The sequence below is a fragment of the Syngnathus typhle genome, linkage group LG15 (genome assembly GCF_033458585.1).
Source record: "Syngnathus typhle isolate RoL2023-S1 ecotype Sweden linkage group LG15, RoL_Styp_1.0, whole genome shotgun sequence".
NCBI lineage: Eukaryota > Metazoa > Chordata > Actinopteri > Syngnathiformes > Syngnathidae > Syngnathus > Syngnathus typhle.
In genome coordinates, this window is record NC_083752.1 from 956,431 (window position 1) to 1,090,528 (window position 134,098).

The window sequence follows — 134,098 nt, forward strand, 5'->3', positions numbered from 1 at the left end:
TTCTGTGATGGAATTTGACCAGAGCAGGATGCGCTGTGTAATCACTTCATGAAGCAGAATGCGGCTTTATTTTTCAATGGCCTGTTCCAAGTAACTAACTGTATTTTTTTGCCATCAAAAACTTGCCACCAACATTTTCAAGAAATAGGATATGGAAAAAAAATTGTAATAAAAATGAAACATTACTGGAATTACTGTTACTGGAAAATTCCTCAACAGCCTCCTTCTAACGAGCCGCCCGCCTCCGCCGTAATTAGTCTCATTAGGAAAGCTCTCAAAGTATTTCTATTAGCGTGTAATTAGCACACACGCGCGCTCATATTAGCCCTCAAGTCCCCGTAGACGCAAACTAACTCACACGATATAATACCGCTAGTGTTAAAGCACTTAATCCATGTACGCTACAGTTAATCCCCTTGCAATCTATTTATCTTCTTTTTACTTTTATTGGCCTTGGCAAAAGTTTACTGGGCAGAAGATTAGTTGGACCCTTCCAAATTCTGATTGTTCTGCTCGATGGCTACATCTTCACTTCTTGACACTTTTTGCAGCGTTTCTCAGCCCAGCCGGGGGCTTCATTAGAGACATCTGGAGGCCGACCCGAGCGGCCCGGGGGCACTCGGGTGGAGGGAGGTGGTAGACGTATGTGTGTTCCGTATAGAACCGGCCGCCCATCTTTGGGCTGGAGATAGGCCAGGCTCCCCTGAGGGGACCGACCTCCTGCTTTTCCAACGGGCCAGCGAGGGGGGGTGGGGGGTACCTCAACAGCGTTTCTTCTTTGAACATCCTTCTCCTCTGTCTCTTCTCTTCTTCCTCTGTGGACTGTAATGAATGATTCATTTAACCCTCCACCATCTCCACTAGCACCACTACGAAAAAAACGCTCAACTCAGGAGCTTCGTCGGCAACAAAAGGGGGAAGCGAGCAACAAACGCCCTCGGTGCGCACCGCCCGGCTAATTAAAGTCAGCCTTTGACAAATGATTTTACACAGGCGCCGTACGTCGACTCGCCTAATGAGGGTAAGTCGGCAGAAAAAGCAGCCGAGAGAAAAAGGCCCTCGGATAAGAAATCAATTACGGGCTTTTATTATCTGCGAAGGAGGCGTTAATTGAATGGACTAATTGGGGGTGACTCCACAGAACTAATTGCCTTGATGCAACCAAATGTCTCTCGTAAGAAAATGAAGGCAAACCTCGGGACGCCTATTTTTCACTCTCGGATTCCTTGTGAAGAAAGCCATTTTTGATTGGTCGCGCTTTACTCGTGGAAAAGAGAGCGTTGCCGGCAAGGGGAAAGACGTAGACGGGGAGGAGGAAGAGGGTAAAACAAACAAAAACATCCCGCTCCCTAACTCCCTCCCTCCCTCCCTCCCTCCGTCTCCCCACTCAGCATGAGTTCAGCTTTATGAATATTTCACGCAATTATGAAACGCACATAAAAACCACCACGTAAAAGTAAAGAGCATGAGGGTGGGCGATGCAGAAGGGATTATGAAGGTAAAAACGTATAGTGCTGTGTTAGCCTTGAACATACAGTCCGTGCGCCAAGCGTGTCATGAAATATTCACGCGTAAAAAGCGCGGCGTCCCGGGAAAGGGGAAACGATTGTCCCCCAAAGGTTGGAGGTCACGCTGAACTCCCTCCCCGGCCGGCCGGGCCTTTACTCGGTTGTGCTCTGTGTTCGATAGCTAGTTTCATGCGGATTTGGTACAGTTACTAGAGATTAGCGACCAAATGTAGCAATGCCACCAAAGTTATATTTGCTTGGGGTACCGCCATTTTCCTGGATCCATCACGGCGTTTCCCAGGTCGGGCGACTCCTTTGCTCTCATGATTCTTACCTGTTAGAAACCTTTCTTAGAGCTTTGGTCACCACTTGGCAAATTCTACATCCTAACGCAAGGAAAGATTAAAAAAATCAGTTCCCTCGCCAATCAGAAGACTCGGTTGACGCTTTCATTCTCTCTACAAAGATACTTCTTCTTGTTCCATCTCTGCAGACGTTTGGCAGAAACATCTGAGTGACTCAAGAGATTCAAAATGTCTGCCCGAAGACGAGCCAAGTGGCAACACTTAAGTTGAGTTCTTCTCAGCTGCTATCCTACTTAATCACAATGCCAGGATGGGGCTGTGGTGTCTTTGAGTTTGAAAGCGTCGGTGGTATCGTAGACCACCCGGGAACGTAAAAGACATATTAAAAATGAACGTAAACCTAATAGAAGTCCCTAGTTTGTTTGGACGTCCTCCCTGATTGATGTGTGTTTTTCTGCCTTTTTGATCTGCGATTATCCAGGATAAATAATTGACGGTGCTTAAAAGTTAATCGCGACTCCTGCCGGTAAAGGATTTGACGGGCGTGAAAGGACGGTCCTCGCCGCTTTGGGGAGGGAGGGAGGGAGGGAGGGAGGAAAAAAACATTCAGAGGTGTTCCCCCCCTCCTCTAATTGCTACTTAAACGCCCGCGTCGAGCCAAACTGTTGCTATCATAAGAAATTGATGAATTAACCGAGTGAGAGTCTGTCGGACGGCAGAAAGCGGGAGAGGGTTCTGAATCTTTTAAGAGGATAACTTACTTGGGCAAAACAGCTGTTTATGCATTATTTGTGCGGCGGGCCATTTACCGCCGTTTAGGATGAAAACCTCGGCTTTCCGCCGTGTGCAGCGGTTGCCCGCGGGGGACGCACGCCGAGGAGGAATTTTCGGGAGGGACCGTCCGTCGCTGATGAGCGAGGATGAAAAATTCATCGGCCGCTCGTTTCGGTTTTAAAGACCGGGAGATGTCGGCCTGTCAGTTTGAGAGCGTTCGGTTAAGTGACAAACAGGCCAGAAGGGGATTCGGGCGAGAGGTGAGTGTTTCCGAGGTATATGTTGGCAGTCCAAGAGGTCATTTAGTCTGAACTCATTGGTTTTCTGGAGCACGGGACATGATTCAAACCCTCAAATTGACAGCCACTACACGACAATGGTATTATTCTGTTTATCTTTTGATTGATTGATTATCAAACATGGTCACAGTGGCCCATGAACATACAACGGAAATACTGATTTACTTAATATACTATCGTTTTTGGCAACATAAATTCAAACGTTTGTCTTTGGCAGATGTCTCTGCTTTGATCATGAAGTATGTAATTCCAAGTCAATTTTTACTGCAGCCCTTGTATCACACTTTTAGGAATGGTATTAGCATAAGCCGTCCCTTCAACTGACCTAATCAAACATGATGTGTGTGTGTGTAGCTGTGTGTTTACTTACTTAGGTATGTGTGTTTCTTCCCTGCTGTCACCTGTCCTCTCCTGTGCTGTCATCCCTAAGACTTGTGACCGACCGCCTTAGGCGCGAGACACATCGCCGAATGTCAAGCTAGCGGCTGATGCTGATGGTTCCCGACGGCCACTTTTTGTCACCCGTTTGTTCACCTAAAGCGACCGTGGCCGGCCGTGTGTCATACGGATACACTTGAGACATGCTGCTAGGTGGATTGCAAGCTTGCCGTTTTTGAGGGTTGTTTCAAGCTAGCTAGGAAGCAAACTAGCGAGTATTACGCCACGGAGGTGGTAGATAAGTTGCTAGCGAGGTCGGTCGGTGCAAAGCTAACTAGGGAACAAGTTACCAACCAGGTCAAAACGGCCTAAGCTTGTCTAGCACAGTATGAGAGCTGCAGTTTGAGTGATAGATGTGAAGATAGAAAGCCAGATAGAGGTGTGATGATTATAGCAGATCTATTCTGGAGCGTTTAAGAGGGAGAAGGTGGAGTGGTGTTGGAGGGGCCGCTGAAATGGTAATGTGCTTTAAATGTCAGAGGAAAGGTACGCTTCTCATCAACCTTTGGTCACCCGGCCGCTTTGAATATTCTTATTGGCATCATGTATTAGTAATGAGAGTTGAAAAGTAAGTCAAATTTAACCTTCACCGTACCCGCGGAAACTATGAATATTAACGAGGGCCATTATGTGTACCTGATCTGAAAGAGTCTTAGCCCCCCTCCTTCCGCTGTTTGCCAGGATTTCTAGTCACTACTCTAGAAAATGCTGTCGCACAGCCCATACTGTAGGGGGCGCTGAATTGAAGACGTGTTTCCATGAAGGTTCTGACAACAAATGGTTGTTTATGTGCCCTGCAATTGACCATGCTTCTCTTGTAAAATGTAACCTGGGGTATGCTCCATTTAATCATGAGGAATGGAGAAATGGATGCTTGACGCTCTGACAGTATCCCACTTCTCTCTGCAGAAGTCGCTTGTGTTAGACTTTAGCTTTCTGCTACCCTTCGAAGGACAAGCGGGACACAAAATGACTGGATGGATGTCCTTCCGAGATGCAACCTACTTCTTGTCCAAAGTCTCGTTGGGAACCTGAATCCAGGGTGTTCCTCACCTCTACTGGGTAGCCCCGATATCTTTTACCGATTGGAGTCAATTTCCAATTTGCTTGCTTGTGTTTCAACGCCCTCGGAGATTGAGAAAGAAAGAAAGACAGAAAGACAGAAAGAAAGAAAGAAAGAAAGAAAGAAAGAAAGAAAGAAAGAAAGAAAGAAAGAAAGAAAGAAAGAAAGAAAGAAAGAAAGAAAGAAAGAAAGAAAGAAAGAAAGTGGGACAAAACTAATTTGTTTACATATTCATAGAAGTGTGGCTGATGAAAGACGGGTTCGTTCGAAAGAAAGGCAGGGTGACGATTGACGCCGGGAACTCTCTCCAGAAAAGAAATGAAAGGGTGGCACTTTAATACCATGGCTAGCTAGCACGAGCTTTAAATGATTCGGACGATGTGAGGCAGACACACCCCAAGCAACCCCCCGTGATCTCAAACCGTCTGTCACCCCTGCTGCGTCTCCTCATCTCTGACATCATGGCTGTTTAGCATGCACAGACACCGTTTGCATAGATCAGGCCAAAGTGGGACGAGATGGGGGGGGGGGGGTATATGTGTGGAGTTGGGGGTGCTTCCTCCCTGGATTAAGGCTTGATCAAGGCGCCATCAACAAGCTCTCTCTCTCTCTCACTCCCAACTTTCCCAAGAGAGCGGCAGGCAGTAAGGAGGGGGTTGTTTTTTTTCGGGGGGCGTCTAGCCGCAATGGTGGACAACAAAGACAAGAGGAGATGTTTGCTTCCCACTTACTGCCACTTCAGATGTTGCAACTGGGGAAAACTGTCAGACTCTGACGCGCCTCCTGACTGTTGCGGCATGTTTATCCGCTGTGTTTATCACCCCCTTTTTTTTCTTTTCTTTTTTTTAACCCTGTTTCCACCAGGGGGTGCAGTTCACATAGAGACCCTTCCAAATGGATCAGAGCTCAAACAGTAGACCAAAACAATGGGTGGCTGATATGAGTTTCACATGTTCTGGGATTTGCGGAAAACTCTTGGACAATTGCGGTGTCCCCCAAACAAACGACCTGCTCCACTTAATAAATGCTTTCAATGAGTGGGTGACAGTTTTCTGGATCAGTCCCCCCCCGCCGATTAAAGGTAGAAGTCCAGGCACATGGATGAAGGTGGTCGGCAGCTTGTGTCCAATGTCCGAGATCAGATCAGTGACTCTTTAGCAGCTTAGTTCATTGATTGGCAGGGATTTGAAGCAGAGCCGGGTCTCATTAGCACCGGATAAAGTCCTAATCCCCTCTTAGCCGCCCCTGAGCTGCATTGTAGGTTCATTCTGCTTCGCTGCCTCAGGGATCGACTACCTGCATACAATGCAGTCGATCCCAGTGTTCCCATACAAATAGATGATTGTTGTCACTTGTAACTGGGCACGGGTACCTCGTTAAGTTCCCGCTTCTCACGACAACTGCCAATCACTTGACCTCATCGGAACCTCCTTCCGACTCCTCCGGCCGGCCCTCCGCTGTGCGAGAGCGATCGATACCGGCTCACAATGATGGCGGAGGCCGATCGATAGACGCCTCTTTCAAAGCCTCACTCTCTCCCAGACAAGTTGGGAAGCCAGAAGAGAACGTGTGGGGAAGGCAGAGTAGAGCTAGAGTTGTTTTTTTTTTGTTTGTTTGTTTTTACCCCTTCCTTCGTCTTTTTCTCGGGGTCACGCAAGGGGGGACGTGAGGGTTGAAAGAGGGATGTGACGAGGGTGAAACAGTAGCAGGGGGAGTCACCGAGCGATTCTTCTAAAAATACATCAATAATGGAATGAGCTGCATTCTATGACAGTAGAAAATATACAAACAATTCAAACGCACATACAATTCTTTATTACAAGTAATGATCATTTATCATTTGATTTATATCTTACCATTTAATAACACTTATGAAACAGCTATGTATATAAGAAGATGTGATAAGTTATATTTTTAAATTCGTAGACATATCCTCAAACATAAGCATGAATAAATAATTCCTTGTAATTGTAAATAGAAGAAACAATCATTTAGAATAATATTTGATGAGTACACCACATTGGCCTAATTTATGATATGCTCCATTGTCCTTTTTTCAATTTCAGTTGATTTCTTATCATTTATCAGTTTTTTCGTACGCGTCTCAGGAAGTACACTGTGGGTATTAATGGGGAAATTATGTCGGGAATATTTGTAGAACTAAACAATTCCCATTAACAAGCGCGAGGTCCCCTCTTGGGATTTTCATGCTCGGTGATATCAAACGCCATCAACGCGTATTTTAATTTATCAAAGAAACGACGGCGTGAAACCATCTCACCTTCTTATTGAGTGTTACAGCTTTTCGTTTGGCATTTGGATAGGGGCGGGATAGCGCTCGCTTTTTTTCCCCGCTAATTTGAAGAGCAGCCTCAAGGACGCTGAGTAGTCGGGCTTTAATACAAATCATATTTCAATCGTTACGTGAAGACCTTAAAGCTCTCGGGAGGGCCTCGGCGTAATGAGGCCTTCTGGGATTTTGATCACTTTTTTACATCTGGTGGAAAAATGCAGGAAAACAGAAGTCGGATGTCTGCAACTGACAAACAGCCCCCACCCAACCCGACCCAACATTATCTGGTTGGAGACAAAATTGACATGCATAGATATGTTCACCAAAAAATCAACTCCAATGGTTCAAAAGAATCAAAACTTCAAAACAATGAGAATACTCCAGCAGTACAAATATGTAGAAGAACACACACACTCCAGGCTGTTAGGATCCTGAACTCTCTCCCCCCTCGGCTGCGTAGCGTTCTGTACTTTTGTATATTCTGACTGTCTGCTGTATGCACACTTGCTCCATTTTTGCTCCTCTTATTTATCGTGTTATTTGTTTCTTATTTATTCATCACTCTTACTTATTCATTGTTTTTATTTTTTTTTGTGTGTGTTGTTTACTTGTATGTATATTGTGTACTATGTCTTGTCACCGTGGGATAGTGGGAACGTCATTTCGATTTCTTTGTGTGTCTTGGCATGTGAAGAAATTGACGATAAAGCAGACTTTGACTTTGACACACACAAAATAACCATGTTCCGCAAGGATGGGTAGCTGAACCCTTTTTATTGTTAAAAAGAGAATCAGCGATTAGTTTGGCTAATCCTTGTAGGACTCTAACGCATCCCCAAATGTGTGCGGTACTTTCCCCTTAGTCTCCACTCGGTAGTAGTGCCCTCATTCTCCTCTCGAATGTTTTGCTATGAATTGTTTGTTTGATATTTGTTGTCCAATTTGAACAAATTAGACATGGAATTGGTCTCGTGACTATTTATCCTCAACCTAAAGCAGTCTGTGTATTGTTTGCTAGCCAGCTAGCTAGTTGTTAGCCTAGATAGAAGAAGTGTCTGACCCAATGTGTCGGCCATGTTTCAGCAGCACGTCAACATTTGATCTGCGGCTGCTTTTATTTGGACGGGCGAGCAACACACACAAAAAATCAAACGCTAAATTTGAATATCAAACTGGTGCGTTTGCCCATGACGCCTTTGAAGGCTCCCGGCGGCGTTACACGAGGGAGACCCGAAATCCGGCGGAATAGGATTCAAGTTGAAATCCACCTCAGGGTGTCCCCCGCCGAGTCCAAACATCACAAGTGAAGTTGGGCTATATATTTTTTTGCCCTTTAGTTTGTCAACTACAGAACGCTGCATCGATGAAGTCCACACTTTATTGCCCATAGTCTCCTCTTGGATAATATTTGTTCCCTTACCAGTAGACAGACCAGCGTCAAATGCTAATGTTAGCTTTAACCTGTTGCTGTGCTTCATCTCTCAACAATTTGACAACTGTTGATTTTGCCCTCAGTCTCCTCTCGGATGCAAGTTAGCTCCCTACCAACAGCCAAATACGAAAACACTCGAGTGTTGGATTCTGCTTGAATCTCCGCTTGGCTGCACTCCGTTGCCACCAGCCGGTGAGGGACAACTAACCTCCCTCAGCGCTCTTTATTGATCACGCTCGTGTGTGTGTGTCACTTGGGGTTCAGAGGTTATTCATGCAGTTTCCAGCGACCCTTGAATGAACTCCATGTTTTGTGCTCAGCAGGTCTGAGTGCCGCCGTGTGAATTTCATATCAGTGTATTTTCTCAAAGAATTGCCCCCCCCCCCCCCTCAACCCTTCCACCCGACCCTGTGTCCGCTTCAGACAGACAGGCAGCGTCCCTCAAATGCACGTCCCACTTTACCATCAGGTAGCACAAAGTAAAACATAGCTGACAGGCCCTAATTTGGACTCTTACACTGTTTGTTTGGACAGTGTTACTTATTTGGTCTTATCTCCTGAAGGGATATGGTAGAATATTTGGCAAAAAATGCGAGGAGTGTATTCACATTTCAAAGTGAGGAAATGCAAATCATTTGTCACTGTACTGCCTTTTTCTCCAGTATCTGTACTTTAATTGAGCATTTTTCAGACCACTTTTAACTTGAACTTTTGCAACCCCTGTGTGTACTTGATCATCTGCCAGTCAGTCACACAAAAAAGTGCGCAGATGCTGACACTGTTTGGGCAACTGAAGTACTGCATGCCAACTACATTTCCAACGAGAACGCTAGTTTAGCAATAAAACGTAGTACGCTTTCAAATGACATCGAGTCCAACTTAAATGATTATTATCACTATTGCCTTTTTTAATTTACATCAATTTTAAGTGGAAATAAAATACAAATAAAACAATTATAAAGGCTGAAGTACGAATGTATATTTTAGAAAATAACTCCATTAAATGGAATGAAATGAAAAATGTTCCAATCACCACAGGAAAGTTCAAATGCAATTTAAATATCATTTAAAAAATGGATTGAAATGTATTTCTCCTCAAGACCAGCAGAGAGAGCCATAACACAAATTGGAGCTGTCGCAAGTGGCCTCTACTGGAACCTACAATCTTTCCAAAACAGTCAAAAACGGACTGTGGAATGAACCACGTGTGACAGGATTCCACTAATAACAAAGTGGATGAAATATTGAGTTTCGGACAAACACCTGCGCTGCGGCTCCTTGTCCCCCACAAGGCCGTCGTCGTGACCCCGAGTTGTCGAGAGCCTTCATCCATCCATCCATCCATCCATCCATCCATCCATCCATCCATCCATCCATCCATCCGCTGGCTCATTTCCACTCTGGCCCAGTGTGGGAGAAAGCTGGCTTCAATGCGCAAGGCGCTCGCCAACCTTTAACAACTGACTTCCTGTTTCCTGGCAGCAAACACAAAATTTAACCCCCCTTTGACCCCCTGGCCATAAATCTCCCACAGCACCAAACTGGCCCCTATATATTGGCACATTATCCTTTTTAGGGTTGCTATCATTTTTGATTTATTTTCACTTTTATTCTACTTTGAATTGTCTTTGGTGTTTTTTCAACTCATACACACATTTTCACCTAGGTTCAATAAAAATACAACGACCGATAGTAATCATAATAATGGCACAATTGTGGAAAGGCTGAAAGGTGAATATTTTGTGGTGCCTATCTGGTAATGTAGGTCAAGCTTGTAAATTGGCAACCCGTGGAGAGAGCGAGCGAGTCGGTGATTTCCATTGTGCATCCTGTGCGAGAGGATGCAGCCAGAGGAAGCGATTGAATAATTCAGCATATTTCCTGAGCCGTAATGGCACTGCCGCGAGGTTAAGTGCTACGTCTCGATGCATCCGTCCGCCCCGTCCCTCTTTAGGGTTTCAGCCACAAATGACCCCAGAGTGGTTTGCATGATCAAGTCGAGCTCGTGCCCAGCCTCCAACCCGGAGGAGAAAAATTCAAAATGGTTTAATGCCTCGATGGTGGGCGGAGCATTGTTCAGAGTTTGGCGATCATTTCAACGATGGATCGAGCGTAAGAAATGAGGTACTGGAAGCGACAATTTCACTTTTTCCCCCCGCCATCTTCTCATCTTGTACAAGCAGCACAAAAGCGAGCTCTTGAAGAGGGTGGGAACATGCCGCGAGCAGATGCTTTATCGCTGTCCTTGAGCATCGCAGCTGCATGCTTGAACACAAGCCAAACATCCCTGACGGACTTTCCGCGTTTGATTTTTGTTTCTTTGCAAAAGGATTGTTTTCTGAAAGACAGAAAAAAAAAAGAAATCGGGGGGATGCTTTCAAATTCCAGAGGGGAGTTGTTGATGTTGTTGTCATACCAGCGGCAGGAACAGGAAGCGAGTTGAAAGTTCTAGCCTGACCGCGTGACCCCTGCAGATAACATTCCCATCCCACCCCCCTCCTACCGGACCCACCCGCCATCCCCGCATCCTCCTCCCTGCCGAACTTTTCTTTTTCTCCTACTAACGTCGACATTTATGTGTGTGATGGCAGTTTGTCAGATTTTGGTCTGGACTTAAGATTTGGTCTAAAATGGCCACTTGAAAGCACAAGGCCCGGGGGGGGGCCAGATACGAAGAAAACGAGTTTGACACCCCTGCAGTTTAAACCAAAGAAACTTTCTTGTGGTTCTACTCATGATGGACAAACTGACAAAATGTCATATTGTTCACTGAAATGAGTCAATTTGCCATTTTCCTTCCTCTGACCTCTGACCCCTGGTTCATTTGGACCGACCGCTCTGTGTTGACAGCTGTAAACAAGACAAAAATCGGAGTAAACATTCTGCGCAAGCTCCCTGATTGATTGACAGTTGTATGGGCGCTTGACGGACAGCTGGGAGGTGGACTCCCGAGGGGGACGAGTGGGGGGGACTCACTTGCTTTGACAGTGGGGTCAAAGGCTGGTTGTCTGTTCACTTGAAAAGCAGGAAGAGTTTCTTTGGAAGCCCTCGGGACACATTCTTCAATCAGTAAACAAGATGTTAGAAGGCTAATGCTAACCAAAACGGCAGCACCTAGCGAGACCTGTACTTGGACAAAAGTGCGAGTCCCCCTTCAAAAGGACTCTTCGAAATGTACTAACTTAATGAATTTTCCGACCGTTTGATATTATGCCGCCTTGGCAGTTTCTTTTCTTGTTGTGCCGGATTCTCTTCCACTTTCTGGGGAAAATATCCTTGTCATTTCACAGCAGGTTTTGATTTGTTTCCGTTTCCACCCGTAACAAAAGACACACGGATGCTCGTCGATGCTCGTTTGGAAAGCTCCTCTTTATTGGATGCTCGTCGGCAGCCGCACCAAAAAGCCAGAAAAACAACAACAACAAGAAAATGACGCTCGTCATCTCGTATTCCACGCCAAAGGTGGCCATTCGTCTGTAAATAAATAAACAAGAACACCACATCGGCAAAGTAACGCGTACTGCTCGTAGCATCGTAATAAGAATGAGATTCGACTTTGAGATAGACCTCTATTTATATTTGCTCCGATATACTCTCCTTACATTTCTCTACAATGAACAAAGCAAATGCCAATTGCGTACCGAAAGCATGTGTCGTGGTTATAGTGAGTGAAGTGGGGGGGAGTGGGCAACCTAAAGTGAATGGGCAACATGCAGCTCCTTCATCTAAGACAGGGGTCTCAAAGTCCAGTCCTCGGGGGGCCGCATGTTTTCCAAGTTTCCCTCGTTCAACACACCTGATTCAAACGATCAGGCTCCTGCGGAACGTGAGGATGAACTGACCATATCAACCCCCCCAGAGGACTGGACTTTGAGACCCCTGATCTAAGATGTTTTGATGCGGCCAACCATTGAAATAGAAAAAAAGAAAACCGACATCATTCATAATAATAATAAGACAACTTCATTCATTTTTAATCGATCAATATAGCCCTTGGAGGACTGCAATGGCCCCAGATTGGAAAAAGGTTGCCCACACCCGCTGTAGCTAACCTTAACCGCAAACCAAAAATGAAAACAAATCCCATTATGGAATCTTTGTGAAAGAAAGAAATATCAAATATAACACGTACCTCTATGCGCACAGCACATCCGAGAATGAATTCAAGTTTTGTTTTGTTTCAAAGAAAAAGAGTTTCTTCAAGAGGAGCAGTTCCAAATGCCACTTTGCATAAAGGTTCAGCTCATTCAGTCTATTCTCGGATTGGCTGCCAAAAAACAACAATCGTTTCACAATATTGTGCTGCCAAATGGGATCTTTTCCATCTTTGTGCAAAGACAATCCCACTAAATCCTTCACCATCCTTTTTTGATTGTTTTGTCCGTGTTCTTGGCCGCAAAAGTTCCTGAATTGACAACCGTGGAAGCACAATAAAAAATCATTTCAACCCCACTCGCTCGTATCTGCATACATATAAAAATAGAATGGCAAAGGAAGGTTTTAACGCGTCGGGTGTTGTTTTCATGCATCCCACAAACACTCACGCACGCACCTTCACTTGCAAACATGCGCACTCATGCACACACACGTCAGGAAACTTGAGCCTCGTCCTTCCCCCCCCTCCATCCCGCCTTCTTCTCCGTCCGCCAGAACACCGCAACTCCTTCCTGCGTTCTCGTCTGGCCCATTAAAAGCAATCACGGAGATAATTGCCCGTCTGATCAACTCTCGACGGAAGGCTTTTAGCCCACTGGGCGGCCAAAGAGGAGAGCCAGACGCGGCCGGAGGGATGTTAGAATAAACTGCCGGAAAGGGCAGGCAGGCAGGCAGGCGAGCGAGCGATGCGAGGAGGACCGACCGGAGTTCGGGCAGCGGCCTTTTACGCGCGGGGAAACCCGAGCGGACCGGCGCAAAGATGTAGCGGCGAGGCTAAAAATAAGACGACGACAAAGACAACTCCTTCATCACACGTACACACGCAGACACACACAGACTCGAAGGACAAATGTCCACCCAGCCCACCCTGTCATTGAAAACCTCGTAGGGTACTGCACGGAAGTCTGGGGCCACCACCATCAATCAAAGAACAAATTCCAAGAGATTTTTTGCATACTAGTCAAAAGTGTGGGCAGGTTCAACCATCTGATCCTCCAGGAACCAGGAAGTCACCCGTGTGCACTAAAAGTCCGAGGCTGTCATCGACTTGGGATGAGGACAAGTTCACTTCGAAGGCATTTGTACAAGACGGGTAGCACATGGAGACTGTTGCTAACTGGTGGAGGATCACATTAAAAGTGGGTGCAGTGCCAGGCAGAATCCAACATCCAGCTCTGTGATTTGCCTTGGGGGCCCTCGACTTCAGTGCAGCAGCACTGTGCATCTGCTTGGTAGAAATGAAGCTAATAGCTAAGCTACCACCAGTGATTGCCAGATTCAGTTCAAAGCCATTTCTCTGATATTTTCCAGAGGCGTGGCATCTACGTAGAACCCATTGATTTTGGTGTCCGATGTAGTCGATAGCTCCAAAAATCTTATTCTGATCCTCCAGGAACAAGAAAGTTGCCTACGACCAGACCCAAATGCGATTTGCCACGATGGCCCGCCACTTTGGTGCAGTACCGTGTGTCCACTTCATACAAATGAGCTTAATGGCATTGAGATTGCGTGCGTGGTCCCATTTCTCGGGCGTGTCAAAGCTTTCCAGATGTGCTGTGACTGTCTGCATGTTTAGTTTGTCAGTTCCTTGGCCTTCGAATTTTCAGTGGAAGTCTCTACATTTCCTAATCCCTTGTAGTAGAACCGTGAGCTGGTGATCCAGTCTGTGGGGTGGCTGTCGACCACAAAGCGTCGGTCTGTTAATAAATAAATAAATGCGTGTCAGACGTCCCGATTAGGCAGAAGGAGGAAGGCGAGTTCAGTTCAGTTCTTCTTCAGGTTCAGCTTTTGGTTTCCAAGGCAAACAGGCACAGTAAAGCTTTTGGTCCCTCTCAAGCTGAAGAACAGGTGGCTGCATACAAGGTAGGTGAACACTAGTAAATGGTTGGCATCTCGTTGCCACCATCCAGGCTTGTCATAGTGACTTCTCCACAGCCTTGCTCACAGAGGGATGACCCGGGTTGGGGTCGGAAGCAGAGATCTTGCGGCACACGGTGTTGGTGTTGCTGCATCGGCAGCCGGGTCGCGTGGCCCGGTCGTGGGCGTGGCGGCACAGGGCGAGGCACAGTCGGGCAGGGGGATAGCAGCAGAGGCAGGGCAGGCAGAGAGCCAGGAGGCCCATGGTGCCCCAGCGGGCCAGGGCGTGGGCCGGGGCGCAGGAGCACGGCCGATCGGCACAGTTGTCCTCGTCGTCCTGAGCCGAACAGTGGTAGAAGAGGCCCTTGACGCAGCACAGGCAGGTGCCGTACTCCACCGCACTCTCGGCTGAACACAGGCAGCGCTGCCCACAGGCCCAGCAGGAGGGCAGGCGGCGCGGGGCACAGCACTCGTGGCACTTGCAGCGGGCGCAGCGCTCGCAGATGAACTGGTGCCCGCCCGGCTCGTCCAAGGCCCCAATTTTGCTGAGGGAGGTGTCGGCCTTGAGCCCCCCTTTCGGTTGCGTGCGCACCACAGAGGTCAGGCCGGAGTGTGAGGGCGTCAAACCCGCCAACAGCCTCTGGTCAGAGCCGGCGCTGGTCCGGGACAAGGAGGAGCTCACGGTGCTGGAGCGACTGACGCGGGACATGTGGGCGTGCTGCTGACTCTGACTGCGGGGTAGCGCCGCATTGCGGGACGACGGAGGATGTTGCGAGTATATTCCGTGTGGGCGCCGCTCGTCGTAGGGGTAGAAAAATCCAGACTGGGTCGCCAGCTCCAGTGCCACCGGGCGCTCCACGTAGTCATTGTGGGCCCGGATGGCGCGGATCTGGTCGAGCGACAACACCGGCACATGCTGGAGGTCCAGCCCGTCCGGCTCCATCCTAAAGGAATGAGCGGGGTCCATGTCGGGGTAGGCGGTACCAGGGTGGGTGGCACCACTCACGGGACATCGGATAAACCTGCAAACACGGGAGTGTTTGTTAGTTGATGAGCTGATGCTAATGCTACATAGCCAGTAGAATCACGTTTTGCATCAACTTGGCTTGATTCTTTCGAGAGCTAACTAGTAACCCACAAGTAACTATAGAGTCAGGTATTTTAGCATATTCTTCTACTAAGTGTCTAGTTAACAAGCTAACAAACAACAAATTAGCTAGCTAACGAGCATGTTACCTTAGTGTACATATGGATGATTGTACACCCTGCTACTAATATAGAGATGGAAGTAACTATCGAGCAAGCTCTACAACGCCCCGGCGGTCGTATAGCATCATAGAACGAACAAAGTGATTCAATACAACTTCATGCGTTCAAATATTACAATACGGGTCGCACCGTAAATGTAGGTCAGTACTTCTAACAGTGTTTAGGCCGGCAAAGAGGGCCTTGTGTTGCTGCATAAATGAGCTGTGAAGATGTCAGATATGCTCCGGAAAGTGCAGGAAATGCACAGGCAGCAAAGTAGAGTCAATTGAATCAAAGCTCCAGATGAATGGATAAGTAGATAAGGAGAAAGGCAGAAGTCTCGCATTAAAAACCTTGCTCGCTCCACAGGACCTTTTGGGAGAATGCCAAGAAATACGCAGAGCATCCATAAAAGCAAGACCAACGATTTGAAGTGACTGTTGGTAGACAGAAACACAATTTGTATCAATTAAGGCTTAAGCCGGGTGGGTCAATGTCACGCTCTGAACCTCATTGTGTCAAGTCAACTCGTTGACCATCGCGTCAGCTTCATTTGGGAAAAAACCTTTGCCATCTCGGAGCCATGATGATAAAAGTCAAAGGCGAATGCGGAAAACCTTCACGGAGGCAAAAGTAACTTGAGCAAGGCCCTCTTTGCGCTGCTAAGGGAGTATCAGTGTGACGGGACCAGTGGACCACCACACACACACACACAAAAGGATGCACTGTGAGACTCTGGTTTCTACTTTTTCAGGACTCACGGGTCCCTTCATTAGGTCCACCCTGCGATGTCATCCAACGCAAGAGTTGTAGGAAAAATGTTGCTTTCTGCTTCCGAGACAAAACATGATCACTCAAGGTCGAAATGCGTTTCTTCCTTTGACTTCCGCTGAGTCCGCTCGGTCGATGGGGCTTTTTAATGGGCCTCTCTCTGCCATGACCTCATGCGAGCAACTTAGCTATTTTAAAAAAACACTGCGAGTGGGGCGGTGGTGGAGGGGACATACCGCGTCATTCCCAAGAAGAAAATATTAGTTGAATTTTGAAATGCTCGTCTCGGGTATAAACGAGGCACTAAGACCCGGCCGGAGGCTTCCCTTCCTTCGATGCCCTCCCGGGAGCAGCAGCAGCAGGATTGGATGACAATAAACTTGATGAGATACCGGATGTGCTGAATCTGACCGTGACGGAAAGACTGAAATAGACACTGAAGACCAGAAATGGGGGGGGTTAGTCACAGGAAGGGAAGGGTCAGCCAATGACCGGGGGATCACGGCGCTATTAATGATTTTTAAATATAAATATGATGAAAGGCCATCTGAGGGCAAGCTGGGGAGGAAGTTCCCATAGCGCAGCAGTTTTGATCAAGTCCTCTGAGGGCCATGATAAACTCAGAAGGAAAAAGGACGTTTGGATGATGTTTGATGATGAACATTAATAGCTTCCTTTTTTTTTTTTTTTGTGCAAATTCAGTTGTGGGATTTCTTGCCAAAGTGGCTTGGAACTTTTTCATTTAGCATCTTGATACTTTTATCCAGCACCGTAAGTCAAAGTCAGTGAAGTTGTCTTTTGGTGCAAATCGCACATTTCCGTAGCGCTGCGGTCGGTCGTGCGGTGCATTAGCTGGAGCATTAGTGCTTCTGCCTTGGCAAAAAAAACAACAACAAAGACAACTCCATTCATCCCCTCCCTCCTTTTCTCCATCCTCCATTCATCTATTTCTTCATCCGGCCATCCCCCCCTCCATCCCTCCCAACCATCCCATCCCCTCTTCCGCCCCGTGGCTGGTTATGCCTCCTGTTCATCACCCCCCTCCAACGTCACTCCACTCCGTCCCATCATCCGTGGGCCCACCCCGGCGGAGATGGTTATCGACATTTTGCATCCGACCTTGAGCACAATCAATGGCAACCCCTCCGAGGGCGGCCCGGTCACGTTTACACGTGGCCACAAACGCACAGTTGGCCAGTAAGGGAAGGGCTTTTTTCTGTTTGTTTTTTACCCATCCCTCATCGGGGCAATGTTTCCGGTCCCCATACTTCTCCAGGTAACCTTGATAGTAACGCCCAAAGTTCTGTTTGACAAGTGGACACGATAACACGAGCGCATTGCCAAAGGTGTGTCTTGTGAAATTCAAGTTGACTTTTGATCCCCATTACCCCACTTACCTTCAGAAAGTCACTTTACTAATTTGTTGACTTTCCAAGTTCAGTTCTTCACAACTTGACTTTAAAGGTAACTGAGTTACTCCTTAGTTGATTTTAAAAATAACAAAGTCACCTTATTAGTAACATTCAACAGATGCCGACAACATCCGCTAAACATAAAAGTAACAACCGGTTTTGCCTATGCTTTACTCAAAGTGCATATTTGTTCACAGTGACGCTTCTTTCTTCTTTGACTTAACATCAGTTTCATTTTACAGGCTACATGACAACCAAAGTTTTTGTAGACGTCTCTTAACATGCATTTCTTTCAAGGCAGTCTGTTTAGGTCTGACATATTTCACTGGCAAAACGTAACATTTGAAATGTAGATCTTTGTAAACCGAACTTTGAGGCGCTTGATTTTTTGCACCGCAGACACCTAAACGTCTGTCATTCTCAAAGGAACGCTCTTACCTCTGATTGGATTGAGATCCATTTTGCGCCCGTGCAGCTTGTCCTTTTTGTCCCTTTTTTTTGCAAAATATCTTCACTAATATGTGATGACAGGACGCATTTGCAGTAAGCCGTGAATCTCACATCACCGAATAAGTCCTCGTCATAGTTGCTGTGAAAACAAGTCCTAAGTGTCCATGTGTGTGTGTGTATGGAGGGGAAGAAAGGCTTGGTGGATGCTCTCTATCAGCAGGATGTGCCCTCCTCCTCCTCCTCTTCCTCCTCCTCCTCCTCACCCTCCTCCTCTTCCCGGAGCTGGGATCCCCGCGTGTCCTCCTGAGGTCACCTCCTCCCCCACCACCACCACCGCCGCCTTCTCCTTCTTTGGCACGTCAGCCTTCCGAGGATGCTGGCAGGTCGGAGTTGGACTTACAAAGTAAGAAAGTGCATCCAAGTGGAGGCAGGCAGGCAGGCACAAATTGTTTGCCAAGAACTCTCTTTCCCCCCGCCCCTGTTGTAGCGTCCGCGTCTCTTCTCCGGAGATGAATGGTAGTGAGGACTGGTACGTTCTGTGGCGCTCTCTCTCTCTCTCTCTCTCTCTCTCTCTCTCTCTCTCATGCAAAGGCACTCACACTCCTCCCTCTCGACCCCCACCCGTCACTGAATCCGAGCCGCTCCGTGCACGTGCACTCAAGTGGCCATCACGCACACCAAACGACTTGCGACAATGACTAGTCGAGTCCAAATCACTTTGCGCAGCTAGCGCTGAGCCTTTGCTCGCTACCGTTGCAAATTTTGCTGCTCTGTGTATAAAGGAAGGAGCGGTCGTTTGTAACATGTTATGGAACTGCGCTAGTTTCCGTTAACTCATCTGTTGTATTTTACCTGACATATTAGCACTTAGCACTCGTGTAACACTAATTATCTTTTAATTGTCCTACTTTATGTGTCAGGTATATTGTAAACAAATGTGGCGAAAAACTACTCGAAGCGAGCACGCTCGGCCTCTTGTTGGAAATCTTTGTATTTTCTCATAGTGACGCTGTACAAGGGAGTCTCCCATTTGAGTGAGAACAGGCAGGTTGAGAGATTTTCTTCATTTGCTTTGAAATGGAGTCAAAATAAAGATACGGCATTGGGATTAATATTGCGTTTGCGGACTGTAGATTGAGCAGCTTTTTGTTTTTACTTCTGAAATGAATTCCAGCGCGTTTGAACGGCCCTTGCAGCGTCCACACCCCCAGCCCACCCCTGGCGGGCTTTGCCAGCTGCCGCTCCGGTCACACCCGCGCGCCCTCTAATTGCCGCTGATATGTGGCTGCGAGGATGAGTCGAGACACTGATCCATTAAGTGACCAGGCCTGGCTTGATTGGCTCCGGATGAGGTCCCCCCCGCCCCCCGTTGAAATAGCACCATTGGCCGTTGGCCAAGCGGCCATTTCCTGTGTCTGAGAGGAGCTCCAGCCACCGGAGCTCGAGAGCATTTCCTGACTAAGAATAAAAGTTTTATTAATGAGGGCCAGTGCATCAGCGGCCGGCCGGCACACTCTTGCCTCGCTCGTCGGGAAGGATGACGGCTGTGGAAATACAGACACGATCACAGTATGTGGACGATTGGTGTTTATTTTGATATCTGTTTTCAAACTTTATGCATACAACTAGAAGTGAGGAACACCAGATAGACCGTGTGCTTCCAATCAGCTCCAATCCATGTTTCTGTTTTTGGGGAAAAAGTTTGGGGGCAAGTTAGGGTTAGCCCTAACTTGCCCCCAAACTTGTGGATGCACGGGTCAAGCATGGTAGTTTGGTACCTTTTTCTTCCGATCCCTGAATCCACAGCCCAGATTTCATTCCGGTAGGATTTAGGATTATGGGGTGGGTTCCCCTCCGAGATGAGGTCTAGGTTCAGCTGTGGTTAGGGTCAAGGCGGTTAGAGTGGAGACGCTGTTCTCGACCTGTTCGCGAACCACTCGCTCCTCTGATTCCATTTCAGAGTCTAAGTGCTTTCAGGGGTTGTGGTTGCTTGCGCTTGCGATAGCCTTTCCTTCCTGTTCCAGTTCCTGAAGCCTTTTCGTGTCCTTCCTTAGCCACGCCCTTGATTGCGTTTCCGATGCCACGTGAACGTCCAGATGCCGACTTGAATTCTTGGAGACCTTGGACCGAGGTCGGACCGGTTGTACGGAGTCTGACGGACGTCTCCCGTGGAGGTGGTCGGACATGAAACTGATTTTGGAAAACCATCGTCACAAAGTTAGGGGTTAGATGCTGATCCTTTTAGTGGAGCCTACCTGGGCTGACATCCTGCATCTGCCCTCTTTTGCTTTTTGGGAAGACTAACTGCTGTGGTTTTCTTCTGTTCCAAGCGCTTGGTCTTGCAGCCACGACTGCCTGGATTCTGCAGTGACACTTCCATCTCTGTACCTTGAGAATCTTGGCTATCACACGCAGCCATTATCCCACAGCAAAACCGTACGCTGCGAGACAGAGAGCCTCCGTCGGCCGGGAGAATGGGATAAAGCGCTAGCAACGTGGATCTTCCTTAGCTTCTTACTGGGGGCTGATGGCGAAGTGAGGCCACAGGTGGCTCATGCTGATGAACTGATGCTCCAACACCTGACTGGGCGTCATCCGTAGCGACGCATCCAGGTGGAACATACCGTACGGAAGCGGCCTTGTCCAAACACAGATCATCAAAGGGAATTAACAAGTTGTCATTTTCTATTAAAGGGTGACATCATTGACAGTGGCAAGCCTTAATCATGCTATGATTCTGACATCACTTTGGAGAGATGACAATGGATACAATCAAATGAAGCGCCAAACATACAGAACGAAGCCAATTCCACATTCAATGCGGTATACGAAACTCGTGTTCAATTCAACAGAAAAGGGCCGATGCATTTTCACCGCTTCTCTATTTTGAATGGGTCGAATGAAAATGACATCGTAATGCCAAAGCAGGCCGCTCCGTCTTCATCAACCACTGTATTCATCATTCCGATTCGGACTTCACATCCCTTTTACCCTCCAATGTCAATATCGTAGCTCCCAATCGATGCCAATAAAGCCTATTGATCTGATTAGAGGGGCGTGTGTGTCGGGTCTAGCGGGGGCGCATTGATTATGGCTAATAACGCTTTTGATGTGGACAATGCAGTCTCTCTTCCTGCCTGCCTGCCTGCCTGCCTGCCTGCATTGCACTAAAATTCCCCCCGGGCCCCTTGGAGGGAGTTTACGCGGACGGGAGCGTCCGACACGCACAGAAGAAAGGAGTGTGATGAGGATTGAAGAGAGAGGTCGAGTGCTGGCCGACGGCCGAGTTCATCTGTATAGTGTATCGTGGGACAAAGTTCACATTGTGCAGTTTGATCTTTTTGTGCCAGCTCACGGCTGCATTTTGTTTGCAAGCAATTGCTTCCCCTCCCGCCCCCTTTCCGTGTCATGCCTTATCATTAATTCACGAGGCCTACATAGCGTCGAACGGCCCGCATAATCGATTGAGTCCAGGAACGTGTGCGACCAGGGCGGAGAAGGATCCCGATGGAGCTCGACACGACAGAGCTTCACTTTGCACGCCAATTCCTCACACGTCGCTTTCTCTTGTACACATTTCCAAGTCGGTTGGGACGGCTTCCGTTTGTAGAAGGTCGGTCGGGTGTTGTGACAAGCAGTCGATGGGGCAGCCAACGAGCCCTACAGAGCTGCCGTGACCTCATTCCCAATCGATTGCCGAAGAGCAAATAACGCCACCTGCTGTCTAAATTACTACAGTGCAACCCCGTTTTGTTTTGGTTTTTACACCTCTCTAGAGGTCAAAAGTTGCTAAAGTCTAGATGCTAGTACTTTTTAGCCCCCTCTGATGGGGTTACTTGCAGGCGACACTACTATGATGATATGCTAGTTAAGCTATTGCTAGCTCGCTATCGGATATACTGTTACAAATCCTAAGCCTTCGCTTAGTGAGCAAACCCAGTACATTTTGGAAACGTCGCACAAAGCGGGAATGAGTAGTCACACGTCAGGTTTTAGTAAGGCTGTTTTATTGCTAATGTGTTAGCGTCCCATGCTAATCAGGCTGTAGGACATCTTCCAGTGGACAAAAAGCGTTCACTACACTAGAAGCCCAAAAAAATACCAGTTGACATCATGTTGTGCTTTAAAATCCCCTCTTAAAACTCCCTAACCATAAAGCGCCTACATCCATGCACCTCTCCCCTTCACACCACCCTCAAATAAACATAATCAAATCAACTTAAAGAAACCGCAAAGCCCCCCATTTCTCTAAACCTTCTCACAAATACAGATATTTAAATATTTACAGTGACAAATTGACCTGACTTTGCGGGGAAATGATCAATGAGTTACTGCAAAAGCTAGGCATCGTATGCCCATAATTGGTCAATGCAAAAAAGAAAAAAAACTTTTCAGAACTGTTGGATTAGTACAAAAATAAGACACCACCAGATCCATTTCTGCGCATAAGCTATTCTTCGGAATCCATGGAGTGGGATGGATGAGCTGCCGTGTTGTTCTTGTGCCCTCATTCCTGTTGGGACAAAAGCAGTGTGTGTGTCTTTATCAAAGAGTGTATGGATAGTTACACGCCGTAGCACTTGTTGGCCACCAAGAGGCGCAACGTCATTTGATACACAGTGAATTTGATCTCTGGGTTGATGTTGCAACGGTTGGTCTGGAAAGTGTCTCCGCGGTCTTTGTTAGGGAAAATACATTCCGGACGCAACCACCATGGGTGAAAAACTGCACCACAGCGAGAGCCTCGATCAACTCACTTGACAAGAACAACTACAGTATGTTGCTAATGCTCCAGTAGCCCTCCTGCCCGGCCGGTTCTGTTACATACCCGTCGGATAACCTCTCCGGATCTCTCAATGACGATGGTCTTGTCTTCACTGATAGGCGAGGTGGAGTTTATCTGGTAGTCGTCACTCAGCAGGCCCAGGATGGGGTACTGGTTCCTGTACCTGCAGTGACGGAAAAGAGCGTAAGTGACCCGAATGAACCAAAGAGCTGATTTTTCGTCTTGTGCAGCGTACCTTTTGGTGATGATAGTCTTGGTGGTTTGGGAGCTGTCTTTTTTGTTTCTCTCCATCATCAGCCTTTGGATTTCCTACAGGAGAGATTGTGAGCGGGTCAGCGGTAAACAGGAATCAGGACTTTTCACCAGTTATTCTCGGCCAGACCAAATCATAACTGATACCGCTAGCTGGTATTGGTACTCGCGCGTGTGATGTTACAGACCTCCTCCTGTCTGGTGATGGTGCTCTGTCGCTGCTCCAGCATGGCGAGCAGCTCCGAGATCTTCAACTGGAGGGTCTTCTCCGAGGCGGACGACGTTCTCTCGGTGGTGATCTCTGTCTGGAGCCTCGTAATCTGAGTCTAAAAAGGGACGGAAAATGGATGAGCGTTCCCTTTGGCGCCCTGCCCCGTCGATGGCGTTTTGTTTGATCACTTAGCATTGAGCTAGCAGACTTGGGTCGGATGAAATGATATGGTTCGGTTGAACGTTTAGGTTGGTGACTCTACAACATCAACACTATTAAACGCTGGTCCGTAAGAGGCAAATTCACCCACCCGCAGCCGCAGGATCTCTTGGTCCTTCTCCTGTTTCATGGTGCCGAGCTGCTCGTTGAACTGCCGCGACAGCTCCTCGGTCTTGATGTGGAGGGTGCTGCTGTTGGATTGGCCTAATTGCTGCAATGTGGCAAGGCGCATACGGTCAAATACCTTTAGACTAGTTGAGGCCGGGGGGGGGGGGGGGGGGGGGGGTCTACCTTCTGTCGGAGCATCTCGTTCTCCTTCTCCAGAGCTCTGATGCGTCCCTCCAGCTCTTTCATTCGGAAGTCGCGGCTGGCGTCGGTGTTGCGGGCGCTCATCAGCTGGCTCTCCATGGCACGCTGGGAGGTGGTGCTCTCCTTCAGAGACACCTGGATGGAGATGGGGATGATCATTTGAAAAAAGTTCTAAGGTCGGGCGGTCTCCGGGCTCTTTCTTACCTGAAGCTGTCTGTTGTTTTCACGAACGGCTTCCAAGAGACTGTCGTACTGGCGACCCTGATCCACTTTGAAGGCCAGATCTCGCTCCAGCGCCTCCTTCTCGCCTTCCAGACGCTGAAAGGCACAGTAACGCATTTCAGGGCAATTTCCTTGAGGCGGCGCGTGGTCAATACAAAGTCTTACCCGCAAGTCATCGGACATGTGCAGGAGCTCTTCTCTCAGGCTGCTGAAGGTGGACAGCAGCAGACGCATGCTCTTATCCGCAGTGAGGCGAGTCTACACCCGTGCGCACAAAGTTGTTGACAATTTGCTCCACGCTGAGCGAGCTCTCAGCTTGCGAATAACCCACCTGCAGCAGGTAACGGATTTGCTGTTTGGTCAGTTCCGTGGCTCCTTTCGGGAGCAGGGACTCAACATCTTCCACCTAAACACACAGCTTGTTATTGAGATTGTGTTTCGGAGTCCAACAAAATGAGCGAGCGCTAACGCACCTGGTCAACACCCAGATCCACTTTCCTGTCACGCAAAAGGGAGAACGTAAACCGTTATTCCATTTTCGGTGCGATAAGACGGCACGTTACGCGTGTCAGCGGCCCACTCACTGTCCTCGGATCTTGGACACGTGCTCCGAGATGCAGGAGTGGATGTCGCAGTTTTTCCTGTAGACGTCGGCCAGTAAGGCGGCAAAGTAGCGCGTGTCCATCTTGGTGGCCTCGTTCAGGTCCGTCTTCACCTCCGTGCGGGAGATCTTCTCGATGGCCGGCGGCGGCGGCCTCTGCTGTACGATGTTGACAATCTCCACCTCCTCCACTTCCACCGCCTCCTCGTCCTCCTGCTCCTGGAAGCACAGCGTCGATGGATCTCTTAGATGGAGGACGTTAGTGTCCCAATAGAGATCACGGTTCACGTTTGTGACTTAACCGTGTCCGTTCCGATCGATCCATCGATGGGCCAATACCATCATTTTTAATGGGAGAAAAATCGTCGACGATTTGTTCAAATTGCTCGTTAACAAAATGTAACAAACAAACGATGACATTCAAACGCTCCCACCCCAAAAAATGGTCCGAATTTGTCTGATTCATATGCAAAGTTCAACAAATACAAGGCAACAAACAGTCCAACGTTCACCCCGTAATTCACATCTTCATTGCTATAAGCATTGAGGGACCCCAAAAAGGGATTTTATTCCTCTTCTTTGTTTTGTTTAAACCAATCTGCCGATTGATGGGTCATGGGAATGTTTTCCCGCCAAAAATCTGAACGGTATCGGCCAGCAAAAGAAAAACCTGTTGGTCAGACATGACATTGTTTTTCACTCATGTCGTCACTACAAACACAATAGGAAACAAAAACAAACAAACAAACGCTAACTTTCGATGTGTTGAAAAAGTGTGCGAGGCATTTTTTCTCCAACACAAGGTTAAACACGGCGTTTGTCCTTATCTGGAGTCCGACTCAATGTTGCATAAGCCCTTATCTGCAGTCATGCCATGCAACTTCACTCTCCCTCCGTAAATACCAATAACTCGTCACTCACGCTTTTGTGAGCTGACACTTTTGTCATGGCTTCATAAATACCCGCAGAGTGGCTCTGCCAGATTCCCCAAGGGCCCGAGAGAAGATCGCAAACCAGCATGTCGGTGACAAAAACAAAAAGCCTTGCTGGTGTTGTGCCCTTCCTTCGGCTTATCAAAAGATAACATCTTCAGTTTGTTTATGTGATGAGATTTTTTTCGCCTCAAGGAATCCTCTGCACAAGCACTTCTCTCAGCGGCCATTCGACGTGTCGACTAAGACACTTGTGTCAATGAAAGTTCCAACTAGCGTGAGGGTTCACATGGATGTGTCAGCGCACGCCGCTCATGCCTGCACAAAAAGTGAGCCGGTCATTTGCCATTATTTGCTAAGTGCTACCGTCGATGCGAGCAAGTGGAACTCTTCAACGACATTCACGCTGAGGCATGAATCGGAAGGCGGTGTTCAGCTCTATTTGGGCATTTGAAGAACTGGGCGCAAAAAAGGTCGCAATGTCGCTCGCTGAGGTCAACTGATCAATCTTGCTTGATAACAGCCTCTTCTCGGGTTACACTCCAGGACATCTTCAATTATAACAACCCTTAACCTTTGTTATAGGAAGCGGAAATGTTGACGGACTTCATTTTGGATAATGCTTTGGCAGCGAGCGTCATGGCAAATCCTCTCGGGTGCTTCCGAGAAAAAGTCACCAAATGAGCGTCAATACCGTAAAGCACTGTGGCCACGCCCGTCCTATGCGTGACGCTGCAGGTTGACATTCCACGGAATTCACCCACCCACTGCAAAAACGTGGCCCCGGACACGCCTTTGTACACGCACACACCCTTGAGTGCTTTGTCAGACACGCTATGAGCTATTAACGCAAGCTAATGTCTGTTTTGAGCCGATGGGTGTGTCGCACACACACACTTGCACACTCCCTCCCTCCGCTTCCTGTCAGTACCGAAACTAAGACAGCATACTGAAATGTGACCTTTGAGTTCAGAGAGCCAAACATGAGTACGGGCTTCAACTTTGCTAATAAGCTAGCCTTGACCCAGACAAGGCCCAATCACATATTTGCACACACTACCATGATAAGCTTGTATAACCAAATGAACTCCTCGCAAATGAGCGTCTAGAGAGACCATTTCCATACGTCGTTTTATCAAACTATTCCGTGTAGTTCTTTACGCACGATCAAGATAATTGTACTTTATTGCAATAAAATACAGAATAGGGTGTGAAAAAAAGAGCTTATTATTTTTAGAAGATGCAGTCCTCACCCAAATTGGTGATATAATGATTTTTGGCACCAAGTAATGAAGTCACTCCCAGCGCAACCTGCTGCGACAGGTTTAAGCTCCTATGCTGAGGGAGAATGGGATGTTTCCTCAAAGCAACACTTTCATTTGTTTCATTCTCAAGCTCCAAACAAAGGGCAAAAGCTTTCAAAGGACACATATTTGTGCTCCTGCCAGACAGTTGGACAGACAGACTGGACGGACGGACGGACGGGTGGGGAAGCCAAACTGCTGTGTTTGTGTGTGCCTTGCCTCCTCTTCCTCATCCACACTGGGCTCAGGGGTCTTGCGGGGGGATAGGCTGAAGCCTGAGGACAAGTTCCTGCTCACGCTCTGAGGCGAGAGGAAGAAAGAGCTGTGTTCATAGAAAGCTGTGCCCGCCGGAGGAGTCCTTTAACCCGCCCCAAGAATGCATCTTTGTACTCTTGTTTGAGGAAGATGCGGAAAGACTGTCCGTCTGGTGTTTTCGGGCTAGATCGGCCACCCTGCTTGCAAAAGCTGAGGCTTTTGTTCAACTTAACAACGGGAGCAGTGGAACATGAGTTTGATGGCCTCTTTGGTGCCAAAATAGCAGCCCTATGTCAAATTACAACGGAATGAAATCATTCATTGTTTGGTAAAGTATCTGTGCAAGTATTTCGACAAATAATGTCATCAAATCATGAACTGAATTCAACGTATGAAAGTATCTGTGCAAATCTCAGTCTTTTAGGTGCAATGCTCTCTCAAGTCAAACAGCAGTCCTTGCTGCTGACATCCACACTTGGTTACGTAAGCACTGAGTGGCTGCACAACAAGCTAAAGAATGTTATTGACCTCAAGCACCTTTCTGATTCCATGTTACTACGCCCCTAGCCTAGCTAGCACCAATCTCACCTGGCAGGTTGGCGTCACTGATGGAACAAAGTAGCTGCCCTCGGATATGCTATGCTATGTCTGTGTGCTATTGTCTGAGTGAGCCCAACGCCTCACAATAGGAACTTGTCTTTCCAGAAAACGACACTGCTGACAGAGCTTTTTCACAAAACGTTCCAGTTGTTTGTACACTTTGAATCACCATGCTTAGCGTAAGATCAAATTTCATATCCCCTATTTTGAGTGCCGGAGTATTATTGTACATTTTAAATTTCCCTGCTTTAGGTTTTTTTGGGGGGTTCCAGCTCCATAAATGCAGCAACTCCTTTCTATCGGAATATTTACATCCCAAAAATACTTGGTTGAAACATTTGGGGGGGATATTGTTTTGTTTTAGAATGTATGTGTTGCGTAAGATAATGAAGTGCACTGCTTCATATGACCTATGACCACTGCAATCTGTTTTACTGCGATGCGAGTTCAGGGCGTGCCACCTTGCCAGCCGGGTGGCTCGCTCGCTTTCTGACAATCCCGACTGGAGTTACTCAAAACAGGAGAACGAATGAGTGTGGTTGGAAATAAAAGAGGAGCCAGGGGAAATCCCTATCGAGAAATAAAAAGCTCAAGAAAGAACATGCGCAGGACCTTCGTTGTATCAGGAGGACCGACTGTAAACGCCGGCCGAGATAGACCAATCGGCATGGGTTTCACTGAGCGATGCAAAATCCGATGAACGTGTCTATGGAACCAGGACACAGAAAAATTGAAGAGGAAGTCGGCCGTTTAGGTTTGGAGTTGTCATTTTCCAGCTTCGACCAACTCCCACTCGAGAAGCGGCCCGATCAGAAGCACGTGACGGATGTCGGTCATTATTTGTTTCATTCCAATTCCCTTCAGTGGGTGAAACGAGTACGACTCCCTCGTATCATGATGACAAACGATTGCTCACGATAGGCTGCGAGAAGTCAGGGCCGGGCCGGGCCGGGCGTTAGGATGCAGTCATACGCCGGCCGACGCATGCACACACTGTTGCATCATGCGTATTGCCCAAAGATACTTGCAAACCAAACGGTGGCCTTTGCAAAGGAGGAGCTGGAATACAGCCAAATCCCGCAATGCAAATGACAAGACAGTGTTTGAAATGATGATACACTCTGCTCACAATGCACACGCACGCCTGTTGCTAAATGCAGACACCGTCATCATCATCACATGCGGTTGCTTCATGCAACAGTGGAAAGCCCAAAGTGACAATTTCAAGCGTCTTACTACGTACGGGGGGGGGGGGGGGGTTGTTTTCCCCACTTTCTGCACACCGGCAGGGCAATTTTGACTGACTGACTGCATGCTAAAATGAGGACAAGTAACAAATGTTAACGCGTCCCGTTTTGCCTCACTAGTCATACTAATACATTTACTAGCAGTAGTTGTGCAAGTAGTAAAGAGCAAACATGTCATCAATGCTCTCAATCCTTTCCTTGTTCACTTCAACTTGTCTCTAGAAATTGGCACTGGAGTGAAGAAGGTGCGTGCCGTGTCCACGGAGCGCGCGAGCAACGGAGCAAGTGTTCTCACCGTGTTCTGCTGAAACAGGAGCTCCGAGTCCAGGCTGCTGCTGACGCTCACGCGGGGGACGCCCTGCAGGTAGACGGGCGACATCATCTGCTGCATGACGGTCGGCTGCTGCTGCACCAGCACGTAGGACTGCTGCTGCACGCTCGGCTGCACCGGCACCAGGTAGCGCAGCGTGTTGTAGTTGCCGCCGTTGACGGCGTACTGAAGCGGGGACGCCGAGCGGGCGGTCGTGGTCAGCAACGTACCGCCGCTCACCGGCTCGGGCGAGGCCACGTTCACGGTCCGGTAGGTGGAGGTGGACGTGGTGGTCTTCTGGCTCTGGACGGACATCGTTGCGGAGACGATGTTAGAAAATGTTAGAAGGGAAAAAAGTCCGGAAAGTTGTTCAAAACAAGCTGCTCCGCTGGTGCTCTTTGTTTTTTTCCGCCTGGAGAGGAGAGGAGAGGAGAGGTGAGTCCTCCAATGTTACTTCCTTCTCTACACTTGGGAGGAAAGTCCGGTTAGTGGAGTCGATCTGCGGGGGGGAGAAGCTAGCGACGCGTTGGGAGGTGCTGTTGCTTGGCATGCAAATGTCGGCTGTGGAGGTGGGCGGAACCGAGAGAAAGTTCCAACAAGCCCTTCAGCATTTATTACATCATACTTTAAGGGGCTCAGCTTGACTACTACTCATGTGGTCCAGTCTTAACTACTACGCAGATGTCAACCAGTGTGCAGTTTGGCCTCCCTAGTAGCGTGCTTTCCAACGTTATCCCACTCACTCGTGTGTCCGACCTACAGTATTGAAAAATCATTCGATTGTGCTGCTCAACTGTCTCACTAGTGAGAAAAAAAAGTGTGGTGGTAGTAGTAGGCTACAAGGAAAATATGTAATAAATGCTCAAACAGCTTTTCGCCGCGTTGTTTACTAGGCACGAAGTCGTAATTCTTGTCGCCATGGAAACGCCCACCGCTCAGCTCATGAATGTCAACAGGCCATTTTCGACAGTATGACGTCATTCTGTAAACGAAACACTAGACGGAGCCAGAGAGCCACGGGTGAAGTACGCGTCACCTGAAAATAAAAACCATTCGGACGTGCTTGCACAAAACGAGTCAGTAGAAACGAAAACGATGCTAAACGACGTCGAACGTGTTTCAGCTGCAAGCAGTAAACTCAAGCTTGACTCCAAAACAAGAACCACAAAGTCTCGCGAGATGAGGAGGTGACGTCGCAAATCGATCCCGGAAATCATTTCACGAATCAGCATAATGGCCGACGAGCAAATGATGAACTTCCCAGCAAACTGCCCATTCATCGTTGGAGGTTCATATCGGAAACTATAGCCACACGCCTCGACGTTTTCGCCTTGGTGAGACAGAAGAATCGCCTCTAGAATTGTTTGGTCGCTAGTTGTGTCGCATCTGGTTGTCCTTCAGCATCAGTTGGTTCCGCAATCTGCGGAACCAAACTGCGTTCAGAAATGTAATAGTTGAACGATGCAACCATATTTCCATGTCAATAACGGTTCAAATGTCCTTTCAATCATCTCGAATGTGGCGTTTGAGGCACCACTCTTCCATTCGGCGTCAATGAGATGTACCTAAACCGTCGAATATTGTTGGTCACGGTCATTGAACAAATGCTATGTTGTTGACTGGATTCCTGTATGTGCTTCGGCCTGGCTCCGTTTTCCATAATGCACCGCTAGAGGATATGCGTCACATCTGACCTGATGCAACCTCAGCTTCTCCATCAGCCCTGTCCACAGCACTTTTAAGCATAAGCGGATGCAATGAGCCCATCCGTTTCCAGCTTCTGCTCGCCGCTGTCACTCTAATCACAGGTTCGAATGCCGTTTTTGCACAAGGTTACAATTTCTTGTGAATGCCTGCATTGGAAGTCTCATCGTTACCTCTTCTGTCCCCACAGTTACTGCTCCAACTTTACTCTCAATAGTACGCAAACCATGTCTGGCTCGGGTGACTTACCAGGTGAGTTGGAAACAACAACGATCGGGTGTTTACGAACCAAGGGCTCGACACGGCATTGCCTCGGCAGCTCTGGAAGGTCCCGGGATGGGCGGAATGAAGCTCCCCGTCGGCATGACCCGCCGGGCGCTCAGCTACGACGACAACCTGGAGGCGCCGATGTCCACGCCCCCGCACGACATCAACATCACCAACCTGTGGAGGCGCCCCGTCGTGCCCGAGAGGAAGTTCAACCACCTGGCGGAGGTGGGACACAAACCCCGAGCCCTTCCTTCCACTCGCAAGATTTGACAGTTTGGACCATTGCTTAAATGACATGGCTTAAGCTCGAGAGTTCACATGGATCTGCTGCGTAACAATGGCGTATGAGGCCCACACAATTCATTCCTTGGGCTTGGCCACCAGGAGGATGAAGGCGTTGCGGTTGGTCAATCTAAGGTGTTGGACAGCGCCTCGTCCAGGTCCACGGGTGTAGTGAAGACCAAGGCTTCCTCCCTCATCCTCAACTCTCTCATCACCAGTAAGGAAGGCAACGACCCCCGACCGAACGCCCGCCCGCCGGCGTTGTACTTCAATGTCCGGCCTTTTGCAGTCGTCCGGTGTTTCTATCCACAGAGCAGTCCCACGACAGCATGTACAAGTTTGAAGAGAAGGCGGGCCTAACCGACACCAGTTACACTCCGCACAAAGGCCTGACGGCAGAGGAGACGAGACACCATCACCGCATGCCTGAATCCTTCCAGGTAGCACACACATCAAATATTGATTAGCAGCCCAGAACGGACTTCTAGGTTGAAGCCAAAGTCAAGCAGTCTGCTCCAAATCCATGTAAAGTACTTCTTTTTCTCAAAATCCTTTTTCTTGCGGCTTTGGTACCATTCTTATGTCGTAGGAACCGCAATACTCCTTTGTCAAATGAATATGAATAGCACTTTATTGCTTTGTCCTTATTATCAAGATTTGCTTCCTGTTTAAAGTTATTTGTTTTATCCTCACAACATTTTTTGTGTTGTTGTTGTTGTCGCCCTAATGTGTCGTTGTCATGCTTAGAGTATTAGAACCTGATTCTATCGTAAGGATGTTTTTTTTTTTTCCCCCATATTCTTTTATTGCGGTGTAGAAAATGCAGATTCAGAGCATGGAGGCTCGGGAAGAGCGCCAGACCTCGTCGGCCCAGTCCACACCATCCACCACCCCGCACACGTCCCCAAAACAACAGCGCAGGTTTGCCCCAATAAACATCCCCCGCCTGCCTGATATGTAACCAGCCCTGCTTTGGTTTGTTTGTTGTTGTCGTCTCGTGTCCAGAACCTGGTTCAGCAGCACCAGTTCGGACGTCAGCGTGAGCTCCTCCAACAGCAGTGTGGATCTGGTGGGAGGCGACGGAGGAGGCGGCGGCGTGCTGGAGCGCTGGGGCGTGTTTGGGCCACGGCCGCCGGTGCACAAGTCCACTTCCGATCTGGGCACCGATCCTATCGTGCCAGGTAAACACGTTTGCGTAAATGTAGGCTTTATGGATGACGCATTGGCTCCAGGATGTTTGGTGTTATTGTCAAAAAAACAAGCCTTGGCCACTAGCGGCGAGCATTCACACAGCCGCCATCGGACACGGTGAGCGAGGCAGCATGTGCCCTGTCGACCAAGGTCGCAAGGCACAATCTCCCGTTTATCAGGCCAGGCTCATGGATTTTGTAAGCAAAAGAAAAGAGGAGCTTTAGGTTAATGAGTGAAAGGACGACCTTCAGACCGACCGCTCGCTCGCTCGGTGGCCATTTTGGATGGCCCTGTATAAAAAGAGAGGCGGGATGACTTTGAACACAGCTCAATGGGGGAGCGAGGCTTGGCGTGCTGAGAAGACGTCCAAGCCCCTTTTTATTTTTTTATTTTTTTTTTGCCGCCCGCCGCATGCATGACTTTGGGTAGGGTACTTTATGTCTTGACTGAATTGGCTGCTCCGTGCCATCACAAAGTCATTGGCTTGGGACTTGGTGAAGCAGCATGCGGCTCGCCGGCCCCTGTTCCAAGGGTTGGGCAGTGGCTGCTTTGGCTCACATGTGAGTTTACCCTGCTGTCTTTCTTTTGTCTGTCCTTTTTGAACCCACCCAGCAGGCTTTGCGCTTCAGGCTTACCGCGGCATCCACAAGCCCAGCGCGGCGGAGGTCATGAAGTCGCAGGCGGCCACCCGGTTGGCCGACGGCCCCGACGCCCAGAGGGCTGCCGCCCTGCCCAGGATGGAGATCCCGACGGCGGAGGGGCGGCGGCAGGGCGCCCGCCCGCACAAGCTCAAGCCGCGCGACATGAACATCCTTACGCCCTCCGGCTTCTAGATGCCGCAGCCCGTCCCGCGACCACTCTGACGAGGTCACACGGTCTCCCATTTCCACCTGTCAAAATGGCAGCTCCAGTGTACGGTGCAACCTCCGCTTCAGAACATAATTCATATTTGTTTGTAGCATTTTCACACAGAATGGAATCCAAATAGAGCAAAGTGTCCTCTTTGGAGCAGGGAGCCAGGCGATGGCAGAGTGATTGATACCAGTGAGCATCTTTCATAGGTCAGTCTGTCAATGAACAACTTCTACGCTTGTTACAAAATGAGATTTGCCGTAGGCGTGTTGATCATTTGATTTTGTACGTAAAATTTGATTTTTAAAATGAGTGTTTTATTAATGAACATTTAGCTCAAAATAACACCTGTCATTTTTGTTTTCATATTTTGCTCTTTTTTATTTGATTTGAAAGCCCATTCTGCTACGCATAGAGCTGTAAGTATTTCAACTGTCGAATTTTTTGAAATCCTCTGAAAAGGACTGAAGAAGCTCATCCTTTAATTGCACTTTATCTTAACATCCTACTCTGCTTAATAATTGCCCCAAATTCTTTGATCGATTAGACTAAAGTCTCAGAAATCGGGACAATGGCTGACTCTGGTGCTCCGATAATCCACTTTTATTCCTTTTTCTTTTTCCTCCCCGTCCTTGCCGCCTATTATTTAGTTATGTTTTAATTCTAGTAGAAACGTGAGTTTACCGTTGGTTTTTGAAGTTGAAAAAACACACTTCAAATGCTTGTCAAGCGTCCTTTTCCCCTTTAGTTGCACTTTCCTTGTTTTAGTCGTTGCACTTTTATTAGCAGCTCGTGCTGTCACTGTTACAAATTGAGAATATTTTTTTGTCCGTGCTAAATGCTGGCCGACTTCTCTGCGGGCCTTAGTGGGTCAGATGAATCAAACACTCCTTGGAAAGTTTGAAGGAAAAAGAAAAAAAGTTTCACCAACTGACACTCATATTGTATGCGTCATTTGCATAAGTGTTGTACTGAATTCAATATCACAAGCAAGTATCGTAGACACTAGAGATGCAATGAAGTTGCTGTTGTTTTTGCCGTTCATCAACAGGCAGGCCAGGAAAACAAAAGTAGAGCTGTATATACTGTTTGACCCACGTGCCGTATGTTGGTCTGCCACAATCCCTCCCTCCCTCCCTCCCTCCCTCCCTCCCTCCCTCCCTCCCTCCCTCCCTCCCTCCCTCCCTCCCTCCCTCCTCTAAAGGCAATGAATTGTGTCCTTTCTGTTTGTCGTGACTGATAGTGTCGAGTGATTATTTCTTACTGAATAAATGTCACATCCCCCAAAAAGCACATTATTTCTTTCCTATCAAAATATGATGTTGAAGTGAGAGTTTGCCTGGTTGACTTGAACGCACGTAGTGAACGCACTACGCACAAAAACAACGATTGTGCTTTGGACATTGGTGCCCCTTTAATATTGCGTCAACAAATAAAGGAACTCGGGTTCTTTCCGTCACTCATGCAAATGAACGCAGACTTGCTGTGCGTTGTTTCCAAATATAGAAGCTGTAAGTCCAGCACAACTAATTCTTCATCTTTCCCCCCGTCCTCACAGACTCTTTAAGATGCGTCGGTCTCTCTTTCCCTCATGCCCCCGTTCCCGCGTTCTGATCTTTCCGCGTGTCCGGAAAAACAGCTCCATGTCCGCCTGCAGTGTGGCGTTGCGGTGGTCCGCAGCCGCCCTGGCCCGCTCAACCTGGCCGATCCTGACCTCCGCCGCGCTCCGACTGCGCCTCTGCTGCTCCAGGCGGTCGCGCAGTGCTGCCACCTGCCGCTCGAGGGCGTCATTGCAGCGCTCCAACCTGTGGTGAGTGAGTGAGGGCACCAATATCAATTATTTGCACTTGTAATGGATACATGATAGAAAAGAGCACTGAGCCCAGCCAGCAGCGACGTGTGTTTGTTTTGAACCTGTGTATCCTGGACTGGTACTCGTACGTCTGCTGGGCCATTTGCTGTCGAAGTTTGCCTAGGAGAGGCTGAGCATCGTCCGGAGGAGCGGACGGTAGGAACACCTCTGAGCTCCCGGTGCTGATGGGGCTGAGGATGGACCCGGATGTCGGGGTGTTCAGGCGTCTTCCGTTATGGTCACTGTCTGTGTCAGCGTCAAGATGTTTTTCATCTACAGCTTGACGTGAGGGGGACGTCAAGACTGGACTACCCCGACCTGCGGGATATTGCCTCTGGTCCAGAGGTATAATCTCGCAGGAGGACCACGACGAGGAGTCGCCCACTGTCTGCCACGCCTCCTCTGATTCTTGGCCAGAGTTTTCCTCGCTGTTTGGGTCCAAATGCTCACCTGCAATGTCGTCCAATGTCTGACTGGAAGACGCTCTGTCCAAGTTGTCATAATGGGATAGCGTGCTGTCTTCCTGCGCCTCACTGCTGTCCCCGCTGGCCTCTTGGGCGCCCTCAACTTTAGCGACTGCCATCTGAGTGGCACTTGAACTCCACAGGTAGCCGCCCCCTGCTGCAGCTGGTGGTGGAAAAGAACCAAGTACAAATATGAGGTGAGTGGATTTAACATTGTTAACTTGAGTATTATTTTCTCAGACTTTTTATTTTCACTCTCCATTTGAAAAAGGGTACTTTTACCGACCGAGTCAAGGTGTCGAAACAGTATTAGCAGAGGTTTGTTTGTTTTTTAACATCCGTCAAGTGCAGATTTTTGCCACCTGTGTCGCCTGCTGCCTCTCCCAGAGCGGTCCAGACCTCCATCCGGTCCATGGGCGCAAATGTCGGCTTTGCATCGCTGCGAACATTTGCAGGGGATGATGGGCAACTGGTTAAGTGCTGCTGTTGATCTCTTGTTCTCTCCTCGGTGTGGTTCTGAAGGAGATGACTCGATAGCGGGAAGAAGCAGTTTTCCGGATGCGACGAGGTGTAGCGATGGCCCAGGAAGCTCTCGCGGTTGGAGGTGACTTCCGACGACAAAGGGATTGAGCTGCACGAGCAAGCGAAACAGGTATCTGTACTTGCCAGCACGGTTTGACTTGATTGAGTGAGAACTCGATGACATCACCATTGTACAAAATGAGTCTTTTGCGTCCTTTTTAGCGTCGGGCTGTGTTGTAAATCAACTGGAGGAGCCACCTCTGGATTTCAATTGGTTTGACAGTCACAAATCCAGAAGGTACCTGCTACTCTCTCCCGACTCCCGGCACGGCTCGGCAATAAGTGGCAGCGACATCTGGCGAAGGCAGGGGGCTTGGTGCAGATGCGCTCGTCTGAGAGGACCGGGCGACGCGTGAAATCCTCTGGCTGTTTGCGCGGGAGCTGCTAGGGAGACTCTGGAAAACAGGGACTGGTGCTCCCTGATCAACTCCGACATCAGCACCTGGACGAGTGCTGCACCTGGAACACAAGCCTTCAAAGCTCCTTCTGACATTCTAACCTAAGCAAGCGCATGAGCCTTTTGACTTGGTGTCCACCTCCCACGATGCTTTGCGGGTCCTCCGCCTTAGCTCGGAGAATGTTGGGCCCAAAGACCGTGGCCAAGTTCTGGCAGCTCATCTTGTTCCCTTTTGAGTGACTCTGCACCTCGTTGAGGAACCTATCAAGCAATGACTCATCATGGCACCTTGCAGACATTTTGGATCTTTTTGCAGTAGCTCTTACTGGCATATAAAGTGAAGAAGGTTGAAGTTGGCCACCGGCAGCTCCTGAAGAAGACTCCTCAACTCCTCCAAGCCCTGAGGATTATGGTGTTTTACTTTCCGCATACTAGACCATTTTTTGCTATTTCCTTATCTTGTTTTGGAGTAGCGCATTCATCACCTGCGCGCGGTCACTCGAAAGCTTTTGCCCACTGAGGAGAAAGTCCCGGTAGTGACCGAAAGGAACCAAAGGCTCAGGTAGCTGCCGCAAGTAGAGCTTCAGCAGTGATGCCACCGTGTGGACATCTGTGTTACTGCAAAGGCATCAAGTTCCCTCACTGAAGCAAGCAAGCAATCAATCAATCGGCCGGCTGGAAGTTTGGAGGCTTACCTGTCGAAGGAGGGCCTTTCCCCGGCGTCAAAGGCCTCCTGCAGCTCCCTCACCGAGCTGGCCCGTCCCGGTTGGCGAAACAAGCCCACCTCCTGGAGGCCCCGCTCTCGTATAAAGGCCACGCACTGCTCCACCACCAGGGGAACCGAGCAAACGCCGTAACGCCGCTCGTACAGCACCGTCTCCTCCAGACGCTGACCAAAGACACCTAAGCGGGACTCAAGTTGGAGTTGATAAACAAGCATCCCAAGATGCCTACTCACTCACTCACTCCGTCTGTTTACCTGTGAAGGGGATCCAGACTCCCCTATTGAGGCTTTTCAGCCACTCGTCCCCCTGGCCGGCGCTGTTGGACAGGAAGAAATAGGAACCCGGGCTGGCCAAAACGTCTCTGTTTCCTGCGCGCGCCCACACACACAAACACACACAGCCATCCAAAGATGCTTTTTACGGTTTGGACGCTAAAGGGACGAGTCCCATCTCAGGCGGTGCGGCCAGTCAACATGACGTGAGTGAGATCTTTTTGTCCAACGGCAGAGCGGAGGCTACTTAATGAGCAAATTGGATCACGTCCATGCGAGATAAGATCACAGGAGGTCATATCAATTATTGTCCAGATGGTGTTCATTTACTAGGAGTCGCTACTTGAGATACTTAATCAAATCTATACACATATATATATCTGTCCAGGTGGCAGTACTGATCTGCCATCAGGCAGCAGAGTAAATCAAAGAAAATGCATCAAACTAGTTGTACAGTTCAATATTATTTATGTAGCATATGATGGACAAAAGGTTCAGGTAGAACTTTATATTGAACACGGAACCAAAAGGATGTATATATGCTTTGTCTATATATTCTCACACACACACTCGCATGGCAGTTGTCTTGTAGCTTTTGACATGCCTCACTCATTCCCCTCTTCAAAGTTAAATTCAAAATGCTCAAATCCCTGCCGGAGTCGTCATTTCACCTCACACACACACACACACACACACACACACACCCCTGATCTGGAGGGACTGTGTGCATGTCACCTTTGAGGCCGGCTCTGTCATGTTTCCAGGACTTGAAGCAGCTGAGTCCCATGCTGCAGCACGACGGGAGAGGCTCCAGTGCAAACGATGATGCAAAGTTGAGGCCTTTTTTCAAATCAAGTTGCCGTCAAGTGCGCCCGCCGCCGCCTGTGGCCCAAGGCTCGCCCGGGATGAACAAATTCCAATCTGGGCCGTTGTCATTCTTGGCTGAATGGAGTCGGAGATGGAAGGAGGTCGCCAAAGAAAAGTTGACAAGCCGTTTCCTCTTTGTCCTTCAAACGGAATCTTTCAACAAGCATCTTCGAGCAGCAGCAGCGGCGGCATCCTCCTCAAAACTTCTTCTCTCCTTCAGTGTGCGGCTGCTCCAGTTGAATCCCACGGTAGACAAAAGGCGCCCTTTTGGACTGCTCGGGAGCGACTTTGGAAGCCCATTTCTTGTCTCTTTGCCTTTTGGGGACTTGAAGCGCAAGACACCACAAAAGCAGCAGCAGCAGCAGCATTACTCCGGCTGGGAACCTGTTGTACATCTTTCTCTCTTTTCTTCAATCTAAAGGAGCCGTCTTTGAATGTTCCCTCGTTGCAAGTGAATGTCCCGTTCCAACATCTGGCGCTCCATCCCGTCCCCCCTTTTTTTTTCTTTTTCTTTTCTCCTTCCTTGCCTGGCTTGTCCCTCTCTTTGTCCAGCTTGTCCTTCCACTATCCTTTCTCTCTCTATTTCCCAGCACTACGTGGGGCCCTGTTTTGCCCCCTCCCCATTTACCTCATCAATAACAGTGGTGCTGTGTGTGTGTGTGTGTGCCAGTGCATTAAGAAAATTGGTTCTCTGCGACGCAGCGCTCTCTTTGACTCCAGTAATCGCAGCAAAGAGAGAGAGAGAGCGAGGGAGATGATCTGGCTCTGATTCTGCTGCTGAGATACGGTCTGCGGCACTCCCTCCACACACAAACATGCACACACAGTGTCACCATGATTCACATTGAAGCCAGACAGACTGCTTGTCCCTTTTGAACTCACTGTAAAAAGCTCTCTGGCGCTCTCTCTGGCGCTCTCTCTCTCTCGCCACTTCAGCTTAATAGATTTGGTTCCTTGTGACTTATTGTTCGGATCTTCTGACTACCACCCACCGGTAGGTAGGTAGGTAGCAAAACTACTCTGATAATTGGCAACCTGATCAAAACTCCCTGGAGACCCATTTTGGCTCTACGGATCGGAGAGGCTGCCACTGAGGACCCTTTCAACCATTTGCTTTTCTGTAGGCCAAACCCACGTATGTGTTGGGTGCGAGAAAAGAATTGAAATCCTTATCACACACCTGCCTGATAGGATGATGATACGTGGGAACTCCTGTACTCTTAGTCCTATGTATTCCAAAAGTGGGCGTCATTTTCCGTAGCACACATCTGGCAGGTATGCAACTATTGGAACAAAAGAACGGTGGGAGTCCTGAGGAAGCCCACGAGTTGGCCAAAGGTACAAAAGAAAAGGGCGGTGAGCAAGAAGATGGCAGGCGGCCCCCGACGATCACTCTTGCGCTCCCAAGCAGGCCAATTGATATTAACGGCTGACTGTAGATCTAGCTGATCAATGGTCCGTCCCCTGGACGTCTCATCCCAGCCAAGAGCTTTAACAGCCAGCCAGCCGTCCGTCCATAGGAGCGGCGCTGACGAGAGCTGAGCTTTTTAAGGCCTCCTCTCACTAATTGAACGAATCAATCATGCTCTTGGGCATGCCTTTTGAAGTGGAATGCAATGATGACTATTTGATTTGTTGCTATTTGTTTTGAAATTCCATTTTGGATTTTTCAACCTATAGCTCTGTTCCTTCTGCATGTTATGTCCTAACCTCCAACAGAGGCTAAAGTGCAGGACGGACCATGAGGCAATTGCTGAAAGCCAATGGTGTTGTCCTGATCACTTTTTAGTCTTGTTGCTTTCAACTTGTACGAATGCGATTCGACATTCTATTCGGTGTTTGTCGTAAACGAGTGACGCATTTTGACATTTTCCACGCCCAACTGGAGCCACGACGCCTCGTCAAATGCAGTGTACCTTTACATCACTCCACCGTTATCTGCTCGTAAAATTACAACGGCCGCCATCTGGGGCGGTCGGGGTCAGTGGTTTTTCCGCCCGGTCCGTCGCCCGCCACCTTCCGACCCGTGTCTCCTTTCACTGCAGCTGCCTGTGACTTTTACCATCGCTGAGGTGTTTTGAGCGAATGGCCCACGTCTTGTTTCTTTAGGAAGAACATTCTGTTTTATTGCGCTGCTCACGCCATTTCCATACCCCCTCCTTTTAGCAGGCCGCCTACTGGAGTCCAAACAAAGCGACAGGAGAGCCCAAAGAGCCGTCAGATCGAGAGGAGCAGCACACACAACACAACACAACCGGTGACCTTCATTCAGCGCTTGGCATATTCAGGTGAGAACAAAAACTTTTTTAGATGGACAGTAAGGTTATGATTGCATGGTTTCTTGTTGAATTAGTTTTGACGTGATCAAGTTTAGGATTTACCTGTAGTTATGTTGTTCCCCCAAAATTTCAACTGAATGCTATGAACCTTTTGTGGCAGTGACAATAGAGTGTAAATATTGTACAATTTAAGCCATAGCGGTCCAATTGTAAAGGATTATGGCAAATAAGATAGGAATTCAAATAACGGAAACACGAGACCCGCGCACTGCTCGCTACACTCGACGGCCTGCCGGCAGTGACAACAATGCTGCATGTGGGCCAAGCCAAGCCAAGCGCCGTCTCCCTCGCTGCCAATTTACAGTCCGCCTCATCGTATGCCCTCCATTGATTTGGGTTTTTGGGCGAGAGAGGCCCTGAAGGGGGTCCCCGGCCGCCAATGTTATGTTTGCTATTTGTAGAAGCGGGTGGCGGGCCGAGGCCTTGGCCCACATGAGGAAAAGCGTAGCGCATTGTCAAGCTGGCATCAACACTGCCAAAAGTGGTTTTGGAATTTTTGAGTGGCGGCTAAAAGGAAACAGATGACAGTGGCAACATGTGATCTGTGGACCCACCTGAGCCCGTCCAGGTGTCAAGTCTGCCCAAAGAAGGGCGACGCCACCCCGAAGCCTTAACGCCATGGGCAGGAAAGAGCAGGACTTGGATTCTTGCTTAGGTATTTCCACACACATCTTTTGCCACTTGACCATTTGATCTCCAGTTTGTCTTCTCTGGTAGACTGAGCCAAACTCAGTCCAAGTTGAGATGAAGAGGAGCGCAAGTGACAACCGGCACAGCTCTACGGATCCTCACGACTCTGTATGGAATATTTGAGATTGGAATGGCCGGTAAATGTCAAAAATGGCCTCTTTCGCTGACTGCCTCACCCCAGCCGGAGTCCACCGACCTCCGCGACGACCGCCCACTTCCCAGGAGTCCAGCCGGCGAGAGCGGCGGCAGCGACGAAGACCAAGGTCACCTGCTCTACCACGTCGGCCTCGTGATTAAGCAACGCTGTACGTACGTGCTTTTCCCTTCCGATGTCCCTCGGAGATGTTCAACAAATGTCCGTTCCCAGATGAGGTGGTGTCCACGCTGGGAGAGGGAGCCTTCGCAAAAGTGGCCGAGTGTATCGACCGAGACACGTAAGCTGGATGCTCATTTGTAAATTGGCTTCTGAAAAGCAGCCCTAGTTCAACGTGGCTGAAAAGGATCAGAGGCTCATTCAACCGTGTGTTTACCTTTTAGAGACACTCGCGTGGCAGTCAAGATCGTGCGCAACAGCCAAAGTTTCCAGCGGGCGGCCAAATGCGAGATCGCCGTCCTGGAGGAGATCAACACCTTGGACGACGACAACAGATTGTGAGTTGACTCGCAGCTGGTGAGAGAAGGCCCGCCATTCCATCTTGGTGTTTCTCGCCAGCGCTTGCGTGCGGATGTTGGACTGCTTTGAGCACCGAGGCCACGTGTGTCTGGTCTTCGAGCTCCTGGGACGCAGTACCTACGAGGTCCTCCGGCAAAACCAGTTCCTGCCGTTCAGCGTGGAGCAGATCCGACACATGGCCTTTCAGATCTTCCAAGCCGTCAGCTGTGAGTACTTTTTTTTTTTTTCTTTTTTGCTCGGCCTCCATTTCCTTTTGTGTTTTTTTTTTTCTCCCCCAGTCCTGCATCGCAATAAACTGACCCACACTGATCTGAAACCGGAAAACATCTTGTTTGTCTGCTCCGACTACGACGTGAAATACAACGAGCGGATGGTAAAGGCTCTCGCCCCCGTGGTTGCCCTCAACTCCCGAATAAAAGCTGAAGCAAAACCATTTTGGTGCATCAGAAACTTGACAAGAGGAAGACGAGGAGTCCCGATGTAAAGGTGGTGGACTTTGGCAGCGCCGTTTTCGACCACCAGCATCACCCACCCTTAGTGTCCACGCGCCACTATCGAGCTCCGGAAATCATACTCGGTCGGTATGAACAGCCACAAAAATGGAAGCTCAAATTATTAAAAAGAAAAATACTCCTCTATTGTATCGTCCGCACGGTTGGTTCCGAGCGAATGAAAGAGAATGTAAAAAGGAAACTAATATCGATTCTATTTTTGCGCTCAGAGTTAGGCTGGAATCAATCTTGTGACGTTTGGAGTTTGGCCTGCGTTCTCATGGAGTACTACTTGGGACACACGCTCTTCCCGGTATGAACCAATGGCGACTTACTAACGCCAGCGCTCTGAAAAAAGTGCTTTCTCTTCCCGTGTGTTGTTCCAGACTCATGACAGCAGGGAGCATCTGGCCATGATGGAGACAATTCTGGGACCCATCCCGCCGCACATGCTGAAACAAACCAGGTACCACAGAAGAGCGGAACACCCATTTTTTAATTAATTTTTTTCCCAAAATATCCGCTCATTTCACTCCTTTTATATGACTTGTTCAGAAAGCAACACTACGTCCTCAATGAGCGACTGGACTGGGACGAAGGCAGCTCCTCGGGCCGGTACGTCCGAAAACACTGCAGGCCTCTCAAGGTACGTCGGAAAGTCGGGCAGAAAGTGCCGCAGGAAGTCATATGCGGCTCCGGTCTATTTTGCCAGAGCCTGCCGGGGCGCAGCGAGGATGAGCGCCAGCTGTTGGACCTTCTGGCCCGCATGCTGGAGTTGGACGTGAGTCGGCGCATCACCCTGGAGGAGGCGCTGTGGCACCCCTTTTTCCAAGCGGCCAGACTGGAGAAACAAAGGCCAAGCTAACGAACCTACAGTACAGTGCAGTGCAGTGCAGTGCAGTGCAGTGCAGTGCAGTGCAGTGCAGTGCAGTGCAGTGCAGTGCAGTGCAGTGCAGTGCAGTGCAGTGCAGTGCAGTACAGTACAGTACAGTACAGTACAGTGCAGTACAGTACAGTACAGTACAGTGCAGTGCAGTACAGTACAGTAGAGTGCAGTCAATGCTTACTATTTGGTTAAGGGACCCAGACCAGATGCAATTACAGTAGCAACGTCAAATTGACCAAAAGAGACGATTGGATGCTGAAGAAGACATCTGGTCACCATCATAACAAAATAAATGTGTTGTGGATACAGTGCTTTATGTTATGTCTGACAAAAAAATTCATTTTGCAAACTCAATGATGGAATGGAAATACATTCCGGTTTGCAAGTTCAGACGTCGTGCCTCGGCTGATTAGATGACCAACTTTTCACCTACTCAGCTGGGTCCGAGATTTCCATAGAAGAAGAGTAAAGATTGGGAAAAAAAACAGGTCAAGTGACTTTTGACTGCCTCGTTGGTGGTGGTGTCATTTCGTTTATCAGCTTTACATGACTTGGACGAAAGGCTTCACAGCAACCCGAGAGCTTTTTAGCGACCTGCCACCCCGACCTCCCCTTTCCCCAAAACACACCCATAAATAGCCCCCCGCCCGCCCGCCCGCCCGCCACATCTGACACAATGCATCAATGTTATCCAAGCGCCACTGGACCTTTCAGGACCTTTTGGAAAGCGCCACCTCAGCACTTATTGTGGCTGGCCGGTGGGCCACGGGCACAAGGTTAGGGTTCCGCTTTGGGTTCTGTTTGCACCTCCAGACAACACCTTTTTCCCGACATCCCTTTTGTAACCAAGCAGGAGCTTTTCTTGAGGACGAATTGGTAAGCAGAGGGTGTTGCAGTGCTGTGTGTGTGTGTGTGTTTGTTTGTTGCGAAAATGATGAAATGTAAAATGACTAGATTTTGGTAGATACGTCAAGTAAATGCAACAGAAAGAACTACTGGTCTACTCGAGTATATGAAGAAAACTCTAATGAATAAAAGTGATGGAATCTAATGTTTCAAATAAAAGTAAACTAATGACATACTTATATTAAAATGTGTTAATAGAAATGAAAGCAAAAATAAAGACCAATTCAATGCAACTCAAATGGAGCAAATATAAGCTATGGAATGGGAATGAAGTGACATGGGTACTTTTATGGCTATTGCTGGAAATAAGGAGTATGAAAGAGAAGTTCTTTTTCTTTAGCTATGCACTTCAATGCTCCCATTTCACTGATGAGCTAGCTCGACGTTGCGCCTTTGCCGTCCGTTGTCGGTATTCGCTTGAGTTGCAGACTGAAAGAAGATGTCCTTGAAGAGCCCTCTCGTGGCCGGGCTGGTGTACTGCCTTCAGCGTGCGGCCAAGGTTTTCTGCCGTCAACACAAACGCCACAGCGGAACTTCGGCCGGACCCCGGTGAGACTTTTACTCGCATTTTTTTTTCTTTTTAAATATATTCTTAATAGCTTCAGATGGTTATTTTTAACGAGTAGCCCCAGCCCCCCAATACTTGGCAGTCCATTTCTTGAAGACGCTCGCTCGCTCACACTGTTCCGTATGTCGCCATAGCAACCTGATGGGGCTTTTCCAGCAGCTTTCCAAGAGGATCACCCATCTGCTGCGGAACGCTCTGTGAATGACCACAGCAGAAAATGTGGAAAGGTGATGAAATGGGCAAAAGAAGCGCTTTCTTTCTTTCTGCTGCGGTGTAATCCTTTTGCCACGTTGTTGAAAATGCTTGTCATTCTTTGAACACTATTAAACTCGGTCGATTATTTGCTTTCTCTGTCGGCTTTATTTAACATATTTGTTGGATTAAAAGGTACAAATGAACTTGACCTCGTACAATAAGCAGCACCCCAGTTGTTTGAAAACACCAATCTTGTCCTGACCTTGCATCGGACGAGTCAGCCAGCCGATTTACTTTGAAAGTGTAAGCCGGAAACCCAAGATGTGTCCTTTCCGTCAGTTTAACATTAGCTTATTTGGAGACGAGCCAAGCGCGACAGCTAACAAGTTTCTTTTTCGAAGTCAAACGCTTGAGGAAAGCGAGCGAGCGAGCAACGTGGGAGTTTGTCGATCCGATTGACTCTCTTCAGGTATGTAAACACAATCTATTTGTATCGGGAAGTATTTGGAAGCCATCCAACAGGCTGCTGGTAATCTCCATCAAGTGTTAGCCGACGAGAGCTAACTCACGACGACGGCGCTCTATGTGAATTTCTCCCATTTTACTGTAAAATTTCAACCATAAGTAAGAAATGTTCATGGTCCAATTCTAATGTACTCGGCAGGATTTGGGACTTGATAAAGAAGTTCAATTGGTGTTTCAATCGACAATGGTTCAGAGAGGTTCGATTTGGACCAATAGAATCGCGGAGCGTTTGACGGGCAACCAATGAGAGTTGTTCTCTTCTTTCTTGTCGGCCGGCGGCTTGCTGTCTGGCTTGTCTATGGATATTGAATTACATTTGTAATGACGTGACGTGTAATTTCCTGGCCTTGTCACTTTTGTGACTCACTAAAGAAAGGAGTTGTTGGTGTTGGCGTTCGACGTGCGTTCGCCAACTTCGCCCTCCTCCAATAGACTGGCGTAAACATTTGCTTGACATGGTGGACAGCCAATCGGAGCGATGCAGCCGATGTTTCCCGGTTGTGGAAATATCGGCGCCGTACCTGTATTCATTCAACCATTTGGGTGGCTGGATTAAAAAAAAAAGAAGAAAAAAATCCAAATGAATTCCAGTTATTTTCCACTGTCGTTCAACGACGTTCGTTCTCCTCCAGTAGAATTGTGCAGGCGTTTGATTGACATAGCTGACAGCTAATGGCGGCAGCGATGCGGCCGTCGTGACGACGCCCCGTGTCAGTTTCCGGCCGCAGTGTGCTTTCGGATGCGGGTGCAGGTGCTGATGCTGATGCTGATGAGGGAGAGCCCACCGATCTCGGTCGCATCATGTTTTTTGCCGTGCTTGTTCGCCTGCTGTCACAGCGCTGTTGCGTGGACCTGTGCCTGGCCGGCTTGCTGTTGTTCCTGAGCGGGCTGCAGCAAGCAGAGGCAGCCGCCGCCGCCGCCGCCGCAGGGGCCGCCGCCGCCGCCGGAGCCCCCACAGTGGAGATGGCCAACCTGAACTGGAAGCCGTTTATCTACGGTGGAATGGCTTCGATCGTCGCCGAATTTAGTAGGTGATTGTCTTTTCAATGGAATGAAAGAGGTTTTGGATGGCACACCGGTCTCATGCAAAAGCAGTGCCATCAATTCTTAGTTTTGAGAATTAGAAAAGGCCCATTCCAAAATCAGATGTCTTTTCATTTCATAATATCGAGTTGATCCTTTTTGTGCATAATCATGTCACCGATTCAACGGTTGATTTGGCTTCACTTCAATGGACATGGTACGGTTCCTGGTAACTGCTTCATTTGGACCTCATTGCTCGTGATGCATTTGTATTTGTAGGCACGTTCCCCATCGATCTGACAAAGACCCGGCTCCAGGTGCAGGGTCAGTCCCAGTACACGGAGGTGCGCTACAGAGGCATGTTCCACGCCCTGTTCAGGATCGGGAAAGAGGAGGGCGTCCGGGCGCTTTACTCAGGGTAAAGGACTTGTCCGTCGAGTCCGTGCCGAAAGCTATCTTCTAACGACACCCGAGAACTTTTGGAATTATGTTAATATTGCAAGCAAAAACGTCTTCCGTTGCAGCATCTCACCTGCCCTGTTGAGGCAAGCGTCTTACGGGACCATCAAGATCGGAACCTATAACTCGCTGAAGAGGCTTTTTGTCACTCACCCAGAAGGTCAGCGGCACAAGACCTTGTACTTTTTGGTTTCCATTTTTTCAAAGTGTCCATGTTTGTTTGGTGACAGACGAGACCATGGTCATCAACGTCTTCTGCGGAGTGGTCTCCGGCGTCCTGTCGTCCTCGCTGGCCAATCCCACAGACGTGCTCAAGGTGACCGACCGTTGGTTGAGCGACGGACAAAATCTTTGAACAATAATAATTGCCATTGTAGATCCGAATGCAAGCGCAGGGCAGTTTGCTGCAAGGCAGCATGATGTCCAACTTCATCAACATCTACCAGACGGAAGGCACCAGAGGCCTGTGGCGAGTGAGTGAGTGGGAAAGCCGCTGAAACAATTTGCCCGCTTCCATTGACACGTCGCTCCTCAGGGCGTCATTCCCACGGCGCAGAGGGCCGCCATCGTCGTCGGCGTTGAACTCCCCGTCTACGACATCACAAAGAAGCACCTCCTCCGATCCGGCGTCATGGGCGACACCATTTTGACACACTTCATGTAAGTCGTCGCAGTGCAGCAGGCGGGGCCAGGTTAATCATAAGAACTCATTCAATTGACAACGCGCTTGTTGCGGTCGGGAACTGGAGTGGATTCAGCGAGCTTTCTTTTGGGCGCAGCTCCAGTTTCACGTGCGGCCTGGCAGGGGCGCTGGCCTCCAACCCCGTGGACGTGGTGCGCACACGCATGATGAACCAGCGCGTGCTGTCGGGGGCGCCCATGTACAAAGGCACGCTGGACGGCGTGATGCAGACGTGGAGGAACGAGGGCTTCTTTGCGCTCTACAAAGGCTTCTGGCCCAACTGGCTGCGGCTGGGCCCTTGGAACATCATCGTATCCTTTGCGCGCACAGGAGAAAGCCAAATGGCTTTTGTCACTCGTGCTCGATTTCCTTCACCGACAGCTCAGTTCTTCATCACCTTCGAGCAGCTGAAGAAGCTCCCGTTGTAAGCGAGGAAGGCCAGTCGCAACGCCACCGATCGGTCGGTCGGTCGGACTGTGTCGGCCGGGACGCAGAAGTACTGGCCGGCTTCGCGCTCTCCTCTACCAGCATGGGCCGACCTCCCCGCACACTCATCCGTCACCTCGTGTATTTTTTCTTCTTCTTTAGTTTGCTCTTTCTTCACGGTTGATTATCGATTCTGTTTTCGCCACAGTCATGAGCACTGAGAGCAGGCAGCTACATTTTAGCAGGAGAGTGAGTTAGAACCTGGTTACTGCCGCACACCAGGTGAGTTTGAAGCTCCATTTTTCTTCCAAGGTGTTTTGGTCATCCAAGTGACGCGCATCCGCGAGCCTTGAAACGTCCTTCTCCGTGGCAAGGTGCCATACTTGTATGTTGTTGGCCGGAGATGGGCAAAAAGCCCGACTGACGTCAATCTGAGCCAAAGCCTTTTCTGTGGCACCGACACACACGTATATAGACTGATGCGCTTCACAGCTCGAAAGGAGTGCCAAAAGTTGTTTTGCCTGCATCATCTAGTCTGTGGCTGTGACTGGTGCAGTGCAGACGTTGGGACGCATTTGTCGTACCGAAACATGGGCTCACTTTTCATTGAATGATTTCACTTTGTCTTACACAAACGTGTGTGTATGTGTGTGTGTGTATTGTCAGAGTGTGGCGGCTTATTTAATGTGTTTTGTTTGATGCTTATTTATTTTGGCGAGTTGCTTGACACTTGTATTTATTCCTCTCGTCGGATCACATGTCAATCAAGGCGGCGTCTTTATTTTTATTTTTCCCCCAACACAATTCCAACACAGTGAACACTCGCAGTTTTGCAATCTGGCGCGTCACGTCATCATGGCCACTCATTCATTCCCTTAGACTTGCCTTTTGTTGCATTGAATAAGAGTACTGAAATCTACTTGATAGGTCCTCAAATGGATTTTATAAAGGCCACACTCAATTTATGAATATTGCAACAGAGAGCGGGCGGGCGGGCGAGCGCTTCTTCGTTGGTGTTGGTTTTACTTTAGCGCTTGTCGAAGCGGAGGGATTTTATTTTTTGGTGGAAGTTTTGAATGGGGGTTTGTTGTTTCTCATCTGTTGTGAGTCATTTAATGGCTTCAATCTATGTACACGTACTGTACACTCCAAATAATAATTAAAAGGATTCAGTGGTATATATTTTTTCTTTGTCATTGGTATTGTCGAATTGGAAATGTTCCATTTGCTCTGAACCAATGGGATGATTTTCTCCGCCTCCTCCAATTAAGCGAGGCGTCAACAGGTGTCCCCGCTGTGGACAGCAGTTGACTTCTTAACTCGGGGCAAGAAAGTTGCCGTTTGTGCGGAGCTCCAACAGCAAATATGTTTGCTTGCCGTTTCTCCTTGACTTTTACTTGACTAGTAGGAGCACCCTACACGTTTTTATCTGGTTTTAGCCGAGAGTCAGTCTTGTCCTTTCAGGTGCTTTGATTTGCAACCACGCTCGACGCTATGAAGGAGGAAATTGCCGCCACCGTGTTCTTCGTGGGCCGCCTGGTCAAGCGCTACGGATGCCTGGACGAGGACGGCCGCGAGCGCTTTGCCGCCGCGCTCACGTCGGCCTTGTTTGAGAGCTACAAGAACCACTGGCACCCGGACGTGCCCGCCAAGGGCCAGGCCTACAGGTAGGCTTGGAGATGTCATTTCAAAGGGATTTGTCTCAAGCCTGTTTGTTTTGCAGGTGCCTGCGGATGAACTGGTTACAACGACAGGATCCAGTGCTTCAGAAGGTGTGCGCGAGAAGCGGCGTGCGCTACGAGGACCTGGGCCTACCTCGGGAGCTCACCGTGTGGGTCGACCCCGGCGAGGTGTCGTGCAGGTAGGCCGTTGCGCATCCACCGAGCCTGAGGTTTGTGATGACTGATGGCTTGATAATTGATTGACTAAGCTCTGCCTGAAATTGTTTGTTTGTGACCTGCTTTTAACCTGAGACATCTGTGGCAGGTACGGCGAACACAGCGCCCCCTTCTCCATCTCGGTTGTGGACGGCAGTCGACACGCCCGTGGCCAGTTTTCCCGGCGAGTCCACGACGCGGTGGAACGCGCCAGCCTGGAAGTGCCCTCGGAGAGTTCTTCGGATGAGGACGGTAATGGTGGCGGCGGGGAGGAGGAGGAGGAGGAGGAGGAGGAAGAAGAAGAGCGCCGCCGCAGCCCCTCTGCTCTCTTTGCCGAAGCCAAAAGCATCCCGACTGTTAACAACCCCAATAGCGTCTACCGGGTAAGTCAGCACAGGTAAAGACTACTTCCATGCGATCATAAAAAAATTCCTGGAATCACTAAAAAAAGAGTATTTGTACCTTGGGACTTTCCAGCCTGGAAGAAATCCTGGAATATGAATTTGGGTCTTTTTGCCTACTTCTTCCTCTCTCAGTTCAGCGAGTTTGCTCCCGGCGCCCCCCGGACGTGGCTCACCTACCCTAGGAGGAAGCCGTTGGGCGGGGACGCCTTCCCGCCTCTCGTCCCACTTCCTCCTCTCTCACCGCAGCAGCTGGCGGGCTCCAAAGGTTTCTATTCCGACCGGACCTTGTTCACCTTCACCGGGCCCCGCGTGGATAAGTACCACTGGGTCAGCAAGTCCCGCTCCTAAAACTTTCCGTATCTCTGGAGAAGAAAAGAAATTCCCCAAAAAAGTCAAAGGACTGTTTGTGTATCTTTAAAGCAGAATTTTCCATTTGTCCAAATGAGGGTTTTTTTCGGTGTTTTTTTTTTTTTAACCGTCTTGACACAAGTGCTTTTTAACTAATTCTAACTGTAAATGTATTTTTAATCTCCAGTAACTAAATAAAGTAACACAATTGTGCAAAATAAAAGGTGCTCATTTCAAAATGTTGACCTTTCTTTTCTTCCATTTTTATGTGCCAACAATGTCATGTCATGTTTGCACTGTATGAATAGCAAAGAACTTCTCCTACATTCATTTGTCTGAAAAGAAGCTAAAGTTTCTAGATGGTGGGAGATGACTGGCTTGCAGGAGTGCTTCCATCAAGTTTAAATTCATGCCAACAACTTTGTACGACTAAGAGTTGATCCTCGAATTCCATCAGCTTCAGTCCAACTCGTATTTCCGCCATTGTATTTCTGGTCCATTTCATGTATCTGTTGTCGATTTTGTCTGCTGATTTCAATAAATACTTTTCAGAAGTAAACAACGGTGCTTTTGCAATTGTGCCACCCACCGGTTGCCATTTGACGCTGTTATTGTGCAAGAGGCCAAGCTACCAAGTAAGCTTCGGGAACGACTTAATCGTTATGCTCGTTATCACTCATGAAACAAGTTTGGCATACTACTACCAGACAGAACCGCAACAAGTAACTCGATCTGCTACTATGAAATGCTAACAGTTTTCTACGCACACACACACACACACACACACACACACAGACAGACGACAGGACAGCACCGGACCGGAAATGGCAAATTAGCAATCCTACAGGAAGGCCATTCTGTCGCCGCCGCCTTGACGTCACAGGTCTACGGCTGCCGTCAGGCCAATGGAGCGGCGCCCTTATTCGCGCGCGCCATTCTTCTGCCCAATCGGGAGCATCGTTATTGGAACGCGCAGTGGAGCTTGGTCACATCCGGTTGTATATAAAGAGCCACGAGTTAGCGGCGAATTTGGAGTGTCCATTTTGAGCTGAGATCCGGCGTCTCCCGCGTTTCCCCCCTTTCTTAAAGTAAGACAATTGCGTATTTGTGTCTGTTTAAGGGCTCGGGCCTAACAGTCGGAGCCCGTATGCCGCTATTCGCGTTCTGGTCTACCCTCTGATTTCAGCTGAATTGTGCATTTTTTGGAGCGGTAAGACAATGCTATCGGCTAGCTAGGCTAACAGTGGCGCTATACATTCAAGCTCATGGCGTTGCGTATGGCGAATGAATGAATTGTTAGCACGGCTGCCTGCCGCCTAGAATTTCCACTTGAATTGCACGTCTCGATCGTCGTCGTTGTGACTTAACTTGATTCCCGTGCGACGTATGTCATGTGTAGTCTTACTTACGGACGGACGGCCGGGGCCTTGCTACTTTCCCCGAGCGCGCTTCGTTGCCATCCATCCGACTAGCCGTCTTATTGTTGCCAAACATTTGCCGACGTTGCTAGGTGGATGGAAACCACGCTCGTCCGACTTTGACTAAAACGCCATTGCAATTCCTAATCGAATGCAAAAGGAAAATGATGTGCATGTTTCTGTCTGTGTGGAAAGCAAACAAGCAAGCGTGCGTTTGAATGGGAAGCGCACCCCCCCCCCCCCGTTATTCTTTCAAGTCAGTTAGGGCTCAACGTTGAAAGCACGCTTTATAATCTTTGAAGTCTTTCAAATATGCTTCATCTTAGAATTCGTCACTCATTAGAAAATGGTTCAACCTTGATGTCCAACCTTGGGGGTTCCATTATTTGGAAGGAATGTTCGTTAAAATACATTAATACTAATGTTGACATTTAGCCTACATTTCTCCTAGTTATTATTTAAAAACCTGCACTATTCTCCCGTCGCCACAGACATGCTTCTTTTGAGTACGATTAAATCTTGTGCGCTTGACTCAAAACAATGAAATGATCATTTCTAACTCATCTTGGCTTAATGGCTTGAATGGGGCCCCATTCGACTAAAACAATGTGGTTCTGCACCGCCCCAAATCTCATATCAGGTTAGCAATCCACCCTCACGATGGCCGACTCTGACATTCTGCTCATGGAGACTTCAGAGCAGAACGGCAACGAGGGCGACGAGGAGCAGAACGACGCCGCCGAAGCCGAGTTGATGGCTGACGACGACAACGATGACAGCCAGGCAGACGGCGGCAAAATTGACGCCAGCAAAGGCGAAGAGGATGCCGGGTAAATGTCCATTTGTCTTGGTTCATTTTGCAAATCCTGAATAAGATTAGCAAGCGTTCCTCCTCTCTTCTCCAGCAAAATGTTTGTGGGCGGCCTGAGCTGGGAGACCAACAAGAAAGACCTCAAGGACTATTTCAGCAAGTTTGGCGAGGTGTCGGACTGCACCATCAAAATCGACACGGCCAGCGGGCGCTCCCGCGGCTTTGGCTTTGTGCTCTTCAAGGACTCGGCCAGCGTGGACAAGGTGGGGAGGGAGCGCTAGCAGAAATAGAAGGCACCCAACTCGCCGCTGACCTACCGGGTGTGCTTTGCAGGTGCTGGAGCAGAGCCAGCACAAACTGGACGGCCGCCAGATCGACCCCAAGCGGGCCCTGGCCATGAAGAAGGAGGCCGTCAAGAAGATCTTTGTGGGCGGCTTGAATCCAGAAGCCACTGAGGAGAGCATAAGGGCGCACTTTGGGGCCTTTGGAGAGGTGAGACGTGTGGACTCTCTCTCTCTCTCTCTCTCTCTCTCTCTTTTTTTTTTAATGCAATTCAAGAACGGATTGGCCAGGAAATTGTCACTTTCCATTCAACAGATTTTTTTGTTGTCACTCAAGACAAAACAAAGATGAAATGGTATTGCAACAACTGACGTTCGTGTTGGCGTATTTCAGATCGAAACCATTGAGCTCCCCCTGGACCCCAAGTCGAAGAAGAGGAGGGGCTTCATCTTTATCACGTACAAAGACGAAGCCAGCGTCAAGAAGTGCTTGGAAAAGAAGTTCCACAACATAGAGGGCGGCAGGGTCAGTCACTTTGTCGGTCGGCCAAGACCGTCACTCGCGTGGGTGTTTGAACGTTCCGCTTGCCTCGACAGTGTGAGTTGAAGATCGCCCAACCCAAGGAAGTGTACCAGCAGCAGCAACAGCAGCAGCAATACGGCGGAGGACGCGGCGGCGGTGGCTACGGTGGCCGAGGAGGACGCGGAGGTGGGTCATATGAAGCGGACGGGCGGACGGACAGACAGCCAGCCAAACAAAAGTGCTAGCGCAAAGTGCTTAACGGTGGGGGGGTGACTTTGCAGGCCAGAGCCAGGGCTGGAACCAGGGCGGCTATGGAAGCTACTATCAGCAGGGCTACGGCGGTCAAGGCTACGGCGGCCAAGGCTACGGCAGCTACGGCGGCTACGGGGGCTACGACTACCCCTCCGGAGGCTACTACGGATATCCCGGATACGACTACAGTACGTACGGCCCAATTGCTCCCAATCCTATTTGACGCGTCCACAAACATTTTGCGTGCGTGCGGTCGCCGACAGGCCAGGGCAGCGCCAGTTACGGCAAGGCTCCTCGACGGGGCCACCAGAGCACCTACAAGCCATACTGATGCGCGCAACGCGGCAGGTACGTCATCCGCTGTCCTCTGGAACGCGGCTAACCCACTGACGGCCTTGTTCTTTTGCTCCTCAGAATCCAGCAAGAAACAAACCAACGCGGCGGCAGCGGCGGCGGTGACTCCTTTTATGACAGAAGACCATTTGTACAGAAAACATCAGAAATGAAACTTTTCCATGTTTTTTTTTTTTTTTTAATGGTATGCTTTCATTTTTTAGGATTTACTTTTCCCTTCAGTGTTTTTTTGTTTTGTTTTTCTTCCAGTTTTTTTTGTCCCTCCCCCCCAACATTTCCATTGAAAGGAAGTGTAATTTGACTGTACTTTTTGGTACCTGTTTTGATTCTAATGTATTGCTAAGGGTATTTTACATGTCAGCTAGCTTTACAGGTTGGGCGTCTTGGCACTGTAAAGGAGCTTTTTTGACAAATAAAAAACAAATTGTAACCTTTTTCACTTCCGTGTCGTCCCGACACATTGGCAAACTGTATTGACACTGTGCCGCTCGCTGACTGCTGACACCCGCTGGACCTTAACTACAGGCATCGGAGTTGACAGACTCAACTGACACTGATTTGATGACCTAGTATATACATTCGTTCATTGAAGTAATTATAAAGTTACAATTTTCAGATTTGATGACCTAGTATATTCATTCGTTCATTGAAGTAATTATAAAGTTACAATTTTCAATTATATATTGTAAAATATCTATATTTAAATTTAAAATATATATTATTTCTTTGTTACACTCAATCAATAATGCGAGCATGTAAGAGGATACTTGTGCACTGGGATTTTTGTTTTACACATTTAAAAAAGAATACGTTTTTCCAATGGTAAGCTTGTTGCGTTTTTTGGACAGATGTGATGACATCTGCTGTGGAGTCTTCATTGGTGTGTACTATTGGCTTGTGAGCTGCTCCATAAAACCATACATGTTCCATGCAGTATGAGCGGGGCTTCCATAGGGTGGTGGTTAGTGCTCTAGGCTCTATTTTATCATAGAAAATGTGCAACACAGTTGCTCGTGTGCTGGCCCATATAACCATACACATCCTTAGAGCTAGGGTTAGAGCTAAGGTTAGGGTTAGGATTTTGTGTCAAAACACAAACACCTAGCAAAGTACAATTTAAAATGACACTTTCGAAGTACCCAAAGTTAAACTTACAAAAGAAAACCGTACACAAGCAGAGCCCTAACGTGGCACTTGACAGCTGTCAGTGTCAAATGCAAAATGTAAACAAGGAAGGACCATGTGAAAATGAGGTCAATCTCCGGTTAGAATATCGGATTTTTTTTCCATTTTGCGCGTAGGTATTAACAAGTAGAATAGTTTTAAATTATTCACAATTATTTAGACAGTTAATCATGGGATATTTTGGTCCACTACACGAGGTAAAATAAATAAATGAATAAATAAGAAAGTTTAGCGAACGATTCTTTTGAACAAATATTTTGAGTGAACCGATTCTAAAGATTCAGTTCACTCGGAAAGTGGAATGCACATCACTGGTACAAAACAGTGCAGACGATCTTGAGCTGCCAAGTCTAAATAGCTGACTGGTTGATGACACCGGCCGGCTCTTGCTCGGCAAGAACTTGGTTCGATCCCAGGTGAGAGCATATGCTTAAAAGTGCTTTTATTATGCAATTAACCCTTTCTTTTTCTTTTTTTTTAAACCTCGGGTAGTGTGCCTATTGAAGTGTCCATGAGGTGTCATATAAAGCAGTTAACCAAATGTCAGATTTTTATGTTTTAATCGGCCAATATAAAAACAAGGTATAAAACACCAGACAAGTTTTAACATGAATGTTTATTAAAAATAATAATATTAAAAGTAAATCTCAAACCAGCAATCCAATGTGAAATTGAGGCGTTTTCAAGCGTCTGCGTCGTCTCCGTACGGTCCTCGCAGTTACGCCAGTGGCGCAGTGGGGATGCTCTCTGACCTCTTGGGCCTTTCTGTCCCCCGTGCGTAGGTCCAAGTGGAAGGTTCCGCGCAGAAGCCGGCCGGGCTGCCGTCAGGATAGGGTCAGTGGGCCCCCTGCGCTCCTCCGGGGGGAATCCGAGCCGCTCGCTTTCCGTGCCGGCGCTGCCCTCCATCTTGGCCTGGCCTGCAGACAAAAAGGCAAGTTGGAAGCATTTACTGTACATATCAATGAGACTGAGAATAGTGACGGACGGGAGCATGGATTCGGACCTAATGTTCAGTGCACGTCTCTTCTCGTGTGCTGGAGAGCTTTGTCACTTGACTCATCCTTTGACTCCTCCCTCCATCCCTGTGGCTCTCCACACCTTTGACCCAGATGAGGATCCACCGGCCCAAAACCGCCTCGTGGACAAACCCGCTGACCCGAGAAAGCAAACGAAGGAACGACGTGGACCGAGAGGTTACAGCGAGGTTACAGCGAGGTTACAGCGAGGTTACAGCGAGGTTACAGCGAGGTTACAGCGAGGTTACAGCGAGGTTACAGCGAGGTTACAGCGAGGTTACAGCGAGGTTACAGCGAGGTTACAGCGAGGTTACAGCGAGGTTACAGCGAGGTTACAGCGAGGTTACAGCGAGGTTACAGCGAGGTTACAGCGAGGTTACAGCGAGGTTACAGCGAGGTTACAGCGAGGTTACAGCGAGGTTACAGCGAGGTTACAGCGAGGTTACAGCGAGGTTACAGCGAGGTTACAGCGAGGTTACAGCGAGGTTACAGCGAGGTTACAGCGAGGTTACAGCGAGGTTACAGCGAGGTTACAGCGAGGTTACAGCGAGGTTACAGCGAGGTTACAGCGAGGTTACAGCGAGGTTACAGCGAGGTTACAGCGAGGTTACAGCGAGGTTACAGCGAGGTTACAGCGAGGTTACAGCGAGGTTACAGCGAGGTTACAGCGAGGTTACAGCGAGGTTACAGCGAGGTTACAGCGAGGTTACAGCGAGGTTACAGCGAGGTTACAGCGAGGTTACAGCGAGGTTACAGCGAGGTTACAGCGAGGTTACAGCGAGGTTACAGCGAGGTTACAGCGAGGTTACAGCGAGGTTACAGCGAGGTTACAGCGAGGTTACAGCGAGGTTACAGCGAGGTTACAGCGAGGTTACAGCGAGGTTACAGCGAGGTTACAGCGAGGTTACAGCGAGGTTACAGCGAGGTTACAGCGAGGTTACAGCGAGGTTACAGCGAGGTTACAGCGAGGTTACAGCGAGGTTACAGCGAGGTTACAGCGAGGTTACAGCGAGGTTACAGCGAGGTTACAGCGAGGTTACAGCGAGGTTACAGCGAGGTTACAGCGAGGTTACAGCGAGGTTACAGCGAGGTTACAGCGAGGTTACAGCGAGGTTACAGCGAGGTTACAGCGAGGTTACAGCGAGGTTACAGCGAGGTTACAGCGAGGTTACAGCGAGGTTACAGCGAGGTTACAGCGAGGTTACAGCGAGGTTACAGCGAGGTTACAGCGAGGTTACAGCGAGGTTACAGCGAGGTTACAGCGAGGTTACAGCGAGGTTACAGCGAGGTTACAGCGAGGTTACAGCTTATGAACCCAATGGACATGACTTTTTCCCGTTTACACAGACTAATCGTGACATAATTGGCGTCATGATCCAGAAAAGCGTGCAACGTATTACTAGCCTGATGCACCTATTTCAAATGTTTTTTTTTTCCTTTCTTTCTTTCTTTTACCAACTGCACTAAATCATTTTAGTGCAAAATGTTCCGTACACACATCCAGTAACTTTACAAAAAGAGTCCAAATAAGTCTAAGGCACAATGAACGACATGGTTGTTTAGAAATTCCCCAAATATTTTCTTGTACAGAAATACTGCAAAAAATGGAGAAAATTTCCATCGAAAGTCACACCCTTTTTGCCAAGCACACCATTCATTACTAGTTTGCAAGGTGTTCGGCAACAGGCCCGGCAGGTCAGTCCGGCTGCTTCTCTCAGCTTTTATTCCTTGAGCTGCTCGCACTCTGACAAGACGTTGCCTTTTCTTCCCTGACGCGTCCCATTCTCAGGTAACACAACGCTCGCTTGTATTTTATTGACGTCAAATTTCACAAAGTCACCTTTTTCAAACTTCATCTGTTGGAATAGAAGCACATCAGGCAGGCTGGATTGAAGAAAAGAAAAGAAAAGAAAAAAGACATTCATCTGCTTTGTGAGGCTTTTTGTGTTGTAGAAAAGTGGGCAAATGTTCTTTTTGACTTGTCAAATTCAATCTTTCACGTGATAGTTTTCTAATTCCTGATGCCTTTTTTGAAAGAGAAAAGACATAAGAACTAACAAAATCTGAAAAGGAATCTCAACAGAAAAAAAAAAAAGAAAAAAAAAAAGACTGCTCGCTTCAATAGTTTCAGAATGTGTTGATGATAAACAAAAACGCTTTCTCTACTTTTCTATCCAACAAGTTTCTCTCAACCATCTGCGATTGCCCCGGTTTCTTCTCCCATTGTGTTTCTCTTCACACCCAAGTGGATATTGTTACCCATTGCCATTGCAAATGTCACGGGCTCATTTGGTCATATGTCATCATCTCACGTGTTGCCCATCATCCAGAAGCTGACATGACGTCCAAGATGGTTTTCAAGCAGCCGCAGCCTGTTATGGTTCACCAAGAATCCAACGAGTGGGGCAGCCGCATCTGCGACTGCTGCGAGGACGTACCCATGTGTAGGAGACCGATTTTTTCTTCTTTTTTCTTCTCGTCATCGCTTTTGACAATGTACAGTGATGTCCGGGGCTGGACTGGCACAACAATACAAATGATATCAGTCCTGGCACATGGCATGGGCCCAATGGCCACTCCAGCCCCGATGACGTCCTTGTCACGTGGACTATGTGTTTGTTTGTTTGTTTGTTTGTTTGTTTGTGTGTTTGTTTGTTTGTTTGTTTGTTTGTTTGTTTGTGTGTTGTGTGTTGTGTTGCTGGCTGCAAGGAAGGCTGCTGCGGGTTCTGGTGCTTACCTTGCTTCGCATGCATGACGGCCAAGAAGTACGGCGAGTGCCTCTGCCTCCCCCTGGTGGACTGTCTGCTCAGCCCGATAGTGCATCCTGTCGCCATGTCCACCAGGGTGTCCATGCGCCACTTGTACGGCATACGGGTGGGTAAGACGGCGTCAGCACACAGAGTCAGTCAGGCAACCTTTTGGTTTGCAAAAATCATCTTTTCTTTTCTTTTCTTTTCTTTTCCTTTCTTTTGTCAGGGCTCCATGTTCAACGATTGCGTGTGCGCCACTTTCTGCACGGCGTGCGTTTGGTGCCAGATGGCGCGCGAGATGAAGGCGCGGGCCATCGATATCGTGCTGGTGAACAAGCACAGCAAGACGCTGGCCTAACAACAACGCCCCCTTACGGAGAAAAAAAAGTTTGTGCACTGATTGATTGATTTCAATTTGCTTGAGACACTTTTAAATCCACCACTGTATTTTGAAACATTTCATTGCTACATTTCCTTTTCAGAAAGGATTTATGGCATTTAAATGTGTTTCGATGGGGAACATGATGTCACTCGTTTGGCCACGCCCCTTCATGATTTCACTCTAACCCTAAAAGTATGGTTCTCTAACCGAAGCGCCATCTGCGTACGGACGCCTTGGTCCACTTGCTAAATATTGACTAGATTCAGAAAAAGAAATCAAATGAAATCTACAAACTAAAATGTTCTTTTTGAGCGATGCATTATGGGCTATTTTCCTTTTAGAGCAGCAAGTGATTCCTAACACGGCCAGTGAGTCACATCCGTTTGATTTGAGAGCTTGAGCAACCAATGACTAATGAATGAAGGAACGAACGAATGAACGAATGAATGAATGACACTCTGTCACTAACATCTTCATGTACGACTGATGACCTTTTGTAAATGGATTTTCATGAATGAATCCCAGACAATTTGTTTTCTTTTGATTATGACCCAAATGTTTAATGGCGACTTTTATGTTATGTTTATGTTGCCTCTAAATATTGATCTTAACAATTGTATAATTATTATTACACATCATCTAAAAGCAAGTGTCCTCGCCTTATTTTGTTTAGTTTCAAATCTTGCCCAAAAGTCAGAAGGACTGGCAAGATAAGATTTGGTTTTCTATTTTCTACTTCTTTTGGATATGGTCAGAAAGTTTGCCGAACGTTAACAAGATCTGCATCGTTTTAAACCAGCCGCCCGCCTCTAATGAATGCTTTCAGCCCACATGTGTCGTTTGTTGTTTTAATGGGATTACAATGACAGTTGGCCTTTGCCACGATGAATGCGACCCACCTTAATGGGGTGCCAGTGAAAGGGGCGTGTCCGGGCCAGCTCGTAAAGGCGGCAGGAATGTTCGCTGCTGGCTGGCTGGCTGGTTGGCTGGCTGGCTGGCTGGCTGCCCTCTTTGTTGTGTTGGCGGCGGTACAAGGCTTCTGTTGCGACTCCCTAAAAGGCCCACAGAAACTGATTTAATATCTGTGACTTTGACACACACACACACACACACACACACACACACAAGCAACTTATCCCGCCTACAACAGCCACTTGATCACTCCCATTCTTGGAGAAAATAGACCGCGTGCTTGTCTCATTTCCTCCATCTTAAGTGATTGACCCCCCGCCCCCCGGAGATGAGTCTGTTTGAAAGTTTGCACAATTCATCGAGTTAAATCGTGCACATTTTCAGTGGTCTGCCAACCGCTAGGGGGCGGCACACACCAGTTTCATTAAGCTACGCTGGAGATGTTTAACAAAATAATCATGTATCTATTCAGTTAGTCCTCGGCAAATCGGAAAAGGTTTGATTGCGAAAGCAATTCTTTATCGTTTTCTCTAAATTGAGATTGGCTTGAAAGTGAATTGTTTTTGCTTATTTGATGAACCATTGTAATTAAGTGTTGTCATTCCAATATTGAGCAAAAAGAATCACTCCTGTCTAATTGGCCACTTGTCAGATTTCACCTGACACCAGAACTCCGAACCCAGCACAGCGCCATCTGCTGGACAGTTGAATTGTACTTTCCTGCAACACTAGAGGGAGCCTTTGTGGAAAACGTTTGAGAATCAGGGTCAGCGGATGGATTTGAACCTGAGGCCAATGAAGCCCACCTGAGTGACGTGACCCCGCCCGCCCCGCCCCGCCCCCACTGATAAAGGCACCCACCCCAGTCTTCCGCCGTGACAGATAAAGACGCTGTCTATCTACCTCGGAGTTTCGCTCATTTCCTGGGGGAAGTGTTTCTTTTTAAAAAGACAAGCTCTGAGTTTGTGGCAGGGGTGGGATTAGGCTGATAACACTTAGATTAAGATGAGGTGTGTGTGTGTGTGTTATACGGCGTGGGGCGCTCAGGCGTAGTCCGACTATCACGCCAGCAGCCTCCGGGCAAACAAACAACTGTGACCTCTGAAAACAAGGACGGCAGGGAGCGTCTGATAGCTGCACGCGTGTGCACGTGAGTGAAGGGGAGGTCGGGTGAGGTTGAGGCCACGCGGGCCACCACGCGGGCGGGCCAAGAATGATCGGGGACCCCCTGCTGATCTGGCTGGGCGCTTGCTTCCATCAGAACAGGAATGAATTTGGCGACTGGGTGAAAAGTTGCGATTTGACACGAATGATGAAAAATCACGCCGTCGTCGTCCACCGGGGGTCATCGTCGGACGAGGTTTGCGAGGGGGCGTCACGTTAGCTCGGTGATATACGGCCGCCGCAAACAAGCTCTAAGTGCATCTCGAGGTTGAGTGAAAGGCGAAATGTAAGCGTCGGACTCGCTGGGGCGGCCGGCACGCATCCGACTCCTTTGCTGACAAAACCGAGCCGACATCCCGATTCATTGTTTGGACCTTTTCTCCTGATATGTTGACCTTTGACCAAAACATATGACCTCTACTCTATGAAGCAAAAAAAAAAGAAGAAGGCAAGTGCAAAAGTGCATGCAGGCAGCTCACGATGGAAGGGTGTTTAGCCCACAATGAAGCCTCAGGAATTACCTTTGGCTGTCAGCGCCGACTTAAACTGTCCAGGCCAGGCCAGGCCAGGCCAGGCCAGGCGGGGCCAGCCCAGCCCAGCCCAGCCCAGCGGTGTATGCGTGTGCGCGCGCACGTGATGAGTGTGCGCTTGTTTCATTGGAAAATACTTTTGACGTCCTTGACATGGCCACCTTCAAGGATTGTTTCAACCAATTTCAACAAATAAGATGATTTGAAAAAAAGAACATTGTGTTTATCTTAGCTTTTTTTCATAGAATATCAAAACAAGCGTTTTTTTTTTAATAATCCGAAAATGTCAACTTCACCAACAGGTTTAGAACGTCAGAATTTTCTTTATCATCAAATTTTGACCGACAAAAAAAACAAAAAAAAAAGGACTTTTTAGGACTTTATTATTTCTATGATCTTATAACTCAACATTTCAAGTAACAGTAGGTTTTCTTTGCAACATTTGTTTTTCTGATCATTTTCTTTTGGAAATTCTCAGAGTTCTTTTGAAGGATGGCGTTTAATCCTCTAACTACCCTGACCTGTGCACCCCATTGGCCCTCAATGCCCCCCCCCCCCTCCCCACTCCAAGCCTTAAAGCTAGACTCCTTGTCACCATGGCGATTGCTAGACTAAACAGCCAGCAAAATTCACCAGATCTGGCCCTTTCCCCATCCCCGCCGGCCGTCACTTTTAAGCAGGCCATTTTTGGGGTGCGCATTGGCCAAGCGGCCAAGGCTACCCTTAACATTCTTCAGGCCGTAAACAAACGCGAGGCCAACAGATGCATCAGCGGGACGGCCGGGAATGTTTAGGTGGCCACCTGACAAGGCCGTCCGTCCACAGCCTTCTGGCGTCAAGATTCCCATCCAACATTTTCGTAGCTACTGTACTGTGTATTAGCACCTTTAGCCAACTGTATGGCATTTAAGCTAATCTCTGCTTGGCTGACTTTTGACATGAAGGTTTTTTCAAGTTGCAATCTCATTGAAAATTCAAACAAACATTTTGATTGGAAAAAAATGGTCAGACGCCGAGTGGCTGGCAGACATGTCGGAGTTCCCCGGCCGGGTCCGCCAACGCGACCGATCGCTTGACCGCATTCTGGCATCGCCATTGCGTCAGTCAAGAAGACACACGTACGTCGTTGTGTGTGTGTGTGTGTGTCATCAGTCAGAAGACGAAGCCGAGGTTGCCTGGCCTCGGAGCTTGATAACAAGCCTCTTAAGCTCGCAGGCTAATCAAGCTCAAAGAGACACACACACAAAAAAAGAGAAGATAGATAGATAGCAGAGAAGGAGAGTTGTGCCTCTTTCTCTCCTTTCCTCCACTTTTTCAATTCCCTCCTTATCTCTCTTGCTCCGTGGGGGGACCCTAATGGCCGTTTGGGGGTTCTCAGCCCCCCCCCCCCCCCCCCCCCGACCACATACCAGCCAGCACTGCCAGACAAAATGCACATCAAGTCATAATATGACAATCTATTTCTAGAATGTTGGTTTCATGGTTTCTTATCGAGTTTTGGCTGGATCCAAGATTTTGATGACACTTTCATAAAGAGTAGCACTTTTGCTTTCCAAAAGAAAACGGGACTTTTTCCATAGGAGCAATTCTATTCTTAAAAATGTGGATTTGTCTTTGCTTTTGTTCCCTGGTTGTTGTTGTTTCTTTGACTTATGACTTGTTGGAAAGTGTTCCTTTTTGACTCCGTCGTTTTATTTGTATACATATTGCAAAATCCTGACCTTTTTTTTTAATCAAATCATAAAAAAATCTATCATTTGATTCATTCATTCCTTTTTGAAAAGCATGAGGGAGGGCAAAATTGAACAAATGAAGAGTCCGTTTCCAGATTTTTGATTTGTCTGTACGTCCAACACAGCAGAGGAAGAAGGGAAGGGAAGGGGAGAATCAAATGAAATAAACAGCAACAAGCGGCTCTCGCTTACCTTCTTTTTTTGCTGGGCTTCTTCCTCCCTCTTTTTAACATGCGCCTTGCCTTTCTTTTCCACATAAGTCGCCATCCCTTCGCTCGTCAGATTCCAACTTGGATGGGAAAATGACGACGCGAGGTGACGGACGTTGTTGAAGGTTTGTCGGCACGCTCACGCTCACCTCATCACTCTCGTCGCCTCTCATCTTTTTTTCCCACGACTTGTCTTTTTTGGACTCCTCTCGGTTCGTCCGCCGCTCGTCGTCGGCCGCCTCCTCAAAGTCTTCATTGACTTTTCCCACATCTACTCGGACTCCCGTTGTCGTCCTGAAGTGACCAAACGGATTGCTTTGACCTCTCGCAGGGAAGTTCAACATTTGTATTTCAAAATGAACGTGTATCGTTTTTCCTCACATTCTTTGTATTATGTATTTCAACATGAACGTGCGTCGTTCTTCATCACATTATTTGTATTATGTTCAATTGTAGGCATGCAGATACACAACGCACACACACACACACACACACACACACACACACACACACACACACACACCATTCTTGATTGCTAATCACGCCTGCAATGAGATAAGCCTGAGCCGAGCTGTCATGTCTGTCACTCTTCAAGCTCACGCACGCACGCACGCACGCACGCACGCACGCACGCTCACACACATCACATGCAAGTAAGGCTGGAAATGGTGCGTGGACAAACGTTGAGATCTGATTGGCTCCCTCACATCAAATAACTCTATTTGGAATTCAAGTCAAAAACATTTGGCAAAAAGCCATGTGATTGCCACAAATGTTTTTGTTCCAGCTCATTTGTCATTATTGAGGAAGGTGAGGTTGAGGTGTCCCGCAGGGCGCCACTCTCAGTCCGCTGCTCTTTTTCACTTCCGGAAAGAAGATACAACTCGTTATACAAATGGAACAAAGCATTGACTGCTAAATTGAACCAGTCAATGAAAAAGTTGTTTTGGGAGAATTCTTTTCATATTCCTCACAGATTTCAAGTCAGCACGCAGGCATTCTCTGAGTCGCTGCATTTCTTTGCGTGCGTGCGTGCGTGCGTCGTCACGTGCCGCCCGTTCCTCGTAAATGTCTGCGCCTCGTACGGGCCGGCGTGAAGTCGTCCAGAGGTTGTCGCGTTTTTCACCTCGGGCCCGCAAAAGTAAATGTTTAAGCCGCCCGCCGTAAACACGCCTCAATCATCCATCGCACCGACACACACCTTCTGGCAAATAAAAGGCCGCGGACACACACCAGCACGTTGCAAAACACATCTCCCTCCTGGATCATTTTCCAATCAAAGAAAAGTCAAACTGGGGAAAAGTCCAACTCGAAAACATTTCTTTTGAGAGCGTGACTTTTGGAGAGAAAAAAACCTAACCAACAAAGCCATAAATAACTACGAAAAGCACATCTTTTCTAAATTCTCATTAGTCGGTCCACCATCTTAAATCTCCAAATACTGGAGGCGTGCGTGCGTGCGTGCGTGCGTGCGTGCGTGGGAAATGATATCTTCTCCCTTTCATAATCCAAACAAAATGTCCAAAGTAAATCATCAAAAACTCTCTCCTCCAAAGGCAAACAAATCATTAACGCAATTGCGTGAGCGCAAGGTTACATGTGCACGTCCCGTCGATTCAAAGTTGACACTGTCCAGCGACCGATGAGACAAAATCAAAACAGGAAGTTGTTTGCAGCACTCCTAATTAAGAGGGACTCTGCTTTATAAAGGCCCTGTAGTGGCTGGCAGAAGAATGGCAGAATTTGGACTCCATTTGTAATTTCCTTTCCTTACAACTCATAGTTTGCTTTTCTATCTAAACCTGAACATTGAAAATATGCTTTGTTTGCTTTCTATTTTTTATTTTATTTTAGTAGATTTAAAAATCGGCAGCACTAAATTACCCCCCCATATCAGTATCTCTGAGCAGCAAGGAAGCTGCCGGGCTTCTTGGCTGGAGCCACAGTTCTGCCCAATCCATCATCCTTATCATTTGGGGGGGGGGTTCAGGGAGAGAGGTAGGGGCACTCTAGATGAACAGATGGATGAATGGACGGACGGACGGACGGATGGATGAATGGATGGATGGATAGATAGAAGCGACGATGTGGGGGAAAGTTTGGGGCAAATTTGCCAAATAAAGGGCAGCCCTACTCAGTAATAGCATCATGACGCTGGCTGGCTAGCTGACTTTTGGGGGTTCTGGGATGAGAAGACGAGTGATAAGCACTGATACAAACAATAACAAGAGGCACATCAAAGGCGCCGCCATTTAGATTTGGGCTTGCCCTTGAGGGGGGTTAGGACTCCAGGCCAGGTTGGAACTTTTTCCTTTTACAACACTCAAATAAACAAGCCAGAGAGTCGGAATGTATGAGATCAAAACAAGAAGAAGAAGAGTTTACGGTCCGGTGTTTGGAAGCTGCCTCACACGCTCCGGCGAGCGTTAAAAACACCACACACACACACACACACACTTTCACTCCCCCAGGCAAGGAGCTGTTACTTATTCAGCATTTAAATGGCTAATAGTGACTCATGGAGGCATCACAAAAATGTCAATCAAATGTCATTAAAAGTAATTACATAGTCATACAAAAAGAGAAAAATAATGGAACGTCCCCAAAATTCCATGACACAAATAGATCGAGAATGAATTAAAACAACGATCGCAACGAACCGAATACTGAATTCCAAAACATTCTAAAAAAGTCTATGAAATCTATAAAATACAAATAAAAAGTAACATTCCATACATTGGAAAAAGAACATGGCAAAGTCTGAAGTCATGCAAAAGCCAATGCTAATACTAGCATGTGCGCTATTTACCGCTCAGTAAAACTCCCTTTTGTTATCACTTCACGTCCTCAAATAAACACTGACTATTTTAGCGCTGGGCTGACAGTTTTACAAGGATGCTAATGCTAACTCCAGGCTAGCAGCAGTAAAAAGAGTTTGTTTTCAAACATGATGTCCAGGAATAAACATTTATCATCTTCGTGTTTTTACAAGCACTGCGCACACGCTAACGGTTCAGATTAAGAAAAGCAAAATGAAGAAATCGATCTCTCGTCGATTCTGTTCTGACTATGGCGTTGCCAAATCAGCCATTTTAGAAGTTCCATTTGGGGGGAGACTTTCCCGTCTTACAATGGTAACAATAGTGACTACTCTTACGATGAGCGGTACGATCAGCGGGCACTTAGCCCGGGCTAACGAGCCCCGCCGGCACAGATGCGTCTGCGTCATTGTCGCCAGACTCCACGTCGGGCATCATAAAAAAGCAAGAGCGATCGGTCAAGATGAAGACGGACGGCCCCTGAAACGTAATAAAAGCGTCCCTGTGATGCGGCGTGCTCCTATTATCTTCATTAGCCAGCAGCGCCGTGATAACATTAAAGGGAAAGCTTCCTTTGTGCCACGCGCGTCTGCTCTACGCCAAGCTAACAGCTCCTGGCGGGAGACACAGCTGGTGCTCGGAAAAAGATCCCATTTTACAAAGATAACAAAGAAGAGACCTGCGCCGGCGGCCGAGGCTTCAAATGTTTCATCGTAACAAGTGGCCAAAAAAGCAAACAGGTCCCAACACATTAAATATCATTTGGATTCAGATCCGATGGGAAGAAATCCCAAATATTTGGAAATCTGATCATCAAAGTCAAAGTCTGCTTTATAACGGCCAACACAAATAGGATTGCGGATGGCGGGTCGAATGGATATATTTATGAGCACCACCGATTTTTCTCAATTTGGCATGTAAAATAAGGTCAATATGCGACGTACAGTACAGAACGGTATCAAACAGAATGCTACCATCGGTCTTTGCTAATTGGAAGCACCCGGCGCAAGTTGCGGGTCGGGCCGCGCCCTCGCTCCCTCGCTCCCGTTGACATGAAAGCGGCAGATTCCGACCCGGGGGCTCGCTACATCACATTGCCGCCGCTCTTGCGCTGATCTATCGGCCGTCTCGGACCGTGGGAGAAGAGAACACGCTAAAAACACGGGCGTAAGATAAACGAGCGCTTGTCAAGGAGGATTTCTTCAACTCGACTGAGAAAGGGAAGAAGCGACATTTGGCGTCTGTCCGTTTGTTTGGATTTGCACAAAGAAAGGAATCACAAGCAAGATAATGGAAATAAATCACCCAGTGGTTTGGCTGACTTCTCTCACCACGATACTGACTATTTTTCCCCGAAAAGGACCAAGTGTCCATATTGTCTCTCCTCCATACTGCAAATCCACCACCGGATAATTGACATCACAATTTGGTGACGGAGCGCATGTTCACACGAGTATCCGGATTAAGGGGGGGGGGGGGGGGGGGGCAAGTATTAAGGCCTTGGCAGCAGTCCCGAAGACGAGAGGCGGCGGCGGCGGTACCAGCGGCGTACAGTGACGTGGCCCATAAATCCCTCGCAGAAGAAGAAGAGAAGCGAGCGTCCAGATGTGAAGCGGCGCTAGTGAAGGCGGCGGGACAGATTTATGGTCCCCCCTTTCCTTAATGAGCCAACATCCTTTTTGCAAGACGTTTCAAGGAGGACAAACTCACCTCGTTGCCGGCCGCTTCTTCAGAATGCTTAAAAGAGCTTTTTCTGCCGGGCCGGGCCGGGCCGGGCCGGGACTCCCTCGGGGAGAATGTGGGATTTCGACGGTTTTTCTTCTTCCTGACGTCAGCCGAGCAACAGCTGCTGCAAAATAAAGGAGTGTGAAATACTTGAACGTCAACATAAACACAGCCTAGTGATATACAATAGCTAGCTCTTCAAAATGCTGAGGAAAGCGCTATTTGGCGAGAAAGACGTGGTCAAAATGTTCAAGGCTAGTTTGAACACAAATTTTGGAAATGTCTGTCGCAGTTGCGCATCCCGACAAGCTCGCGTGGCTATTTTCAATGGAAGAAATCACAGGAGCTTAGTTTAGCTAAAGGCTGTGTTTGTTAGCTGATTATCCTAGCTTGGATTCACTGGAAGACCCTTGGTTACGTAGCTTAGCATCGCTCTACGGTGTTCACTGGCGTCTTTGATTTCATTTCACGGACTTTTGGATTTAACGAGCGTCCGCCTTATCCAGCAACTAGCATTATGGCTTTTAAAGCCGTCACCATTCAAAGCAAAACGAAATCCTGCGCTTATTTCGGAGCGGCTGAAGCTGTGGGCGGCCATTTACGAGCTGTTAACATGACTGAAAGAAGCTTTTAAAGGCACAAGGGGTAACGGGGGATTTGTGTGGCAGGCAGGCAGGCAGGCAGGCAGGCAGGCAGGCAGGCAGGCAGGCAGGCAGGCAGGCAGGCAGGCAGGCAGGCAGGCAGGCAGGCAGGCAGGCAGGCAGGCAGCCAGGCAGCCAGGCAGGCAGCCAGGCCGGGCTGGAACACAGGCCTGGCCTCTTTTACATTGAGCGACCCCAAAGGGTGGTCACTGACGTCTTCCTCCGCTCATTACCGCTTGCGAGACCCCTCCAAAAATGGGAGCATTTTATGAATGGGCTTTGGGGAAAGTGGCTAATCCAAAAAGGACTACATTTACAGGTGTTATCCTCTGCCTTGCTTACCTGACCAATTTCCAAGGATGGACAGGGCAACCACCAAGAACCAGACTGCTTCATGAATGGGCGGGTTCTGGGGGGAAGGGTACTGAGTTTCCCGCCCCCCCCGTCATCCCAATTTTGCGTCCAAATTTCATTTCCGCGGTGGTGATACAATCCACCCTTCAACCCCGAATGTTGCCATCTCCAAACGCGGGGCGTCATTAATCGCAGGTAGGGCTGACCAAGGGATGACAAGTTTCCCCACCTTAGCCTAGCTGCTCTGAGCTGCCAGCTGATTTAGGAGGCCCCCCGCCGCCGTCCCCCCGCCGTCCCCGGTATGTAAACCATGTGCTGCAGGAATGTATAAGCAAGCCGTAAAAGAGGATTCGCCAGCGAGACGGACAAGACGGATTATGCCGTAAAACAAAAACAAGGCGGCTTCTTTTTTTGGGGGCCGACTTCTCACATGGTGTGGAGGACCAAGGGCTATGTGGGCAGGGTGCTTGTGTGTTTTAAAAAAAAGCCCCGAACGGATTACAAGTTGGATAATGTACGAGCCTCGCGAGGGAACACGCCAGCCAGCCAGCCAGGTCCATCTCAGAACCTTTGGCAAAGCAGACACACCTTACACGCACCCAAACATACAGCATGTACACAATCAGAATTCCTTCCGTGGATTAGAACATCTGAAGAGTTTCTTCGAATGGAGATATCGATGTTGAGATCAAATCTTTTGACATCTCGGCAAATGCGACTTGGAAGACAACATTGGCAGACGGTGCGGCTCGTGCGTGGAAGCTCCATTTATCTTGCTTGCCTCAAAACAGACCCCGAGAAAATGCAAACGGCCACTTGTGGATGAAAGCAGATGGTTGGCCCAGTCAGTCGCAGGAAGTAGCCGACGCTCCAATTTGGCCGATGGATTTTTGATTCTGACAAAGGGAGTGCGCCAAACGTCGACGTATCAAACAAAGCCCCCGCGATGATGTCATAGAGACGCTCCGTGTAATAATCGCACCGATAATCGGATCAAGATGCTTCCGTCTTAGCCCGTAATGGCCTTTTAATCATTGAAAGGCTCCCACAATGTCAGCTTCGTTGTCTTGTCGGAATGGCAGGACGATTCAAACAGAATTGTTCTTTTCAAGAAAGCAGACAACAGTCTGGTCTCCAAATGGATTTGTCAACTGTGACTCAAATGTTTCCGGAATGAAGGAAAGCGCCCGACTCTCCGCTTTTCCCGACTTGGGGGCCTCGGCTTTTTAGTACCCGCCCTTCGAATTCATCAAACTTGGCGACAGGAAGTGTGACTCCCTCGCTCGCGTGGCAAAATGAACGCTTGTCACGCCGACGCTCGGCAGCGTGGTGAGCCCGCGCGACGGGAGATAAATCTCAATTGGCGTTGCACCTTGTATGAAAATTTGATGCCAAAAAGCGCCTTGTATTCAAATGCACAACTGAGGTCATGTGTTATAGGAGGGAGGGAAGGAGGGAGGGAGGGAGGGAGGGAGGGAGGCCTGCCTGTCTGCCATAAGAATAAAGCCCAAGGGGCAAAAAAAGTGGAGGGGGAGGGGGGAGGAGGAGGAGGGAGGGCAGCAACACAGGAGGCGTCTGTTTTTCCTCAGCGGACAAACGGCCCAGCCAAGTGGACACGCAAAAGCCGGCGGAATGAGAAAATGGTGCGCGGGGTAGCGGCATAGCGCCTCCGACCGGCTTCCGCAAGCCTTCCCTTCCCGTCCGTATGCGTGCACACAACACTTGATGTTCACTCCTTCCCGAGAGAACGGCCCGATTGAAAGACTAAAAACAGTAACCCAAAGGAGGTTAGAAAGTGACGCACCCAATTTTAGCTTTATTTTTTAGCAGAATAACCCAACAGTTGGACTTATTTAGCGCAAAACGGAATATTTGGGAGTTGTTGAACTTTTGTTTGGTGTAATAAATAACCCCCTAGCCATTTTGTTGTTCTTACAACTTTGATCTGCGTATCGCCAAGACTCCGGAACAGGCCATTTGTTTCCCGGCCAGACGTGACGACGTACCTGGACAGCGCGTGGTCCCGGAGGACGGCGTTTGATGATGATGTCATGGCTGCCAGGGAGGAGGGGTCATTCTTTCTTTCTTTTTTTGGGGGGGGTGAGTGCGCTGGCACCAGCGGGGCTTAGCCCAGATTGACCCCCAGCCTCTCATCTCTGCTTTCCCACATGACCTGGGCAGCCGCAAAGCACTCGCGCTCAGATTTACGCGGACGGCGGCGGCGGAACGGCCCAATGCCATCTCAGGTGTAATTTCAAGGAGTCGCTCTTATCTTTACAAGTATTTTAACCTAGAAATCCAGGCTAATTTATATACAACGTTATCAGCGCTCCGTTTCTTCCCACGCTACGATTACAGCCGCTTGGGAAAAGCAAGCTTTTTTTTTCCAAGGCATAAACAAAGTAGCTGGGTAAGATAAGCCGCTGTGACTTACTATGAGCAGTGTTGATAAGGAAAAACACCATGTGGAAAACAAGTATCACTGACAAGAGAAAAATCCCCTTTGGCACCTTTCCACCTATGCGCTGGCGGAAATTCAAAGCAGCAAAGGTGCGAAAAACCAAAAAGCTCGCCTGCGACGGACGGCATCTTTGGGTTGAGAGCGCAAAGGTCACGCCGGCGGCGACCGGGCCTCGATAAAGCGTCCGATCGGAGCCGGTGTCGTCCGTGATGAGCAACCATTGAGAGTGGGAGAAGCCTGCTGCGGCGTTATCAGGCTATTTTTAGATGCTGGCTGATAGGGCTGAAGCTGGCTGTGTTGCCTTTAGTTTGGAGAAGCAGCTAAGCACCAAGCAAATAAACCTAGCTTGGGTGGCCAAACAAAAAGGGACTTCAAATCACCTTGCAGGTAAAACTAATGGCACATCTGCGACCCATTGGTGGTCTTTAATGAGGCCAGCCGTATGAATGAACAAGCGGGGCCAGTTTAACTAGCCGCCGCCGCCGCCGCCGCCGCCGCTGCCATTAGGGGCCGTTGTGTTGGGCCTGAGCACAATGACCTCCAGAGTGTTGCTGCATTTCTTCCTGATTGGATAAAGAGCCTTTGGGAAAAGCCGCATCCGACTTTTACACGACCCCTTCCTTCCTTCCTTTTTTTTTTTTTTAGCCAATGCGGTGACCCAAAGAGAAGTCCCCTAAGATTCCATTCGATCCCCGTTAAGGAGCTTATTGCGTGCCATCATATTTCTTGAACCTGACTTGTGGCACATTTTTACGGCTGACAGTACATTAAATTCAACAGGTGGTTACGTCAGGGGAAATTCCAAGAATACCTCTTTTTTTTTTTTGCTTACGTTTGAGTGGAGACCAAAGCCAAGTGTAATATCGTCTAACCCGAGCCGACCATAAAAAGTAAATCCCCGCATCTGAACTGAACGGATTTAAAAGAAAAGATTTTGCGCTGGTGACTTTGGGTCACGCTAAGAGTCAGCGCCACGCTAAAAAAACAGCGGAATACGTCCGTCGAAGTTTGAGCCATTTTGAGTCTGGGGAAGCCCTCCGAATGGCGACAGAGCAATTTCAAGAGGGCCTTTATATTTGTGAGTGCAGTCTGTTGGCCAAAAAGCTTTTAGAGACGGCGCCGGGCGCGTCTCCACCTGGAGCTTTTGTCGGGGTCAAGCCAAGCGCTGCTGTTTTGACTGTCAGCCTGGCTGCAATCCTCGCCGGCGGCTGCTCTGACACAGAGCAGCCACCCCCTGTTAAAGCCGCCGCTGTGAAATCATTAGAGCCCCGCTCGGGCGGCCGCTCAGCCGGCCGGCCGCTCGGCCGACGGACCACCGTGGGCACGCACCACCCGCAGGACAAGGATGCCAATGCGGCCAATTTGACTGGATTGTCAAACATGGACATTCTTGTTTTTGCTGATCTTCTAAATATGATGTCAACACTAATATTGCTTCGTGGCAGGAAATATAAACAAATTGTTGAACATAAAGCTACGCATGAGCACAGTTTTGCTCAATTAGTATTATAGTCTCAGTGTTTTGGATTTTTGTGTTGATTGATTTTTTTGCTAAATCAACCCTTACTTTAAACTCATATTCCAGTTTTAGGATTTTAAACATAACATGACAAAACTTGAGTTCTATCATTTCAAGTGAAACTCATGTTTTGGGGTAATTTTGTAAATAACATTTGTGTAATTTGTTGTCTTTTTTTGTTTGTTTTTGTCGAAAGAAAGAAAGAAAATTAGTTTTGCTGGAAGGTTGATTATTTTTTTCATAATAATCAATTCACGGCTTGTTCCAAACTGCCAATTGCGCGCACTTATTTGTCGATCTGAAAGCGATTTTTGATTCCCCGACTGCCCTGTAGAGGTGCTGTTGATTCACCCTGCACTCATTTGCCATATATAGAAGAAAATGAAATCGAATGAGAAAAAATAAAATCACAAATAACACAAACGCGGAATTAATGGAATAGATTTGACAAGATGCTGATCCCTGCCTGGTGTATATTTGAAGATAGATCAAGCGTGGCTGTAAAGTTTTACATTCCTGCTAATGAGCACAAACAAAAGTAAAAAAAAAAGTTGCTTACAGAGTGTCACGCACGGTGCGTCTTTTCCTTTTCTCCATCCCCTCAGTGTCACCTTCCTGCGGCATTCCAGACGTCCGTCTCTTATCTTTATTGGCTGCGGACGGGCAGAATTACAGCGGGGGGGTTGTCCTGCGGGATCACAGAGAAAGGCCATAGCGGGACAGAATTAATATCTATGTGTAAGGAGAGACGATCGGGGATAGTCAGGCCCGGCCCGGCCCGGCCAAGGTGCGAGCTAGCTCGAGTGGAGTGGAGTGGATGCAGTAAAAGTAAACGGTGCGCTAAAGCTGCCGGATCAGCAGCAGTTCAAAAAGTTTCTCAAGGACAGCTTGAGAGCAGTCAATCATGATTCCGTCTTAGGGAAGGCGTGCTTATACGGATTCGGGCCTTTTCGTCGTCGTTGTTGTTGTTGCGGGATATGGCTATAGTAATAAAAAATGCTATTGTGGTTGAGATTACAAATATAACATTTGAAGGTTGTTGTATTTTGGACATTTACGATATAAGTGAAATCCGCGAAGTAGGGTCACCCTCTCATCTGTCCAATTTTTGTGTCAATAAATGTATATGAAACCATTTAAGTGCCTATTTTATTATTACAACATTAAATAATTGTTTCAAACATGTAAATAATACATTAATAGCACAAATAACGTGCAGAACATTTTGTATAAATATTGAAAATATAAACATTAGACGTGTGTGCGTGAAACATGTTAACAAGAAGTACTGGGCAGGCTAACGAGTTAGCGGAAATATGCTAATTCGCAAAAACGGATCTCTTAAAGGAACGTAAACCAACATTTGGAGCAATACTACATTGTCCTAAAGGTGTGATCGTTCATTTCTCGTTAAGAGACCCACTCACATGGTCAAAGACTGCTGCACCACTGTTACCGACATTATTGTACACGAACGTGAAACAGGAAGTGGTTGTTAGGGATGTGATGCTGTGTGGTGTGACGTCACGAGGGGAGCCGCGTCATGCAGGAACAACAACTGTCGTCTTGGGTCTCATTCATATCAATACATCTATTACGCACAAACAGTGGTATCGGTTGAAAACCGCCTTCAAAATAAAGCACCCACCCTTCAATCAAATAACGGCTGAATAACAGTAAAAAACATGGAGAATTCCTAACACACACTGTAAATATGTTTTCACAACACCTTTTATTATTTTAACATTTTTTTTAGAACAAGGTACAAGTCTACATACTGTAAGTATGTTTTTAGAACTCTTTCATTATTATAAAAAAAAATTCTATAACAAGGTACAACACTGTAAATCTGTTTTTAGAACTCTTGTTCTTTTTTTTATAAAAAGGTACAAGTGTAGGCACTGCAATTGTGTGGCCACTCCCTACCTTCTCCTGGCGTGTGGGCACCTTTCGTGCCATAATTCCTCCATTTAGAAGTTTGATTTTGAATTTGAGTTCTTTTGGGGAGGAAAAATGCAGTATGCAATGTAGTGAAACTGCGATAAACTGTTTTACTGAATTACTGTATCTGTTTGCGTGTTTATGGAACAGAAAATATTTTTGGACATAATGCTAACTTGGCTACAATTGTATCATTACATGCATTTTGAAATCCTACATTATTGTACATGAACTACAAAAGAGACGGACGGCTGAGTGTTGACTAAAAACCTCTGTGACATTTTCAGCTAGCGTCGTCCGTTGTGACTTTCTGGACATCTGGATGAGCCAGCCGCTTTTCTCCTGCATGGGTGGGTGGTTGACTCGAACCCGCAACCGTCAAAGCGGCGCCACCGCTCGTCTCCGCAAACTCCACTCGCCCGTCTTAACTAATGCAATGGCGACATTGGGACGGAAACTTGACGTGTTTTTTGTTGAACTTCTGAGGGATAGCATCGGCGTGACGTGACCTCCGCTTTTTCCCGGAACGACCAGCGAGCCACTGCCGTGCCGAGCCGTTCCTAATTGAAGCCGTTGGGTCGAATTAGCCTAGCGTGCCGTATTGTAGAGCCGTAAACACGCAAGGCTCCGAATCTTTGTTTGTTTGGAGATGTAGAGTTGAGGGTAAGCACTATGAAAAGCGCCGTCTAGCGAAAAGTAGACGTGACGACACAAACAATTACGCCGGGAATTCATAACACGGACAAGATGGCTGCTTGCGGCCTAGTTGGGTCATTTCCCATGGCGCCAAATGGCCACTCAACCCTTTCGGCACCTCCATTGTCTGACGTAAAATCCCAAAAGAACATTAAGAGAACCTTGTTGTTTTTGGTGGTTGGACCGAATTGCCGCCGCAATAGAATTAAGAATTGGAGATTGAAAGAAGCGGTTCGGGGAAAGAGGGCGAGATGCTTTGGGCCTCGAGGCTTGGATTTCATGTCTGCGTAGTGGACGTCTTAATCAACAGTGTCAGGTTTGCTTTCTGGAGGCCGCATGGACTTCTTCAGGCTGACAGCAAGCCGGCCGGCCGGCCAAGTCACCAAAAACGTTTTAATCGCAACGTTCGCACGGACATTTCAAGAGGAAGGGTTTGTGTCCAAATATCGGCCTAAATTGCAGTCAGAAACGTTATTTGTCAAATTCTCCAATTCAGATCAAAATGGTCAAATTTGAAAAATATTGCTATGTGTACTCATTCTAGTGTGGAAATAAAAGAATGGAGTGACAAAATGTATTATATATTGTATTTCTTATACATAATGTTTAATTCAAAGACATCTGCAAATTTAAAAACTTTTGTTGCCATTTTTTAAAATATATTTCTTTTACATATATTTATTTTTCCTTTGCCCATTTCATATAGTGTTGAACAAAATATATGCCGCTACAAATTTCCTTTTAATATATATTTTTTCCATTTTCTTTACTTGATGACTATCACTTAAGAAAAAAGGCAATTAATCACGGTTTTTTTGAATCACCCAAAAGTTGATTTAAAAAAAAGAGAAAGCATTGCACACATCCTCGACAAGAAGTAGTGACAGCTGATTATTTAAAAGAAAAGGCAGCAAAGTGGCGCCGTGTAAACACAGTAAGGAGAGCGAACAATTTTTATGGAATATGCACGAAGAAAAAAAACCCCGAAAGAAACACACGCTGCGTGATTTATGGTTGTATTTAGATAAGCTGCGACCCTAAATGGTTTGAAAATAGCGTCAAGGTCAGGCGATGTAATGGGATCGTGCTGCTGCTGCTGCTGCTGCTGCTGCAGCTGCTGGCTGCTGCTGGCTGCTGCTCTTGCTTTTTCGACGCGATGGAGAACGGACGGCGGAGCAGGAGTAAGAGTTGGTGCCCATGCGCGGTCCCTACCTCCCTCCCTCCCTCCCTCCCTCCAAACTCATCAAGACCTTTACCAAATAATGCATTCATTCAATCACGAGGAAAAAATGAGACGTTACTGGCAATAAAGAAAGAATCCAAATTAAACATTTAAGCTTGAGATGATGTTTAAAATGGTTTTTTTGAATGAAATGGTCAAGAAAAACGGATGTCTCACTTTGAAAAGGCTTTTTCCATGCCATGGCGAATGAACGAAATGCATTTCATCATCAGAGGCAAAAGACGTTGACGTCACTGCAGAGGCGCGTCGAGAAGCTGCCAAACAAACTCCTCCCGCTTTCGTCAACTCTCCACCCCATTGGCCGCCTCCCTCCACGACGCGCATTTCTTTATAAACCTGGCGGCCTTCACCCGGGTCAAGTTTCTCTGACCAACCGGTGGGGCCTCACCGGGGAAATTAAATGAATGTGGCGATTTTGTGGAATTATTACTTTCCTTTTGAAGTGTGTGGTTTTTGCTTTCTTCCCCTCATTTGAAATGCGGCATGTTGGACAAATAAATATATACCTGAGCGGTGAATGACTCGTGGAAGTGGTCGAGAAGCGAGACGTCAACCGAGAGCGGCGGCGGCGGCAGCAGCGGCAGCAGCGGCAGCAGAAGCCGGGCCAGGATGAACCTGATCGGGGGCTACCAGCACCATCATCATCACCACCACCACCTCATGCACGAAGCCTTCCCGTTCGTGCAGCGCTGCCACCAGGACGCACCGCCGTACTTCCAGAGCTGGGTGCTCAACCACGGCGAGGTGCCTCCGGACTTCCAAATCCAGGCGCCTTACCAGGCGGGCGCGGAGCTGACGCCGGCCGCGGCGGCGGCGGCGGCGGCGGCGGCGGCGGCCTCCTCCTCGCAGCACGAGCACGCCCGCCTCGATGGCCTGCAGGCGGGCATGGTCAAGCGGCGGGCTTCCGGGCCCAAGAAGGAGCGCCGGCGGACGGAGAGCATCAACACGGCGTTCGCCGAGCTCCGGGAGTGCATCCCCAACGTGCCCGCCGACACCAAACTGTCCAAAATCAAGACGCTGCGTCTGGCCACCAGCTACATCGCCTACCTGATGGACGTGCTGGCCAAGGACTCCGGAGAGACGGAGGGCTTCAAGGCCGAAATTAAGAAATTCGACAATCGGGATCTGAAAAGGAAAAGAGAGATGGTGAGTGCATGAGTGTTCGTTCACTTTGCGTAGTCCACGCACGCCAAAGGGAAATACTCGAAGAGCCATGCAAGCCACTTCATTGAAATGAGCAAATGAGCAAATGAGCTGTTTTCAAAGTAAGTTTGCTTTCAATCGGACGATTGAGAACTGGAGTCCGTCGAAATGCACTCTTGATTGGGGGTAAAAAAAATAAAAAATAAAAATTAAATAGAAAGAAATGGGAGAGGCGAAATTGACATGGCGTTTCATTTGACGCTCTGTCAATTTGCATCTTAAATGAATTGTATTAAATTGCGGCGTCCGTCCGGTGTTGAGAAATCACGAAACCAAATAGTGTCGCTGCTTAAGACCGTACACTTGAAAATTGGGATCTGAAAATGGACGGACCTGAACATGTTCCACTTTCATGGGAATGAGTGCGTTTAATTCTAGTTTGGCAATATTTGAATGATTTGGCAAATATTTGAACGGGGGTCTGGTATTTGAAAAAGACATTTGAAAATTGTATATTTGAAATCAAATACAAATTGGAATCTAAAATGAAAAACAGGCGGAGTGAGTGTGGACGTTTCAATAGTCAATCCTTTTGGATATATTCTGTCGTTGTTGGCGTTTCAACGGAAATTGGGATTAAAGAAACAGATTTACAGTTGGACTCGGGTATGTAAAACATTGTTTCGAAACAAGTCATCCAAAAAAAAAGGGGGAGAATTCGAAATTCAAGGATTTGGAAGTTTATATTCAGTGAGTGTAGTGACAAAAATGAACTTGACACTACGTAGCGCAGTCGCGTTTTAATGGAGGCTTGCGAATCAATGAATATTCGACTATTTAATCAAATCAAATGAAACTTCTTGCATGCAGCTTTTTAGAAGGTTATCGATAGTTCAACTGTAGATTAGTAATAGCACGGGAGGATGGAAAACAGAGGTATTCAAAAAGGAAAGGCGTGGAAAATTCACATGTGAATAAGTATAACTTTCTAGCTTTGATAATAGCCTATCAATCGAGGTTTGCATGCATGCTTTAAATAAGTGTGGCCATTTAAATGCTGTCAAAACAAGAAGTACTGTCAATTTAATTGGCTGCTTTGTAAGTTGATGCTTTTTTAATGAAGGTTTGCTTTAAAATCAACATACTTCGATCTGCTCATTTGACCAACGTGCATTATTGCTTAGTAACAAAACACAAAAAAACAACGGAATTAAATACTTGTTGACTTTTTTTTTAAATACAATACAGTTATCTAAATGTGCATGTATGCGTTTATTCAGGTGTTGTCTCAGTTCAAGTGTTAAACCAATTGTATGGGCAAATAGACCTACAGCATTTCCATCAAGTGGTCATAATCAGAGAAAATGTTTCATATTTTAGTATACAACATGGGTTTTGGTCAACAACAAATGTAATATATATATATATATATATATATATATATATATATATATATATATATATATATATATATATATATATATATATATATATATATATATATATATATATTTAAATAAGGCTAAAAACTGTAGAACACATTTTTAATTATCGTGAGATGTTTGTGCGGTTTTTTTTTTTTTTTGCTCATGTCATTACGAATATGTCCTTGTGGTTCGCACAGAACGAAGGTCCTGCACCGGACTCGTTTGGTACCGAGAAGAAGGTGAAGGGTCGGACCGGATGGCCGCAGCAGGTTTGGGCTCTGGAGCTCAACCAATGACCCCCCCCCCCCCTCACACACACACACACACACACAGCGCAAATCCACCCTCAAGAAACCCCAGAAAACCACTTTTACGGCCATACGTGAATGCATCATTAGTCTGACGAAAAAGGACCGACGTCGGCTCGTGTTCTCTCCTGCTGTTTTAGCAAATGTGGAATATTGTGTTTATCCCTCTCTCTCTCCCTTCCTCCCTCCCTCCCTCTTGTTGTGTCGCAAAGATCACGGTTTAAGTTATGTATTAGGGAAAATGGTCCATTTAAATTATTCTTTTACTTTTGAACTCCAGTTTAAATTGCAACCCGTGTCTTACTGGTTGAAATGTCATCTGGGTATATTTAGCTGATTATTTGGAGGCTTTTTGTTGTTGTTGTTGCGGGGCTTCCCCTTTTGTATTGCGTTTGTACTGGCACATTGTTTTTCTTGGTCTACTGTAGGTCGTTTCGGTGCGCTCATTTTGTTTCAATTAAGGTGACGCAATGTGGTTGTATCCAACGTTCAAAATGAGAGCATTTGCCACGAAGCCATACTCAGGCAAAACACGTCAATGTATTGTTTTTGTTGTAGAAGAAAAATGACATGACAATCTACCTCAACGTGCTCACTGTCCGCTTGAATGAGAAAGACGCATGCACTCGAATGTGGTTCACTTTCAACGCAGCTTGATCAACTTGCAAAACACAAGAAATAGAACCATTTCAGTTGTTTATCATGATTTGTGCAAAATGTGGATTGGAATGTACGTTAGACGTGAAACGATATAATAAATGAATATTATTTTATGACACCCGCTATTTTTTGTGACGTCTTTTTCTTTGGGGGGGGGAAGTCATCAAACCACTCCCTTAATGTAATGATACTGTGCTCATTTGCATATACTGCTTTTAATCATCTCGAATCCAAACAGTTCCGAGAAACCAACTCCATTTAGAATGGAACCAGGTAAAACCAAAATGAAGTCTACCCACCCGCTTAATCAGAATCAGCTTGATTGACCGAGTTTGGCATGCCAAACAGGGAATTTGACTCCGGTTGATTTTTTTTTTTTTTTTTTTGCATTTAAGGAACTGACAACATTCAGGCAACTAGCCACATTGAAGTGGCTGGCGAGAGCAGGATGTTATTGCCCAGTGATGGATGTCTATGAGTGGGACATTGAGCGCATCAGAGCGAAGCGACAGACGCTGTGCTCTGTTGTGCTAAGTCTGCTGGTTTTGGGCTACAGCGCTCTGGAACGCCGTTCGGAGGGGACTAGTTGGAACGGACTTGTGACCTGCTTGGGTGAAAGAGAGACAGAGACAGAGAAGGGTGTGCAACTTGCACCTTTCCTGTAAAGAGAGGTATTTATGGAACAACAGTGTCACCTAGTGGTGACTTGCCGGCACTGCTGGGTTGGAGTGTGACGTGTCAAATTTGCGATCAGACTGACTTACCTGTCTGTCCATGAAGCCTGTAAATGAGGTGCAAGCAAGCAATTGTTTGGAGAGCAATATCGTCAGCTAGCGGTGTGTTTAGCAACTTCTGTAGTTGTCGCATTGAATACAATTTCATTTGCGTACAAAGTGAAACCATCCAGTCACGTATAATAAGCCTGTACATTTATTTGTTTCATTAGGAGGAGCGATAAGCAGCCATATTTAAATACAAGTGGGCTTTCTAATATGACCACGGTTAATGCAGCTTATGTGTGAAGAAAGACAAGTCATCAGCTATGTGATGCCAATGGAAAACTAACAGCAAAACTACAAATGTGGGCAGGACAAACAACAAAATAATCCCAAATAAAAGTGTGTACAAACACTTTCTTACTGTTGTAGTTCGACTAAAGCGAAAAGCCTGCTCAAGTTTGGTTGTTTAAGAACTACAGCTAGCCTTCAGCTATCTAGGATTACAAACAAGCGCGTCGCATCGCAGCACAGCGCTCTCCGACGATAAACACTCATCACGGGTGGATTTAACCCTCCTGTTTCTGTTGCTTTCTTCGGAAAACCTATCATGTTCTCTGGGTCCATTTGACCGTTGCCCCAAATTTGGGTGGGGATTCATATCCAAAAATTCAACTGTGACTTTTTTGACATTGCGGGTTATGGAGCTTTTCATGGCGAGAGATTTTTGTTTAAACTCCTGTTGCATTAATAGTGATCAGTTTGAAACGTTATCCAATAACTGTCAGAACGAGTAAACAAATTTCCCAAAACATGTACTTGTGCATATTTACGTTAAAAAGGCCAGAACGTTTGACAGTGGGTCAATATGACCCATTCACCAAAAAGTGTCAGCAGTGGGATAGTAGCAAAAAACAAATCATGTATTGTAACCACTACGCTTAAAATTGTTTTAGACGGGTCAATTTGAGCCGCACCGTTACATGAGGGTTTTTTCTTCTTCTAGCTTTTCACATATAACAATCAATACTAAGCTTTTGGGTGAAGGCTTTTATGTAAAATGACTATTTGTTTCTAAGGAACCAAAATTGTTCCTAGGTCAATTTGACCCATTATTTGGAAGTTGTTGGGAAAAAAAAAAAAATGCCAATGAGAATATTTTTTTTCATGACTCACCATTCCAATGGAGTTGTTGTCATAGATTAAGCCACGCACGGCATGTAATACTTACTACCTGCAAAATAACAGGAGGGTTAAAGACTGGGCCAAGAGCTTTTATCGCCCGTGTCAGTGCTAGCATTCATTTCTTTACGCAGTGCGCATCTTGGTGGGGAAAAGACCACATGCAAAATGTCAGCAGTCTGGTCCTGGTCCTTAAGTTCAAAACCAAAGGATTTTTGGAAGTACGTTATGTTGACTTTCCCGACGAGGTCAAAGGGGTGCTCATTCTGTCGGTGAGCCTTGTGGCGGCGGCACACGGTAGGGTAGGCAAAGTCAACGCGAGTCAGTCCCGGCCGGTGCTCGAGTCGCAAAGGTTTGGGCCAAGCAAACGACGGTCGGCGGATGGTTGCGACCGCCCTCCCGGGATGCGCTTTTTGGCGGGAGGGTCCACTTTTTGGCCCTTTGTCCTCGTCTCGTCGTGTCGGCCGCTTGCGTTTTTCTTTTTTTTTTAGTCGAGCGCTTTGCTGCCGCCGCCGTCGCCCTTCTGGTCCAAGCGGCTCTTGCTGCTCTTCACCATGTAAATAAAGTAGGTCAGCGTTTCCTTCTCGTTCACCGGAATGTTCCTGAAGTGACGGCTCACCGTCTGCGGACGCACAGGACACAGGGGATCAAGGATCTGACAGCAGCGAGCACGCGCAGCCCCATCTATCACTTCTTCCATTTTCCTTTGGCTTGACACGCCCCTGTCCCCCGAAAAGCCTCCGTGCGGTCCACTTGGTCTATTTCTGCCTCTCTTTAACTTCTAGCTATTTAGACGACTGGGCATTTGTAGGCGGGGACTTGAATGTGCTGCCCGCCGAGAGGTGCTTTTGACATTTGCCTGACAGCGTGCATGCGCGCAACTCATGCGCCCTGAGCTTAGCAGGAAAGATGAAGTAAACAAATACTCAGTGGTGCTAAGCGCAACGGGGGAGGGACGCCGGCACAGCTGCCTGCGGCTGCCTGCGGCTGCTTGTCAGCCGCCGACTGGCGTGTTATTAATGACGTGCGTGGCTCGTTAAAGCCACGTCCTAGTCTGGGGAAACATTCAACTTGCGGCCGGTGCCATTCATCCATCCATCCGCCCGCCCGCCCGCCATACAGGAGGTTTTCATAAGGCGGCTAACCATCTCTCGGTGAGCAATTACGGCCGAGTGGCAGCCGCGACACCGCGTACGTCAACGACGACGACAGCGACAAACGCCTACGGCGAGGGCAACGCGGCTTAGGGTCAAAGCGGCCCGCCAATCACACACCCAATTGTAGGCGCAAGTCAAGTCCATGCCCTAGGATAAATAAGGCGCACGAGTCGGACGCTCATAATGAGGCCAAAGGGCGTTTTCGCATGATGAAAATGAAAAGTGGTCACAAGGTCAAGTCAAGCCAATTTCCACTCCACCTCATTCACACCTATTTGGCATTGGGGCGGGCGGGCAGGCGGATTTGCCCTCGGCAAATGAGCGCTCACCTCGGCTAGCTGGGCCTTGTTGAGGCCGGGCCTGGTCTGCAGCTTGTAGTGTCGCTTGTAGCGCCGCAACGTGTTCACCTGCAGCTGGAACAGGTCCACCTGGGAAGACGAAGGTCAGTCAGTCAGTCAGTCAGTTCCCCAGACCGGAGTCATCCGATGTCAATCCGACACCTTGGCTTGGTGCGGCGCAAGGGAGCGAGCGCCTTACCTCTGGCACCTCCACGTCATGGTCCGGGGACTCGCCGCCGTCGTCGCTCGTCTTCCTCTTCCTCTTGTTGCGCACGCTCTGGATGAAGTTCTTGTGGAAGTCGCAGATGTACAAGTGGCGCACCTACAGATGAGGAGAAAAAGGGGGGGGGGGGAGAGAGGGACGCAATGTTAAAGTGCAGTTGAGAGTGGCATAACATTCCCGAGCAAATGTGTAACAGAAAGTTTCTCTGCTGACTAATGTGCACATTAAGCCCATCTGCAGTATATCAGTGCTTCGAAAAGGGCTGGGGGGGGGGGGGGGGGGTCATCCACATATGCCTTTGTGTAGATTCCGCCACCAAACTCACCGAGTGGGAAATCCACACGACAGAAGACGCTGGAATGTTGCTTTCAAATGGGTCCTGGCGCGACCTTGATTATGTGAGCCAGCGCACGCCATTTCTTTGACATGGCACTCATGATGGAGGGAGGGAGGGAGGGAGGGAGGACACGTTTTTAAAAATTGCAGAGTTGGGCAATCCCCCGCCAGGCATGTCATTCTCAAGTCTAGCACGGGACCCTGAATGTTTGATTACACTTTCCCTAATGTCACGACATGCTAAGAACAGTTAGCGACCGTCGGATGGAGCTCTTGTCACGGTCTTTGTAAGAGTACCGCAATGCCCTCGCCGGAATGTTGGACTTAAGGGAACAGCTAAAGCGGCTAACATTAGCGCAGCTGTCTAAACTCGCTCGTTTCGCGGAGAGCGGCACAAACAACAAAGGCCAATAAAGCTTGCCTTGCCTTGCCTTGCCAAAAAGCAGCCAAGCATCATTGGAAAAGACCAAGTCAAAGAGTTGAAGACGATCCGCTGTAGCTTAGCATTAGCTGTCAATCAAGCGGTTAACATGTCGCGTGGAGTTGAAAGTCGCCTTTTGCATGTCACTCACGCTCTTGTCGATGTCCAGCTTGAGTTTCTTCTGCGAAATGCTCTTCTGGATCCGCTTGCTGAAGGAGGCGTTGCCGGCGGAGCGGCCGCATCGCTCGCCGTCCTCGATCAAGCAGCAGCTCTGGCCGTAAAGGGGCGGCGCGGGCGGCCCGTCGTGGCTGTCCTCCTCGGTACTGAAGCCATTCATCCTGGACGGAACCACTTCCTCAACAAAACACTTTGACACACACAAGTCCGGTGAGGGGATGAGCCGGTCGGGATCGGGCTGATTTCCCCCAATGAGGCCTTTTTAGCGCCGAAATCCTCCGAAACGAGCCGAAAACATGCTGCTGCTGCTGCTGCTGCCTGTCGCCATTCGACCGCGGCCGGCTAACGTGTACTAGCTGCGGCTAGTTAGCACAAGGTGGAATGGATCTTCCGTTGAGCGCCCACGTTTGGCCTATGACAGCAATCGCGACCTACTCCGGGTTGGCTTCAACTCCAAGCCAACGAGCGCGACACGTTTTTTGCAAACAACTTGGCGTTCCAATCGCGACAATCGCCTTTTGCGACGGACGTGCTGGAGTGGGGGGAACGGAAGTGTCCCTCCCTCCCTCGCCGCAATTGGTGGCTTTTTCGATGGAGGTGGGAAAGGCCGCTTGGCGATTGGCTGTGATGAACGCCAATCATGTCGTAGCACCTCCCTCCCTGTGCATACGGCTCCGGTGTTTTCCACGCAAATGTTTCGTCGTGATGAACGCGAGGGACATTCGACGACACATTTGAGTCGTTTAGAGCCATTTTCGGCCAAGCAGACCACCAAACTCCCGTGTTAGCCGTTTAGGTAGCATTTATTAACACCATCTATTCGAAGGCATCAAGACGCAAGATGCATGCTTTCGCTCTGTTGACATCGTCATGCTATGATTCCATCGTTGACCTGACAGAGGGCGACAGAGTCTAGCAAATGAAAAAGAGCCGTGTTTTGGAACGTTTGCAAAAGCTTTCGTTGATACAGTCACTCGATCCATTTCATGTTTACTACCACGCACTTGGTCAAGTAGAAGATTTCTGCAGTCCGTTTCAAAGCCCTGATTTCTATGTTCCTTAGACGGATACGCTTTTGCTTGTTATCAATCGAGCTGGTGCTAGTGCAGGGGTGGGCAAACTACGGCCCGCGGGCCACATCCGGCCCACGGGACCGTTTAATCCGGCCCGCCAACCCTGAAAAAAATTGTATTATTAAACTTTTTTTTTTTTGGTCATTTTGCCTGCAATGACTGCGTTTCCCCAGTAGATGGGGGAAGCGCTCGCCTGCGCATTTACTACCGGAAGCCGTGTCAGAAAGCTCGGTGCACACTCAAGTGCGTATACGTACTCAGTAGTACGGAGTTGGCGCACTCGCGCTCTATTTGTATCAGTCCCGAATTTAGAGCGTGGGCTGTGACGACAGCATTCTTGTAATTCGCGCGCTGAGCTTCCAGGTGCAGTTTTGCGCTAAAGCCACCCACAAACCTTCCCCTGGAATCCTTCCATTAAAATGAGTCGCCCAAGGTGGACACAGTGCCGAGCATTTAAAAGAGAGTGGCCAATTTGGCTCGACGTACGCGACGTGACGTTCAGCCACATGAACGTCAACATCAACCCGTCACAGATCGAGGTAAACGGACCAACACCTCGGATCTCGCCTAAGAATTGCCACAACAAATTTTACTCCAGACTATGACGCACTAGCAAAAAAGGGAGACCAACAACACTGTTCCCACTGAAAATGAAGGGGAGGCATTTTGAATATGATTTGTACACATCGCAGGGATTGAAACTAGCGACCATTCTCGTTTTCAAACAATGCAGGATGCTCAAGGACATTGATGCACCACTTGTTTGCGACTAATCTTAACCTGTAAAGTTCTTAAGGCTTACTTTAAGGAAGTGTTTCTCGTTTCCTCACCTCTGTTACAAGGTGTTTGTGAGTTAAAACTCTGCTCTGATTTTCAGATACCCCTCACCGTGTTGCCGTTTTGATTACTTTATTTGGATGTATGCGTTCACCGATTCTTCAAGATAATATATTTGGTCAGAATGTTTGCCGTTTGATGTGATCTCATAAGATCTTTCATTAATCTGACCTGCAGGCACTGAAGTGATGGAGACTGTTATTCATAATAACAGTCTCGTATTTTATGAGAATCACTGATAGCAGTTTTTTAGTGAATTATTATTATTATTTTTTAATGCTGTTAATAAATGCATTTGTTTTCAAAAAACTTGTTTGGAATATCCATGCTTTACTACCTACTAAAGGCCAAAATCTTTTATGCAATGACCTTTACAGGTCGCTTATATTAATTCACACAAACACTACGTCCATCTGCTCCTGGTTCGGCCCTCCGGTCCAAATTTAGAACCCAGTTCGGCCCGCGAGTCAAAAAGTTTGCCCACCCCTGTGCTAGTGTGCCAACTCACGCTCAGATGATGTGGAAGCTCCAAGCAAAGGACATCGTTACAAAAAGTAGCATAGCGGGAAAGCAAATTGGATGATCGTTTTGATGAGGCCAATAAAGGCTCTAATGGAGCGTTACAATGGGATGAGAGTGTGCTGTGAGGATGATCGACTCCAGATGGTAAAGCAAACCCATACTAGGTCAGATTCATAACATGGAAATAGTTGAGTCAAGGCAGGCAGTGGAATGAGCTCGAAATGGATGTTGCACAAAGCAAAATGGCTGACCTCCTGTTTGAATTCTCCACACCTTTTCAAGCGTCCTTTTATGACCAAATGTCCTCTTCAACAACAACAACACTAGATGGCACTGGTGTTTCTTATGTGTGCATGTGCCACTTGACGCAGTCGACTCCCCAATTGCAAATCACATCATGAATGCTACAAGTCACCGGAAAAGTCTCGGATCACGGAATCATTTTCTCTTCCTCCTTGGTATTCCTATAAACAGAGAAGACCGAATGAGGGATCATCTGAAGGTCGACCTAAAATCTTGTGCTGACACGAATGAGAAAGCGCCGGCAAATTACGGCCGGCTTCAGTCAAAGCACCACGACGGAATAAATATTTAGGGAAGTGGCAATTTATGAAGCGCTTAAGGCGGACTTCCTGGCCCTGGATTCGATCTGCAGGATGTTTTCAATTTTTGTCCTGAGAAGAAGCACCGTGGCCCTCCCTCCAAATATAGCGAGCGCTAATCAAGCGGATTCTTTGTGTAATGCAGCGGAAAGCAAAATGAGATTTGTCTGGAGGTTCAATGATGAAAGTCACTGGCTAGAAAAAAAGAAAAAGAAAGAATGCTCACCATTTGGAGAGCAGAAAGAAAGCAGAGAGAAGAGAAATGCGCGACAAGATGTTGGTGAGATCCATGCAAAACATGGCCGATGACTGTTGAACGCTTTCACGGACCGGTTCGAATTAAACACGACTTCTTCGAAACGATGTTTTCAGCAATGCTCAGATGGCTGGAACACTTTTGTGTGGCCGGCCACTTTATTTACGCACCTCATCTAAAACGGTGAAGCCTAAATGTACTCATAAATATTTATGCATTTATTTATGATACCGATTTTCATTTTTTTCTATGACAGTAACAATAAATTAAAAAAAAACTTTCTATCTTTTATTATTCAAATCTGAATCTGTCCTGGGAGCACTGACATTCCAAGTGCCATGAAGAAAAATACGCATCAAGTGAAGTCTGGGAGACGTCCCCCGAGGCCAAGTATGTATTTTATTACCATCTGGTGGTCAAACGAGAGCACTGCGACGCGAATCAAGAATCAATCAGCTTTTATCGTTGCCTGCTGTTTATGAGAATTGATCTGTGTTGCTATTAGTCGGACAGGCGTGACAATGTATTTAGAGCGTAAAGAGGAGCACACGAGGCGAGGCCTATTGCGCAACAAATGACGGCCATAAAAAGACGCATCAAGTGATGGATATCAAGATGAATTGCGATATTTGCTCGCTCATTGCCAGCCAGCTAGCCAGCCAGCCGACCAGCCAGCCAGCCAGCCAGCCAGCCAGCGCCTTTGCTTTGTGTGTCACCGTTCCTCGCTCCCATGAAAGGTGGCTGGCTACGTGTCTTCATTGGCTACAGAGAGGAGGCGGAGGGGCGAGGCGGATCGGGGGGGCCTGTGGCTGTCCGTCCGCTCGCTCGCTCGCAAGGCGAAATGAGCGATTGATTTTGGCCACTCTGTGATAACGCGCAAGTCGTCGGTGATCAATGACCCAACATGAGCTCTTCGTCCTTCCTTTCAAGTCCGCCAGCCCTCCATCATCGTTTCTCATGGGGTGAAATGAAATGGAATGGAAAGGCACTTCCAAGGCTTTGCGTGTCCATTACGGACAATGGAGAGTAATGAGTGTCCACCCATCCAGTAGTTGGCTTTCAGTGCTCCGTTCTTCCGTACTTAGCTGGAGGACTAACGACGATCGCTGTCAACCGTACGTACGTGAAGAACACAAATTGCTGGGTCCCTTCAAGGGGACTGGGAAACGGGACCTTTCGTTCAGAGTGTTGCAGCGGTGCACAGGTCCCAGTGCTCGTTTCCATAAAGGCAATTAAGTGGTCAACCACTCGAATGATCCTGCAGACAGACGAAGGGAATGATCAAAACAAACGCCAGGCCTCATTCAAGCATGCCAAATGTGTAGGGGGGCCAGCCCAGCGAGGGACGGGGCTCATAAATCCGCGGCCGTAAGCAACATCTGGAGCTCAGCTCAGCTCAGCTCAGCGGCGGCAGCGTTACCAATGTGTCCACTTTCTCCTTGCAGCCTCTGATCCATCCGATTTCCTCCTTGCAAGGTCGTCCTTCCCAACCACGACCCGGTCTGTCGCTCTTGCCAGATCATCACGCTGCGTCCATTGGGCCGGCTAGACCGTCCATCGGTGAAGGTGACGACGGGCCGAGTCTGGAAATCCCACGAACCAGTCGCTAAAAACGAGAGAGAAATACGCTGGTGGTAAAAGGTGGCTGGCGCCGCCGCCGTTGTGGAAGTGTCACATTGTGAGCCTTTGGCGTAGCCGAGCGAGTCTCAGGGGATACCTGAGCTGTCACTCAGCTCAGCCGCTCGGCCGCTCAGCCGCTCAGCAGCCCAGCCGCTCTCTGGACCCCGGCTGTCGATCCGGATTTCTCGACATTATCACCCGCCATCCCTCCCGTCCGCTCTCGCCTTTGACCTGCGAGCGCTGCGTCTGGATTTTAAAAGGCAGGCCTGCGTGAGCGGGTCTCTGGTGGCGGGCCCTGACCCGGAGAACTTTGGACGCCGTTCCTCCTTGCTGCCTTCATTTGGAATTGAAATCGTTTATTCCCGTCCCAGTCTTTGTGGCTGGCTCCGAGGGCGGCAATTATCTTGCACGCACGCACGCACGCACTCGCTCGGCTGGCTCATCATTGGATGACATGCGGGTGAACGGGCGCTACCCGTCGAGACGCCTTCCTGTCAGAGATGCCTGAGCATTTCTTCAGAGCTACCTAAATTCCTCCCTGCAAATTGTGCAAAAGTGGAAGCACTTCACGTCACGTCACGTCACGTCACGTCACGTCACGGATGTCTCCGACGCAGGAGGGCCATCATTATTTGCGACGTTGTCGTCCAAACGCTTTCCATCTGCTGTCTGTCTACGCGTGGCCATTGTTTGTTTTCATTTCCCGCTGAATAATTGCCATACCAACATTTTCGCCAATTGGATTCATCTCAAAATGTCGACGTCATCAGAAAACCTTGATAGAGACGATGCCGGAAGCAACGTTCCTGTCCGGAATGGGATGTGATCAGAATCATACGATTGTTTTTTGTTTGTTTGATTGCCATTCAACGGTTCTACCGTAATAACAAAAACTGTAATGCGACATAACGCTGCTACATATGCTCAATTGTGTCAGGGTTTACAGATTATCTCGTTCGTACGTATGATTATGTTGGAATGGAGACTCGAATGATTAACTTTGTTGAAAGCTTTTACCTTTCCTTGACTCTGAAAAGTCGAACCATTCAGTTGTTGAAACGTTCCAAATGGTGTGGAAACATTCTTGCTTAGTCTGTCATCTAAAATGCTCCACTAGTTCCTGTTTCCACGACCTTGTCAAACAATGAGCACTGATGAACGAACCAGTTGCTGACATGTCCAATGTCACCCCCACCCTGCCTGCGCTCAATAAATACTCTCTTGCAAGAATCCAAAGTCAGACCTCATTCGATCATCGCTGACTCTCCACTTGCAAGTGCTTCAAAAGGCCATACTGTCTCCCGTGTGGTTCTTGCAAAAATAAGTTCGAGTGAGCGGCGCTCTAACACATAACATCAGGTCACATGACATTCATTCATTCATTGATGCTTTCTGTAGTGACATCACAAAAAAGCCAAAGAAAAAGTCATAGAGCTTCGGTAAAAGAATGTCTATCTGGTCCTCGGGTTCATCTCAAGCCGCTTTGCTATCTGCTGTGCTGCAGTGAGGCTGCAAAAGCTCCGAGCAGATCCCTCATTTATTTTATTGCTGCCTCGGTAACTATTTACCCTGTGAGCTCTTCTCGATATTATTTTTGTAGTGTGTGTGTGTGTGTGTGTGTGTATTTGGGGCCAGCTGGATCAAATCAATCCCCAAAGGGTGAAAGCGACCGGCACGGAACGAGAATAGGACCTTGGCTGGAAATGGGTTTGTCGCCAAGCCTATAACGGCCCTTTTTAATGACATTTCTCAGCGGGCTGATTAAACACGGCGGCCGATTGCAAACGGGCGGGCCTCGCTTCCCTCCCGCTTCTTTCTTCCACCTCGACAACTTCATCCTCACATCGACTAGTCATTACGCTTCAATTTTACGGCTTCTATTCGTTTAGCGTGTGTTTGATTACGGGTCACGCGAGTTGTGCTGCGAAAAAAGGATTCCGTTTTTTTTCTTTTCCCCCTAGCTTTTATTCTGTAGCGCAATAGACCCCAGTTAGCGAGAAGGGCTCGGCCTCGGCCTCGGCCTCGGCCTCGGCGTTACGCAACACGCGCAAAGCCCAGCTGAAAGCTTTAATGCAAACTTATTCTTGTCGCGACACTGCCGAGCGACTTTGAAGGCCCTTCGAAAACAATCACGGCGGACAAGTACAGTTGTCTTTGCGCTTAATGCCACCAGATGGAACTCTCGGAAAAGCCGCAATTGGATTAGAGCGAGCGCTTTGAGCGATGCTGGGGGAAAAAGAAGCCGTCGGCTCCGCCGGCGTCCAGCCCGGATCGCCCCTTGAATAATTCATCGGCCGGGCGAAAAAACAGAAGCTAATATGCTTTTCTAAGTATGATGGATGGCGTTTAGTCCAACGGAACGCAACATGATGCGAGCAATGCCGAGTGGGGGAGGAACATTCCGGTTAGCCGGCTTCGACCCGATCGATAGTGACAAGTTTGATTTCCAAATCAAAATCTCATTTATTCAGAGAGCCCGGACGGAATGTCCAAGTATCTTAAAAGTACCGGCAGCAGTTTGGGGAGTGTGTGTGTGTGTGGGGGGAGGGTCTGCAGCTGGACTTCCTATAATATTTCATATTGCTTGCTACACTCCGTCCGTCGCAAATTATTCATTCGCGCGCGACTGTCTTGTCCGTACAACGCCATGTGAGTCAACTGACGACGACCTCGTTGCAGGGGTCGTGCTCGTTAGGACGCGCTTCCTCATTAAGTCGCAGTCGTGTAAAAAAACAAAAAAATTGAAGTTGTGATGTATATTTGATGCTGCGTTGGGCTTACGCGCTCGCAACCTCGCCAAGACGGCATGAAACATTCATCAGCTCATTTGCATATCAAGCGACCGAGCTAAATTTGGGGCGGAGGAATTACCTCGCCTGTTTCACAGAATCCACGTACACGCGCTTAACACACGGGAGACAGAATATCTATTTCGGGCTTGTTTTTTTTTTCTCCCACACATGCTCCCGCCTCTCCGAGTTTGACAGCCGTTCTTTTCTTTTCTTTTTTTGCATTTCTTAACACCTCGGAGACCCGCGATAAATTGTCGACATGTAAATCTCTCGGGTGTAAAATTGTCTGCGCTTAAGGAAGACGTCAGCGTCAGCGTCAGCGTCAGCGTCAGCGTCGTTATTGCCGACAACCGTCTGAGGATGACGACAAAATGTTTGTTTTTTTCAAAACGCTTTGACAGGTCCCGCCGGAGATATATGGACGCCATTTTGCGGTGACGACGTCAGTCACGGCTAAGTGGGAGCGCTTGGTGAACAGAAACGTTTCCTTACATTTTCATGCCACACTTGTAATTGATTGCTCAGCAGGGTGCGCCGCCAAGTCGGAGCAAACGATGAGTTCAAACGCTCGCGTGGCATATTCAGAACACCCAATTGACCACAAGTAGTTTGAAAGCATCCTTCTGAAAACCCTCCAGGAGAAAGAAAATGACCAGCGTGACCGACCGGCGCTAATGGTGGGCAGCCTGGGGCCGCCGCCCCCGCCGCCGAGGCAGACAAAACGGGCTTATGTTCATTAACATTGGCCTGGCTCATTATGGGGGCGTTTAATGATCGTTTTCACAGTGGAGAGGAGTCCTCGGCAAATTGTTTGTCGGCAAATATAGCGTGAAGCAAAAAGTCCTCATCTCTGCTTAGTGCTTTTGAGTGAAGGCCTACTTGTGAGCCAACGCAGGTGGACGGACACTTCATCCCAGGTAAGGGAGGGAGGGAGGGAGGGAGGGATGGTAGCGAAGGAGGGAGGGTCTGACCCATGGCGACCAGATGGGCCCCGGCCCAAAGCGTCCTTCCGTGAGGGTCACTCGGAGAGACCTCGGCTGCTCTTTCCGCCTCATTAGGAAGCCACCTGGCCCGGCCTGGCCCGGGCTGGCCTGGCGGCCGGCACCTTGTCGAGAGGCCTTTTTTAAAACGGGAAAAAAAAAGGTCATTTCCAGGGTCGCAGCAGTCAGTCAATCATAAGGCACAAATCCGACTTATTTTGGGGATGAACCTTTGACAGCTGCCAATGTCCTGCCGGCGAAGGTTGAAAGCGTCTGCACCAGGCCTGTGCAATAAAAGCAGTCATGTTCCATTAGCCCGTCGACGCTAGCCGGACAGGACACCTTCGTACGTGCTTTCATCTGCTATCGGCTTTATGGATCCTCCCGGTGCCGCCTATTACTCTCCGCGGACGGCTCGAGGTTTCTGGCGGGCTCGGCCGAGCGCGACCCGACGGGATTGGCGCAAATGAGAAAAGGACAAATTAGCCGCAGAGAGCTCAACGGAAACTTGTCAGCTCGGGAGGGAATGCGTAGCCGTGTGGATAATTGGACCTGCGGATCAACACCGGAGCCAAAAAAACAACAACACATTAGCGGTTAACTCTGAATGCTAACTCATGCTGCACGTGAGCAGTTAACTCTGGATGCTAACTACACTGCAGTTACTTATAATCCAATCACAAGGACTCTTTCTGGAATTTCTAACAATATAGTGAATGCTGATATAACCGGATAACAAACAGAAAGCCTCGTGTGGGGCTATCTAATAAATCTTGTCCCCCCCCCCCCCCATGCGTTTATGGAAAACTGTGATGTTCAAATGCAGCCCGGAGGCTCTTGCTTGGTCAAATGATTAGCAAGACTGCCTGCCACCTACTGCAGCGAAATCACCTCAGCCAGCGAGAAGATGAAGTTTGTAAAGAAATGTGTGATGAGTGCGGAACGCTTTCATGGCTTGTTTTCTTTGGCTGCCACTTTGGCACCTCAGCTGGCCGCTCAAACTGTTGATGGTCCGTCCGCACAGCAATGGCTGCAAATGAAACGAGGTGAACGGCTGAGGCTCCGCGCACAAAAGTTGGACAAAATCATCCCGTCGCTTTGATCAAACGGACACACCATACATAAGGGGCATCCAAAAAACCCCAAAACAACAACACACACACACACACACACGGCGAGTGGTGAAGTCGCCATGGCGACGCCGGACCACAGTGAAACTGACAGCTGATTGTCATTACAAGAATGTAAGAAAAAGTCTGGCGGGGATTGAAACGTCCGTCGGTGAAAGGTTAGGTCGATAATAAAAGAAGCAACTGGTGGGGATTTGATGATAACACCATCTAGAGATATGCACGCTGATATGAGATCAGTGCGAGGGAGAGGAAGAAGAAGCGCGAGGCGAGGCGAGGCGAGGGGAGGGGAGGGGAGGGGAGGTGAGGGGAGGCGGCGTTCGTTGGCCAGTCGCGCGGCTAAAGAGATTATTGCGAGTCGGGGTTCAAACACTTAACGCAGTTCATCATTGTTGTGCCGAAAGCCGCCCCGAGCTACTCTCGATCGCTCCAGCGTTCCTTTTCACACAATTGGCTGGCTGGCTGGCTGTGCGCTTGATTCATCTCCTTGGATCTCAGCCTCAGGTGACATTGGCAACTTGAAGGGGTATTAATGGCATTTCATTGAGAAGATGCGGCACAACGGATGTGCGGGAATGCTAAATTAGCGTCAAAGACGTAAATAGTACGCAACAAATACAAGCGCATTAGTACGCCGTTGAACGGTAACAAATCTCAGCTGAGAAACGCATGCAACAATATCTTTGATCAACTTTCTCAAGTGTGACGCTCATCCCCCGCCCCGCTGGTCTGAGCCGTCGGAAGCCCGACGCTTCGGCTTGAAAGGAGTCATTAAGCGCCCGCCTTTCCTCGCATCTGCCCTAATTGACACCTTGGCCATCCCACACCAGACGACGGACGGCGCTGCAAAGACAAGGTCCAATGAGCATCTCTGCAAAACCAAGCCCAAAAGCCCAAAAGGCCAAAAGCCCAGCCTGCCTGCCTGCCTCCCTCCCTCCCTCCCTCCCTCCCTCCCTTGCCAGGTGCTTCCTCGGGATCTCATTTAAAGAGATGTTGAAAATAAACTCTCGAGTTATTTCAGTTGGAGGGGAAGAGAAAAAACTACCGACTTCCCACTCGTTATTGCGGCGGATTTATCTAGCTGCCAATCACTCGCTCTTGTTAGCAGTGTGAGGAGGAAAAACGTGTTGAAGATAATGACAGTGATTGCGTGGTCCTCTGTGATCATCTCCATCAAAACAGCAGCTGCAGAGATGCCAAAGAAAAGGGGAAGGTGGAAACGCATCACAGGAAAGTCATCCTTGCATGGTGTCAAAAGGATATTAGCTCCATTTTACACCCAGTCATCAAACTAAGTGTCCACGTGCGTTGACAAAAACTTGTGTCCGATTTGCCATCTGTCTAGTATACTATGTGCATCAAATCTCAAAGCAAAATTCTTGCAATGTTTCTCTTTGCTGGACCCTGTTAATGACCGTCAAATGGTTGTCGGAAACAAACATTTCGGAGCAATTTGGCCATCGACACCAAACGGGTTGCACGTCCATGGTAAGGAAGTGCGCGAGAAAGTCTCAAAGATGCGTGCCGGAAATTAGACAGGAGTCAGCCATTTTGAGTCCAAGCATCCATTTTGGGCCAATTCCTACACGTTGACAAAGGGCGATGATGCCAGATGAGCAGCAATTTGACAGATGGGCCGCCACCACATAAGATTGCTTCTTGGACGCCGTCTCGTCTTTTGGACCACTCACCGTGATAAACGGTGGCGCGACGATACGTTTGTCATCGTTTGCAGCTTTAAGTAAGCCATTGCGGGAGGGAGCTTTTCTTCCAAATAACCCTCCCCTCGCTAAAAAGGGCAATAACAATGATAAAGCACTCACGCTACCCAAAAGTCCCCCCTAAAAAGAAAGAAAACAACCCCCAAATCATTGTCTGCTACTTTTCCTCTACAAATGGTGTTTTGCTGCGAGACAATCCAGCCGTGGCTCATTATTTCCATTTTGGTCTGCGTGCGCGCGTGCCAAAAACACCAAAACAACATCTCAATTCGCCTCCCCGGGAATTAAAAAGTGACGGCGTTACTCTTCATCTCTTTATCACCGGCCTCCTCCCGCCCGCCGCGTAGATTTACGGCCGCATTAGCGTGACGCTAACGCCACGTGCTAGCTCATCATTCACGGTGAAGGGGAGATAGATTGCTTACTTGCTGCTTGGAGTGGACAAAGAAAGCAAAATAAGAATGGTGGCGATAGCTTGCATCATTTCACTGGACTTTTCGAAAACAGAGAAACCTTTGGGTTACTTCTTCCATAGAACTGTTTGATTTGTAACATGCCTTCCACACAAGTGGGACAACTTTGGCGTACGAGTTGGTAAAGTCCAAGTATTATTTTCAAACTTCCTTTGAAATGCAATTGAATGAGAATAAAGTGCTATTGTCAGAAAAACGTGTCGAATTTTACAATAACATCAATATCATCCATCTATCACGTTAGGATCCGAGATATAAGAGAAAAACGCAAATAATTTGAATTTGACTGGAAAGAAAAATGTCACAACTTCATCTCGCTTTCGGTGGCTTCGAGCCCAGAGGGAGAAAACATTTCTTTCAAATCAGACGACGAGCTGACGCTGTCGCCTGAAGCTTTGTCATTTGTGGAGGAAACGATGACGGCATTTTGGGCTTTTCGGGGGGGAGTACGTTTGCGCGCCACCGGGGATTAAAGTCACAGCAGAGCGCTAATAACAAGTGACAAGGGGGGGAAATGAGAAAGTGGAGTCAGCGAGATGGCAACGCGGGCCAGATGGCAACGCGGGCCAGATGGCGCGCCGTCATCGCCGCCAGCAAACGAACGAGACGGATGACGATGTCGTTCATATTACACTGACATCCATACACGTCGGAAGGCGTCAGCTAACAAGGCTAACGTTGACTACGTCTAATAAGTCCAATAGATCAAATGTTTTTTGTTCAAATATAGAAACTTTTTATTTTGTTTCTTTTGTTTTTACAATCCCAGCAAAAATATCATACAACTCCAGTTTCATTGTACACTTTGTTAAATATCTAAATAAACTTCTTTTCAACCACTTTTTTGCAACACCAGTAGAAAATCATCAAGATGTTGTATTAACCACCGTACAAAGCGTACAGTTGGCGACACGCACATTGGTCACATGACAAACGCACGCAAAACATTTGTTTCTTTGCTGAATTGTTTCGTTCGCACATGAAGAATTCGCTGAAGAAGAGTTCCACTTTTCTCCAGATTGACTTTGGACCAAGAAACGAGCAGAGCTTTACCTCACGATTGGAAAAGGAACATTCTGACGCGCAACACTCACTCGGTTCAGTCTTTCGCTGTTCCTCGCTCAAATCGTGTTCACTGTCGCCGCACTCTGACCACACATCGAAAATGTTCAGCAAAGGCACTAAGTTTTCATTCAAGTGTATCACAAGTGCATTAAAGTCGCCCTCCCTCTCCCGCCCGTGTCGCCCCATCCCACCTGCCAATCACACGACAAGCGGGGCGGGGGCGACCCCACGCTCATCCGCCTGTGACGAGGGACATGAGAGCGTCAAGAAATGAAAAAATAAAAATAGGAAAGCCACGGCAAGGGGGGTGGGTGAAGGTGGGGTGCATTCACACGCGCTTCTGCTCGGCGAAGCCGCCCACTCCTCGTCAGGACGAGATAAGGAACTCGGCGGTGAAGAAAAAGGCAGGAAAAATAAGGCGACAGGAGTAGGAATGCGTCGCTAAATCCCATCAACCAAACTCGGGGCCCACCCCAGGACGGCAGCGGCGGACGATACCAGCTGGGCGGTGTTCAATGTGCGGCGGCGGCGGCGCCGCCGCGGTTGAAGCGCTCCAGCACGGTGCCGTTGGTCTTCTCAAAGAGCCAACGCTGGCCGGGCGAGGACGGGTTACACGTGTTCATGTAGAGACGGTGCTCGGCCGCGTCGCTGTCCACGCAGCTGTTGCTCACCGGGTGGTACAAGCTCTGATCCTGCCGGGCGACACTCCTATGAGCCAATCGGTGACGAAGGAGGGGGCGGGGCGGGGCTTCTTCATACGTACCTTGCGGTAGCGCCAGAGCTGGTTTCCTTTCATGCCGTGACAGTCGTACAGCGTGACGGGGCTGCTGTGGGAGACGGCGTCAAAGCACACCTTCTTGGTGTGCATGGGGTCGCCCACGCGGATGTCCTCGCGCCAACCAAACGTGAACACCTGCCAGGAGTGAGGGATGCGCTAAATTGTGCTGGGGTCACGACCTCTGAATGTGTGTGTGTGTATATATATATATATATATATATTTTTTTTTTTATCACGCTACACTGAAATATCGGTGAGTTGTTCATCATCGGCCCTTGAGACTTTCTTTTTGTCCACCTAATTTCACGTTGTGGCCAGAACACTTTCCATGGATTGACTTTTGCCTCCTCCATTGGACAAAAGCCAACAAAGTCCTCCCTGCAATTTGCGTCACTCCTGGCCGAACAGAGACGTGGCGCCGTGACATCGATTAAACAACAAAGAGTCGGTCGGCGCTTGAAAGCAATTTGAGCGTCAGCTAAGCTGCCGTCCGTCCGTCCGTCCGTTTTGGGCGGCGGAAACAAAAGCACACTCGCAATCTATTAGGCTCCTTCTCTGAATTGGACTTACACATCTGCAAACAAACACGCTCCTGCGGGAGCGTGTCAACTTAATCACGCTCAAGGCGTGCGTGCGTGCGTGCGTGTTTGGATGTGGAAACGCAATTTCCGGAGGGACAAATTTAGTGCATCAACAAAGGGAAAGCGTATCAACGATTCAAGTGTGCCTATCTCAAAGTAATATGCGACTTGTCCAAGTCATTCAACTTGCGATGGCAGCTAATTTGAGTGTCACCCAATTTGCCTGTTTCATGGCTTAAGTCTTTGTTCAATTTTTACTGAGCCACTTGGGTTTTTCATTGGGGGTTTTTTTCTCCTCAAACAATGAATCACTTGTTCTTTTGTTCACTTTCTACTCGTTTGTTTTAGAGTGAATTTGGAGCATCAAGTTTTTGTCAAGATTTTCAGAGTGAAAAATGTGTTGACATTTTGGTCCAAACACTTTGGGTTTTTTGAGAATACTCGCAGTTGCAGAACAATTGACTTGAAGTACAACATTGGCTTTAACCTTTTTCCCTTTTTTGCTTCCATTTTGGTTGTGTTAACTTTGGCTTCTCACTCACTGCCTCGCTCACTGCCTGACTGCCTGACTGCCTGACTGACTCACTCACCTGCCCGTGGCTCCAGCTGAACTCCTCCCGGAGCTTTCCGCAGTTCTCCAGGCGGATGGGGCTTCCCGACACAAAGTGCTTGGTCTCCATACACATGCCGCTAGCCTGGTTTCGTATCTGCCAAGACAGGGCGTGGCAGCGAATGTTCGAGAAGGGCTTCAACGGCAACAAAATGGGTTTACCTCGCCCCAGGCGGCGGCGGGAGGCTCCACGGGCGGGTAGTGCTCGGGCAGATCCCAGGCCACCTCGCTCATGAACCACTTGAAGTTCTTGCAGCCCAGGCGTCTCCTCAGCTCCTTCTGCGCCGTCATGTCGCCGGCGGACAGGTGGCGGTACTCGGGCTGCCGCCGGTAGATGTAGTCGGCGTACTCGTCCATCCACACCTCGGCCACGCGCTTCAGGTTCTGCGAGAAGAGCCACGCTGCTGTGAGCCTTGGCTCGAGAGTACAAAACGGCGATAGAAAATGGGCCAGACTCACCCTGGCCAGGCTGACCCCTCCGGGCACCTTGTAGGGGACGTACTTCCTGTAGATGTGTCCCACCCTGGAGCACGGGATGTCCTCCATGCGACCGCCGCACATCCAGACCTGAGCGTGGTAAGGACTCGCCGTCAGTCGCCGGCGGCTCACTCTTTGCCATTTGCTACCAGTGTGGAAACCTATTGCTTTCCTTTGCAACTAGCCCATTGCTAATTTTCCCGCCCGACAAACGGCTTCGTACAAAGAGCAACGCGAGTCCATTCGACGGTTCAATTCATAATCCTTACAAAAGCGGCAAGCATCAGCCTCCCCCCAAGGGGTGGATGGGGGGGCGCGGATTAAGCGAGACGACAAAAGCGAGGCACTCGCTCAAAGTGCAATTCGATTACGCAGCCAGCTCGCTCGACTGACCGGAAGAGCGACGGCACGGCTTCTTAGCACGCTGACCGAGTTAAACGGAATAATTCACGTTGAAACGGCAAACAAACGCTCAATCGAACAATACGGCGCCGTGAGCGTGATTGATGTCAAGTGGCTTGGCTTCCATTCTAACAAGAGCTGAACGGGGGAAACCTGATTGAAGACGTTTGACATTATTGCGCACGACCCACGTTGCGCCCGGACGAGGGCGGCCCGTGCTATCTTTGATCCATCATTTGCTTTTGGAGAATTTGAGGTGTGCTGCTGTTTACCTTGAAGGAGATCTCGTACTGCTCTCCTCCCCAGATCTCCAGACCCGTGTCGTAGCCCCCCAGCTCCCAGAACCACTTTCTATCAATGGCGAACAGGCCTCCTGCCATTACCGGAGACCTAAATCACCCCAAAAAATCAAACAAAATAGAGCACATCCGTTAGCGTCTTGCGCTAGCTGCCGCCTGTTGTTGGGACGAAGACATCAGCGTACCGACAGGCCGGCTCGGGCGCTATCAAGTGTCATCACACTTGAAAGGGGAACGAGATTTGCCTCAACGGCCCGTGAATATTCCGAGATTTCATTAGAAACGGCCGACTCGATGCTTTCTATTTCTGCTCCTTTGACATTGAGGTAGGGGCTTGATGGGCGCCATGCGTCAATGGCAATGACACTCTTTGCGACTCCGATTGGATTTGCACTGATGAAGGTCATCTCGCCAGGCGAGCTGAGACAACTAATTCCAAGAAATGAGGATTGATTCCAACTGTTTTTGGTTTCCCGTACCAGTTTCAAGGCACAGTCATGACATCATGGCCACACCATGGCGGGCGGTGTCATTTAAACCACCTGGAGGAGTCAAAACCTACAACTGGTTCATGAAGCAAATTTGAAGCTTCATTTTCCCATCACTGTTAACACGCACTTTGGCGAAAGCGCCACTCACTCAAAGGGCTCGCTGGGGTCGTCCTTCTGCAAGCGGGCGGGGATGGGGATGCGCTTGTAGAACATTTCCCAGTCAAAGGCGCCGCGCATGGCGTCGCCCGCTTGCATCTCGTAGCCAAAGTTGTCGTGGTCGATCACGTCGATCATCGGGCACACGATGGTCTTCCGGTCCTGGGCGATCCGATCTGAGAAGCAAGGTGTGTTTTGAAGGATGTGGGACTTTCTTTCTTTCTCTCTTTCGCTTTCTTTCTCTCTTTCTTTCTCTCCCTAAGCAAGGTGTATTTCTAAGGATGTGCGCCTTTTTTTTTTTTTCTTCCCTCACCGAGTAGCGGAGGCAACCAGTTGACGTTAGCCTCGCAATGAGAATCCAGGAAGGTGATGACCTCGCCTTTGGCAGCGGCGGCGCCCAGCAGACGTGTCCGGATCAGACCCTCCCTTTTCTCGCTCCTCAGGATGCGTACTTTGGGCAGGCGGACCATGTACTCATCCAGCGGCCCCTTCAGGTGCACTGTGAGAAATGTTGGGAAATCATGACCACAATGCCGATTCAACAAAATGATCACCAGACTTAACATGCCTCCCGTAGAAAAAAATCAAATCAAATAAATGGTTTCAGTATTCAAAGGAGCATTTGGGTGACTTCAATCTTTAACAGCGCCTGTGACAAATGATAAAAAAAAAAAAAAAAGTTAACTATCATCATTAAATAAGACATCTGGCAGCGCCACCTGCTCCAAACGTAAAATATTCCCTTTTGGCCTTCCTTATCATAAGTCACTCACAAACTTCTTTTCACAAACTTTTCTGCAATCTGCTGATTTTTTGCTTTTTTAATGCTGTCGTTGGACTATAGGGAGACTGAACAGCATCCAAGCAGAAGACAAAAAAAAAGAAAGAAAGATGCATGCATAAACATTGCTGGCACAGGAGCAAGGCTTGCAATGCTCAGTATTCAGCAACAGACTGCTTGATCACAAACGGATTTGCTACGTGGCTAACGGAGGCCAGGGGCATTGGAGGAAGCCAACGCTTTTTTTTATTTGAGGTGTCACAAATAAAAAAAATAAATCCAATCCAAAAAAAACAAAACAGAACTTGGCCAGGCAGGTTCCCATTTTTGTGGTGGCGTTCGACAAGCATCAATCAAGGACAAAATGGTCTCTAAGTGCCAGGCTTTCCTCCTCTGTGTCGCCTTCACGCAAATCAATTCCCCCTCCCTAGCTTGCTGCAAGTAAATCTTCACGTCTGGAGGTCGTGATTCATTCCACACCGTCATTTTGACGAGGCGAAACAAACAAACAAACTGCTCGCTCGCTCGCTCAAGCTCTGTCTTTTTTAGTGCTAATTTAATAAAGGGGGCATGTACAAGCCTCGCGGGCCAAAGCCAGTCACGGTACGGTGGAGGACGCCTGCCGTTGGTTTGCCGTCCGTCTCTTCATAGCGGCTTGACGGATCATTGCAAATGAATGATTGACTGGCTCACATGTCTCGGCAGCAGACGCGTGGCGACGGGCTTTGGTGGCTTACCCAGCTAGACTCATTCTTAACAAGCAGGTTGGCACTGCTTGACCTTTCCTGGCTCACTTTCCTGTCCTATTCTGTCCTATTGTCTTTTTCCTATCCTGGGCTGACCTGGCATGGAATAAAGGGCTCACCACCCGTGTCCTGTCCTGTCCTGTCTGCTAAGGCTGGTGTCTGTTGCTAACAGGGTCCGGCTAACAGTGCTCATAGCCCTGTCTCGTTCCTTCCGTGGCACATTTCGATACGACTCCTGTCCTGTCCTATTTGCTATCCATCACGTCGGATGGTCTGCCAGGCCCTGTGCTTTCTTGTTTACTACCTGCCTTCATGGACTATTCCTGAGCACTGCCTCCCCTACATACAAACAAACAAACAAACAAACAAACAAACAAACAAACAAACAAACAAACAAACAAACAAACAAGTATCAGACTTGAAGTGCTGTTTAAATCTCGAGACTAAAACGAGTGCATCTTTTTGTTGCAAAACATGTCTGAAAACCTCCTTTCAATGTTTGGGCTTATTTGCACATTCCGAGCCCTCATTAATAAAATATTAACCCAGTCGGTGTTCCTGCTTGATAGCAGTTCTTACAAATGGCCCGCTGTCAGTAAAGGCACCCCCCCCCCCCCCTCCCTTCCCCACCACCCTCGCAACACGTCTACTAATTGGATTCCGAATATCAGAGGACAGGGTGGAGGACAAGCAACGGTCCTTGCAAACCATTAAAGGAGAAACTCCCGCTGCTAGGATGACACGCAGGCTGGTTTCATCTGGGCACTGACTCGACGGAGTCTGGTCTCGTCTCGTCTGGCCTGGCCTGGCCTGCCCTGCCTTGCTTCTTTGCGTTTGCTCATCTACCTTGATGCCACTCGGCAGCGCCGGTTTCTCGGGAAGGCGTCGCTGATCCCGACGGACAGCGGGACCAGCCAAAACCAACAGAACCTCCGGCGACGTCTTCCAAGCCTTCTCGTGACTCGACCCATCTTCTCGTTTCTCTTTAGTGGCTTTTTAATAGCTTCTATCATTTCCCCAAAGCGGAGCACATTTTTACAGGGGCCCATCAAATCAGACATAGCATCGACCAATCAGATGATTTGATGATGTCATTGCTCGTGCATGACCGCAGTGAGGCCGGTGACTTTTGAAAAAGAATGGCAGCAGTAACAAACAAGCCTCTGCCACTTCATCCTAAGGGTCCTATTTGGGACCATCTACCCAACATAAGCCCCAAATGTCGAACTTATGCCCTCAATATCATGGTATAACGGTGTGGTTTGTTGTCGCGGTCGTCTCCTGAGAGCGGACGGACGCCACCCCGAGCGAGGAGGGATAAGAAAAAAAGAAGCTCAGGCCATTAGTGACAAGCCATTAGGAGATCCATTTGTGTTTAAGATCAGGCGGGCCGATTCAGGCACAACCCTGACGAGCGAGACGGGAGGAAGCGGCCGGCCGCCGTTCCATGTTCACATGGCGAGGAAGGTTCACGGCGTCTCATTATTTATGCTTCATTTGCCCAAGCGATGAATTGGGAGAGGGCTTGGACAATTGGCGAGGCTTGAAATCACACTAATTGAGAGCGGGCACACACGCACACACACGTGGGGAAATGCATTAGTCCATATTAAGCGCCATAACCCGCCTCATGTGTGTGGACTCTCTTAAAGGCTCCTTTATGCAGGACCTGAAAGGCTGCCTTAGTTTTCGGAGCCAACCTTCTGTCCATCACATTTCATTTGTCCGGCCGGCCATGCTTGATGCGTTCAATCAGCTGAATCTGGCGCTAATGCGGAATGGACCTTGATGGCCAAATAGTCTTTTTATTGGCCTAACAACAGAGGAGGACCATTCCTTTCAGTGGGCCACCTCCGTTTGCAGCGGAATCCGTTACAAACTGCAGCGCTTCCTTGTCAAACCGCTGGATTAGTTCCTCCAAAATATGCCGCACATACTGTACTGCAGGGTTTTTTTTTCATAGGGTTGCCGAGCGGGGAGCATTTTGAAGCTGCTTAAAAAAAAAAAAAAAAATGCCAAGGGAGCGTCTGTGGTGATATAATCCAGTCTGGAGGGAATTGGAAGATACCCCCCGCCCCGTCTTTGACTGCTACTCCCCCCCCACCCCCCCACACACACGCAGCTTTGCACATGTGCAGTCACGCCCGCGGGAACATGATGAAAGCGGCATTCTGATGAAACAATTTCAGGGTATCGCCCGTGGATAAAGCTATGAGCGTCATAAATCTTAGAATATGCCCAGGTAAGAAAAAGAGGGAAAAAAAGAACCACAATTAAAATCTCGAGTTTAACTCAAAGTCAAGGCCCCCAAGGAAAATGACGCGGCGGGCCCCCAGATGTGGCGGCCCGCCGCGTCATTTTCTATGGCCCGCCAAGACAAATTTTGCATGGCCTTTGTGTCATGACTAAAATGTCTTCTCATAAAGCCGCGTGGTTATCTGCTTCAAATACGAGGCCAAGCCGACAGCAGGCGAGCGAGCGAGCGAGCCAGCGAGCGCTTTGACGCTCCATGTGGTTGTTTTCGCAGTTGGGCTGTCTAACTGCCACCGGGGTCAGAATTCATCAACTCAGCCCTGCCGGGCGCAGGACAGATGGCGAGCAGAGGAATCCGCCGAGAGACGAGCCCATTAGCTCGGCTCACCTTGAAAGGATGCGAGGGGAGGCCAATGTGATGCGGGGAGAGCGAAGCTCCAACAGCCTCCCTCCACGGAAATTCAATTGGCGGCTAATGAACCCACCTCGTCATCTCCAGGCCGGAGCTGGTCACGGAGCCCGAAAGGCGGATTAGCGGCTCGCACGCTTTTCAAGCTCCCCGAGGTCAATTCACGCACCTCCTCCGATTAGGAGAGCCGCCAAAGCTGCGGATTCGGAGAATTTGGATTCAACTGGTCGGGCCGGTGAGAGGATCTGATGTAGGCCACGACACACGCCCGTCCGGCCAGACTTGCGCGTATTTTTATTTCCCAAGGTGCTGGTTGATAAGGAGCAGATATGAGATTCCTCGTCAGTCGGTCGTTTACTTGGAAAAAATGAGCAGCCACGGAGCTGAGTGAGTTTGTCGGAAACGCTTTGAGGTGACAGGAGGAGAATTCCGCCGTTTTGCGTGCGTTCGACTGAGTCACGGGCGAGTGTAGGCGAGGCAGGGAGGGAGGGCGGGAGGCAGGCAGGGAGGGCGGTCGCGTAAGTGAAGAGGGCGAGAGGATAACGATTGAAAACATTCATATCCACGGCGCGGCGAGATATGATTCCTCGTTGACGTGGGCGGAAACATTTGCCTCCCTTTTTTTCCCCCTTGCTTTTCTTATTCGCCTTACCTTTGTCGCTAAAGTCGTCCACCAGGATGACCTCGGCGATGAGCTCCGGAGGCGAGCGGTTGAGGACGCTGTGGACCGTCCGGAGCAGCGTCGACCAGCCCTCGTTGTGGAACGGGATGATGACGCTGGTGCTGGGCAGCTTCTCGCCGTACAGCTTCCGTTTACAGCTAACGTGCAAACGTCGACATACATTTGCAATATGAGAAACATCACAGTCACGGAAAGGTGGGTCCGGAGCGGCGCGGCCATTTTCATTCCTCGCAACTCACTTCTAGTCATGTCGTGTTGGACAGAAGAAAAAACAAAGAAATCATTTGACGCCGCTCGCCAGCATTACATATTTTAAAGTTACATGGCCCGCCCGAGAAGCTTGATGGCGTCATAATAAGCACATCTAATGGCCCAGACGGGAATTATCTTGGGTTCTCATTTGTCTACTTCTACATCAATGTCTCCCAGCGAGGAAGGAAGGAAGGGATGGATGGATGCCTGTGGGAGGACTGTGACGCCTTCCCATTAGACACCTTTCACTCCGCCGTCACACTCAAAACACACAGTAGAGAGCGGAGAGGAGAAGGAGATTACGGCTGCTCAAATGGATTTCAATTTCGCAGATCCGGCCACTGGAGATTATTGATCTGAATGGACGGAAAGGCGCTAGTGTTTGATCTGGATGCTCACACAAGCACACGCACACCTTTCTCAAGTGACTGCTGGTTTTCAACGGTGCTCTGGAGATCGTTCCTCTGTGACCCCCCATTCGGCAAAACGCTAAGCCAGGAAATGGATGATTTTGCAGTAACAATGTCAGTTTATTCCGAAGGTATGCTAAACAACTGGATATATTGAAAACATTTTTTGTTGCGCTCCGTAAAACGACTGAGTGGTAAGTACAGTAGCTGGGTATAGCGTAATTAGCGCGCAAGCTAGGTATTTCGGTAGCTTGCTAGATTGATAGCTATTTACGATCATTCTTTAAGTAGCTTGGATAGCGGAGTATTTAGTTGGGTATTTGGCCACATATGTAGGCAAGGTAGCTCAATCCATAGTTCAAAACGCTAGCAATACACTGCAGCTAGGAAGCGAGCTGCTATAAGTTGGATGGGCTCCTGAATCTAGAAAGCTCATTAGCCAGATAGCTAGAGACTCGGCCGCAACTCACTTGGGATGACGAATGTCGGGGACGGAGCGATTGAGGGAGATCCTGTCGCTGACGTAAATGTTGAAGCCGTTCTCCCTGTAGGCCTGGTCCACCCGGTCGGCCTCCGTCAGGGGGAAGGGCTTCCCCTGCTCGCCGTTACCTGAATCAATCAAACGATAAGACGGCCGGCCATCGGCTGTCAAGGTTTACAATGGGACATTACGGGACCCACCGGATCTGGAGGCATCCCTTTTGATGGCTTGGTAGTCGTGCCAGTCTTTCCTCTGTGGAGCGGTTCTGCGCACCGGATTGTCCTTCTGCACTTTGTTAACACCCTGGAAAAGCAGCAATAATAACATCGAGTAGGATTTGGAACAAAAGGTAAGGAACATACCGTTTATCGTCTTGGATTGCAATCGATTTGCATTGTAATCAATGGACAAACCGTGGTCGATTCGATTCGTCGCTTGCTCAGTTGAAGAGAGAAAAAACACACGACTATCGATTCAGTCTCCAGGGAAATGGAGCTGCATTCACGGCCCGAGCCTTCTTATTGTACTGTAAATACAGACAAGGCTGAGAGAATGAGATTTTTTCTTTATAGCTAGGCCAGAGAAAACTTTCAGTTATACAACAGGCTTCTCTTGCCTGACAGTATTGGGGGTTTTTTTTTGTTGTTTTTTTTCCAAAGGAGCAGCAGTTGCAGCCTGCTCACTGCTCCACTGAGAGTTTACCCGCAGAAAAGTGTACTCTTCTATTTCACGCTCGGCAAAGCTCGCCAGGTGAATACCAATGCGGCGGCGGCGGCGGCGGCAGCGAAGCGGGGATCTTATGTGTGCCGAGCACCTCGCCCACTTGACATGCAAAAGGGCGTCGGCACCCGGACGTGCTAAACGACGCGCACGTGCAGACGTGCTTTTGCACGCCGGCGTGCCGGATCACGGCATCGGCGCGGGAATAATCAGTGACAGGAAACGCCAATTAGCCCCGCGCTTTAAATCCAAATGGCGCAACCAGCAGGCATGAATTAGCATGAATTATCAAGCCAACTAGCGCTTTGTGACAACGTGACACAGACTGACAAACTAGCGCCACACGCGCTGTAATATTGCTTTCTGTATGCTGGAAGGGGTGGCTGCCATGCGTCAGGAGCATTTTGCACAAGTGGATTAAGGTTGGGTTTTACATTGCAGGTTCAAGTGGCCCATTTCGATTTAACGTCTGCATATCTAAGATGTAGGATTGATTGGTTGGTTAAGTAGCTGGAGTCACTAATTACATTTAAAAACATTTTGGGGAGAAAACCGACCCAAGCCATAGTCCCAAAACCTCAGAACTGTACGTCAGATGTGCTAAGCATTCTTCTGCCATGTTGGAAAACTCAAAATATTGTGATTTCTGTGACAGAAAAGTAGTCATTTCTGCAATTGAAATCCTTTTTGGCAGACTAACAAACAGCCCCAAAATGTCTTTCAATGCCGACCTTTTTTTTCCCGCGCCCTCTTTCACGCAGTGACAGCTCTGTCTGGGTCACCATGACACACACACACGCTCACACAGAAGCCGGAATTATCTGTTAATGTTGCTAGCGCGAGAGGAGAGGGTGTGAGCCATTATTTGGCATCCTCTTACCGTGTCTCCAAAAAAATAATCAAGATATGATTCAGTTCATTTCATTTTGGTTTTGCCTCCATTCTTCAGAGGTGGACGCACTGGGCGAGTCACACGCAACCAACGCCGAGACAGGCAAAGACACTCTATCTGTGACAATCGATACGGAAGAATTCCAAAAAGTAGATGGGATTTTTTGCGCTGGCCCCATTTTTTGCTCCCCATTAAAATTTCAACATACGCCGCCTTTCTCTGGGGGCTTTCGTAACTTGTTCCGTAAGAACCTTGAGAAAAGACGAGGGGAAAAAAAAAATTGCGTTCGCCCGAGGAACGTGGGCGGCGGAACATAATCCAGACGGACAGTAAGTGAAGGCCAAAGTGGGAAAGCGTTGGAAGCATCCGGAAGAACAGATGACAGTACGAGGAGGTTGTCCCTTTTCAAAATGGCGACACTTTGAAAGAAACCCTTAACAGGTGGCCTAACCGTTGAACTACCGACTACTCCATCAGTCACTAAAGCAAAGAACCGGATGCCATGGCAACTATTTGGAAGGCTCTCGTGCCATCTTTCTCCATTGCCTCGAATCCGTTCCAGCCTTCCTAGAACTTCTTCACATCTTGGGAGTCAAGGAACAATGCGCAAAGCACACATTTCCAAGGTTGATCCAAATCTATTTGGTGGTTCATCCCATTTGGATGCAGCCGCCGCGGTACGGTACCCGATGCCTGCGCAAACACTGATTGACACGTGGCCTTTTGTCATCGGTTAAATGGCTCGCTAAAAGGCAGCATTAAATTTAATGAGGCGGGGATGGCGAGGGGGGGGAGGGAGGGAGGGAGGGAGGGAGGCACGCTCGGCCAGGTGTTTGGAGATAGCTGACAAACAGCTTGGAATTTGCGCCTCCGCTTTGGCACGTCGCGGTCTGCTCAGTCGCTCATACCTCAAACGGACTTTACGGCGCTGCTGCGGTGATGTCCGATTAGAAGAGTGGAGGGAATGTGATTTTATGCCAATCAATAACTGCTTTGGTCATGCAATCTGGACTGAAAAATGGAGATGGCAAGGGGACAGGACAGGCAGCACTTCATCTCAATCGGCACAATCCCAACTGAATCTGCAGTCCTCCGGCCAACGCTCGACCGCTCGCCCGCTTTCTGACCTCAGCCGAAGGATTTTTAGATTAGGACGAGCCTCTCGGAAACGGTGGCCGCCCAACCTCATTTCCACGCCGCTGCGGTCGGTCGGCCGGACAGCCGGCCGGCCGGTAATCCGCCCGACAGCAGATTATGTTTGCAATTTAGCGGCGCAGGACGAGATTGGTGCCACCGCCGGAGGTTCAGACCGTCAGCAGATGTCGCGGGACATTATACGGCGATTCGTGCCAAAGATACACACTTTTTCATCACGACTAGCTCCAGGCTAACGTATTAGCGCGTGTATAAATATATCTACGATTATACAGTGTGTATATACGTATATATTATACATGCTCATTTCAGATTCTGTTATGTTTTTTTCTTTTTTTAGCAGACATGATTAGACTCACAGAAAGTGGTCCTTCATACTTGAAGGTTGGATGCTGTGCTAATACCGCTGTCATCCATGAACGATCACTTAACGCCGGAGCGGCAAGGGAAGAAATACAACACATTTGTTTGTTTGCCCACTAAAAATTCATTTTATTGCCGGCGGCCCGTCACTCTGGTACATTCATTATGAGGAATGTTTGGCCCGGGTCTACAGCCTCGTAAGTGACTCAAATGAAACAATGGCATTTGAGGCGGCGAGACAGCGGCGAGACAGCGGCGAGACAGCGGCGAGACAGCAAAATGCGTAATATTAGTGAAAAATGAGCAAGGAGTGGAAAGGTTCCACTGGTGGGTGGCGCGAGGTGGTCACCTTTGGCTTTCCTTGACCTCCTGCCAAACGTAGACAGACGGTCAAGGTGAGAAGCGGGAAAGCTCCCGTTGCCCCTCAACCCCCAGAGACGTAATTAACCGACCGCCCGCCCGCCCGCCCGCCCGCCTTCCACGTTCCAGCTCGGTCGGCCTGTTCCTCGTCGTCCGCCTTTCAAATGCTCCGCAGACGTGTCCGTTTGCTCTTCCTGTCCTGGCTCATGACACAGAAACAAAAAAGCGCCAACCCGCTTGGTCTAAAAATACACCTCCAAAAGCTGGACTTCCGGCTCCAAGCAAGGAGGACAGATCGACGGCACTCGTTTAAGACCTTGATATTTTTCCACGGCTAACTTTCAAGAGCCGTTTGACAAATGGATTGTTTTTCTTCTTCTTCATTCCCTCTATGTTGGAGTTGAAAAACCTCCGTCAGAGGCTGCTACTAAATTGCACATGTCCGTTTTGCTTTGTCTCAGAAATTGCCGCATCAGAGTCACGGAAAGTCAATGGGGGATTTAGTCCCAAGGATATTGCCGGAACAGTAGTCACTCCAGAGAGCTGAACAATTTCAACTTGGAATGGGTTGAGAAATGCGCAAGGGGGAGGAAATCCATCTTTCACTGCGGTCAACTGCACCCGCTCCCTCCCCACAATTCAATTCCACGCTGATACTTTGGTGCCATTGCAGGTTGAAATACTTCCCAGCGCTACAAAAAGACCAATGTCTGGGACAGGTGGGAGCGGAAAGAAAACAAAAACAAACAACCATGTACCATCTGAGGTGAAGGCCAAAGGGAAAACAAATGGCATCAATAAAACATAGGGAAGAGTTGTGAAAACATCCACTGGCGTTGAGTGCTTTCTTCGCTTTTGACAGAGTTGGAGAAAAGCCAGCCAACCAGCCAGCCAGCCAGCCAGCCAGCCAACCAGCCAGCCAACCAGCCAACCAGCCAACCCGCCAGCCAGCCAGCCAGCCAGCCAGCCAGCCAGCCAGCCGGGAGTTTTGTCTGTGGATCTAATCCAAAAGCGTCCACCCCCCAGGGACCATGGTCTCTTTGCCCTACGCGTCGAGGTTGGCCAAGCAAAGATTGAGGCATTGGGACCGACCTACCTCCCTGGAAGCGCACCCCCTCTCCGAAAGTCATTCATTATCTGCAGACGGATGGATACTGGACAAAGGCCATGACAGATGGCCGCCTCCCTACTTTCAGAATTGTACTCGTGCGAGCAAAAAAAGAGGTACCTCGGAGACTTTGATCTCCTTTGTAGCGTAGCATGCCCGCGGTGCCAAATAGCTGGGAGTTGGTGTTCACGTTAGCAGTTATGAATCGCAAAAACAAAGCCATTCTTAGGCGATGAACGGAATCGCTCAAATCAATTGGGCAAAAACAAAAGGTTGACTTGGAAGCTTCCGTAGCTACTTTCGGAGAAAAGAAGTACTTGTCCAAGACTTCATTTGGATTTGATGCCATGTAGAGATGTCTTTGCCAAACGGTGACATTTCTGGTCGAGGGAGGTTTTCATAGCTTCAGGATCTGAGACTAGCTTAAATGGCTATGGCTGGCGTGTTTGTCGGAAAGTATCCAAAAATGTCCTTTCCTCTCACAGTCAGGTCTGCAATGTACCTGTAAACGGGGGTCGACAGCATCCCACTTAAGCAACACCATCTCGTGCTTGGATTTGTTCGAAGCCAGCAAATCCCTTCCGCTTTGACCATCAACAATCCAAAGTGGAGACTTACTTTGGCGGGTCACCTGCTCGACGGTAAAGCCGGCAATCGTCCTCTCGGTGTCCCGAGACCTTCTTGTCTGTAAGCAGGGCATTATCTCTTCGCCAGCCGCCGGCTTTGCGTGGGCCAACCGGGAGCAAGAGGACAGATGTGGCGGCTTACGTAACGATCCGTAAATGCTTCCGTGGTCCTAATCCTGCTAGCCTGGTTTGGTGGAGCTTCCCAAGCCAGGACATGGATTTCCGGCCGGGGATTGCGAGTCAGACAAAATCAATGCGGGATGGGGCTTAACAAGCTACATTTGACGCTTGTTAACAATTGGGCCACGGGATGGGATGAGAGAAAACCAAAATGTCTGGACAATTCTGTTCCCTGGCTCGCTCCTGGTTTGTTGTAAATGTACACGGTAGCTGCGGCTAGGGGCGACGTGACCAATCGGCCAGATCCGTGAAGAACCAGCCAACAAACCGGACTGACTAATCAGGCTGGAGATATAGATAAGGAGCCATAAACCACGGGACGGTTCTACACTCTTGAAAGTGCCACCCGACAGATAAAAGCTCTACATTTCTCGTGGAGCTGAGCTGAGGTGAGCTGAGGTGCGTACCTAACTGAACCTAACCCTAACCCTAACCTGAAGTCGATCCACAATTTGTTTTGTCCAGCCGGGCCGCCGAAAATGATGCGACGAGCCCCCGGGCCCAGAGTTCGACACCCATGGGTTAGGCTTTCTAAAGTTTCTTTGTAAACTGAACGTGTAAATTAGTGTGAGGCTAAAAATCCGATCAAACTTTCAATCAGACTAACTGGTCGCCCGCCACTGGCAACAGCGCGGCGATGATCTAAGTTCAGGCTTTCCGAGAAGGCCCTTTGTTGCGTGGAAGTGACCTTGGGCTAATTAAACAGCCACAACTGCCCTATGGCCTTGATTGACTGCTGCCAAAGAAGTCATGAGGAAACTGGCCTTTTGTCTCGACATTACCCGAAAGACAAGTGCCAAATCCAAAGCCATCGAAAATGGTGACGAGTTGCAAATATTTTGCTTTCCCTGGAGTCGGTCGCCCAGGGAACCTTCCAAATTAATCATCCAAACAAAGATGCTTTGGTGGGGTCTCATAACCAGACCAGGGTCAGATAAGAATGAGTCCAACGTTCATGACAAAGAAACTTGCACCTGTCTGGCAAATGCACCCAGAGCGCTCGGTCGTATCCACGCTCACTAAGCCTCGTTACTTTTTTCTTTGCGTGCTGTCAAATAGATGAGGCACCTTTGTGTCGGTCGCATGTCAAGGACTCAACTGCATTTGATGAATCCAGCGCTTTAAATCCAACAGCAGCAGCTGCTGTACAAATGGAACAACACGAACAAAAAGTCAGCAAAAAAGGCTCGTTCGTGCCAGGGACTAAAAAGGCGCCTTTCAAACACCAACTAGCGTTGGGGGATGAGTTGAATCATCTAAAAGGTGAACAAATCTTCGGCAGTCATTAAAAGGCTGACTTCTTGCTTTGCCGCACCTGTCCCTCGCCCGGCCGGGTTTGGCCGCTCTGGGCCACGGCGCACGGGCGACCCACCCGATTGGCATACTGAGCAGCTTCTGCGCTCGCTCACGAGCCAACGTGCCGCCAGCCCAACCAGCCGCCGCCGCCGCCGCCTTGTGCGCGCCAGGACCTGGGGGAAGGAAAGCGCTCGCTCTCCAACAAGGTCAGCCTGTGAACAAACAGCTCGTTTACCTGCTCGCGCTTGCCTTTCCCTCCCGAGGTGTTTTATCAGAAGCGCCGGTAGCTCCGCTCGCCTTGGCAAATGACTTTCATGCTCGCCGTCTCGCCGCTTTCTTGGGGCTTAACACTTTCCAGATGCAGGCTATGCACGGCCATGCCCGATAGATAGCCAGCGCTCGCTGGCTGGCTGGCTGGCTGGCTCGGACGTGACGAAGTACAAATACAGTTGCTTCAACTTGTAGTGCGCCAAACGGCTCTTAGCTAGCGGTGCTACCCTCGCATCACATTATTAGCCGACATATCTTACTTTAGCGGAGATTATGTTCGCCAGGTCTGCTTCGCAGTACAATCTATCCGCTGCTGCTGCTGCTTCTTCTTTTTTTTCGGGAAATAATTGCCGACTTTTCGCAACATTTTCACTCAAAATTCTAACTCTAGGCACAATTTTAATGTTGACATCCGCACAGCCGCCGCGGCAAAGTGCAAAAGAAACTTGCTAGTGCATTTGATTGGTTACGTCACTTCAACTCGTGTAGCATTTAAATTAGCGCCCATCGGCTGGCTGGATGGCGTCAGCTTGCGAGACTGGCAAACAAAAAAAACACCTCCACCGAAAAGGTCACAGACATGACGTTGCTTTATTTGCGTTTGTGTTGTTCACAAAGAGACCCGGAAATCTGCTAACGCAAGCCGCAGCGTATTTATAGTCTGTACGTGCTGTTTTTCTTTTTTTTATTACCGGCAGGAACTTAATTCGCTTTCTTGATCTCAAAGAGGAGCGCTGCAGACTTTGTGCACACAAAGCAGACACGAGTATCAAAAAGTATTAGTGTGGCTACCAAAAAACACAAACAACTATCGAGGAGTTTCCAAACTCAAGCCGCACAATTTGCCTTTTTTGTTGTCGCCATTTTTCTCTTTTGATAATCTGTCCACTCTGCTTTCACGCCTTCAACTCTGCTCGGCGGAAAACCAACTTTCACATCCACTATCGTAATCCGCGCTTAATGGTTCAAATCCTTCTCCGAGACGTTTCTCTAATTGCTCCTCACCTCGCAGGATTAAAAACGACGAGCCGACGCGAGTCCTTTAATTGCCGACCGACGCCGTGTCGAGAAAATTCACTCGGGATTTGTCAGCGCTCGTTTTCAAGACGTCATCTTTCACGCTCGGGTCCATTGTGTTTTTGGAGGATATTTGCCGCGTGTGGAAATTGCCAATGGACGTCCGAGTGCGGCGGAAGCTCGCGAGCTCCCCGCAGTGACAAACGTGCGGCCAACGGCTCGGCAATGAAGCCTTTGCCCGCCGTCGATCTTTACCAACTTCCCTTTTCTATCTTCCCAGACCGGACGACGACGACGACCCGATGGCACGCGGCAAGCGCCCGACGCAAAATAGCGCCCGACCGAGAAGGTTGTCCGCGCCTCTTCCGGCCGGTCTCTTTGCGTTTGGCGAGCAGTCAGTCGGTCCGTCGGTCGGTCGGTCGGCAGCGCTTCCGTGTTTGCGTATGCTCCCAATGGCTGACTTATTAAATGACTCCGAAGCTCGACAGCTGTTATGGCGCTGTTTGCTAATACGTAACGGGCTCTCTGCGCCCTTAATCCCATTCATTACGTGGCTTGTCAGGCGAGATATCAAATCCAGACAAGTCAACTCCGCAGGCGCGCCGAACGAGAACGCCACAAATGAGCTGCTGTTCAAAGGCGTCACGCTTGGAATGACAGCCCATCACCATTTTCTTCTGAAGAAGTCGCTCCGAAACGTCCTTCTGGTCAGGCCACCGTGCGACACACACGTACTTGCGCATTCCATGAAAGCCTCCATTCAGCACATTTGGGCCCGTTTGAATAAGAGGAAGCGCCATTGTCGGGTTGCCAGGGTTCATTTTGGGGGAGGGAGCGCAGGGAACATTTAACCCTCCCTAACAAACATTTGTTTTGGGTGGAGTGCATCCCAGAAAGCGTCAAATGAAGAGATCATTGGCGAAAATGAACACTTCCCAGGTACAGTCGAGGCATTTGCTCCAAATATTTGACTTCAGAGCTCGGGGGTCAAATCCCAGCACTGTCGATCGGCGACGGTCGTAACGCCACATTTGACCCGAGTGGGGTCGCCATGACAACATCAAGCCCCCAATGTGCAGGACTGTCGAGGTTGTGGTCAGAGACGGACGGTGTAACTTAGTAACGGGACGTAGCAGGTCCAATGCAATGGAGAAGTCCTTTTATTGTGATGCTACTAAAAAGCAAAACACCACTTGAACGCACTGTTAACTGGCCAATGAGTGTGTTCTGAAACGAAGTGGACTCTTATGTGCTTTCAACACGCATGCCATTTTGCTTTGTACCATAGGTCGAGAGGCGGGCAGAGTACAGTTGGTTATTCATCGGTCGTTACGTGATTGCTTTGTTCAAAGTCAAAGACTGCTTTATTGTCAATCCCTTCCTATGTCAAGACACACATAGAAACCGAACTTCCGTTTCCTCCATCCCACGGTGACGAGACATAGTCAGTACACGATAGACATACAAGTAGACGACACAAAATAAAATGTGTTGATCCTGCAGTCAGATGCGATCCTATTGGAACAGCACCAAAGTGTGGTGATCTTCTTTATCACTCAGGTCCGCTTCACCATTGCATCAAGAAGGCCAGAGTTTCAATCAAGTTTCAATCGCTCTTGTCAATAACGTCAATGAAAGTTGTTTTCACTTGTTCACTGCCGTGGATTTGCTTTCTTTTCGGTCTGGGGGATCGTGACATGTTGGGGTCGTGGCAAAGCTAGCACCGCTCAGAGCCAATGCTGCGATCAACTGTCAAGCTGTGAACGCACCACCGGCGGCGGCGGCAACTTCCTCAAGTCTCACGTTTACGCGCTCCGGGGTGGCGGGCGACGTGGCCCCGGAACAGACACATCCTGGTCGCTTGAGCCACCGCGCTGACACGCCTATTAGAAAAAGGCCAAGGTCGCTCGCTCGCTCGCTCGCTCGCTCGCTCACAGCGGGTGCAAATGCAAGCAAGCGAAAATAGCTACCAACGTGCAAAACTAACAGTGGAAGTCCACCCGAGACTTTGGCAAATGGTTAGCTTCCTACCCAACTACCTACCTGCCTGACCGACCGACCGACCGCCCGCCCGCCCGCCTACCTAGCTACCAACGTGCAACACAAACACTGGCCATAGATCCGCGCGCGTTACGATAACACTTCCGCCTGCCTCACCTGAAGCTGCGCTCCGTCCGCCGCTGCCGGTGCCACTGCCGCGTCCGGCGGGTTGTCGAACACCCGATCCCGGTACAAGGACCACAGGCCGACGTTGGGGAGGAAGAGGAAAGCCGCGATGAGAAGCCCGGCGAACTGCAGCAGCCTTTTCTCCCTCCGCCTCATCTCTTCGGGAGGGGAAAAGCAAGCGTGCGTGGGAGGGAGGGAGGAAGCGGCGCTGGGGAACCGAGGAGAGCCTCCCCCGGGACTGCACGCTCGTTTCGGTGTATCCGACCGGAGGGACTTCCTATCTGACTGACAGCGGGACGGAAGAAGTCCGTCAGCCCGGAGCTGCGACGCCGAATGGGCGCCGACCGTCTGCCGCTAGAGGGCGGGGAAAGCCGCCCACCCCTTGGAGGAGGAGGGCGTTTGGGGGGGATCGTAATATTACATTTAGAAAATATTTCTTTATTTTTTTTAACTTAGTATAAGCGACGTGTCAAAACATCGGTATAAAAAAAATAAAACATTATTTATTTAAAAATCCGCCATTTGTTGCGTTCAAATGCAGCTTGGAAATAAAGGCTTCAAGCAAGAATTGCTCATATCTTGCAAATCATTTTCAATGATATAAAAATAAATGGTTCATGACGAAATTAAACAGGAGATGTTGTTTTTACTTGAGTTATCAAATACAACGAGTGGTTGCTGCGCAAGTGGGGAGGAAGATAGTAAAACAAAACAAAAAAAGCCCCACTCAAATCAATTCAAGTCGCATTGCAAAATAAAATATGGGAGCGCAAGTGTCAAGAATGACAGCGCAGTTGCCAGCGTTGATGAACATACTGTCAAGTTTGAAATGGAAGGCACAGCAAATCAATGGCAAGCGCTTTGGCAAGCGCTTTGGAGCTGCGTCTCCGGCAATGAGCAACTGGGATCTGCTTCATTCCTATTCTCCCTGTGCGTGTCTTTCCTCTGATAGCTTTCATTCTGCTTGGCGGCCGGCCGCTGTCATTTTTCTCCCGTTTCTCGTTTCCCCGTTTTGTCGCCCGAGCATGAAATGAGTGGCGAAGCGCTGAACAAGGCGGAGAGATGATTACAATGTTCTCGGGTAAAGAAAGTCTTTGGAGGTCTGAGAGGAGAAAAGCTCCAAACTATCTGAAAGTATCGACTGTTGTACTCTGACGCGGCTTAGTCAATGTGCACTTTTTGGACATTAGCGTTTGGACAACGATGCACACAATGTACAATTCCAATTTGAACCATAAAAAACATTTTGTGAGTATCATGACCAACATCGACGATATGGAGCTTGACGTCGCTGAATATTTTCGAACTCCTTGTTCAGAGGCGTAGCCAGGAATTTTTCCAGTAGGGGCGCGCGCCCACAGGAAAAAAAATCGAACATCGCCCACGCCGTTCGCTGATCGCTAAAACAACATCCGGGTCAGTGAATGGATAACATCGCGCACATAGAATAAATAGCGCAAGCACATTCGCGCAAGACCGAAAGAAAAAAACGGCATGAAAATGAAGAATTGAAAAAGCTCGATTCCCTGCCTCAAGGCCAGTCACATGGGTTATAAAGTGAAGGGCTGCTCGATCAACGTAAATCCCCCACCTCATTCTCAGCATTTCAGGAGGGGAGGGGGGGGGGGCAGTGGGGTTCATCTATAATTCATGCCGGAAGACGCGGAACAGATTGAATTGTCACAACTCAGCCTGGTAGACGGCAGGTCGCGGCGGTGGCGGCGGTGGCGGCGGTGGCGGCGGAGCGTGAGCCATCCTAATCAGGAACAGATCAGTGCCGTGAATTACGAATAAATAACTTTACTTGGGCTCACATGGGTGTGCTTTTGATGACGTTGTCTTGATGGACGACGGGCTCGGAAGAATATCTTCCTAATTTCACAGGAGGCGAAAGTCGCACCCATATCGCATTTTTGAAAATTGTGAGAAAAGTCGTAATGTAAAAAACACAAAAAAACGTTTCTAGTCATTCGCACACTAATTGACTTGCAGTCTAATAATGACGCATGCACGTTTTTCTCCTCATAAAATGATCACGGGAGTATCATTGGATGACACCGCTGACCTGGATGGGGCGTCTCGGCAACATTTACAGTCCCTGCCATCTGCTCTCCGTTTCATCTGGCTTCGGCAGAACGCTCGTTCTTACATCCGTGTCAGATGCTCTACCCGCCCGGCGTCGGAAACCCGTTAAAGATCAACGCAGATCAATCTGGCTAATGGAAGAAGAGCTCGACGTGGCAGCGACTGGAAAACACGTGTCCCAGTTGGATCCTGACAGCGGCGTGACCTTACCGATCCATTTCAGTGCAGCGTCACTCACCTCGGTAGCATGCGCACCTTTGCTAATGGTGTTGGAGGCCCGCCCCCTATCGGTGCTAGCTGAAATGAATTTTGCATGACTTGAGTGGGTCGGGATGATGCCACCGGTGGCCGTCTATTGCGCGCGCCTGAACACCTCTGCTGGCCGGCTGGCTGGCTGGATGGATGGCTGGCTGAGTGACGCAGCGGTGAGGTGGCGGCTGAAGAGCAGAGCGATGGCTCCTTATCTACCCGTCACCGGGTGTTGCCATGGCGATCAATAGATTGCCGCCAGGGTCGATTAGCGGCGCCGTGACTCTCACCTTCCTCGTCCATCCTCATTTCACGTCATAGATTTTTATCCCTCCCTCCCAAGTGCGAGAGGTGCCATAAAGAAAGTGCACTCCAGTAAGCGTGCGCTGGTTTTAGCAGTGAGCTGTGTCATTGCTGTTTGGACTGCAGCTGATGGTTATGGATGAAGGGCACATTTGGAAACGTAACGGCAAATGTAATCGTGAGGTGTGTCATGAGCAAAAGCGCAAAAAAGTCTCAAGAAGCCATGCCTGCAAAGACAGCGAGCGGGTCGGCCATTTTGGTTCTAAGTTTGATGATTACAACAATGGTAGCGTTTTAAAAAGGAACCCCTAAAAACGTGACCTTTGGTAAAAGCACGTATCATACGTATTATAAATAGAGCCACAAAAAGCCTCAAGAAGCCATGGGGGAAAATTCACGGGAGGTCGGCTCTTTTCATTTGAAGTTTGGCTATTGCTAATTTCAGTTTGGAAAAGTCTGCCATTTTGGTTGGAAGCAGTCATTTTATGGTCATTTTTGCCATTGCCAGGTCACAAATTGAAGCCAGTGTGACTAGGCAACATCAAAGTTGGTAGGCATGCGGGAAAATAAATAAATAAATAAATCACAACTCAAGTCAGTCAATATTTTGAAAATTCAGCCCCTGAAGTCAATTTGGTAGGGGAATCCGAAAATTGGCAGGCCTGCCAGTCATGATCGGGCCCCGGAAAAAGTCACAAAAACTGCCGGTGTAGCGCCATCGTGGCACATTTTCATTTCTCATTTCCAAACGACTCGAACCTTGTAGGAATGTCGTCGTGAGTCAAAGCTAGCGATTCGTATTGGCCTTTGACGCTAGCGTAAAAACCAGCTAATGGTATTCATGTCCTGAGACCGATACTAACGCTGGCTTTTCTTTGTCCTGCAAACAGATGATGTACTGCTAGCGCGGTAAGCGTTAGCGATCTCCGATCGATGGTTTTCTTTTTCCCCACCAGCATATTTCAAGGCCGTGAGAAGACGTGGAGAGAGCATAAACATATAAACACTCACATATTAATGCGGCGCTTCACATTGAGGAAAGAGGGAGGGAAGTGCATGAAAGGGGATCATGCATTAATCATCGGCCGCTGCGCCAACGCGCACGCGACGAGCTCAAAAAGCGCCGTTTAAAATCAGCTTAAGTCGTGCGAATGTTTGCCCACCATCTTCAGGGTCTTCAACTTTGCGTACGCGTACGACTCTCTGGTCATCGTTTTAGCTTTGTTGTCTTTGCTAATGCTAAGTAGCAGATGTCGCGTTAGTACGTAAGTAAAGTAAACCTCCAGCCACTTTGGGATTACAAACATCGTCGGCTTGTTCATCGTAAAATGGAGTAACCTTGAGGTGCCGTACGCTACGGGATTAGCAGCATCTGCCTCGTTTACTGTCCGTTAGCTCTTCTCGTCATTTCTTTTTGGTTTGCGGAAAACCTTCATTGCTTTGTTTTCTTTTTGTGCCATTACGGCGGCGGCGGCGGCGGCGGCGGCAGGCGTGTTTTCCAAAGGCACGTTCTCGCACTCGCTCTCAGCCTGTTTCCGAGCCATTCTCCATTGTCTCTGATTCCCATTGTCAACGACGGATTGAATGAGAGACAATAAACGCTGCCGCGTGAGATGATAATGAGGGATAATGGAGCTCCGCGTTCAGCCCCGTCGGGTTGAGGCGGGAGGAAAAGGCATGATGAGAAACAACGAATCCTTAATAAGGCCTAATGAGAGCGTCCCCTCTCCCGGACTAAACCGCATCCCATGCGGCGCGGGGTCGAGTGTTTAGCACGCGGCTAACCAAGGCAGAAAGAACTCAGGTGCCAGCCTGCTGACTGATGTATGCCCGTTGAATATTTAAGTATGACAACATGTCATGCACGCTAAGCTTAACAACACGCTCGCTCGGGTGAAGGCCGACGATGGAAATAATTGATGGATACGGTTTGGCATCGCAAAAGGACAACTATTTGCACGTGGAATAAGCGTACAAGGTCACAATTTCTTTTCAAATTTGTTTTTTTTCAAACTAATAGCACAGCCTCGGCATTTTCACGTCTGGGTCAGCCGAATGGATGCTTTTGTTTTGAGCGAGCCCGACACATTAAACGCCTCTTCCTTCACTCAAACGCCATCACTGCACTTTCTTTCCCCCGGGAGCCGAGCGATTGATAAGAACATACAATCTGGATGACGGCCGCGTCAAAGCAAAGGCCGGCTGACCTTTTGCAAATGACGGACGCACGGCCGGACGGACGGACAGACGGCAGTTCACTTCCCATTCTAAAAGCACTTTTTCCTCCGCTGAGGCTGAAAGTCTATCTGTCTCACTCCCTGCCACGCTCGGGTATGTTTAAATGTTCAAACTTTGCCATACGGGGGACAATCTTGTGTTTCAGGCTGGACGATGGAAAGAGGTCATTTCGAATCCAAATTGAGGAATCAGCGGCTATGACATCCACATTGCTTTTTGACCAACAAGCGCACGCCAGATGTCCCCGATGCCACATTGCTTTTGACCAACAAGCGCACGCCAATTGTCCCCGATGCCACATTGGTTTTGACCGACAAGCGCACGCCAATCGTCCCCGATGCCACATTGGCTTTGCCCAACAAGCGCACGCCAAATGTCCCCAATGCCACATTGGCTTTGCCCAACAAGCGCACGGCAGATGTCCCCGATGCTTCCGGCTCGGCGGACAAAGGACTCGTTATGGTCTCATTTGCCCGACTCGCCTCGACTGCAATTTGCCCGGTCGCTCGTCTTTTGATTAGCTTCGACGTCTCCTGGTCGCCCCGAGACCAATGCTAATGAGGACAGCGGCGTGCGGCCGTTTGCGGACGGCCCGTCCGGGAGGTCCGTTAGCGTCGGCGAGGCCCTCTTCTCCCGCTCGTGAGGACACGCACGGCTTATTCTTTTCGTACGCGCCGATTAGCTCTCGTTTATAATGGATGTGCTTAGCTCAAACATCCGCGAGCGGAGAAGCGAGAGTAGAAGAACAAGCAACTGTTCAATTGTTCAATAAGGGAAGAATTTCAAATGAGCAAAAGGATGGAGTGGGGATCGGCCCATGAGATGAGCCCATTTGTGTATCAGCTGTATCCGTTTTAGTAAAGCGCAACCTGAGGTTTTTTCCCCCATTTCGATCATTTTTAATGGGAAGAAGAAATCCGACCAATTTGGTACCTTGGTTTGTCCCGCTAATGGCCCTCCGTCTTCGTGTCGTCGGAAAAGGCCGGCTGGGTCATAAATTTGCGTGCCGGCAAAGTAAAGGAGCGGGCCTCGCCTTTTAGTGGCAGAGGTGAATGCAAAAGAGCCAGCCCGCCAGCTACATACATCTGATTAAAAGTAATCGCCTTGCAGTATCAGCCAAAACACACAGAAACTAAAAGACACGATATGGGAAAGAGATTAGCTTGGGAGGATTTTTTTTTTGGCGGCCTCCAGATAAAAGATTTAATTATTGATAAGTGCTTCAAGTTTGAGGAAGAAGAAGGAGAAGCAAAAGAACGGTAACTTCCAAGCTCCGCTCACCAAATTTGTCACGTTACATGTTGTCGACGCGGTTATAATTTTAAAATCAAATTTTAAGATAAGAGAGGAAAGTTTTGCAGTTGGAAAGCAATGATTGGAATTTTGGAAATGAATGTCATTCTTTTCGACCACAAAAGTTTGGCATTCAAACAGGGGTGTGTCGACTTTTTCTAGTCACTTTGGTCGTCCTCCCTCCATACGGCAACAAAAAGCAACGTGGTCGATTGATCATTTTGTCTGCAGAAAGATGATTATGAAAATCAGCCCTGGCGTGTTTTCCAGGCCAGGCCAGGCCAGGCCAATGGAAATGGCTGTCGGGAGCGGCAAACCTTTCTCATCGGATGCCGCCGCGGGTGTCCGTTTTCTCATTTGCTGCACCGACCGAGGCCATTTAACCTTTTGCTGTCCTGAAAATCATTCAAGAGTGACATCTTTTTCTTGTTCCAACCGCTCTACTTGCTGTTTTGATATGTGGTCTGAAAAAGCATCACCATTCTTCCCATCTTTTGTTTTTTTAGAAAAAAGTAGCACCTTTTTTGTAGTTTTAGTAGACGTCACACCTTGACGTGTCCATTTCAACTCTCCAGCCCAAATGAGTAAAGGAGCGTTTTGCTCCTCCATTCAAGAAAAGCCACTTTGCTTCACAGCTTTGATGGCTTTAAGCCTTTCAATGTCTAAAATTGCTAGCGGCATTTTGGCGCATGAATTAGTCGGCTCTCGTTAAAGGCAAACGAATGGCTGGCGCCGCCGTCTGGCGCCGTCTGGCTCCCTGCCAGCAGCCGTCTGTCTGGGTAAAAGCGGCTCGCCAGCCCGGCCGATCCCAAAATGTGACTTTTGGGGGGCAAAACGTGTTGGCTGAAGGCACAATGCTGGCTAGGGGCGTCGGCGACCTGAAGGAAGGCAACTCGCGGCTCCGAGTTACCTCTGCTCCATCCCTCGCCGTCTAATGTCACACATTACAGGTTAGTGTCGGAGCCCCCCGCCGATTGTTCTGAAATGGTCTCTCGGCTAAGTGACAATGGGTTGGATACGTTCCAATGTGGCAGCGTTTGACAATATGTGGCCGCCGTGGCCCTCCTGGGAAATTTCCCTTTTGCTCGCCACCAATTTGCCCCGCCTCGCACGTTCTCCCTCCCTCGCTCGCTGCCAAAGAGGTTGCGGGAGGGAGAAGAAAATTGCCCACTGCGCCGGTGACAGACACTTGCTGGCGCCACGGACTTGATGGGACCCCTGCGATGATTGTGAAGTGGAATTTTTCCCTCCGTTTTAGCGGCAGACCTCCGTGAGGTGCGACGGCGCTTTTTCCCTGGAGCCCGGCAGATTAGCGTGGAGGCAATTTGGACGAGCCGCGCTGATGTCCAATTCACCGCAACTCCTTTCCGTGGAGGCCCAGCTGCGCAACTAGTCACTTCTTTCAGCGTGCTAGCCTCACTTAGTCAAGTCCAGTTTATTTGCCTGCCGTCCGTCCGTCCGTCACTGGGAGTTTTGCCTTCAGCTCCTGGACAGCCACCATCTTTCCTTCTTTGATGGACAGGAGGGCGTTTGTTGGTGGCATGCATCTCGGAACGCTGCTAGTCCTCGGCAGCCAGCCATTCATTACCATTGCCTCTCTCTCACGCTCTGTCCCCATCTATTGACTCGGCGGCCACGTTGACTCAAAGCGGCTAATGCTCGGAATAATAATCGGCCACGTGGCGCCTTTACTCAGAAGATCAACACTGGGTGTGTTGTCTGGTTCTCGCGTCCTTCTGGCAAATTCATTAGCAAAAGGCAAACAAAGCAAAGCAAAGCAAAGCGCTGGCACAGATGCTCTCTGACATTTTGTCAAGGGGGCCGCTTTTCCATTTGCTTGATATTTTCATGCACAATGCGGGGCAAAAATAGGCTCGGTTGTTGGAATAATAATGAATATAATCAAAATATATCAGGACAGCGACAACGATGCTAACGTGACACTTTAAGGTCAACTCGTCTCGCTGATGCGGCTAACATTATCCATTCATTATTTATTTGGGCGCGTTCCCCGCCCGCCCATCGTGCCCAGCGCGCGCACGCACGCACGCACGCACTCGCTGGCACTTCATTAATGTCATTTTATTATTCATAGCAAGACGAGGAGGGGGGCCAAGTTACAGCAGGAAGTCAAGCTGTTCTGACCTTCGCGCAAAATGGTCGGCAGGAAACCATTAGCCTGAGCCAAAAGCTGCCGGGAGGTTATGGATGACTTTTTGCTTCCAGGAAAAGTAGCTTAGCATATAACATTGATCAATTGAAATGAAATGTCAAAAAGTAGCTTGACACCGCCGTGCATTTGTGGATTCGTACGAAGCAAGGTCAACTGTATGAAATGTGCAAATAGTGCCTACCCCAGCTAAACATGTCTACCTCAATGTTGAACATTGAAATGCTGCAAATGTGACATTTGGGTGAAAGCAGCAAGCCATTGCAACAAGTCTTCTCATTGAGTTGTGTTTTGCTTGTCCTTCTTGCACATTTTTATTTCTCTCTTCAACCGGAGCAGCAAAAACAGATTGCAATTACGGACACTCGGTAAGCCTTTCTCGCAGCGCTCGCGCGTTGACGTTTCCATGGAAACTGCATCGACAAACATTCGCAGTATGGACGAGATATAAATAGGCACGCGGCGGCATGTGTCGCTCCAGCTGATTTCCTTGAATGTTTGCTCCGCTTTGATTACCGGACCGTCGGTCGCGCTTGATTAAATATGTCGCGAGCGTGAGGTGACAAATTGGACACGTTTGCAAAACTTTCCATGCTGATTGTCCGACTTGATGAGACTATTTTTGTTAATTTATTTTTTTTTCCAGGCAGTCAGGCAGGCAGGCAGGCAGGCGGCCACGCAGGCAGGCGGCCACGCAGGCAGGCAGCCACGCAGGCAGGCAGCCATGCAGCCAGGCAGCCAGGTCACTGGCCATTGCCAAGCCGCTGTTTCGATCGTTGTCATGGTAGAATGACAAGTTCAAAGATCAACGCTTATTCTGGTTGACTGTCAAAGAGAAGGGAATGACATAAAAGACAGAATCTGACAAATGTGAAAATCAATCTCATGAGATCGAAAAACACAAATTCACCACTCAAACTGTAAGTCCATTAGCTTAATGCTAACACATCATGTGAAAGTACCATTTGAGTTTAGCTTGTGCTTGTGATCAAGCTCGAAAGATGATGCCAAAGTGGAGGAGATGGAAAGATCTGACAGAGCGGAGGGCATATCACGGTGAGATCACAGGTGTTTGTTCCAATGACGCCAGATAGGGAGAAAAATGCAGAGAAAAAAGACAAGCCGGGCCAGCCAGCATGTGGGAAAAGCTGCTAGCCGCGCTTGCCTTTTTCCCCTGCGGCGAGCGCCGTCCTCCACCCAAGCCATCGGATCGTGCCAACCGCGAGGGGGGGGGGGGAGCAGCCATGCCCGCGGTAGCAACTCGGTGGAATGAAGAAAGGAGACGCTCGGCAAATAATGGCGACCGGAAGTGCAGCCGCAATTGAATGATTTCCCACCCTGAATGTTGGACCTTTTGCGAGGTTGACGTGTTTGTCAAAGAATACTCAATCTGACCCAAAGCAGATCATAAACAGCAAGATCCTTTGCCTCATTTGAGCTTTTGTTTATCGAGTCCCACCCATCCTTTGTTCGCTCTGCCTCTTCTCGTGTTGGAGAGAGAGAGAGAGAAGGAGAGAGAGAGGAAAAAAGAGGGCAAAAACAAAAGAGGCTTTTAACAGGATTAGAACGAGCAGGATTAGAGCAAAACGTTTGTTGCGTGTGTTAGTGGGAAGGGAAGGAGACAGACGGAGAAAGCGCCACTCTACCTGCTGCAAGTAGAAGGGCCCAGGTCCCTTGATATGGAAATGTTTGACGGCTGCCAGAGCCCGCCCGACATGCCGCCAGCGCCAACAAAGCATCAAGTATACATGGGCACCGCAGGCGCAAATGTGAGCTACACAAACACGCTTGGGAAAGTTCAACGGGCTGCGTGCGTGCCTGGCTGCCTGGCTGCCTGGCTGCCTGGCTGCCTGGCTGCCTGGCTGCCTGGCTGCCTGGCTATCTGGCTATCTGGCTGCCTGGCTGCCTGGCTGCCTGGCTGCCTGCCTGCCTGCCTGCCTGCCTGCCTGCCTGCCTGCCTGCCTGGCTGCCTGCCTGCCTGCCTGCCTGCCTGCCTGCCTGCCTGCCTGCCTGCCTGGCTGCCTGGCTGCCTGGCTGCCTGGCTATCTGGCTGCCTGGCTGCCTGGCTGCCTGGCTGCCTGCCTGCCTGCCTGCCTGCCTGCCTGCCTGCCTGCGCGCGCCGTCACCCAGGGCCACAAAAGCTTGTGGCGCTTTGTCAGCGTTTCTTTTCTACGCCCAACAAGTCGCCTCCTAATTGCAGCCGTCGCACCCGGTCCGGTCCGCTTGATGTTTGGAAAAAGCGTCCCCCCATCCCGAGCGAGTTCTTTGGCTTTTACTTCTCCCATCTCAACGTGAGTTTCCAATGGCGTCTCCTCGTAAAAGCGCCGAGCGTGACACTTCATCGTCGGCCCTTGTCATTTCTTTTCCAAAACGCCACCTCATGCCAGTCTCTTATCGACCGTATCAACGGTGGCGGCGGCCCTAATCCGCTCTCCCATCTTAATTGCATTTCCCCCTCCCCGACAATCCCGCCATTCCTCGTTTGTCGGCGGCGCAAAACAATGGGCCGTCCCTCGAGCGCTCGCAAACTCGGAGCTCTGCTCTGCAGCTTTTGAGCTCGCCGCGTGCACGGCGGGAAGATTTTCCAGCAGCCGCCGCCGCCGCAGGACAGCACTTGAGAGTTGCCATCTTAAAAATCCACCCAGTGCTGTGCTTGAGATGACAAATGTGGAATTAGGTGGTGAAAAAAGGTCATTCATTAAGGGAAGTTGGTGAGTTGAGTTGTCTTTTTAGCTTATTAATATTATGTTGCCTCTTCTGACTTCTTCTGCGGTGTGTCTCATTGATTTCTCACTTTTCTATCTCAGAAAGAAGAAACTGAACGGCGTTTGAAAAAAGTCCAATTCCCCCAACATCCACGCCGCCGTCTCTCGCACTTTGAATCAAGCTCATTAGCCGCCGCGAGTGAAGAAGCAGACTGGCTCTCAACTTTTTCCCCTCGCTCGATTCATGTCGGAAGCAAAAGTGGAAGTTTGCTCGTCGTTGGTTATCAAAACAAGCTCATTAAGCTGCACGGAGAGACGCTACGCTAATGAGGAGCCCGCTTTGAATATAGAAAGTGGCTCAGATGACACTCCGAAGTTAGCGCTGTTCAAGCCACGCCCTGGTGTTTTAGACAAGGGACAAACATTCGATAAACTTGACAACTTGGGGGACGTCTTTTCCTTTTGAAGCGTTTATATGCAGTAAGCCAAATGCTAGCGTTAGCGTAGGTTCAGTATAAATGTGACAGGACAACTCTTGGTGTCTTTTAGCGTTGGCGAGAAAGTATTGCCACAAGCTTCGCCAGTTCAAATAATAGGCTAGCTACAAGCTCCCTATTTTTCTTTCTTCCCAACAACGGCCAACGGGCCGAGCCGAGCCGAGCCGAGCCCTCTTCTGTTCTTCGTTCTTTTGTTTTTGGTGGGCAGAGGAGCAATGAACCCAGCGACAAACATCCCTCCCGCCGTGCCAAACACGCTATGGCGCTTCTCATTTCAGCAGTGGCACGGACACAGAGTCATTGAGGGGTGAAGATGGAACTCTTTTGGTTTTTTGGGACAGTTTGACGGGAAAATGGCGAAGCCCCGCCCGCTCTCCCGACACGAGTTCTGTCACAAAAACGAAATGGGTGGCAGATTGAGGTCCCCCAAAACGTGTTCAATAAAGATTAGGAAGCATTCTAAGCAGTCATCTTGTGCTCTTCACTCACTAGTGGCTGTCTGGAAGGTCTCCTCTAAAAAGTGGGCCCAATCGATTGGACGTATTGGAAATGTCAAGTGAAAGTGGACTTTCAAAGCATATCAAAGAATGAAAAGGGCGAGGAAGTGGCCAGATTGGACACACGCAGCAAACTCCAAGACACACAACATTGCGGAGTGACCGCGTGACACTCTTTTTGAAACTTTCCCAAGTCTTATTTTCACTTAGGCTGCTACGTTTATGGGATTGGCTGATAAAACACCTTCCGGGACCTGATCTGATAAAAAGCCCTCCCTCCGAAGGAAAAGATTTCCCCACGTTTGACATTCACCTGTGATCAATATTAGGATTGTTGTGAAACGTCACGTCTATCGGGGGTTAAAAAAAACAAAATGGATGCCACAACTGGACAATGGGAGAAGTTCATTAAGTCTGCTTTATTGTCAACGTCTTCACATGCCGAGACACACGAAGAGAGAGATGGAAATGACGTTTTCTCTATCCCACGGTGACAAGGCCGTTTTGTTATCAAACACCATTTTTCCAGCCATCGCTAGCAAATGTTGAGTTACTAAAAGAGTCCAAGGAGGAGTGATGAGAGGTTCATTTGTCTGGAAAACTGCTCATTAGTCCTCAGCTGAGGAAAAGCACGGCGAGGTAGGAACCTTGACTTGAAAGCTATACGCTTGACCTTTACAGATGGGACGTCCACTTTTTGGGCTGGATCTGATGGCACCTTCAAAAAAGAAGCGGACGCCAAAAAAAAGGCAATTTCCTGTCTTAACGAAGCCTTGCTTCTGATGTCGGCTTCGGCCTTGGCTAATGATGACGCTTTAGTTAGGCGAAGGCAAAAAAAAAAGTGCGAGCGAGCGAGCGAGGCTAAAAGGATTCCGGTGGGCTTGGGGTGGAATAGACTTTACTGATGTCTGGCCGGTCTTGGCTAATGATGAGCGTGGTGAAGGACAGCGGGGAGAAAAAAAGAATCAGTTCAGGGAAATAACGGTGAGGTGTGTGCGGCCGTGTCGTCGTCATCCTCCTAAACTTGCAGCTCGGTGTTTTTCCACACAAAGTGGCTTCGTAGTTCACTTTGGCTTTCAGAGACGGACGGCCGTCACCCGTCTTTTCGAAAGCTCCGAGAGAGTAAAAGCAGTCAAACGCAGCCAATCTAAGTTGATGGATTTCCCCGCTGCGTCGGAGTGCAGGGGAGAATCATTACGGCAAAATGGAAACGCAATAGTGTCACGTTAGAGCGCAAACGGCCTTGTCGGCTTTTTCTTTTTTGTTTTTGTCAGACAAATTTGCGGCGCAATCAAGGTGATGGTGTCGCTCCTGTGTAAACACCATTGCTCCCAGAAATGAAATGGAACATTGTTGAGAGCAGAAGAAAAGACCTCTCTGTTTCCAGACTTAGATGAGAATTCTTCAGCCTTGCTAGCTTTGGAGGAAATTCACCCAAGCTATATGGTTGCCTGGCTGCCTGGCTGCCTGGCTGCCTGCCTGGCTGCCTGCCTGCCTGCCTGCTTGCCTGGCTGCCTGCCTGCCTGCCTGCCTGCCTGCCTGCCTGCCTGCCTGCCTGCCTGCCTGCCTGCCTGCGTGCCTGCCTGCCTGCCTGCCTGCCTGCCTGAAAATAGAATTGATTTGTTAGCCATTGAAAGCCAGCGAAAATATTTGATTGGAGGCACAAACCTGGTACTAAAACAAAAAGTGACTTTGTGATTCATTTAGTCCCGCCCGGCCGGCCGGCCGGCCGGCGCACACCTCGGCGGCACGCTGCTAAGTGTCATCAGTGTGAAAGCCACCCGGGTTTTATGGACGTCATCTCCGAGCTCCGACACAACAACCCTCGGCGAGTTTGAAAAAGAAGCAGCATTTTTCTTCTCGGCTTCGCAGCTCGCTACCTGCGTTCGACACACTTTAGCCAACTCAGTACTAGCGGAAAACTGTGTGTGTCGTCCTTGAGTGGGGAAAATTTCAAAAAAGGTCACCTGCACTTTCTGCCTGGTGGTGGGAGGAGAGAGTACCTAGCCGGTACAACTAAATAATATCTGTGAAAAAGCAGTTTCAATTCACATGTTATGACTTTTTTTTTTTTTTTTTCTTTTAACCGTGCCCTCCAGTATTATTGGTGGCCTCGGTGAAGATAAGCTCATTACTTTTTTTCAGGGCTCATCTTTGCCAATAATTCTGGAGGGCAAGAAATCCTATTTATGTCTTTGCTATGTCTTATCTGGCACGTTTGCAGAAATTCATAACTGTCTTTCCGGTAAGAGATGATCTTTCAAACGGGAGGCAAAGATCACAAATTCGATCATCCTGCAGCGATTGAGCTCAGCAGAGCAGAGCAGAGCAGAGCGGTGCATGTGCAGACATCATTTCTAGAAAAAAAATGGCATATTTCAGCTACAGATTAAAATAAATACTGATGCTGATATTTATGGTGGTGTACCACAAGGGTCTGATCTAGGTACTATACTATTTCCTTGATGGACTTTTACTTCTATATATAATGAAGAATTCTTATTTTGAAAATAAAAAGGGAATATACGTGTATATATATATATATATATATATATATAAATATATATATATACGGACAGTGGTGAGCTGGACATCCACTTTACCACCTGCTTTGTCATTTGGAAAATAAAAGGAAAGGAAGCGCGAGAAAAAAAGCTCGTCGAGACTCATCAAACTTTAACCATGGGTTGATCCTTATGCTAATTTTGCCTGAAATCCACCGATTCTTTTTTCATGGTGCATCATTTAGAAAGCCAACCATGGCAGAAGATTGTTTTCTGATTTCACGCATTTGCATTTTAAACAGTGGCATTTTGCAG

At 48.7% G+C, this 134,098-nt stretch overlaps 12 protein-coding genes and 4 long non-coding RNA genes across 33 annotated transcripts; 9 read left to right on the forward strand and 7 right to left on the reverse strand.

Annotated features, from left to right (window-relative positions):
• Positions 1-11,462: 11,462 nt before the first annotated feature.
• LOC133168544 (protein sprouty homolog 3) lies at positions 11,463-18,548 on the reverse strand. The gene is made up of 2 exons (XM_061300159.1): positions 17,994-18,548; positions 11,463-15,146 (listed from the first exon to the last, which is right to left on the reverse strand). Exon 2 carries the CDS (start codon positions 15,089-15,091, stop codon positions 14,183-14,185), a length of 909 nt encoding a protein of 302 aa, XP_061156143.1. The 5' UTR covers positions 15,092-15,146; positions 17,994-18,548; the 3' UTR covers positions 11,463-14,182.
• Positions 18,549-19,426: 878 nt separating this feature from the next.
• Positions 19,427-21,052, forward strand: LOC133168550 (uncharacterized). Its single transcript, XR_009718233.1, has 2 exons — positions 19,427-19,574; positions 20,060-21,052. It is a non-coding gene; the product is annotated as an uncharacterized LOC133168550 (long non-coding RNA).
• Positions 21,053-21,990: 938 nt separating this feature from the next.
• On the reverse strand, positions 21,991-29,724 carry pof1b (POF1B actin binding protein). The gene is made up of 12 exons (XM_061300168.1): positions 29,239-29,724; positions 24,589-24,824; positions 24,478-24,502; positions 24,336-24,410; positions 24,170-24,262; positions 23,987-24,100; positions 23,765-23,917; positions 23,565-23,684; positions 23,232-23,369; positions 23,027-23,100; positions 22,834-22,954; positions 21,991-22,518 (listed from the first exon to the last, which is right to left on the reverse strand). Exons 1-12 carry the CDS (start codon positions 29,566-29,568, stop codon positions 22,513-22,515), a joined length of 1,485 nt encoding a protein of 494 aa, XP_061156152.1. The 5' UTR covers positions 29,569-29,724; the 3' UTR covers positions 21,991-22,512.
• A 140-nt stretch (positions 29,725-29,864) lies between these two features.
• Positions 29,865-38,491, forward strand: LOC133168549 (putative monooxygenase p33MONOX). Of its 3 annotated transcripts, XR_009718232.1 has the most exons (12): positions 29,865-30,587; positions 30,927-31,061; positions 31,148-31,209; positions 31,277-31,452; positions 31,612-31,726; positions 31,822-31,949; positions 32,327-32,430; positions 32,515-32,690; positions 33,313-33,761; positions 35,192-36,065; positions 36,391-36,520; positions 36,613-38,491. XR_009718232.1 is itself a non-coding variant. In XM_061300179.1 (9 exons), the coding sequence occupies exons 3-9, from the start codon at positions 31,185-31,187 to the stop codon at positions 33,531-33,533; spliced, it is 945 nt and encodes a 314-aa protein (XP_061156163.1). In that variant the 5' UTR covers positions 29,865-30,587; positions 30,927-31,061; positions 31,148-31,184; the 3' UTR covers positions 33,534-33,897. The 3 variants fall into 3 exon arrangements, 2 of the variants coding, with proteins under 2 accessions (XP_061156163.1, XP_061156164.1); XM_061300179.1 differs by lacking the exons at positions 35,192-36,065; positions 36,391-36,520; positions 36,613-38,491 and having other exon boundaries at positions 33,313-33,897; XM_061300180.1 differs by lacking the exons at positions 35,192-36,065; positions 36,391-36,520; positions 36,613-38,491 and having other exon boundaries at positions 33,316-33,897.
• On the reverse strand, positions 34,958-38,631 carry LOC133168502 (rho GTPase-activating protein 24-like). The gene is made up of 10 exons (XM_061300114.1): positions 38,580-38,631; positions 37,827-37,940; positions 37,543-37,750; positions 37,333-37,465; positions 37,174-37,247; positions 36,987-37,108; positions 36,693-36,909; positions 36,183-36,529; positions 35,467-36,031; positions 34,958-35,357 (listed from the first exon to the last, which is right to left on the reverse strand). Exons 1-10 carry the CDS (start codon positions 38,629-38,631, stop codon positions 35,105-35,107), a joined length of 2,085 nt encoding a protein of 694 aa, XP_061156098.1. The 3' UTR covers positions 34,958-35,104.
• Positions 38,632-39,183: 552 nt separating this feature from the next.
• Positions 39,184-44,106, forward strand: LOC133168548 (dual specificity protein kinase CLK4-like). 9 transcript variants are annotated; one of them, XM_061300171.1, is made up of 14 exons: positions 39,184-39,498; positions 40,878-40,999; positions 41,452-41,705; positions 41,768-41,848; positions 41,922-42,045; positions 42,108-42,174; positions 42,278-42,391; positions 42,453-42,619; positions 42,692-42,786; positions 42,861-42,990; positions 43,135-43,217; positions 43,291-43,370; positions 43,460-43,550; positions 43,617-44,106. In XM_061300171.1, the coding sequence occupies exons 4-14, from the start codon at positions 41,795-41,797 to the stop codon at positions 43,767-43,769; spliced, it is 1,158 nt and encodes a 385-aa protein (XP_061156155.1). In that variant the 5' UTR covers positions 39,184-39,498; positions 40,878-40,999; positions 41,452-41,705; positions 41,768-41,794; the 3' UTR covers positions 43,770-44,106. The 9 variants fall into 9 exon arrangements, with proteins under 9 accessions (XP_061156155.1, XP_061156158.1, XP_061156153.1 ...); XM_061300174.1 differs by having other exon boundaries at positions 40,881-40,999; XM_061300169.1 differs by having other exon boundaries at positions 39,184-40,999; positions 41,751-41,848.
• Positions 44,107-44,451: 345 nt separating this feature from the next.
• LOC133168556 (uncharacterized) lies at positions 44,452-45,607 on the forward strand. Its single transcript, XR_009718235.1, has 2 exons — positions 44,452-45,245; positions 45,399-45,607. It is a non-coding gene; the product is annotated as an uncharacterized LOC133168556 (long non-coding RNA).
• A 175-nt stretch (positions 45,608-45,782) lies between these two features.
• On the forward strand, positions 45,783-49,752 carry slc25a14 (solute carrier family 25 member 14). 2 transcript variants are annotated; one of them, XM_061300182.1, is made up of 9 exons: positions 45,783-45,928; positions 46,822-47,015; positions 47,287-47,425; positions 47,532-47,626; positions 47,697-47,782; positions 47,844-47,939; positions 48,002-48,126; positions 48,246-48,459; positions 48,535-49,752. In XM_061300182.1, exons 3-9 carry the CDS (start codon positions 47,367-47,369, stop codon positions 48,574-48,576), a joined length of 717 nt encoding a protein of 238 aa, XP_061156166.1. In that variant the 5' UTR covers positions 45,783-45,928; positions 46,822-47,015; positions 47,287-47,366; the 3' UTR covers positions 48,577-49,752. The 2 variants fall into 2 exon arrangements, with proteins under 2 accessions (XP_061156166.1, XP_061156165.1); XM_061300181.1 differs by lacking the exon at positions 45,783-45,928 and having other exon boundaries at positions 46,813-47,011.
• LOC133168555 (uncharacterized) lies at positions 49,644-52,050 on the reverse strand. Its single transcript, XR_009718234.1, has 3 exons — positions 51,793-52,050; positions 50,914-51,217; positions 49,644-50,827 (listed from the first exon to the last, which is right to left on the reverse strand). It is a non-coding gene; the product is annotated as an uncharacterized LOC133168555 (long non-coding RNA).
• Positions 50,069-51,442, forward strand: LOC133168554 (maternal B9.10 protein-like). Of its 2 annotated transcripts, none has more exons than XM_061300187.1 (4): positions 50,069-50,241; positions 50,298-50,435; positions 50,561-50,848; positions 50,988-51,442. In XM_061300187.1, exons 1-4 carry the CDS (start codon positions 50,069-50,071, stop codon positions 51,271-51,273), a joined length of 885 nt encoding a protein of 294 aa, XP_061156171.1. In that variant the 3' UTR covers positions 51,274-51,442. The 2 variants fall into 2 exon arrangements, with proteins under 2 accessions (XP_061156171.1, XP_061156172.1); XM_061300188.1 differs by having other exon boundaries at positions 50,561-50,834.
• Positions 52,051-52,135: 85 nt separating the features above from the next.
• On the forward strand, positions 52,136-55,277 carry LOC133168553 (heterogeneous nuclear ribonucleoprotein A/B-like). Of its 3 annotated transcripts, XM_061300185.1 has the most exons (9): positions 52,136-52,291; positions 53,262-53,451; positions 53,527-53,695; positions 53,766-53,924; positions 54,108-54,239; positions 54,311-54,422; positions 54,518-54,676; positions 54,752-54,836; positions 54,903-55,277. In XM_061300185.1, exons 2-8 carry the CDS (start codon positions 53,282-53,284, stop codon positions 54,817-54,819), a joined length of 969 nt encoding a protein of 322 aa, XP_061156169.1. In that variant the 5' UTR covers positions 52,136-52,291; positions 53,262-53,281; the 3' UTR covers positions 54,820-54,836; positions 54,903-55,277. The 3 variants fall into 3 exon arrangements, with proteins under 3 accessions (XP_061156169.1, XP_061156167.1, XP_061156168.1); XM_061300183.1 differs by lacking the exon at positions 54,752-54,836; XM_061300184.1 differs by lacking the exons at positions 52,136-52,291; positions 54,752-54,836 and adding an exon at positions 52,295-52,413.
• A 3,059-nt stretch (positions 55,278-58,336) lies between these two features.
• LOC133168428 (cornifelin homolog B-like) lies at positions 58,337-60,824 on the forward strand. 2 transcript variants are annotated; one of them, XM_061299992.1, is made up of 5 exons: positions 58,677-58,832; positions 58,912-58,975; positions 59,374-59,487; positions 59,757-59,917; positions 60,020-60,824. In XM_061299992.1, the coding sequence occupies exons 3-5, from the start codon at positions 59,382-59,384 to the stop codon at positions 60,149-60,151; spliced, it is 399 nt and encodes a 132-aa protein (XP_061155976.1). In that variant the 5' UTR covers positions 58,677-58,832; positions 58,912-58,975; positions 59,374-59,381; the 3' UTR covers positions 60,152-60,824. The 2 variants fall into 2 exon arrangements, with proteins under 2 accessions (XP_061155977.1, XP_061155976.1); XM_061299993.1 differs by lacking the exon at positions 58,912-58,975 and having other exon boundaries at positions 58,337-58,832.
• LOC133168429 (uncharacterized) lies at positions 59,657-75,754 on the reverse strand. Its single transcript, XR_009718211.1, has 6 exons — positions 75,670-75,754; positions 74,802-74,930; positions 69,253-69,391; positions 64,873-65,017; positions 64,707-64,803; positions 59,657-61,227 (listed from the first exon to the last, which is right to left on the reverse strand). It is a non-coding gene; the product is annotated as an uncharacterized LOC133168429 (long non-coding RNA).
• Positions 75,755-78,470: 2,716 nt separating this feature from the next.
• On the forward strand, positions 78,471-81,785 carry LOC133168628 (heart- and neural crest derivatives-expressed protein 1-like). Its single transcript, XM_061300309.1, has 2 exons — positions 78,471-79,268; positions 80,890-81,785. The coding sequence occupies exons 1-2, from the start codon at positions 78,732-78,734 to the stop codon at positions 80,986-80,988; spliced, it is 636 nt and encodes a 211-aa protein (XP_061156293.1). The 5' UTR covers positions 78,471-78,731; the 3' UTR covers positions 80,989-81,785.
• Positions 81,786-82,572: 787 nt separating this feature from the next.
• On the reverse strand, positions 82,573-86,788 carry sap30l (sap30-like). Its single transcript, XM_061298784.1, has 4 exons — positions 86,185-86,788; positions 85,253-85,375; positions 85,045-85,143; positions 82,573-84,180 (listed from the first exon to the last, which is right to left on the reverse strand). Exons 1-4 carry the CDS (start codon positions 86,368-86,370, stop codon positions 84,046-84,048), a joined length of 543 nt encoding a protein of 180 aa, XP_061154768.1. The 5' UTR covers positions 86,371-86,788; the 3' UTR covers positions 82,573-84,045.
• A 3,072-nt stretch (positions 86,789-89,860) lies between these two features.
• On the reverse strand, positions 89,861-119,596 carry LOC133167814 (polypeptide N-acetylgalactosaminyltransferase 10-like). Of its 3 annotated transcripts, XR_009718106.1 has the most exons (14): positions 119,234-119,596; positions 109,290-109,392; positions 109,079-109,217; positions 107,917-108,083; positions 103,389-103,574; positions 103,068-103,251; positions 102,402-102,519; positions 101,710-101,817; positions 101,413-101,634; positions 101,231-101,347; positions 100,045-100,194; positions 99,311-99,973; positions 90,921-91,106; positions 89,861-90,758 (listed from the first exon to the last, which is right to left on the reverse strand). XR_009718106.1 is itself a non-coding variant. In XM_061298783.1 (12 exons), the coding sequence occupies exons 1-12, from the start codon at positions 119,396-119,398 to the stop codon at positions 99,794-99,796; spliced, it is 1,839 nt and encodes a 612-aa protein (XP_061154767.1). In that variant the 5' UTR covers positions 119,399-119,596; the 3' UTR covers positions 98,929-99,793. The 3 variants fall into 3 exon arrangements, 1 of the variants encoding a protein (XP_061154767.1); XR_009718105.1 differs by lacking the exons at positions 89,861-90,758; positions 90,921-91,106 and adding an exon at positions 98,929-99,239; XM_061298783.1 differs by lacking the exons at positions 89,861-90,758; positions 90,921-91,106 and having other exon boundaries at positions 98,929-99,973.
• Between the last annotated feature and the right edge of the window lie 14,502 nt (positions 119,597-134,098).

What these genes read in the sequence shown, in the direction of transcription:
- LOC133167814 (XM_061298783.1), bottom strand. Translation starts at nt 119,398, where the DNA reads ATGAGGCGGAGGGAGAAAAGGCTGCTGCAGTTCGCCGGGCTTCTCATC. An exon ending in CGGACGGAGCGCAGCTTCAG is followed by an intron (nt 109,393 to 119,233) that starts GTGAGGCAGGCG and finishes CTGCTTTTCCAG; the next exon opens with GGTGTTAACAAAGTGCAGAA. An exon ending in AAGGGATGCCTCCAGATCCG is followed by an intron (nt 109,218 to 109,289) that starts GTGGGTCCCGTA and finishes TGATTGATTCAG; the next exon opens with GTAACGGCGAGCAGGGGAAG.
- LOC133168502 (XM_061300114.1), bottom strand. Translation starts at nt 38,631, where the DNA reads ATGGGACTCAGCTGCTTCAAGTCCTGGAAACATGACAGAGCCGGCCTC. An exon ending in CTTCTTCACTTTATATGCCA is followed by an intron (nt 37,109 to 37,173) that starts GTAAGAGCTACT and finishes ATTGCTTGATAG; the next exon opens with GTTCCTCAACGAGGTGCAGA. An exon ending in TAAAAAACAAACAAACCTCT is followed by an intron (nt 36,032 to 36,182) that starts GCTAATACTGTT and finishes TTCCACCACCAG; the next exon opens with CTGCAGCAGGGGGCGGCTAC.
- LOC133168628 (XM_061300309.1), top strand. Translation starts at nt 78,732, where the DNA reads ATGAACCTGATCGGGGGCTACCAGCACCATCATCATCACCACCACCAC. An exon ending in TGAAAAGGAAAAGAGAGATG is followed by an intron (nt 79,269 to 80,889) that starts GTGAGTGCATGA and finishes TGGTTCGCACAG; the next exon opens with AACGAAGGTCCTGCACCGGA.
- LOC133168548 (XM_061300169.1), top strand. Translation starts at nt 41,795, where the DNA reads ATGAAGAGGAGCGCAAGTGACAACCGGCACAGCTCTACGGATCCTCAC. An exon ending in GAGTGTATCGACCGAGACAC is followed by an intron (nt 42,175 to 42,277) that starts GTAAGCTGGATG and finishes TTTACCTTTTAG; the next exon opens with AGACACTCGCGTGGCAGTCA. An exon ending in CACATGCTGAAACAAACCAG is followed by an intron (nt 43,371 to 43,459) that starts GTACCACAGAAG and finishes TGACTTGTTCAG; the next exon opens with AAAGCAACACTACGTCCTCA.
- LOC133168549 (XM_061300179.1), top strand. Translation starts at nt 31,185, where the DNA reads ATGTCTGGCTCGGGTGACTTACCAG. An exon ending in TGGCTCGGGTGACTTACCAG is followed by an intron (nt 31,210 to 31,276) that starts GTGAGTTGGAAA and finishes TTGCCTCGGCAG; the next exon opens with CTCTGGAAGGTCCCGGGATG. An exon ending in TCCCCAAAACAACAGCGCAG is followed by an intron (nt 32,431 to 32,514) that starts GTTTGCCCCAAT and finishes TCTCGTGTCCAG; the next exon opens with AACCTGGTTCAGCAGCACCA.
- pof1b (XM_061300168.1), bottom strand. Translation starts at nt 29,568, where the DNA reads ATGTCCGTCCAGAGCCAGAAGACCACCACGTCCACCTCCACCTACCGG. An exon ending in TGGATCTGGGTGTTGACCAG is followed by an intron (nt 24,411 to 24,477) that starts GTGCGTTAGCGC and finishes CTGTGTGTTTAG; the next exon opens with GTGGAAGATGTTGAGTCCCT. An exon ending in ACATGTCCGATGACTTGCGG is followed by an intron (nt 24,101 to 24,169) that starts GTAAGACTTTGT and finishes TGTGCCTTTCAG; the next exon opens with CGTCTGGAAGGCGAGAAGGA.
- LOC133168428 (XM_061299993.1), top strand. Translation starts at nt 59,382, where the DNA reads ATGACGTCCAAGATGGTTTTCAAGCAGCCGCAGCCTGTTATGGTTCAC. An exon ending in CTGCGAGGACGTACCCATGT is followed by an intron (nt 59,488 to 59,756) that starts GTAGGAGACCGA and finishes GCTGCAAGGAAG; the next exon opens with GCTGCTGCGGGTTCTGGTGC. An exon ending in GCCACTTGTACGGCATACGG is followed by an intron (nt 59,918 to 60,019) that starts GTGGGTAAGACG and finishes TTCTTTTGTCAG; the next exon opens with GGCTCCATGTTCAACGATTG.
- slc25a14 (XM_061300181.1), top strand. Translation starts at nt 46,948, where the DNA reads ATGGCCAACCTGAACTGGAAGCCGTTTATCTACGGTGGAATGGCTTCG. An exon ending in TTTTGTCACTCACCCAGAAG is followed by an intron (nt 47,627 to 47,696) that starts GTCAGCGGCACA and finishes GTTTGGTGACAG; the next exon opens with ACGAGACCATGGTCATCAAC. An exon ending in GCACCAGAGGCCTGTGGCGA is followed by an intron (nt 47,940 to 48,001) that starts GTGAGTGAGTGG and finishes GTCGCTCCTCAG; the next exon opens with GGCGTCATTCCCACGGCGCA.
- sap30l (XM_061298784.1), bottom strand. Translation starts at nt 86,370, where the DNA reads ATGAATGGCTTCAGTACCGAGGAGGACAGCCACGACGGGCCGCCCGCG. An exon ending in AGCTGGACATCGACAAGAGC is followed by an intron (nt 85,376 to 86,184) that starts GTGAGTGACATG and finishes CCTCATCTGTAG; the next exon opens with GTGCGCCACTTGTACATCTG. An exon ending in ACAAGGCCCAGCTAGCCGAG is followed by an intron (nt 84,181 to 85,044) that starts GTGAGCGCTCAT and finishes GTGCGTCCGCAG; the next exon opens with ACGGTGAGCCGTCACTTCAG.
- LOC133168554 (XM_061300187.1), top strand. Translation starts at nt 50,069, where the DNA reads ATGAAGGAGGAAATTGCCGCCACCGTGTTCTTCGTGGGCCGCCTGGTC. An exon ending in GCCAAGGGCCAGGCCTACAG is followed by an intron (nt 50,242 to 50,297) that starts GTAGGCTTGGAG and finishes TTTGTTTTGCAG; the next exon opens with GTGCCTGCGGATGAACTGGT. An exon ending in CCCGGCGAGGTGTCGTGCAG is followed by an intron (nt 50,436 to 50,560) that starts GTAGGCCGTTGC and finishes CATCTGTGGCAG; the next exon opens with GTACGGCGAACACAGCGCCC.
- LOC133168553 (XM_061300183.1), top strand. Translation starts at nt 53,282, where the DNA reads ATGGCCGACTCTGACATTCTGCTCATGGAGACTTCAGAGCAGAACGGC. An exon ending in AAAGGCGAAGAGGATGCCGG is followed by an intron (nt 53,452 to 53,526) that starts GTAAATGTCCAT and finishes TCTCTTCTCCAG; the next exon opens with CAAAATGTTTGTGGGCGGCC. An exon ending in ATATCCCGGATACGACTACA is followed by an intron (nt 54,677 to 54,902) that starts GTACGTACGGCC and finishes TTTGCTCCTCAG; the next exon opens with AATCCAGCAAGAAACAAACC.
- LOC133168544 (XM_061300159.1), bottom strand. Translation starts at nt 15,091, where the DNA reads ATGGACCCCGCTCATTCCTTTAGGATGGAGCCGGACGGGCTGGACCTC.